We start from the raw sequence: 121,896 nt of genomic DNA on the forward strand, positions 1-121,896 counted from the left end.
TTTATAAGAGGTTTACATTGGCTCTGTTTCTGTTCCCCCCGTCTTCTGTCCTCTCCTAGCCCAGAACGGAGTGCAGTAGCTGGGACAGGCCTGGAAGAAAAAGCGAGCAGTGTCGACATTAGCGAGCGGTGTGATGGATAGCCGCAGGGCTACAAACATTATGATTTCATTACAGTGGAGGGCTGGGGTCCGCCTCTCGTTCCAACCAACACAGCCTTCTCCTCTGTATCAATATTTCACACTGTATACGCTGGGGTGAGGGGAAGTACGTGCTGGCTCTCTCCTGTGTGTGTGTAGGTATATGTGTGTGATTATTTGTAGGGAATAGTTTCTGGGCATTTGACAAAGACTGTTTAAAACATATACGGATGGGCTAGTTAAAAAAGCTACAATTTGGAAATAGATCTGGCCTCTCCCTAAATAGCAGGAAGCAGATTGTCCGGTCATCTTTCCTGCCAGTTCTTGATTATGGTGACACCATTTATCAGATTGCAGCAGTCGTCTCCTATAGTGTAATTTGTTTTATCACTGGTTACAGTTTTAATAATACTCACCACTGCATCCTGTATCAAAAGGTTGGCTGGTCCTCATTAAAGTTCTATGAATCAATTTCTATTTGTTTGTTTCTTAGTTTTTGTATTTGATTTTGATTTTGTCTATGAATTAATTGTATGTGCAGGGCTCCATTGTGAAAGAGACCTTGGTCTCAATATTGACCCCGTTTAAGTAAAGGTAAAAAAATATATACACTGCTCAAAAAATAAAGGGAACACTTAAACAACACAATGTAACTCCAAGTCAATCACACTTCTGTGAAATCAAACTGTCCACTCAGCAACACTGATTGACAATACATTTCACATGCTGTTGTGCAAATGGAATAGACAACAGGTGGAAATTATAGGCAATTAGCAAGACACCCCCAATAAAGGAGTGGGTCTGCAGGTGGAGACCACAGACCACTTCTCAGTTCCTATGCTTCCTGGCTGATGTTTTGGTCACTTTTGAATGCTGGCGGTGCTTTCACTCTAGTGGTAGCATGAGACGGAGTCTACAACCCACACAAGTGGCTCAGGTAGTGCAGCTCATCCAGGATGGCACATCAATGCGAGCTGTGGCAAGAAGGTTTGCTGTGTCTGTCAGCGTAGTGTCCAGAGCATGGAGGCGCTACCAGGAGACATCAGGAGACGTGGAGGAGGCCGTAGGAGGGCAACAACCCAGCAGCAGGACCGCTACCTCCGCCTTTGTGCAAGGAGGAGTACTGCCAGAGCCCTGCAAAATAACCTCCAGCAGGCCACAAATGTGCATGTGTCTGCTCAAATGGTCAGAAACAGACTCCATGAGGGTGGTATGAGGGCTTGACGTCCACAGGTGGGGGTTGTGCTTACAGCCCAACACCGTGCAGGACGTTTGGCATTTGCCAGAGAACACCAAGATTGGCAAATTCGCCATTGGCGCCCTGTGCTCTTCACAGATGAAAGCAGGTTCACACTGAGCACGTGACAGAAGTGACAGAGTCTGGAGACGCCGTGGAGAACATTCTGCTGCCTGCAACATCCTCCAGCATGACCGGTTTGGCGGTGGGTCAGTCATGGTGTGGGGTGGCATTTCTTTGGGGGGTCACACAGCCCTCCATGTGCTCGCCAGAGGTAGCCTGACTGCCATTAGGTACCGAGATGAGATCCTCAGACCCCTTGTGAGACCATATGCTGGTGCGGTTGGCCCTGGGTTCCTCCTAATGCAAGACAATGCTAGACCTCATGTGGCTGAGGTGTGTCAGCAGTTCCTGCAAAAGGAAGGCATTGATGCTATGGACTGGCCCGCCCGTTCCCCAGACCTGAATCCAATTGAGCACATCTGGGACATCATGTCTCGCTCCATTCACCAACGCCACGTTGCACCACAGACTGTCCAGGAGTTGGCGGATGCTTTAGTCCAGGTCTGGGAGGAGATCCCTCAGGAGACCATCCGCCACCTCATCAGGAGCATGCCCAGGTGTTGTAGGGAGGTCATACAGGCACGTGGAAGCCACACACACTACTGAGCCTCATTTTGACTTGTTTTAAGGACATTACATCAAAGTTGGATCAGCCTGTAGTGTGGTTTTCCACTTTAATTTTGAGTGTGACTCCAAATCCAGACCTCCATGGGTTGATAAATTGGATTCAACTATGTAAAGAAAAAAGTATTTAATAAGATTATTTCTTTCATTCAGATCTAGGATGTGTTGTTTAAGTGTTCCCTTTATTTTTTTGAGCAGTATATATATACAGTTTGTTATTTGTCTTGGCTCTCTATTTGTCCTGGCTCTCTATTTGTCCTGGCTCTCTGTGTGTGTGTGTGTGTGTGTGTGTGTGTGTGTGTGTGTGTGTGTGTGTGTGTGTGTGTGTGTGTGTGTGTGTGTGTGTGTGTGGGTGTGTGTGGGTGTCTGTGGGCATGTATGAGGGAAGGAAAGGGGACACCGGGTCAGTTGCACAACTTAATGCATTCAACCAAAATGTGTGTGTGTGTGTGTGTGTGTGTGTGTGTGTGTGTGTGTGTGTGTGTGTGTGTGTGTGTGTGTGTGTGTGTGTGTGTGTGTGTGTGTGTAGGCTATGGTTGTGTAGGTGCTGGCTCTCTCTCTCCAGTGTGTTTCTAACTGATGAGTTTCACAGCCTTTCCCCTCCCATCAGCACTACATCCATCATGGCTGCTGGCTCGAGCATGGTAAACACCAGATTCCATTCACCACAGGATTGATGTGTGTGTAAGGACCATGGCAGCACTCACGTGAGTCAGTTTGAAGAAATCGGACTGGTGTATGTGCCAATGTCTGTGTGGGTTAGTATGTATGAGAGAATATGAATGTCTGAGTATGTGTTGGTATCAGGATCACTTGTGTGTGTGTGTGTGTGTGTGAGTGAGTGAGATGCTAGATTCCTTGGGGCGGCAGGTAGCCTAGTGGTTAGTGTTGGGCCAGTAACTGAAAGGTTGCTAGATTGAATCCCTGAGCTGACAAGGTAAAAAAATCTGTATTTCTGCCCCTGAACAAGGCAGTTAACACACTGTTCCTAGGCTGTCACTGTAAATAATAACTTGTTCTTAACTGACTTGCCTAGTTAAATAAAGGTTCAATAAAATAAATGATTAGTTTGTTCGACAGCGATGGGCGACCGTGGAGCGCATCGGTCAAGAGCGGTCCTCTCTCAGATGAATGGGCTCTTCACCGTGGTTGCTGTGAAGATGAATGGGGTTTGAACGTGTTTCGGCTGTGCTCAGATTTGTCTGGTGTCTAACGAGGATGGAATCTGACCTGCACTTGAACTCAAATATATATATATATTTGAGAGAGAGAGAGAAAGAGAGAGAGGCAAAGACACACAGAGAGAGAGAGAGGCAAAGACAGAGAGAAAGAGAGAGAGAGGGAGAGAGAGAGGCAAAGACACACAGAGAGAGAGAGAGGCAAAGACAGAGAGAGAGAGCAAGAGAGAGAGAGAGAGAGAGAGAGAGAGAGAGAGAGAGAGAGAGAGAGAGAGAGAGAGAGAGAGGCAAAGACAGATAGATGGAGGAATAGAGAGAGAGAGGCAAAGACAGATAGATGGAGAGAGAGAGAGAGAGAGAGAGAGAGAGCGAGAGAGAGAGAGGCAAAGACAGAGAGAGAGAGAGAGAGAAAGGCAAAGACAGATAGATGGAGGGATAGAGAGAGGAGAGAGAGAGAGATAAAGAGAGAAAGGCAAAGAGAGAGATGGAGGCATAGAGAGAGAAGAGCGAGAGATAAAGAGAGAGAGGCAAAGACAGATAGATGGAGGGATAGAGAGAGGAGAAAGAGAGAGATAAAGAGAGAAAGGCAAAGAGAGAGATGGAGGCATAGAGAGAGAAGAGCGAGAGATAAAGAGAGAGAGGCAAAGACAGATAGATGGAGGGATAGAGAGAGGAGAAAGAGAGAGAGAGAGGCAAAGACAGATAGATGGAGGGAGAGAGAGAGGAGAGAGAGAGATAAAGAGAGAGAGAGAGAGAGAGAGAGAGGCAAAGACAGATAGAGGGAGAGAGAGAGAGAGAGAGAGAGGCAAAGACAGAGATGGAGAGAGAGAGAGAGAGAGAGAGAAGCAAAGACAGATAGATGGAGGGATAGAGAGAGAGAGAGAGAGAGAGAGAGAGAGGCAAAGACAGATAGATGGAGGGATAGAGAAATAGTTCTCTGTACCCATCTTTCTCAAAATGGAGAACCCCTATGTAATCACTCCCCCTCTTTCTCTCATAAATCTTATACACTCACCTTTTAACCCCAATCTGTAGAGGACACTCTATAGAGGGTTATGGGACGAGACAGTGAGGTAAACACAACCCAACCTCAACCCTGTACATCACACACTCACTGTGCCAGCGTGGCTGTTTTATCCTGAGAGAGTTCAGCCGTGACCCAGAGTCACACACTTCTGATCTTAGTGCTCTTACTGTCACTTTCGTCTTGTGTAACCATCCGTTCAAGCTGCTCCGACAGTCTTACTCTCTCGCTAATGGGTTGAAAAGGCCAGAGATGGGGACTTTAGTCTTGACCTAAGCATTCCACACCAGTGGCTAGTGGAAGGTGTCTGTAGTGTGTGTGTGTGTGTGTGTGTGTGTGTGTGTGTGTGTGTGTGTGTGTGTGTGTGTGTGTGTGTGTGTGTGTGTGTGTGTGTGTGTGTGTGCATAAGCATTGAAGGATTTGCCCTGTTTGTTGTGGTGCGGTCTTATCTAAGCAATCACAGACAGATATTTCCCAGTACTGTAACAGTGTAAATTTGTGTAAGCAGAACAAGGAAAAGAAAGGGAGGAGGATGGGAGCCTACAGGGAGGGAGAGGGAGGTAGAGAGGGGAGGGAGAGGGAGGTAGAGAGGGGAATGAGAGGATAGGGAGGGTGAAGGGATGGAGAAAGACAGAAAAAGACAGAGAAAGACAAAGGGTAGAGGGGATTAACTCTGGGTCAAACAGAGATAAACAGCTTTAGACAACGATGATGACTGATGAGTCTCTGGCACTGAATCAAACAGAGGGTGTGTGTGTGTGTGTGTGCGCGCATTGAGTATGTGCATCTGTTTGGGTATTAATCAAAACTTCTCACAGGGCAAAGACAGTCATCATTCTAAAACATCTGGACAGTCACAAGCCACACAACAATCACCATATCACACAAAGGCAACCAAAATGTTATCAAATGTTCAGGTGCCTGCTTTAAGCTGCTTAGGAGGAAATATCACTGTTCTGACTTTACTTAAATGTGAAGTCACAGTATGAAATACCATGTCACAGCTGCATATTTCAGGGAAAACAATCGGAGGTTCTATACATTTTTTTTAAGCCGTCCTGACACTGTTGTACTCTAGTCATGAGCTATGTGATTTCAGGGCCGCGCGGAACCTCCGTCAAGACCTCGGGAGCCCACACCTCCACCCCGCTCCCCTTTACTCCACCCCTGAGCCCTAAACCAAGGCATTCCTATTCATCTATCGCCCCTTCTCTCCGTTTGAAATCATCTCTCTGTCTGAAATTCTGTCGTCCGGTATGGAAGGAGGAGAGAAGGAGCTGTTCCTAAGATCAAATGTGACCTTACTGATAATAAATGGCGTTCCTGGAGAAGAGAAGAGAAGAGAGAGAGAGTGGAGAGAAAGAGAGAGAGAGGGAGGAGAGAGAGGGAGGGAGGAGAGAGAGAGAAAGAGAGACAGAGAGAGAGGCAGAGAGTAAGAGGTGAGGGGAAGAGAAACTGGGGTAGAGAGACAGATGGAGGGAAAGTGTGTGATAATGGAGTGACAGTGGGAGAAAAAAAGAGTGACTGGCTGATTAAATGATGCAGGGGGAATATTTAAACGTGTCAGTCCCTTCCTCTCTCTTCCCCCACTCTTTCTCTCTCTCCCTCCCTCTTTCTCTCTCGCTCTCCTGGCAGATGTTTTTGATTAGGCTGAGCAGGTTGTCAAAATGTCCTCTTGCTCTCCCTCTCTCTTTCTCACTTTCTCTCTCTGTCTCTTTTTTCAGAGTTGATCCAGCTTTGCAAGTGTGATTGGATCTCTTGAAGAGCAGAACTTGTCTCCGATGGATTATGCCTGCGTCGGTGCTGCCTGCCCTGCAGTAGAACTAAAGTTGTAAAGCCCATCCGTGGGGCTGTCACCTTACCACAGGGAATCAATTGTGTCTGTCTGAGTCATAATGCTGCTACGGTAGTTTTGTCCAGATCGTCCTAAGCGGAGGTGAAGAAGGAGAAACTGAAAACTCAGCAGTGCGTGCGATGGACCAAGAAGGTGGGCTCTGTTCACAGTAATTCGAAATAGCCCACAGCTGAAGAAGATGGGTAAGATAACAACTCAATGTCCGAGGGAACATCAACTTTAAAGTACTGCACTGTCACTGGTAATGAAAGCATGAAGGGCTCAATCACCAACGGAGGTCATCACCACCTACACTGCATCATCCAGATATACCCACTCCCTCAGCAAGTGTCACTAATACAGCCTGGTCACACCTGATGCACTACAATATTAGACGTTTGTCCAGGTCCCCAGGACGTTGGACAGCTTGTCCCATTTTAGTGTAACCGATGTGAAATGGCTAGTTAGTTAGCGGTGGTGCGCGCTAATAGCGTTTCAATCGGTGACGTCACTTGCTCTGAGACTTGAAGTAGGGTTTCTCCTTGCGTTGCAAGGGCCGCGGCTTTTGTGGCGCGATGGGTAACGATGCTTCGTGGGGTGTCAGTTGTTGATGTGTGCAAGGATCCCTGGTTCGAGCCCACGGTTGGGGTGAAGAGAGGGACGGAACCTACACTGTTACATTAGCACCATTTCTAAGACCCCTAGATGTGTGACCGTAATCTGCCATGTCAGCGGTACAGGTAGGTAAATACTGTATCGTTTAGCTCAGTGATGTCGGGTTATATCAGTGTGTCTCAATGGCACAGTAACAGAAGGGGCTAAGCGTGTCTTTGCTTTATTTGGCAGAGCCAGACAGTAACTTCAAGGAGCCCCCACTGATGAAAGAGTGAATAGCTGCAGTAGCCGTGTCTGTTGTTATCACACGCCTGGCTGCAGGCACACCACACACACACACACACACACACACACACACACACACACACACACACACACACACACACACACACACACACACACACACACACACACACACACACACAGTCACACACACACAAACATTTCTACATAGACACACACACAGAGAGAAACACATCATTCTTAACACTCATGAAAACTGTGCATACAGCAGACAAAGGCAATCACACATATTTATTGAGATAAAGGAGTGCTGAAATGGTTTGAGATGCCAATCATTCTGGGTAAAACTTCCAGTCTCAGCAGTTTAAAAGCAGTAGCCTGGAGTGAAAAAGCTTATTTCAATCACACTTTACATTTCCTCTGTTTTCAGGCATCACAATTTCCCCTGATTTGAGAAGCGAAGTAAATTACAGTGTAACTGTAAAAATAATAATCACAGCCATCTGAGAAACAACTTAGCCTGATTAAATTAGACCATTAGACAGTGGAGTAAATTAGAGTCTCGCCCAAGGGCACAGACAAACTGAATCAACTGTTTTGGGACAAAGTGTGTATTTCATTTTTCACTTTAATTTCCATTATACCACACATCCTTTAGATTGTGACGCAGACTGCATCGCACATTATCCAGAGCAACTTAGAATCATGAAAGTATGTGGAATAAATATGTCAACGTGCTTTATTGCAGAACCTCAAATAGCTGAACCTCATAATCCCTGAATTCTAATATGAATGGGTCAAATTGGCATGATATACCAGTTGCGTGCCTACTGCCTCTACCAAGCTGGTATTCCATGGTCCAAGAGAGCAGAGCAGAGAGCATGATGGGTAATATTGTGTATTCAGGCTTTCAGGAAGCCGGCGGTGCGAAAGAGGCTTGACTTCATCAGAATGGAAATATGCAAATCCAGATTATAGGCTGTGTGGAGCGAGTGTGTCCATGTTAGTCATATCCTGTTGATAGAGACGGGGAGGCTAATAATCTACTCTCTGCTCTTTAGAAAAACCTGGTTGTGTTTCTGAGTGAAGCGGGCTACAGTATGTCACACACTATGGCCTGGAACGTGTCCTTTGGAAGGAGAAGGAAATATACTATCCGAACACCGTTTGATGCCGCCACATACACCGAGTGTACAGTGAGGGAAAAAAGTATTTGATCCCATGTTGATTTTGTACGTTTGCCCACTGACAAAGAAATGATCAGTCTATAATTTGAATGGTAGGTTTATTTGAACAGTGAGAGACAGAATAACAACAAAATCCAGAAAAACGCATGTCAAAAATTTTATAAAATGATTTGCATTTTAATGACGGAAATAAGCATTTGACCCCTCCCAAAACATGACTTAGTACTTGGTGGCAAAACCCTTGTTGGCAATCACAGAGATCAGATGTTTGTTGTTGTTGGCCACCAGGTTTGCACACATCTCAGGAGGGATTTTGTCCCACTCCTCTTTGCAGATCTTCTCCAAGTCATTAAGGTTTCGAGGCTGACGTTTGGCAACTCGAACCTTTAGCTCCCACCACAGATTTTCTATGGGATTAAGGTCTGGAGACTGGCTAGGCCACTCCAGGACCTTAATGTGCTTCTTCTTGAGCCACTCCTTTGTTGCCTTGGCCGTGTGTTTTGGGTTATTGTCATGCTGGAATACCCATCCACAACCCATGTTCAATGTCCTGGCTGAGGGAAGGAGGTTCTCACCCAAGATTTGACGGTACATGGCCCCGTCCATCATCCATTTGATGCGGGAAAGTTGTCCTGTCCCCTTAGCAGAAAAACACCCCCAAAGCATAATGTTTCCACCTCCATGTTTGACGGTGGGGATGGTGTTCTTGGGGTCATAGGCATCATTCCTCCTCCTCCAAACACAGCGAGTTGAGTTGATGCCAAATAGCTCCATTTTGGTCTCATCTGACCACAACACTTTCACCCAGTTGTCCTCTGAATCATTCAGATGTTCATTGGCAAACTTCATACAGGCATGTATATGTGCTTTCTTGAGCAGGGGGACCTTGCGGGCACTGCAGGATTTCAGTCCTTCACGGCGTAGTGTGTTACCAATTGTTTTCTTGGTGACTATGGTCCCAGCTGCCTTGAGATCATTGACAAGATCCTCCCGTGTAGTTCTGGGCTGATTCCTCACCGTTCTCATGATCATTGCAACTCCACGAGGTGAGATCTTGCATGGAGCCCCAGGCCGAGGGAGATTGACAGTTCTTTTGTGTTTCTTCCATTTGCAAATAATAGCACCAACTGTTGTCACCTTCTCACCAAGCTGCTTGGCGATGGTCTTGTAGCCCATTCCAGCCTTGTGTAGGTCTACAATCTTGTCCCTGACATCCTTGGAGAGCTCTTTGGTCTTGGCCATAGTGGAGAGTTTGGAATCTGATTGATTGATTGCTTCTGTGGACAGGTGTCTTTTATACAGGTAACAAACTGAGGTTAGGAGCACTCCCTTTAAGAGTGTGCTCCTAATCTCAGCTTGTTACCTGTATAAAAGACACCTGGGATCCAGAAATCTTTCTGACTGAGAGGGGGTCAAATACTTATTTCACTCATTAAAATGCAAATCAATTTATAACATTTTTGACATGAGTTTTGCTGGATTTTATTGTTGTTATTCTGTCTCTCTCACTGTTCAAATAAACCTACCATTAAAATTATAGACGGATCATTTCTTTGTCAGTGGGCAAACGTACAAAATCAGCAGGGGATCAAATACTTTTTTCCCTCACTGTACGAAACTTTACGAACTCTGCTCTTTCCATGACAGACTGACCGGGTGAATCCAGGTAAAAGCTATGATCCCTTATTGATGTCACCTGTTAAATCCACTTCTATCAGTGTAGATGAAGGGGGCGAGACAGGTTAAAGAAGGACTTTTAAGCTTTGATACAATTGAGACATGGATTGTGTATGTGTGCCATTCAGAGGGTGAATGGGCAAGACAACATATTTAAGTGCCTTTGAACGGGGTATGGTAGTAGGTGCCAGGTGCACTGGTTTGTGTCAAGAACTGCAACGCTGCTGGGTTTCCAGCGTGTATCAAGAATGATCCATCACCCAAAGGACATCCAGCCAACTTGACACAACTGTTGGAAACATTGGAGTCAACATGGGCCAACATCCCTGTGGAACGCTTTCGACTCCTTGTATAGTCCATGCCCCGGTGAATTGAAGATGATCTGAGGGCAAAAGGAGGCGCAACTCCATATTAGGAAGGTGTTCCTAATGTTTTGTACACTCAGTGTGAGGGTATAGGGATTTTACAGGACTGCTGTGGATGTCCATCACATGTTGCTTTAAATTAGAGGATGTGACCTATGCAGTCAAGATGGCCCTAGAGCCAGAACACAGTAATGAGGTACAGGTAAATATTTCATCCGTCCACCGACCATTACAAAGCAGCTAAACTGTAGTACATTGTTAGTACACTGTGTTCAAGCATTTTTCATCGTATTACCAACCTTGTCAAGTGTATATTGGAGAGCTTATCGTGCAGAGAGGTCTTGGTACCAGAACACAGTGATCAGCTACATGTACTTGTCCTCTTCGATCCTCTATGGTCCATCCACCCACCATTTAACAATTGTACTGTCTGTTACCAACATTGTTGGTAACATTACAGTACATTGTTGGTACACTGTGAAAAGCATTCCTCATCTTATTACTTCCAGCCTCTTCCAGTCTATAGGAGAGGTTATCATACAGACAGAGAGAGATGTGAGTGTGTGTAGGTCATGGAAATTGAGGGCGTGCCCCCTTAGGTCCAGCCTGGAGGAACAGGGAACATCTAATGGAAACCAATTACCTGCCTGGTAATGAGAGGACTCAGTGAGCTACGGCTGGATATCATTCTAAGGTGAAGCCAAGGTGAGTTGGGAGCTGGAGGGTGTGTGTGTGTGGTGGGGGAAAACAGCACCGGGAACAACAGGGAGGACCGGCAGGGGCAGAGAAAACATTTACAAACAGCTCTCAGACCAGCGAGCGGTGAACGGATCATTACGACACTCAATGGAACGAAACAAAGTTATGCGCCCTCCACCCGGCAACGCTCACCACGGCAACGCTCAACCGCAAAGTTGTTTACAAGTCATCATGGCAGGCACTTACAGTGTTTCTCTCTTTTTTCTCACTCACTCGCTCTCTTGCTCCTGCTCTCTGTGCATATCTGTGTTTCCTCCCCCATTTTTAACAAACTTGCATAAACCATTGGTTATATATATACAGTATATATATATATAAAATGATAGTCAATGCAGTAACGGTGAATCGTTCTCCATCTCTCTCACACATACACTACCGTTCAAAAGTTTGGGGTCACTTAGAAATGGCCTTGTTTTTGAAAGAAAACAAGCTGGCCTTCTAGGCAGAGTTGCAAAAAAAGCCATATCTCAGACTGGCCAATAAAAAGAAAAGATTAAGATGGGCAAAAGAACACAGACACTGGACAGAGGAACTCAGCCTAGAAGGCCAGAATCCCGGAGTCGTCTCTTCACTGTTGATGTTGAGACTGGTGTTTTGCAGGTACTATTTAATGAAGCTGCCAGTTGAGGACTTGGGAGGCGTCTGTCTCTCAAACTAGACACTCTAATGTACTTGTCCACTTGCTCAGTTGTGCACCGGGGCCTCCCACTCCTCTTTCTATTCTGGTTAGAGCCAGTTTGTGCTGTTCTGTGAAGGGAGCAGCACACAGCGTTGTACGAGATCTTCAGTTTCTTGGCAATTTCTCGCATGAATAGTCTTCATTTCTCAGAACAAGAATAGACTGATGAGTTTCAGAAGAATGGTCTTTGTTTCTGGTCATTTTGAGCCTGTAATCAAATCCACAAATGCTGATGCTCCAGATACTCAAGTAGTCTAAATAAGGCCAGTTTAATTGCTTATTTTATCAGCACCACAGTTTTCAGCTGTGCTAGCATAATTGCAAAAGGGTTTTCTAATGATCAATTTGCCTTTTAAAATGATAAACTTGGATTAGCTAACACAACGTGCCGTTGGAACACAGGAGTGATGGTTGCTGATAAAGGGCTTCTGTACGCCTATGTAGATATTCCATTAAAAATCTGCCTTTTCCAGCTACAATAGTCATTTACAACATTAACAATGTCTACACTGTATTTCTGATCAATTTGATGTTATTTTAATGGACAAAAAAATGTGCTTTTCTTTCAAAAACAAGGACATTTCTAAGTGACCCCAAACTTTTGAACGGTAAAGTATAGTGACTAAAAAGATCATACTAGAGTGAGGTTACTATGGAAACAGTCTGCACATACGCATGAGAGTTCAATAATGATGATAAAAGCATCAACTCTTCAAATCTTTTCAATCAATATTCTAACAAATGGTTGGCTTTAGCTTCAGTTATGTTCTTCTTACCCTTCTTTAACTGCGACCTTTCGTCTATGTTCATCCTTACTTGAATCACCATACAAATGATAGAAATATGCTGCATTGTATATTCTGACAAGAGATATTCATCTTTTGTCCCCTTGTCTACAGCTCAAGGATCCTGCCCTTGACCATCATTTATCAACCCAGAATATAGCTCTGTGCGACTTTAACTTTTACTCCTTTCTGATGTTTTGTAATCAAATCAAATCAAATTTATTTATATAGCCCTTCGTACATCAGCTGATATCTCAAAGTGCTGTACAGAAACCCAGCCTAAAACCCCAAACAGCAAGCAATGCATGTGAAAGAAGCACGATGGCTAGGAAAAACTCCCTAGGAAAAACTCCCTAGAAAGGCCAAAAACCTAGGAAGAAACCTAGAGAGGAACCAGGCTATGAGGGGTGGCCAGTCCTCTTCTGGCTGTGCCGGGTGGATATTATAACAGAACATGGTCAAGATGTTAAAATGTTCATAAATGACCAGCATGGTCAAATAATAATAATCGTAGTAGTTGTCGAGGGTGCAACAAGCACGTCCGGTGAACAGGTCAGGGTTCCATAGCCGCAGGCAGAACAGTTGAAACTGGAGCAGCAGCACGGCCAGGTGGACTGGGAACAGCAAGGAGTCATCATGCCAGGTAGTCCTGAGGCATGGTCCTAGGGCTCAGGTCCTCCGAGAGAAAGAAAGAAAGAGAGAAAGAGAGAATTAGAGAGAGCATATTTAAATTCACGCAGGACACCGGATAAGACAAGAGAAATACTCCAGATGTAACAGACTGACCCTAGCCCCCCGAAACATAAACTACTGCAGCATAAATACTGGAGGCTGAGACAGGAGGGATCAGAAGACACTGTGGCCCCATCCGATGATACCCCCGGACAGGGCCAAACAGGCAGGATATAACCCCACCCACTTTGCCAAAGCACAGCCCCACACCACTAGAGGGATGTCTACAACCACCAACTTACCGTCCGAAGACAAGGCCGAGTATAGCCCACGAAATCTCCGCCACAGCACAACCCAAGGGGGGGGCGCCAACCCAGACAGGAAGACCACGTCAGTGACTCAACCCACTCAAGTGACGCACCCCTCCCATGGACGGCATGGAAGAACACCAGTAAGTCAGTGACTCAGCCCCTGTAATAGGGTTAGAGGCAGAGAATCTCAGTGGAGAGAGGGGAACCGGCAAGGCAGAGACAGCAAGGGCGGTTCGTTGCTCCAGCCTTTCCGTTCACCTTCACACTCCTGGGCCAGACTATACTTAATCATCGGACCTACTGAAGAGATAAGTCTTCAGTAAAGACTTAAAGGTTGAGACTGAGTCTGCGTCTCTCACATGGGTAGGCAGACCATTCCATAAAAATGGAGCTCTATAGGAGAAAGCCCTACCTCCAGCTGTTTGCTTAGAAATTCTAGGGACAATTAGGAGGCCTGTGTCTTGTGACCGTAGCGTACGTGTAGGTCTGTATGGCAGGACCAAATCGGAAAGATAGGTAGGAGCAAGCCCATGTAATGCTTTGTAGGTTAGCAGTAAAACCTTGAAATCAGCCCTTGCCTTAACAGGAAGCCAGTGTAGGGAGGCTAGCACTGGAGTAATATGATCACATTTTTTGGTTCGAATCAAGATTCTAGCAGCCGTATTTAGCACTAACTGAAGTTTAGCCGGAAAGTAGAGCATTGCAGTAGTCCAGCCTAGAAGTAACAAAAGCATGGATTAATTTTTCTGCATCATTTTTGGACAGAAAGTTTCTGATTTTTGCAATGTTACGTAGATGGAAAAAAGCTGTCCTTGAAACAGTCTTGATATGTTCTTCAAAAGAGAGATCAGGGTCCAGAGTAACGCCGAGGTCCTTCACAGTTTTATTTGAGACGACTGTACAACCATCCAGATTAATTGTCATATTCAACAGAAGATCTCTTTGTTTCTTGGGACCTAGAACAAGCATCTCTGTTTTGTCCGAGTTTAAAAGTAGAAAGTTTGCGGCCATCCACTTCTTTATGTCTGAAACACAGGCTTCTAGCGAGGGCAATTTTGGGGCTTCACCATGTTTCATTGAAATGTACAGCTGTGTGTTGTCTGCATAGCAGTGAAATTTAACATTACGTTTTCGAATGACATCCCCAAGAGGTAAAATATATAGTGAAAACAATAGTGGTCCTAAAACGGAACCTTGAGGAACACTGAAATTTACAGTTGATTTGTCAGAGGACAAACCATTCACAGAGACAAACTGATATCTTTCCGACAGATAAGATCTAAACCAGGCCAGAACTTGTCCATGTAGACCAATTTGGGTTTCCAATCTCTCCAAAAGAATGTGGTGATCGATGGTATCAAAAGCAGCACTAAGATCTAGGAGCACGAGGACAGATGCAGAGCCTCGGTCTGACGTCATTAAAAGGTCATTTACCACCTTCACAAGTGCAGTCTCAGTGCTATGATGGGGTCTAAAACCAGACTGAAGCGTTTCGTATACATTGTTTGTCTTCAGGAAGGCAGTGAGTTGCTGCGCAACAGCTTTTTCAACATTTTTTGAGAGGAATGGAAGATTCGATATAGGCCGATAGTTTTTTATAATTTCTGGGTCAAGATTCGGCTTTTTCAAGAGAGGCTTTATTACTGCCACTTTTAGTGAGCTTGGTACACATCCGGTGGATAGAGAGCCGTTTATTATGTTCAACATAGGAGGGCCAAGCACAGGAAGCAGCTCTTTCAGTAGTTTAGTTGGAATAGGGTCCAGTATGCAGCTTGAGGGTTTAGAGGCCATGATTATTTTCATCATTGTGTCAAGAGATATAGTGCTAAAACACCTTAGTATCTCCCTTGATCCTAGGTCCTGACAGAGTTGTGCAGACTCAGGACAATGGAGCTTTGGAGGAATATGCAGATTTAAAGAGGAGTCCGTAATTTGCTTTCTAATGATCATGATCTTTTCCTCAAAGAAGTTCATAAATTTATTACTGCTGAAGTGAAAGCCATCCTCCATTTGCGAATGCTGCTTTTTAGTTAGCTTTGCGACAGTATCAAAAAGAAATTTCGGATTGTTCTTATTTTCCTCAATTAGTTAGAAAAATAGGATGATCGAGCAGCAGTGAGGGCTCTTCGATACTGCACGGTACTGTCTTTCCAAGCTAATCGGAAGACTTCCAGTTTGGTGTGGCGCCATTTCCGTTCCAATTTTCTGGAAGCTTGCTTCAGAGCTCGTGTATTTTCTGTATACCAGGGAGCTAGTTTCTTATGACTGTCACAAAATCCTTCGTGCTGTTGTAAGGAGGACCAAGGCGCAGCGGAAGTGTGGATACTCATATTTTAATTTTCAAAAAAGGAGTAGAGCATCCACTGAAAAAACAATAAACACCACAGTGACAGTCTTACAGGCATACAAAATGCAACTCCTACATATATGAACAACGATTCCCAGCTGTTCCTGATCAGGAGTCACAAGACACATACAAGACTGCCACGTCCTGACCCCCAAACTACTACCACAGCTCCATCTGCTGGTCAGGACGTGACAATGACAGATGTTTTTAGTTTTTAGGGGTGCAACTGCATTTAGGGTATTGCGCAAGGTTAAATTGAGTTCCTCGGTTAGGTGGTTAACTGATTTTTGTCCTCTGACGTCCTTGGGTAGGCAGAGGGAGTCTGGAAGGGCATCAAGGAATCTTTGGGTTGTCTGAGAATTTATAGCACGACTTTTAATGCTCCTTGGTTGGGGTCTGAGCAGATTATTTGTTGCAATTGCAAACGCAATAAAATGGTGGTCCGATAATCCAGGATTATGAGGAAACACAACATTTATTCCATGGGACAAAACTAGGTCCAGAGCATGACTGTGGCAGTGAGTAGGTCCAGAGACATGTTGGACAAAACCCACTGAGTCGATGATGGCTCCGAAAGCCTTTTGGAGTGAGTCTGTGGACTTTTCCATGTGAATGTTAAAGTCACCAAAAATTAGAATATTATCTGCTATGACTACAAGATCCGATAGGAATTCAGGGAACTCAGTGAGGAACAATGCATATGGCCCAGGAGGCCTGTAAACAGTAGCTATAAAAAGTGATTGAGTAGGCTGCATAGATTTCATGACTAGAAGCTCAAAAGACGAAAACGTCATTGTTTTTTTTTTTGTAAATTGAAATTTGCTATCATAAATGTTAGCAACACCTCCGCCTTTGCCGGATGCACGGGGGGTATGGTCACTAGTGTAACCAGGGGGTGAGGCCTCATTTAACACAGTAAATTCATCAGGCTTAAGCCATGTTTCAGTCAGGCCAATAACAAACCCCCCAATTGAACTGAACGTCTCCGGTAACAAGCATAGACTGAATCCTAGCTAACATATATGATACACAGTAAAGGTGTTACCATGGATTTTACAGTATCTTACAGGAAGCTCGTGGCAAGTAAAATTCTGTATTTCATATTACAGTACATCAACTGTAATATAAATATGGTATCAAAGCAAGTACTGTGTTATGACACGGTACAATACTGTAAAATTGACTGTGTTAACAAAATAAATGTTACCGTCATCAGAATGGATGAATGAATGGATGAATGAAATTCATTGAGGGGAAGGGTTTATTTCACAGTATTTTACTGTAATTAAAAGGGATTGGTGCAAGCAGGTTGGCTGCTAGGTAAAGTGTTTACTTTGAATATTTGGTGTTTTATATCAGTTGTTCTTCTAGAGGCCTTAACAAAGGCTTCCAAAATGGCAGTGACCACAGGGCAAAACAGACCTAAAGGACATGGCAAAATGTTTAACCATTTAAGGTTTAAGACTTGCTGCCTTTCCTATCTGTTCCCTATACCTTTTAAATTTCATGGGGCAGTTCATTATACTGTTGATAATACCTAAAATTACCGTATAAATTGTAGTTTTCCATTACAGTGTAAGGATGCATCAGAGTAGAGGCCTGTCTTGGACAGCATTCATTTTTCCTCAGTCGCTCCGGCTCGTTTGAGAGGGAATGATCCCCTCATCCACTCTTCCCTCCCTAAGTAAGATGGACAGACTCTTCCAGCAGGGGTAAGTTCTGTTAGGGACCAGGTCTACCATGGGGAGTACGGTCACAGTACGGTTACATTACGGTCACATTGCGGTCACAGTACAGTTACATTACAGTCACTGTTGGTCACTGTACGGTCACAGTACGGTTACATTACGGTCACAGTACGGTCACATTACGGTCACTGTACGGTCACTGTACGGTCACTGTACGGTCACTGTACATTTACATTACGGTCACATTACGGTCACTGTACGGTCACTGTACGGTAACATTACGGTCACATTACGGTCACATTATGGTCACTGTACGGTCACAGTACGGTCACATTACGGTCACAGTACGGTCACTGTACGGTCACTGTACGGTCACTGTACGGTTACATTACGGTCACAGTACGGTCACAGTATGGTCACAGTACGGTCACAGTACGGTCACTGTACGGTCACTGTACGGTCACTGTACGGTCACAGTACGGTCACAGTACGGTTACATTACGGTCACTGTACGGTCACTGTACGGTCACAGTACGGTTACATTACGGTCACAGTACGGTCACTGTACGGTCACTGTACGGTTACATTACGGTCACTGTACGGTCACATTACGGTCACAGTACGTTCACAGTACGGTTACATTACGGTCACTGTACAGTCACATTACGGTCACAGTATGGTCACAGTACGGTTACATTACGGTCACAGTACAGTCACAGTACGGTCACAGTACGGTTATATTACGGTCACAGTACGGTCACAGTACGGTCACAGTACGGTCACAGTACGGTCACTGTACGGTCACAGTACGGTTACATTACGGTCACAGTACGGTCACAGTACGGTCACTGTACGGTCACTGTACGGTCACATTACGGTCACAGTACGGTCACAGTACGGTCACAGTACGGTCATTGTACGGTCACAGTACGGTCACAGTACGGTCACAGTACGGTCCCTGTACGGTCACAGTACGGTTACATTACGGTCACAGTACGGTTACATTACGGTCACTGTACGGTCACATTACGGTCACAGTACGTTCACAGTACGGTTACATTACGGTCACTGTACAGTCACATTACGGTCACAGTATGGTCACAGTACGGTTACATTACGGTCACAGTACGGTCACAGTACGGTCACAGTACGGTTACATTACGGTCACAGTACGGTCACAGTACGGTCACTGTACGGTTACATTACGGTCACAGTACGGTCACTGTACGGTCACAGTACGGTCACAGTACGGTCACAGTACGGTCACTGTACGGTCACAGTACGGTTACATTACGGTCACAGTACGGTCACTGTACGGTCACAGTACGGTCACAGTATGGTCACAGTATGGTCACAGTACGGTTACATTACGGTCACAGTACGGTCACTGTACGGTCACAGTGTTTTGACCCTTTTATCATCATTCACTTCCAATCCCCCTCACTTTCTCACACTCATCTCTCTCTACCCTCCCCCATCTCTCTCTCTCTATCTCTCTCTCTCTTTCTCACACTCATCTCTCTCTACCCTCCCCCATCTCTCTCTCTCTATCTCTCTCTCTCTTTCTCACACTCATCTCTCTCTACCCTCCCCCCATCTCTCTCTCTCTCTCTCTCTCTCTCTCTCTCTCTTTCTCACACTCATCTCTCTCTACCCTCCCCATCTCTCTCTCTCTCTTTCTCACTCTCTCTATTTCACTGTCTCTGTTATCTCAATTCAAAGGGCGTTATTGGCATGGGAAACATGTTTACATTGCCAAAGCAAGTGAAAGCTCTCCATGTTCCTCTCTCTATCTCTATTTTGCTCTCTGTTATCTCTCTCTATGTCTCTCCCACACTCTCTCTTTATTTCAATCTCTCTCTCTCTCTCTCATATCTCTCTTTATTTCTCTCGCTCTCTCACTGTCCTTCTCTCCCAAGTTTAACAATCTTTAACAATTCTCTTTCACTTTCTCTCTCCCTTTCTCCTGCTAGGCTCATTTCATGATTGATGGGAGAGAGGCCATTTCCAAGGGCAGTGGGGCAGAGAGAGGAAAAGACGAAGGGAGGGAGAGAGGAGAGAGAGACAGTGAGAGAGAGGAGAGAGAGAGGGAAAGAAAGAGAGAGGGAGAGAGAGAGGAGCGTTTCACCACATTAAGAACAGATAAATGTTTGCCCTGTCAGTTTGGGAATAATCCTGCTTTGGAAGAGTGTGAGACAAAGCCAGTAACACACACACGCACACACACACACACACACACACACACACCACACACACACACACACACACACACACACACACACACACACACACACACACACACACACACACAACACACCACACACACACCACACACACACACACCACACACACACACACACACACACCAAACCTTACCTCTTACAGTATCGCACAAAGGCACGCAAGAGGGGCACTAGACTAGTAGAGACCCCCTCTTCCATTTTCTGACCTTGCTTTGAACCAAAGGAACAGAGGGACACATCATTACAGAGCATGACCAACTTCTCAAACCGTGACCCTGTCCTGCTTTGTCCCACAGGCCGGGCTCAAAACTTTGCCTTCCCCTCTCCTTCAGTCCTTGCATGTGGGCTAAAAAAAACATCCCATCCTCTCTCCCCTAGTATGTGGTCTGTGGGCCGTTCTCTCTGGCCTCCCTCCAATGACCTCCAGAAGCACCTGGTTCCCTCAGCATGCGTAGCCAGAGAAGAGGAGGGTAGAGGGGGAAACGGAGCAGTGCTTTCACCCCCGCCATGTGGAGCGGCCATGGGACATGAGACTGACCAGTGGACCATGAGGCCCAGCTCCAAGGTCACCCAGCCAGAGAGAGACCCATCTGGATGATATACCACCGAATAATTTATGGGACACACACCTGACCAGACACCCACACACACATGCGGCACGTGCATACACACATACATGCAAACAGACGCACGAACACACACACACACCTCTACCAAGTGGGAGTTACTGTACCGTGGCTCGAGACAGTTTGTGTGCTCTCCTTGCATGTGTTTACCTCATAAATACTGGAGGGTACACTCAGTCACACATGACCCATACAAGGAGCACACCTGACACGTACACACACACCTGTCACACACACACCCCTATCACAGCCCCCTAGGGAGAGAATGTCTATGCCAGGGTCACAAATCTAATGCCAGGCTGGATGAGAACATTGCAGGTAGATGATTCGGAGCAGAAGAGGACGAGAGGGAAGAGGAGGAATAAAATTAGTAAGTTGAAGGAGAAGCGGGGGGGCAGAGGGGAAATTATGAGGAGGAGGAAAAGAGGTGGATCGGAAGAGATAGGGACTGAAGGACTGAGGAGAGGGATATAAAAAGGGAGGGAGGGAGGGAGGGAAGGAGGGAGGGAGGGAGAAGAGCAAAGCAGGGATAGAGAGAAGGAGAGAGGGAGAGAAAGAGAGAGAGCAAAGGAAGGAGGGAAAATAGAGAGAATGAGAAAGAGGAATGGAGGGAGAGAGAGAGAGAGAGAGGGTGAGAGAATGGAAAGGAGGGAGAGGGGACAAGAGGGGAGATTACAACACCTGGTCAAGGACATCCTCAGACACAGAGCCATCCATTACAACTGCTGCTGAACGGTAAGGCCTAAACGAGGTGTGTAAGACACAGAGAACATGGTTGGTCGTATAATCATTCTGTAATTACGCACGCACACACAGACACACACACAACAGCACGAGGAAACAGCGTACCCCAAAACACTCTGTAATTACACACACACACTCTGACACACACAGCAGAAATAATGAGCCTATCTCCCCTAGGGCAGAAGCAACAAAGGTCCCGATTAGCACAGGGCCCTGGGGGGCAGGGGGGACAGCCATGATTACACTAAAGTTATTATCTCTCCCCTCATCCCTGTGTGTCACTTCATAGCCATTGGGCAATAACACGTGTCAATACTGGAGGCTGGGGAAGTTGGGGAGAACTTCAGGGAAGTTGTTTGGTAGCAGTGTGGGCCATTTCCTTAATTGTATTGAAGGTAATTGCATGTCAACATGTATTGGTCCTATGACAATTTCCGGTGGTCGGTAACGTGTGTTGAATGATTGTGTTCCTTATTAAAGGGACATAACACTCTGACGTCTCCTGTGAAAGCTGTAAACAACAGCCGTGACACCATGCACCTCTGGAGCAGACGGTCCGTTTCACTGGGGTTAAACACGAACAAACCCATAGATGCACACGCACAAACACAGAAACACACGCACAAACCCATAGATGCACACGCACAAACACAGAAACACACGTGCAGTATCCATCTGCACGTTCACACATACACACGCATGCACCCACACACCCATACGTACACACACATGCACACGCGCATACAAACACAGAAACACGCACACAGCCGCACATTCACACACACACACAAACAACACAACCCCCGTTATACCCCATAAAAGCCCCAACATACACCTACAGATCCATCTCAGTCCATTCCTCAGGGTCAGCTCTGTGTGTGGATGAAAAGCACCATCATACTAACATCAGTCACTTAAACCACTCCACCACTCATGTTGACGGTCACCTAAAACCATCGCCTGAAACCAATGGCTGTGTGGACTGTGACCGCAGTGTAACGCCCTGGCCATAGAGAGGGGTTTTTTGTTCTTTATTTTGGTTAGGCCAGGGTGTTACATTGGGTGGGCGTTCTATGTTCTGTTTCTATGTGTTTGTATTTCTTTGTTTTGGGCCGTGTGTGGCTCCCAAATCAGGCACAGCTGAAGTTCGTTGCTGTTGATTGGGAGTCACACATAAGTGCATGTTTTTCCGTTGGGGTTTTGTGGGTAATTGTTTCTGTTTAGTGTGTTTCGCCTGACAGGACTGTGTTGGCTGTCAGTTCCTTGTTTTGTTTGAATAGTGTTACGGCAATAATTAAATATGTTGAACACTAACTCCGCTGCATTTTGGTCTTCTTCCGACGACAGCCCTTACAGAATTACCCACCAAACCAGGACCAAGCAGCGGAGGAGGAAGGAGCAACAGGAGAACAGCTTGATGGACTCGTGGACATGGGAACAGATACTGGACGGAGAGGGACCATGGACTCAGGCTGGGGAGTATCGCCTCCCGCAGTGGGAGATTGAAGCGGCGAGAGCGGAGAGGCGATATTATGAGGAGAGAGAGCGCAACGAGCACGAGAGGCAGCCCCAATAATTTTTTTGGGGGGGGCACACGGGACAGTCGGCGGAGCCGAGGTCGGAACCAGAGCCAGTCGGGTTGACATTGGAGGTGAGCGAGGGGTACGAGGCAGAGACGGTGAAGGAGTTAATGGGGAAATTAAAGGAGAGAGAGATGAGAGAGCTGCTAGTTTGTTGCAAAAGGCACGGCATTCGCCCTACGGAGCGTGTCGTGGATATGATGTCACCTGAGGCAGCTCTCCATACTCGTCCTGAGGTGCGTGCTGGTTGTCTGGTGAAGACTGTGCCTGCGCCCAGGAACAGGCCTCCTGCATGTCTTCCCAGCCCTGCACGTCCTGTGCCTACGCCCAGAACCAGGCCTCCTGCATGTCTTCCCATCCTGGTCAAGCCCGTGCCTCCTCCACGGACCAGTCCTCCAGTGGGTCTCCCCATCCTGGTCAAGCCCGTGCCTCCTCCACGGACCAGTCCTCCAGTGGGTCTCCCTATCCTGGTCAAGCCCATGCCTCCTCCACGGACCAGTCCTCCAGTGGGTCTCCTCATCCTGGTCAAGCCTGTGCCTCCTCCAAGGACCAGTCCTCCGGTGGATCCCTCCACCCTGGTTTCTCCTGTGCCGCATCCTCAGACCAGGCCTCCAGCGGGTGCCTCCAGCGGGTCTCCCCAGCCTGGTGAGTCCAGGGCCTGCGCCCAGAGCCAGGCCTCCCTCATGTCTCCCCAGCCTGGTGAATCCTGAGCCGGATCTGCCAGAGTGGCCCGCCGTGCCGGATCTGCCGGAGTGGCCCGCCGTGCCGGATCTGCCGGAGTGGCCCGCCGTGCCGGATCTGCCGGAGTGGCCCGCCGTGCCGGATCTGCCGGAGTGGCCCGCCGTGCCGGCGCTGCCGGAGTGGCCCACCTGTTCAGCGCAGCCAGAGTGGCCCACCTGTTCAGCGCAGCCAGAATTGCCCGCCTTTCCTCCGGCGCAGCCAGAGTGGCCCGTCTGCCCGGATCAGCCAGAGTGGCCCGTCTGCCCGGATCAGCCATCGCCGCCCGCCAGCCGGGCGTAGCCATCGCCGCCCGCCAGCCGGGCGCAGCCATCGCCGCCCGCCAGCCGGGCGCAGCAAGCGCCGCCCGCCAGCCGGGCGCAGCAAGGGTTGCCCACCAGACCTTCGGCGCGGCCAGGTGCGCCACCCAAGAGGGCGACACCAAGGGTGGGGCAGAGGCTACGTCCCGCACCTGAGCTGCCGCCGTAAGAGGGCCCACCCAGACCCTCCCCTTCAGTGTCAGGTTTTGCGGCCGGAGTCCGCACCTTGGGGGAGGGTACTGTAACGCCCTACATTGGGTGGGCGTTCTATGTTCTGTTTCTATGTGTTTGTATTTCTTTGTTTTGGGCCGTGTGTGGCTCCCAAATCAGGCACAGCTGAAGTTCGTTGCTGTTGATTGTTCGTTGCTGAAGTTCGTTGCTGGGAGTCACACAAAAGTGCATGTTTTTCCGTTGGGGTTTTGTGGGTAATTGTTTCTGTTTAGTGTGTTTCACCTGACAGGACTGTGTTGGCTGTCAGTTCCTTGTTTTGTTTGAATAGTGTTACGGCAATAATTAAATATGTTGAACACTAACTCCGCTGCATTTTGGTCTTCTTCCGACGACAGCCCTTACACGCAGAGGCTATCTGATGAATGAGCGAGAGGAGATGTTGTGTTGTTTTAGTCGCTTCCAGAGCGTTCACTGGGTTGTTGTAGTGAAAGGGTAGGTGTTCTCAATGACTATCGTGGTTTAAAAAAAAAAATTGCCAGATGAGTGAGAGAGGACCATGTTGGAGTGATGTCACACACTACACACATACACTACACACACGCACACACACACATCAGTGCCTCTTGTGAAACTGCAATAAAGTCAAATGCCGTAACTCCATAACCTGGACTCCCCCCTGGGGGGGGGGGGGGGGGGGGTATTAGTGGAAATGGGCTGGAAGGTGTGTGTTTGTGTGTGTGTGCGTGTTGCAGGTGTGTGTGTGTGTGTGTGTGTGCGTGTGTGTGTGTAATTTAGGTGTGTGTGGGTGGGGGCTTATGGAGGGATGATGCCAGCTAATTAAATTACATCTGCTCAAATTGAAGAGGCTCAGGAGAGGAGGAGTGAGATGGAGAGAGAAACAGAGAGAGAAACAGAGAGAGCGAGGGAGTGAATAAAAGCGGAGGAGGAGAGGAGGAGTGCAGGGCATTGGGGCAGCTGGTAGCTTAGTGGTTAGAGTGTTGGGCCAGTGACTGAAAGGTTTCTGGATCAAATCCCCGAGCTGACAAGGTAAAAATCTGTCGCTTTGCCACTGTTCCCCGGTAGGCTGTCATTGTAAACAAGAATTTGTTCTTAACTGACTTGCCTAGTTAAATAAGGGTTCAATTTGGAGAAAAAAAGTAAAATAATTGCCAGGAGATGGAGCTAATGATCCGAGGTCGTGTTTATCTCTTTATGGGACTGGGAACGCTGAGAAGGAGCGCTGGGAACACCATGGCTCTGGGAAGCAGAAGTGGTCTGAAGACAGGCCCGGAATATTCCAAATTCTGCTGGTGAATCAAAGACAAAATCTGAGATTCTTTCTGATTTTCTCTCAGTTTATGTCTGTGAGGAGAGCAGGCTGATAAGAAAGGCCTGTGTTTTATTTAGATTGAGTGACTGCAGCTGCTAGAAGACGCTCCTGGTAACAGGTCCCACTGCTCTGGCTGAACCACTGTCAAGCTCCAGCTCCAGACGAGAAGAACAACAGCGTAGCTCAGAGGCTACACCCACTCACACACCATACACACCCCCACAGTCTCCTACGGCTTCTGATAGTCGACCGTGTCTCTCCCTACATCAAACACCTCATCCTACTCCCTCTCACACCATTTCTCTTCCCAAATGGTGTTGCTTCCATCTCTCTCTCCTCCTCTCCCTCCCTCTCTTCTCTCCAGATGGTAGGTGTGCTGTGTGTGTCTGTTTAACCCACCAGGCTAGCTAATTGAACACTAACGAACTACTTTGTCTCCCAGCCAGTACAGATGATGACCGCTGACCTCTGTGGCCAGCCAATCAAACGACACAGCTGGAAAGGACAAACCCCCTCTGATCAAGCCCTTCCCACTGAGCTAGACTGGAACTACTTTACCGGAGAGCCAAGTCTGGGTCCAAGAGGCTTCTAAACAGCTTCTACCCCCAAACCATAAGACTCCTGAACATCTAATCAAATGGCTACCCAAACTATTTGCATTACCCCTCTTTTACGGTGCTGCTACTCTCTGTTATTATCTATGTATATTCACTTTAGTAACTGTACCTACATGTACATATTACCTCAATTACCTCAACTAACCGGTGCCCCCACACTCTAACTCTGTACCGGTACCCCCAGTATATCGCCTCGCTGTTGTTATTTTACTGCTGCTCTTTAATTATGTTACTTTTATTTATTTACATTTTGTTCTTAAAACTGCATTGTTGGTTAAGGGCTTGTAAGTAAGCATTTCACCTGCTGCATTCGGTGCATGTGACAAATAACATTTGATTTGATCAACATTGACCTTGAAACCAGACTGATATACCATTTATTATGCCAGAAATCTGTATTGACCTCCAGCGTATTAGGAACACTATGGTGCACCATTCACTATGTCATGCTGTTTAACCTCAGCGGTCGTATTCAAAATGACCTACACTAATAATCCTAATGGTGACACTACTAAACTGTGCTATTTATAATGCTGCAACAATGGCCGACAGTTCATACTGCACTGCAACATTATTCATCCCTAGTCTTGGTATCACCAATGGAAAGCCATACTCACAATGAGCTACTTTCTACTGCTCAGAAGAACATTCATTGTGCAGTAGAGATTCTGTCAGGTGTGGAGTGTATCCACCTGGGTGTTTGGAGGAGACTCCACACTCAGGTGGAAATCAGATTTCTAGAAATTGGATTCCAGATTATAAACGTACTCACCATTTCACCACTTAGACCAGCTGTTCACCAGAGACAAATGCTGACTCTCTTCAGTCTCCTACTGACTCTTCCCTGATGAAGCATGGGACCAGCTGTCCAAATTACACCATGTACTGATCAGGGCAGCAATCTGAGCAAGACAGGCAAGTTAATGAACAGTTAGCTCATCTCTGCCTGTTTTGCATTGTATTAATTGGAATACGCACACCTCGACTGACCACAATAAAGCAGCTAATTGCTAACAAAATTGAGCAACAGTAGAGGGAAGCTAGCCTGTCTGTCAATATATTTTCTAAGTAGAGGGAAGCTAGCCTGTCTGTCAATATATTTTCTAAGTAGAGGGAAGCTAGCCTGTCTGTCAATATATTTTCTAAGTAGAGGGAAGCTAGCCTGTCTGTCAATATATTTTATAAGTAGAGGGAAGCTAGCCTGTCTGTCAATATATTTTATAAGTAGAGGGAAGCTAGCCTGTCTGTCAATATATTTTCTAAGCAGAGGCAGGCAGTGTGTGTGTCTGTCTGTGTGTGGCAGGCAGGCAGCTTAAACTCACAGTCTGATACAATCACACGCACATTTTAAATGTTTTATTTGAATCCACAAATTACATTTCAAAGGTTTTGGCTACAAGGACACTTAAGGATACAAAAAGCACCTTCTCCTCCACACAGCTATGGGGTCCTAAGATCTGAAACAGTGCAGTACTTCAACAGTTGCACCTTGAACCACATACACACAGCTCTGAACACAACATCACCACTCAGCACTATATATAAAAAGCGAAATACGCACTCATATACAGAGCGGCTACACAAAAGCCAGCATGGATTAATAAAAGAAGGGGTCATGACCTTCTACAAGGTGGATGAGATTGGCTCAGTAAATCCATGCTGCTGCTGTCAGTCAAGTGGCTACATTTGTTCACTGCACATTTGAAACTCCCTCACTTCTTCTCTCCCCCCTCCCTTTCTCTCCCCAATTTCTCCAACTCCATGTGGAATTGAACACAGCGCAGAGCACACACATGCGCAAAAAAATATTGCTGCTCTGTGCTCTCTTTTTCACTTCAATTTCCCACCTCTCAGTCAGAGCCAGTGTGGCGTGGTCTGAGGAGAGAATGGGGTGGTAGGTGCCTACATGCGGCCATGACACTGCCCAACACACCGCTGCCACTCAAAACACACACATGGATTAGCATTCCAGCTGTAGCCTGATGTACCCTGGCCTAGCCTACAGCCAACCCTTTCTAATGGGTTGACAGGCTAACCTGAGGTGCAGTCAACTTGGCAAACGTATGCTAACGTTGGTAAACAGTCATTTACACATTCAACCTGTTGTTAGCCAGCTAGCGTTAGCTCTGCTGTTCACTGATCTCTCTTCAGCCTTCTCTCCAAAAAAAAAAAACACGAGTCGGTGTCCTGGCACATCGCCAGCCAAATATGTATGTATAGGCAGACTCTGCCCATCAAGAATATGCAGATCAGTCTCTGTTCCCATGATCTCTCTCTCTCTCTCTGGGAGGGAGCTGAAGAGAGAGGGAGGGAGGGAGAGAGAGACAGAGAGGGATAATCATTTCTGAATCCAGGCTGTTTTCAATTAGGACCGGTGATTCGGGGGGGCCAATGCGCTGAGCAGAGACCAACAATTCAATCATTTGAATAATGCATCGTGAATGTTTAATGCATTTAAACGACTACAAACACCGTGTTCACCCACATCGCACTGACCCAGGGTGTGCCCTTTCCAACATGAACAAATGCAATATGTTGCCACTCTGTGTGTGTGCATGTATGTGTGTGTGTGTGTGTAAAATGAAAAGAGAGAACAAACAAAGGGAAAGACCATTAACTCCTATTGTACAGAGCCACTTTCTTAAGTCAAACATGTAAGGTGATTGAGTAGTGCTGTGGCTAATACCTCATCTGAACAGCGAGCAGGAACTGATCCCCCTGTTCTGTACAACGCTGTGATGAATGGCTGACACACACACACACACACACACACACACACACACACACACACACACACACACACACACACACACACACACACACACACACACACACACACACACACACACACACACACATACACACACACACACACACACACACTTAAGGCACCCGGCAGAGAGATGACCCGGTTCTTTCAGGCCTCTCTTTGTCCAGACATGCCAATCTAGGCTAGGAGATTAAGTGAAAAGAGAATGAGGAAGAAAGAACGAGTGAGCGGGTGACAGAAAGAGAGCAAGAGAGGGAGAGAAAGAACATGAGCAGGGGAAGGTGAAAAGGGGAGAGTGGAGGCAGAGATTTGGAAATGGGAGCAATATTCGAGGGCTGAGTAATGTTCATGTGAGCTGTTATCAGTCAAAAAGAACACAGGATGAGAGAATGCAAGTGTGAATGCATGTGACAAGTGAATAGAGCTGTATGTGGGTTAGACACAGGAAAGGAAGAGAGATGAGAGGGGTGAGGAGGTTCATAATGGGGAAAGGGGGAGTAGATGGAGAAATAGATTGGGGAGAGAGAAAAGGGATAGTTAGAGGGGGAGGGAGGAGGTAGAGAAGGGATGAGGGAAAATACACTGCTCAAAAAAATAAAGGGAACACTTAAACAACACAATGTAACTCCAAGTCAATCACACTTCTGTGAAATCAAACTGTCCACTTAGGAAGCAACACTGATTGACAATAAATTTCACATGCTGTTGTGCAAATGGAATAGACAACAGGTGGAAATTATAGGCAATTAGCATGACACCCCCAATAAAGGAGTGGTTCTGCAGGTGGGGACCACAGACCACTTCTCAGTTCCTATGCTTCCTGGCTGATGTTTTGGTCACTTTTGAATGCTGGCGGTGCTTTCACTCTAGTGGTAGCATGAGACGGAGTCTACAACCCACACAAGTGGCTCAGGTAGTGGAGCTCATCCAGGATGGCACATCAATGCGAGCTGTGGCAAGAAGGTTTGCTGTGTCTGTCAGCATAGTGTCCAGAGCATGGAGGCGCTACCAGGAGACAGGCCAGTACATCAGGAGACGTGGAGGAGGCCGTAGGAGGGCAACAACCCAGCAGCAGGACCGCTACCTCCGCCTTTGTGCAAGGAGGAGCAGGAGAAGCACTGCCAGAGCCCTGCAAAATGACCTCCAGCAGGCCACAAATGTGCATGTGTCTGCTCAAATGGTCAGAAACAGACTCCATGAGGGTGGTATGAGGGCCCGACGTCCACAGGTGGGGGTTGTGCTTACAGCCCAACACCGTGCAGGACGTTTGGCATTTGCCAGAGAACACCAAGATTGGCAAATTCGCCACTGGCGCCCTGTGCTCTTCACAGATGAAAACAGGTTCATACTGAGCACATGTGACAGACGTGACAGAGTCTGGAGACGCCGTGGAGAACGTTCTGCTGCCTGCAACATCCTCCAGCATGACCGGTTTGGCGGTGGGTCAGTCATGGTGTGGGGTGTCATGTCTTTGGGGGGCCGCACAGCCCTCCATGTGCTCGCCAGAGGTAGCCTGACTGCCATTAGGTACCGAGATGAGATCCTCAGATCCCTTGTGAGACCATACGCTGGTGCAGTTGGCCTTGGGTTCCTCCTAATGCAAGACAATGCTAGACCTCATGTGGCTGGAGTGTGTCAGCAGTTCCTGCAAGAGGAAGGCATGGATGCTATGGACTGGCCCGCCCGTTCCCCAGACCTGAATCCAATTGAGCACATCTGGGACATCATGTCTCGCTCCATCCACCAACGCCACGTTGCACCACAGACTGTCCAGGAGTTGGCGGATGCTTTAGTCCAGGTCTGGGAGGAGATCCCTCAGGAGACCATCCGCCACCTCATCAGGAGCATGCCCAGGCGTTGTAGGGAGGTCATACAGGCACGTGGAGGCCACACACACTACTGAGCCTCATTTTGACTTGTTTTAAGGACATTACATCAAAGTTGGATTAGCCTGTAGTGTGGTTTTCCACTTTAATTTTGAGTGTGACTCCAAATCCAGACCTCCATGGGTTGATAAATTGGATTTCCATTGATTATTTTTGTGTGATTTTGTTGTCAGCACATTCAACTATGTAAAGAAAAAAGTATTTAATAAGATTATTTCTTTCATTCAGATCTAGGATGTGTTGTTTAAGTGTTCCCTTTATTTTTTTGAGCAGTGTATATAATGGGGGTAAAAAGAATAGGTGGAAGAGTTAAATGGGACACAGATCTGAGAGGTGGAGAGAGAAGGGGATGTAGAGGAAGAAGGGGTGAGGACGTAGAGAGAGAAGGGAGAAGGAGGAGGAGGTGATCGCCAGCCAGGTTAGCAGACCATGGGGTTAGGGGAGAAGATCAGGCCAGGGGGTTAAGGGAGGAGCTAGAGAGGAGATCCGGCCAGGGGGTTAAGGGAGGAGGTTGAGAGGAGATCAGGCCAGGGGCTTAAGGGAGGAGGTAGAGAGGAGATCAGGCCAGGCCAGGGGGTCAGGGGAGGAGACCAAGCCACAGGGTTAGGGGAGGAGGTAGAGAGGAGATCAGGCCAGGGGGTTAGGGGAGGAGATCAAGCCACGGGGTTAGGGGAGGAGGTAGAGAGGAGATCAGGCCAGGGGGTCAGGGGAGGAGGTAGAGAGGAGATCAGGCCAGGGGGTCAGGGGAGGAGGTAGAGAGGAGATCAGGCCAGGGAGTCTGGGTCTGGTACGATACGTCATTTTTCCTCCGGGATTAGAATTCTGGCTGGTAAAAATAGAAGGTGTATTTTTATCCCCTCTTTCCCCTCATCCCCTCGTTTCTGAACAGTATTAATTACATCCCATCCATTTAGCCTAATAATACCATTATTAATGCCTTTATTAAAAGGGCCTGCCGCACTCACTGCCTCTGTTGCTCTGCTCTGAGCCACAGTGCAAGGAGCCACACACATACGAATGTATGCCAACACACATGCACACACACACACACACACACACACACAGTTGTATTATCAGACAGACACACAAACATGTATGCTGCCACTCAGCCCAGCAGGGTACACAATCCCACTGTGGAGCATCAGGAAGAGAAAAGAGAGAGCAACAGGATCTTCAATTATACTGTTCTTGTGAAGGTTGTTCACAAGAAAAACAGGGTGAAGGAGGGTGCAAGAGGGAGGAAGAGGGTTAGTGGGAGAGATAATAGAACAATGGATACAAGAAAATAAGTGTGTGTGTGTGTTTGTGTGTCTGTGTGTGTGTGTAGGCTCCTCAGCGGAGGAAGTGGTGAACGATTCTACACAGTGAATAGCATACAAATAAAAACAGTGAAACATTACACTTTTTAGGTAAAACTATACTAAATATATTTTAAAGTCACCAAATAAATTATTAAAACACACTGTTTTGCAATGGTGGTCTACAGTAGCCTCAGCAGAAGTCTGTAGGGTAGCACCATGGTGTAGCCGGAGGACAGCTAGCTTCCATCCTCCTCTGTGTATATTAATTTCAACACAAAAACTCATGGCTCTCACCCTATTCCATAGACTTCCATAGGAATTGTAACTGTGGTGGCGATTCCCTATGAAAAGCCACTGGCACAGGAGAGAGCTGTCCATAACACGTCCACAAAAATCAGCTTACCGAACATCACTCTTTTTGGGTGAAGTTCCCATTTATCCCATATAAAAAATATATAAATAACTCCAAAACACATATTCCTGTAGAAAAGGTGCAGAGAGATGCATTCTATAAGCTGTATCTGTGATATGGTAACAACTGTATGTGCTCTCCTCTCACCTGTGATAACCCTTCCTGGTCACCTGTGCTACTTATATACTCACACGTGACCAGTGACCCATGACCCCAACATATAATGCCCTCTAGTGTACAAAACATGTAACCCTTGATCGACAACATATACACAGCACATAATGTACGCTGACTGTGACGGTAGCTAATATGGTAACAATGATGTAGGCTGTGTAGTAGCTATGGACATTCCGAGTCTTTTCCGTGAGCCGTCTCATTTGGATCTATTCACGTAAAAGATCTGTCTCATTTGGCTCCATTCACGTAAAAGATCTGTCTCATTTGGCTGCATTCATGTAAAAGATCTGTCTCATTTTGCTCCACTCATGTAAAAGATCTGTCTCATTTGGCTGCATTCACGTAAAAGATCTGTCTCATTTTGCTCCATTCATGTAAAAGATCTGTCTCATTTTGCTCCATTCATGTAAAAGATCTGTCTCATTTGGCTGCATTCATGTAAAAGATCTGTCTCATTTTGCTCCATTCACGTAAAAGATCTGTCTCATTTGGCTGCATTCACATAAAAGAGCTGACTCATTTGGCTCCCAAACAGCTCTTTGTTCTAAATGCTTAAACATCTATAGACTACCATTATGTCAGATGTATGGCTGCTATGAAAGTGAACTGTGTGTGCGGGTGATCAGGGGTGTATTCATTCCACCGATTCTGTTGCAAAATGTTTCTTAAACGGAAGCAAACGGAACGAAAGAGGCATGGACCTACCTGCATTTGACCAATATAAACTTTTCTTACTAATGATTACTAACTAATGATTCGGGCAGGTACTGTAGCGTTCTCCTGGCATCCGCCAAACCCAGATTCGTCCGTCGGACTGCCAGAGGGTGATGCGTGATTCATCACTCCAGAGAACGCGTTTCCACTGCTCCAGAGTCCAATGGCGGCGAGCTTTACACCACTCCAGCCGACGCTTGGCATTGCACATGGTGATCTTAGTAGGCTAGGCAACCTCATGACAGGTATAGGGCAAATTAGAGCATCATGCAGTAGCCTAAACCTATTGATGTTGCATTGAGCTGGGTGAATGGAATACAAATGACAGTCATCCAAAATGCTGTAATAGAAATAATAATAATCGAAAATCGTCCTCCCTAAATCTTAAATGGCACCGACTGGCACTGGGGTGTGTGTGTGTGTGGGTGTGTGTAGGCCGTAATGGTCCAGTTAGTGCTGCTGGTCCAGATGGTCTGAAGGAGGACAGCAAACAGCATGGACCACTTATCACCATGCGGCCTAACACGACACACATGCACACACGCACACACGCACACACACACACACACACACAACTGTGAGAAACCAACAGCACTAACACCAAATGACTCTTCTATTTCTCCATCTCTCCTTCACTCTGTCATTCATTAGCTGTTTATCTCTGCATCCATTCTCTCAATCGTCATCTATTTCTCTCTTTCAGCATCTTTCTAACTCTCCTTCACGCTCCCTCCATTTATCCATCCTTTTCTCCCTCCACCAACCTGTATTTGGTTTCAGTAATAACCCCTGTGGATTCACAGCCTGTTGAACAGACGAGGCACACAAAGCACCATGCTAAGCACTAATTATACGCCCCCTACTCTCTCTTTCTCTCTCTCTGTCTGTCTCTCTCTCTCCCCCCCTCTTTCTCTCTCCCCCCTCTTTCTCTCTCTCCCCCTCTTTCTCTCTTCCTCCCTCTCTCTCTGCCCCCCCTCTCTCTCCCCCCCCCTCTCTCTCCCCCCTCTCCCTCCCTCCCTCTCAATGACGCAAGCATTTTATCCTGGAAATGATATGTCCTCCCTCAACGTCGAACTATTCAGGGTTGACTTTTTCCATCTATAATAAGTGTAACCTAGCTGCATTGCATTAGTAGCCGATTGTACTGTGCATACCAGGATAGGGAGAGATGAGGTGTTCCTGCAGTTCCTATATCTTTGCTTCCACCTAAAGGCCGTTTGGAGAACTTCTACCATGGAAACAGGTGGGTTAAGATGGAGAGGCTACATTGGTCTATGATAGTGCCAAAGTGTACAATTCTACCAATCAGAACACTTTTTATGTTTTTTTGCAGAACCCTCGTTCTAACCCCTGACCCCAACATTCTTAACGATATACAGTTTCACTGAGTTAGCTTGCCTTAAGTGACTGATGCAATTATGCAAATGTTGAGAATCGTTTAAGAGAGAGAGAGAGAGAGAGAGAGAGAGAGAGAGAGAGAGAGAGAGAGAGAGAGAGGCTCCTAGGCCTGTATGCTTACCATGCTTTTTCACAGTGCCTTAATAATTTAGCCCAGCTTACCATACAGTGCCAGCCTCCCCAATGGCCAGGAGCCCTTTCCATTTCATATCCCGTGCAGAAAGAGTATCAATTCCACTCACTATAAATGATGTATGAGGCATGAATTGAAAGCAGTGCATTTTCCATTACAGGGATTGTGCAGGGTATCTCCCTCTATGTCTACTGCACAGTACTGGGGGTCTGAATAGAGTGACAGCAGGAGAGACAGGGACAAATGTGTGTGTCAGAAAGAGGCAGCAGGGAAATTGTGTGTGTGTGTGTGTGTGTGTGTGTGTGTGTGTGTGTGTGTGTGTGTGTGTGTGTGTGTGTGTGTGTGTGTGTGTGTGTGTGCGAGCCTGCAGGTTTCGCATGCCTGCTGTTGTGTTGACATAGTGTTGGCGATAGATGAAAAGGCGTGAAATGTGGTTGTCTGATCACAGTTCCCATCTCTGTTGTCACTATGGGACTTTCACATTAAAACTCCGGTGATTGCATTTTCTGATAGCAACACCTATTCCACTTCCACTCCCTGTCACAGCAGAGGATGTGTGACAAAGGGAGACCATCAGCACTCGGACGGAACACAGATGAAAAAAAAACTCCCCATGCGCGCGCAGACACACACACACACACACACACACACACACACACACACACACGACACAGCTCATAGATTCTAGATCTCTGGAGGCGAGGCTCACTGCTCTCTGGTTCTCCAGAGAGGCACCAGCTCTCTCTGTGAATGGAGGCTTCCGTTCCACTCTTCAGTTCATTTCATTCAACCAATAAAACAACTGCATCATTAGTGAGTCAACCAATCAACTAATGAATCAACCAATGAATTGATCAAAGATTGATCGTACCACTGGACTATGGCTGAAACCAACACACAGGGTGATGCTGCACAGTGTAACAACACACCATACAGTAAAGCAACGCAGCTTAGTGCAGTTCAAAACATTGTGCAACGTACTAAACATGACTCAGGCTGTGATATCATTGACAGTGCAGGGTAATAGTCCTGAACGCAGCTCCTTTACTACCTGCCTCTGGCCCAGCTGAAGGTTTAACTCCCACTGGTCTGTAATGACAACGTGATTACACTGGATCAGGGGGTCCATTAGAGTCCCACAGGGTAATATTGCCCTCAGACAGAGAGGCGACATTCCTCTAGTCAGTATATTTACAGAGGAAGTACAGGAAAAAGCTCTGTAGGATGCTACAGTTTTCCTAAGGACCATAAGAAAATCAGGTAACACTTTACATTGAGGTATATTTTACCTCAGTGATTCCCATCTCTGGTCCTCCAGTACCCCCAACAGTACACATGCTTATTGTAACCCTGGACAAGCACACCTGATTCAACTAATCATCAAGCCCTTAATGAGCTGAACGAGGTGTGTTTATCCAGGGCTACAACAAAACTGTGTACTGTTGGGGTTACTGGAGGACCAGGGTTGGGAAACACTGTTTTAATTGAGTGGTTTCACCAGCCATCTGTAGTAGCCCATTATCACCAGCAAGTGGTACTGTTGTACAGATATACAAAATGCTAAAACACTAATATAATAATACATGACATTTAGCAGGCACTTTTATCCAATGTGACTTATAGTCATGTGTGCTTACATTACACGTATGTGCGGTCCTGGGAATTGAACCCACTACTCTGGCATTGCTCTACCAACTGAGCTACAGAGGACCACCTTCGGTTACAACTAAATATACTAAATTGCTTTGGGCATCATTTTTTGAACGCAAACAAAAATACACCCACGCAAACACACACTTTAAATTAAAACACAGGACAACACATTTTTGGCTTTCAATGGAAAGTTAGCAGTTAAACGTTTTATTATGCCTGCACATCCGTACCAAACAGAAGGTTAGTATATCAAACAATTAAGAGTTTTTTCTGTTCATTTTCATACATATAAAATCACTATAAAATGTCACTCTATGATACTGTTCCACTGTAACATCTCTCTGTGGACTTCTTAATTAAACATTAACACGATAAACCGATTGCTATGCCGTGCTCTCTTCCTCAGTACAAAATTCTTGGCCAACCACATCTCTGTGTCCATGGTTACTCCCGAAATGACACAGGAAGGCCCAGTAGGAGGGAGAATAGTTTCTAAGATCGACTGAAACCTTCTCCTTTGAAACAATATAAGACCATTTTCTGTCAAAGAAAATAAAAGGACTGAATAAATAAAGGTAAATAACTCTGTCTGTCTGTCTGTCTGTCTGTCTGTCTGTCTGTCTGTCTGTCTGTCTGTCTGTCTGTCTGTCTGTCTGTCTGTCTGTCTGTCTGTCTGTCTGTCTGTCTGTCTGTCTGTCTGTCTGTCTGTGTCTGTGACCCAGGCAGTGACATCACAGACATCTTCTCTCATGTAAGGCAGCCATTTTGACCAGGCCAGTACAGGCAGTGTAGGACACCTTTGGAGGACAAGCTAAAAAGCACATGGTGGTGACTGCATACTGTGTTTGTGCTCTGAAAATACTAACATAGGCCGATACAGACAGAAAACATGATTTTACTTTTGACTTCCCTTTGTACATTCTCTCTCAATGAAAGTAAACAGCAACAGGGTGCCTAGTTGGTGGGTGGTGCGTAGAAAATAGGGGCGGGCACATACATAGGAGAATTGGCACCTCAGATCTTTGTGATGTCACCTGGATAAGTTATCAGAGTAATTTGGCACAATGCATGATGGGTAAATTAATTCCCCCCCTGGACAGACGGAAAAAGTCTTTGCATCTTTAGTGTGTCTGTGGGGGTGTTGGACTAGTCCATTCTGGGATACAGCAGGGGGTTGTACAAGGGATGGATGAGTCCATTTTAGGGGACGGTGACATGGAAGGGGCTGCCGGGGACATTTTCATCCCCCCATTTGACGATGAGGATATAGTTGCCCTGTTCTTTGACGGTGTAGGTGACATTGTACATCCTGTTGCCCAGGTGTTTAACGTAGACCTCTTCGCACGGGGTCTTGGGGCCGTGTACCCCCACCATCAACATGTTAGTTCCTATAGGGGATGAAACACGGCAATATTAAGTATTTGTGTGAGTGTATGTGCGCAAAAACGTTGTATGTGGGTGCATTTGTACACGTGTGTGTCTGCACGTGTGTGTCTGCACGTGTGCGCACCTGTGTGTATGACCATCGTCTCTCACCTGCTTTGCTGCAGTCCACTGTGAAGGTGTTCTTCTGCCCTACAAAGGCCTTTGATAGGCCGGCGCCCCGGGAGACCACCTTACTGGCATCCGAAGAGAACTTAGGGCCATAGGCCACGCCCATCGACGACGACGACGTCTTGGTTACTGTCTCCACAAGAACGGACGAGGTTTCATGTAGACTGTGACCACCAGAGAGACGAGCACCTAGAGATAGAGAGAGTGAGAGGAAGAGAGAGCGAGAGAGAGAGTAAGAGAGAGAAAGAGAGAGAGAGAGATAGAAGAGGGAGAGAGAGAGTGGGGTTGCGTAAGATCTATAATCACATCTGGCGTGTTGCATAATCTCTCCTCATATAAAATATAAACACACACAGCTTAGGAGCCCTCTGGAAAAATACATCATGTCTAATATAATAGGAGGGTGTAGAGGCTAGGGACTCTTCCAACTCATTACACCAAGCCTCCACAAGGTCTGAGGAGTCTTTAGTAGACCAGTACACACACACACACACTTGCCATCTCTCCATCAACACATTCTAGACTCAACACTCAAACGTTAGTGTCTGGGTAGCGTTGCTCTATAGAGGACTTACCTGTGACTTTAGCCTTGAAGGGGCTGCCTACGATGTGGGATGGTCCTCCGTATTTGATGGTGATGAGATAGCTTCCGGGGGCCATGGGTGTGTAGGTGACCTTGTAACCCTCGGGACAATCTTGACAGTCCATCTTGACCTTGGACGGCCCATCGATGGTCACTGACAGAGCACCCGACCCCGCATTACACGTGTTCACTACAAAATCTGACGCCGCGCCTACAGGAGGGGAAAGAGATGGACAGGGAAAACATCCAATCAGAGGTGAGTTAGAAGAGACATGTTAGCCAATTTATACATTTTGTGTATTTTTCCTTACAGTAGTCTATAGGCCTTCTTTGGGTATTTGAAATGAGCAAATTACTGAACTGTGTTAAAATTCTAATAAACACATACTGTATTTGTCTACCTTATTGTATGTGTTTGTGTGTGTAGGACACAATGTTCCTCATACCTGTGGTTCCTCCTTCCAGCCCAGGTCCGAAGGCAGACACCATTCCCGGGTCTCCGACCTGTCCGATCTCTCCCACGCGGATCTTGAAGGGACTTCCGGGAATGTGGCTCCCGTTGAAACGCACTTCGATGGAGTGGACTCCGTTCTCCCTCGGGATAAACCGGATGGCGTGCTGGTCTGCAGGGGAATGGCCGACATGTTACAATATTCACAATTTACTTACGGAACCTTTCATTTAGCAAGACATGCAATTGAGATGAACTTCTTTATAATGTAGGATGAGCACCTGGTGCTTTGGTTGTACAAGCCCTCTACTGTAAAACACTACGACTGCATGCACTGCTGGTTTTTGACTTGATGTATTTTCTTAATTATCAAAGGAACTGAATCAATCTGGTGGAAAAGGCAGTATCTTGGATATTTTCTGTACTGTATAGTGAGTTGTTGTATTGTCAGTTTGTTCAGTGCTATGTCTTACCGCTGTCCAGCTCAGTAACGTAACACTCCTCGACAGCTCCGGATGGGGTGTGAACCTTAGCATCTACCAACCCCCTCGCCCCGTTCAACTGCACTGCGAACGACGCCTCCTGGCCCACCTTCAACCCCATCTCCTTCAATCGCAAAAGTTAAGGTCAATGATCTAATAAGCCCCATGTGGTCAGACTGATGACAGGGTGTGGGGTAACACATTTCCTCTAAAGCAGAAGCGGCTAATAATAATAATTATCCAACCATCTCACCCCCCCAACTTGAACACACACACACACACACACACAGCCTGCATATATATTTTAGAGTGGCCTGCCAAATCTATCCACTAATAAAACTATTCATAGCTAATCTAAATTCATTTACAACTCAAATATAGATGACGTTCCACCTCTGGTTTAAATCTAAGAAGAGGTTATGACAGGTGTGTCTATTCATATAGCAGAGAACTCTGCCCTCTGTATAATTCCATTCCAGTCCTCGCTAGTAATGACAAACATCAGAATAAGGTCTGAAATTGCCAAGAAACTAAATATCTTGTACAACGCTGTGTACTACTCACAGAACAGAACAGCACAAACTGGCACTAACCAGAATAGAAAGAGGAGTGGGAGGACCCGGTGCACAACTGAGCAAGAGGACAAGTACATTAGAGTGTCTAGTTTGAGAAACAGACGCCTCACAAGTCCTCCACTGGCAGCTTCATTAAATAGTACCCGCAAACCACCAGTCTCATCGTCAACAGTGAAGAGGCGACTCCGGGATGCTGGCCTTCTAGGCAGAGTTGCAAAGAAAAAGCCATATCTCAGACTGGCCAATAAAAATAAAAGATTAAGATGGGCAAAAGAACACAGACGCTGGACAGAGGAACTCGGCCTAGAAGGCCAGAATCCCGGAGTCGCCTCTTCACTGTTAACATTGAGACTGGTGTTTTGAGGGTACTATTTAATGAAGCTGCCAGTTGAGGACTTGTGAGGCGTCTGTTTCTCAAACTAGACATTCTAATGTACTTGTCCTCTTGCTCAGTTGTGCACCGGGGCCTCTCACTCCTCTTTATATTCTGATTAGAGCCAGTTTGCGCTGTTCTGTGAAGGGAGTAGTACACAGCGTTGTACGAGATCTTCAGTTTCTTGGCATTTAATCGCATGGTATAGCCTTCATTTCTCAGAACAAGAATAGACTGATGAGTTTCAGAAGAAAGGTATTTGTTTCTGGCCATTTTGAGCCTGTAATCAAACCCACAAATGCTGATGCTCCAGATACTCATCTAGACTAAAGAAGGCCAGTTTTATTGCTTCTTTAATCAGTGCAACAGTTTTCAGCTGCGCTAGCATAATTGCAAAAGGGTTTTCTAATGATCAATTAGCCTTTTAAAATGATCAACTTGGATTAGCTAACACAACGTGCCATTGGAACACAGGAGTGATGGTTGCTGATAATGGGCCTCTCTACGCCTATGTAGATATTCCATTAAAAATCAGCATTTTCCAGCTACAATAGTCATTTACAACATTAACAATGTCTACACTGTATTTCTGATCAACTTGATGTTATTTTAATGCACAAAAAACGGGTTTTTCCTTCAAAAACAAGGACATTTCTTGTTACCCCAAACTTTTGAAAGGTAGTGTATATGTGTGTGTGTGCCTGTGTGTGTGTGCCTGTGTGTGTGTGTGTGTGTGTGTGTGTGTGTGTGTGTGTGTGTGTGTGTGTGTGTGTGTGTGTGTGTGTGTGTGTGTGTGTGTGTGTGTGTGTGTGTGTGTTCTAACCTGTAGGCTGGTGACTGTAAGGCGGCGTGAGTTATCAGACAGAGTGGCGATGGGGACTATGAAGGGACTGTCTGGGATGTGCTCATCATTAAACTTAATGGACACCTCATAGTCACCTGGAGAGAGAGAGAGAGATAGAAGGCACATAGTCAACCTTGTGATTTTAGGTATAGAATATGTCCAGTATGTTGTTCTGTACGTTAGATGAATTTAGTGTAAATAATATGTCGGTCTGACCTGGTTCCTGCACCACATAGGCCACACCGCAGGATCCGTCCTTCCTGTCTTCAAAGCTGATCTCTGCCTTACTGGGCCCCTCTACAGCGATGGACAGACCTCCTGCACCAGCCTCTCTGGTCCAGATACTAAACTCAGCTACAGAGGAACACAGACAGTCAGTTATACAGTATATACAAAAGGGAAAGAAGCATGGAAGTTAGGAACCAATATACATAGGCAGTTAGGAAAGCAAAGGCTAGCTTTTTCAAACAGAAATTTGCATCCTGCAGCACAAACTCCAAAAATCACTGGGACGCTGTAAAGTCCATGGAGAATAAGAGCACCTCCTTCCAGCTGCCCACTGCACTGAGGCTGGGAAACACTGTCAACACCAATAAATCCACGATAATTGAGAATTTCAATAAACATTTTTCTACAGATGGCCATGCTTTTCCACCTGGCCACCCCTACCCTGGTCAACAGCCCTGCACCCCCCACAGCAACTTGCCCAAGCCTCCCCCATTTCTTCTTCACCCAAATCCAGATAGCTGATGTTCTGAAAGAGCTGCAAAATCTGGAACCCTACAAATAAGCAGGGCTAGACAATCTGGACCCTCTTATCAGCCGAAATTGTTGCAACCCCTATTACTAGCCTGTTCAACCTCTCTTTCGTATCATCTGAGATCCCTAAAGATTGGAAAGCTGCCATGGTCATCCCCCTCTTCAAAGGGGGAGACACTCTAGACCCAAACTGCTACAGACCTATATCTATCCTACCCTGCCTTTCTAAGGTCTTCAAAAGCCAAGTTAACAAACAGATCACAGACCATTTCGAATCCCACCGTACCTTCTCCGCTATACAATCTGGTTTCCGAGCTGGTCATGGGTGCACCTCAGCCACGCTCAAGGTCCTAAACGATATCATAACCTCCATCGATAAGAGACAATACTGTGCAGCTGTATTCATAGACCTGGCCAAGGCTTTCGACTCTGTCAATCATCACATTCATATTGCCAGACTCAACAGCCTTGGTCTCTCAAATGACTGCCTCGCCTGGTTCACCAACTACTTCTCAGACAGAGTTCAGTGTGTCAAATCGGAGGGCCTGTTGTCCGGACCTCTGGCAGTCTCTATGGGCGTGCCACAGGGTTCAATTCTCAGGCCAACTTTTTTCTCTGTATACATCAATGATGTCGCTCTTGTTGCTGGTGATTCTCTGATCCACCTCTACGCAGACGATACCATTCTGTATACTTCTGGCCCTTCTTTGGACACTGTGTTAACTAACCTCCAGACGAGCTTCAATGCCATACAACTCTCCTTCCGTGGCCTCCAACTGCTCTTAAATGCAAGTAAAACTAAATGCATGCTCTTCAACCGATCGCTGCCTGCACCTGCCCGCCCGTCCAGCATCATTACTCTGGACGGTTATGACTTAGAATATGTGGACATCTACAAATACCTACGTGTCTGGTTAGACTGTAAACTCTCCTTCCAGACTCACATTAAGCATCTCCAATCCAAAATGAAATCTAGAATCGGCTTCCTATTTTGCAACAAAGTATCCTTCACTCATGCTGCAAAACATACCCTCGTAAAACTGACTATCCTACCGATCCTTGACTTCGTTGATGTAATTTACAAAATAGCCTCCAACACTCTACTCAACAAAGTGGATGCAGTCTATCACAGTGCCATCCGTTTTGTCACCAAAGCCCCATATACTACCCACCACTGCGACCTGTATGCTCTCGTTAGCTGGCCCTCACTTCATATTCATCGCCAAACCCACTGGCTCCAGGTCATCTATAAGTCTTTTCTAGGTAAAGCCACGCCTTATCTCAGCTCACTGGTCACCATAGCAGCACCCACCCATAGCACGCGCTCCAGCAGGTATATTTCACTGGTCACCCCCAAAGCCAATTCCTCCTTCGGCCACCTTTCCTTCCAGCTCTCTGCTGCCAATGACTGGAACGAATTGCAAAAATCACTGAAGCTGGAGACTCATATCCCCCTCACTAACTTTAAGCACCAGCTGTCAGAGCAGCTCACAGATCACTGCACCTGTACATAGCCCATCTTGTAAATAGCCCACCCAATCTACCTCATCCCCATGCTGTTAATTTTTTTCTTCTCCTTTGCACCCCAGTATCTCTACTTGCACATTCATCTTCTGCACATCTATCACTCCAGTGTTTAATTGCTAAATTGTAATTATTTCACCACTATGGCCTATTTATTGCCTTACCTCCCTTATCTTACCTCATTTGGACACACTGTATATAGACTTTTTTCTATTGTGTTATTGACTGTATGTTTGTTTATTCCATGTGTAACTCCATGGTGTTGTTTGTGTCGCCCTGCTTTGCTTTATCTTGGCCAGGTCGCAGTTGTAAATGAGAACTTGTTCTCAACTAGCCTACCTGGTTAAATAAAGGTGAAATAAAAAATAAATACAAAAATATGGATAGTTTCCTTATCTTGATCAAAAGCCCAACATAGCCCTACATTTAGTGACTGACTGAAAAGGCAAGGCTCTCCTATTCAGAAGCTTCATACCAAGCCTATCACTTTTTAAGAGAGCTCTACTGCCCCCCTCAGCCAACCTACCTGCCATTCCTGCCACTCCTCTATCCAGCCCCGTGCCCCCAGCCCGGACCTTGTGTGCTCCTCCCTCTCCCAGGGGCCCCACGGTGAACTGGAAGGGGCTCCCGGGGACGTGCTGGCCCCGGTACTTGACGTTGACTGTGTGGGGGCCCATCTCCTGGGGGATGAAGCGGACGCTGTAGGTGCTGTCCTCGCCGTCGATGATCTCTGCGTCCTCCGTCTTACCCCCCGGACTGGTCACCTGGGCTGTCATCTCCTGGATCCCCTGGTCACCTGGATTGGGAGGAGGGAAAGAAAAAAAAAGAGGGAAAGAGAGTAGGGGGAGAAAGAAATATATGGGAGAGGGATGAAGAAAGAGAGAGGAGGAGGAGAGAAGGACACAAGGAGGAGAAGTACTTCAGACAAACGTCAAAATACTGTTCACTCTTCAAACACTCAGGTTGTCAGTAAGGGCAGTGGAGAATCAGAGAGACTGTATGAGGTTAGTCAGACTGAGATGTGGATTCAGCGGTGTGTGGATCAGTCTCTGGCTCTGTGTGATGTCAGAGTAAGATGGCTGGGTCACAGAGGTGACAGCCATTAACTGCTCTCCTTTAAACGCCCTCCTATAAATTCCAATCTGGGACAATGGGAGAAACATGGAGCGACTCCCCAACTCAACACACACGAAGGCACACACATGAATTAATATCCAGACATGTTAATACCAGATCTATAAAATGGACTATTTACATATATCATTGCATCATGCAATTTTTTATATTTTTTATTCAACTTAATCAAGCAGTAGTTTGACATACATTTGTATTCTAGATGTATTTATTATTCTGGATTAAAACAAAAAAGCCAAATTGGACACTCAACACAAAACACACACATTCCGAATCAATTAATCGGCATTAGACAGGCCTCACACACCCTCTTGTGTCACACACACACCCTCTTGAGGCTGTCTGGTAGTGGCTGGTATCCCACTGAAGCCTGTGAGACTCTGACTCCCCAGGAACTCTCCAAACACGTCCCTGAAGGGGTCTCCCCCGACCTGGGTACTCTCCTCCACGCGCACTTCCCGCTTGGTCTCCCCCGCCTGTGTCTTACTAATCTCTGTGCGCTCCGTGCGCGTGTACGTGTGACTGCTGCGCGTGAAAGTGCGCGTATGCCGTTCCTGGGCCGACACCATCTGAAACCAGTTACCTACAGAGGGTGGAAGGGTGGAAGGAGGGAGGGAAGGAAGGAGGAAGAAAGAGCAAGAGATGAAAATAGAACTATGCAGTAGGAAGACCAAGCAAGGCGTCACAACAGTGTGTAATAAAGGTATGTGAAAGCATGTGACTGCACAAGGAGAGGAAGACAAGAGAAAAGGAGGGATGGTAGATAGAAAGGAGGAGAGCCAGTGGGCTTTTTGGAATCCCAATCCTTGACCACACACAGACCATAACGGTTCTCACCTGGTATTTTGAGGTTGAGGTCACAGGTGCTGCCCACAGTAGCAATGGATGGAGCATGTCTCTTCCTAGTGATGCTCTCTTTCACCCTGCCCTCACCACACACCTTCACCGTGAAAGGACTTCCTGTTGGATAGACCAATCACAGCCTGTCAGTCTGTTTAGTCTGTTTAGATAGGAGCTGAATTGTATACAGGCATGTTGTAAGACACCCGAGGCCACCTGAGGCCCCCTGAACTAACCTGGGACGTGCTGGTCGGCGAACTTGATGTTGATTATGTAATTTCCTGGTTCAGTAGGACAGTAGGTCACCTTACAGGTACCATCCTCCACATCCTCACAGTTAATATCCACCTTACTGGGACCCTCGATAGACAGACCCAGACCACCATAACCTGATAGAGAGAAAGGGAGAGAAGAGGGAGGGAGGGAAAGAGAGAGACATGAGAAGAGTAGAGAGAAGATGTCACAGTCGACGATGAGTGTTGGTTACACCAGCCATATCCACATTGTAATGGAAAATTGTAATTTATGCAGTCATTTTGAGTATTATTAACAGTAAAATATGTGAAACATTTTACTGCAGCATACTGTAAATGATGGTCCATTGTGGGAACTGTTTGTAGGCAGGGAAATTATTGCTGTATTTTGAATGGTACACTGTAAAAACCATAACTTGTTTTTACGGTAACTTACTGGCAGCCTGTTACATGTAAATTACTGTAAAAAAAAAAGGTACAGTATATTATTGTAATTCCAAAGAAACTTTTGATTAACAGTACATTATTGTAAAGAAAGCACTTACTGCAAAAACAAGTTAAGTGTACTGTAATTCTATCCCACAGAATACGGTATCGTACTGGATTTTTGGAGTGCCAAAAAGCTTTTGACCACTAGTGGGTGCACAGTATTGTTGATTCTGGCTCATTAACATATTTGAGGCGTGCCTTGTTATAGGCTATATTTGTTGCACCCGTTAGTGAAAATGCTGTACTAATTTAACTTGCATATGGTATTAGTACCCATCAATTTAGAAGGTATAGGGCACAGATTGGAAAGGCAGAAAGTCTTCAACCTTAAATGGTTGAGCATTTTGCTATGTCCTTTTGGTCTGTTTTGCCCTGTGGTCACTGCCAGTTTGGAAGTTTTTGTTAAGGCCTCTAGAAATGCAAGTGATATAAAACACAAAATATTAATTGATATGCTGTAAAGAAAAACACATTACCTACGTAGCAGCCAATCTCCTTACACCAATCACATGTAATTACAGTCAAATACTGTCAAATACAAACCCTAATCCCTTCAATGAATTTCATCCATCCATCCATTTATTCATTACGATTACAGTAGCATTTACTTTTTTACAGTATAATACAGTCAATTCTACGGTATTGTACTGTGTGTCATTACACAGTACTTGCTTTGATACAGTATTTAGATAACAGTAGGTGTACTGCAATATGAAATACAATACCTTACTTGCCAATGAGATGCCTGCAAGTTACTGACAAATTCACGGCAACCCTTTTACAGTGCATACACCGCAAAAATGATTAACTTAAAACTTCTGAACGTCTAAAGTTGAATATTATCTTAACCCTCTACTATGTTCAATAGTAACTTGTCACAATGAATACCAATGAAAACACCCTCACCTGCGTTCCTGGTGTCAACTATGAACTCAGCCACCTCAAAGATGTGTCCCTCCACCAGTCCCTGGCCAAACACCTTGACCTTGCTGGCGTCCCCGATCTCTGACTGGCCCACCATGATCTTGAAGGGGCTGTTGGTCACGTGCGTCCCGTTCTTCTTCACACTCACAACATGCTCCCCTACCTCCTTAGGAGTGAATGAGATACCTAGAGAGGAGGACGGATAGAGGAGAACGCAATCAGGTACATGGAATGACTATATCTGTGCCTCTTTATGGTTCAAACATACAAAAGTTTACCCTTGCTGCTATCTTACCAGGTCTCTTTCGACACAAAAAAAGAGTTTTACACAACTAACAGTTGTGTTACTGACTAAATAATAGATTCATAAACTTTGTGACCCGGGCCTGGTGAGTGGCTCACCGATGTGTCGATTGGGCAGTCTCTTGAGGAGGCAGGGTTCCTCGTTGCCCGACGGTGCTCTGATGCTCGCTGTCAGGCTGCTCAGGTCTGTCTCTGAGATCTTCAGTGACACGTCTGTTGCCGTGCCGACGTTGAGCTGGGATGTCCTCATAGTGTCATCTCCTACAGGGGAGAGAAGGACAGAAGAGAACAAGAATGAAGGCGAGAAAATGAAAAGCAAATAATGCATTTAATGAATGCAACCTTTGGCTTGCTCTAGCCTTGTTGCATATTACAATCTCTCTCTCACACACACACACACACACACACACACACACACACACACACACACACACACACACACACACACACACACACACACACACACACACACACACACACACACACACACACACACACACACAGTCATTACCTGTGATCTTGGCAGTGAAGGGGCTGCCGGCGATGTGTTTATTGTCAAACTTGACGATGATGTTGTAGTCTCCTGGTACAGTGGGAAGGTAGGACACAGTACAGGTTCCATCCTTATTATCCTTACAGTTGATCTCTGCCTTAGAGGGACCTTCCACCGCCAGGGACAGACCACCTAGACATGAGAGAGAGAAAGACAGGAAGAGCAGAAGTGAGGAGAGATGGGGGAATGTCGGGGGAGACAGAAGGGGTGAGAGAGGGAGGGAGGAAAAACAGACAGAGGGAAAGGGATTGAAGACTTTGAGAATTGTTGAATACCATTTTTAATACCATGATAGAATTTGACCATAGCACAGTAGTGTATGGTATAATTTGGTTTAGTTCCTTACCTTCCCCTGCATCCTTGGTGACAATGGTGAAGGTGGCAGGTTTGTTGACCATGCCGTGACTCAGACCAGGACCATAGGCTGTCACATGACCACTGTTAATGGCATCTACATAGAACTGGAGGGGACTTCCTGTGATGGAACAGCAAGAAACGACCAATTATAGATCTACTTCCTGTATTGAATTTGTGTGTGTGTGTGTTTGTTTATGAGTGTGTGTGTTCCTCTATGCAACATGTACCTGGGATGTGGTTTCCGTCATATTTGATGTCCATCTCGTGCAGGCCTTTCTCTGTAGGGGCGTACTTCACTGTGACTGTCCCATCTTTGTTGTCTGTGATGTTAGGACGGGCTGTCTTACCCGAGGGCATACGCACCTCACCTGGAAACACACACACACACATACATAGGTAAATTATTATCATTCATATCACAGGAAACACCACACACACACACACACACACACACACACAATTGTCAGACATTAGTTAAATCTCACCTGTGATCTCTCCCTTCTGAACGGTGAATGGAATGACCAGGTTGAAGGGGCGGAGCATAGGTTCCATGATATCCCCGGGGGTGACGGGCTCCTCTGTGGCCTATGAAAGGGAAATGATTAAATTAACATTGGCATTCTGGTCTATATCTCTGCTCAGGGACAGTACGAGGGGATGGAGGTGAAAGCACAGCCCAGACACAGGCCCTGACTCTGGGCAGACAGGACAGGCGAGAGTCCAGGCTTTGAAGGCCTGAGCGATATGAAGATAAGCTGAAATAAAAACAGTCAAAGCGATGCGAAAGCGTCTCATGCGCACACAACAGACACATAGATGCTCAATGGCTATCGCCATAAAGGAGACAAGCAAAACAGAAATGAAGTGGACATACAATGACTCTTTGCGAGCAGCATCAGAGGACAAGCAACACAGAGGTTTTTGAGATGGAAAGTAAAGTAGGAATCATGGCGTTGGGATATGAAGGAGGTGGGTAAGCTGAAGGAGAGGGTGGAGGTAAGTGCTGGCAGGGTGGGGTGGGGTGAGGGGGGGTTTGGGGTAGGTTTATACCCAGTGAGGGGGGTAGCCCTGGTAGGCCTGGTAGGGCTGTTGTAACTGGAGCTTGTCACACGGTTCCTCTATTATAGGGACGGTATCACTGGCCTGGTGGGGAGGGTAAGTCACACGTTTAGGAAGACTTCATAGAAATCGACGAATTACTCATCATATTTCTATGGGTAGCTTACAAATCACCATGCGTACACGGTTATAGTAATCCTCCGAGGATTATCGTACGCTCGTGTAAGTGGCACACCATGCGCAACTCCTAAGTTATCATGGAACTATGTAATACATTTAAGCAATAAGGCCCGAGGAGGTGTGGTATGTGGCCAATATACCACGGCTAAGGGCTATTCTTACGCACGACGCAACATGTAGTGCCTGGACACGTAGTGCCTGGACACGTAGTGCCTGGACACGTAGTGCCTGGACACAGCCCTTAGCCGTGGTATATTGGCCATATATCACAAACTCCAGAGGGGCCTTATTGCTATTATAAACTGGTTACCAACGTAATTAGAGCAGTAAAACTAAAAACAAAAAAACCTGTGGTATACGGTATGATATACCATGGCTTTCAGCCAATCAGAATTCAGGGCTCAAACCACACAATATGTAATTACTGTTATATGATATGAGTCAAACCTACTGTATGGGAACCAGCCTAGAGAGCACACAACATCGTGTCACATCATAATGTTACAGAAGACATTCAATGAATGAAACACATTTATGGCAACACTTTGACAAACAAACCCCACTTTCCCAACAAATTCAGGTAAGGACTACAGTACCCATGATTCACTGTGTCAGAAAGTACTCACCACCACGTGGAAGGGGCTGTTTGGAATGTGTTCTCCTCCAAAGCGGATGGTGATGACGTATTTCCCAGGTTCCGGAGCCGTGTAGTAGATGTCAAAAGTTCCGTCGGAATTCTCCACCACGTCCACGTCTAGCTCCGCCCCATCTGGCGTCGACACCTTACAGGTCACCTTTCCCTTCCCAGCAGCTTTTGCGTCCACGGTGATGACGGTCTCCTCGCCGATCTGGATGGTGGGTCCGAGGCCTGAACCTGTTGAGAATGATTGACATGTAAGGAGACCATACACAACTACTGAAACTATCCCGTCATCACTAAACATCAAGTCAATATAATCACATGCTGTACATATACTGATATGCATGCTAGTTTTCAGAAGAATTAGCATGTTTAGGAATGCTCACCCAATCCATGTCCTCCAATGGAAACTGTAAATAGAAAATAAAACCATAATTTAAGCTACATCAAGCTACATCATCAGAGCAATGACTATCCAGGCCTTCCTCCATAGAGATATACAGTATAGATATAGATATACATTCACATATAGTCCTCTCACTGACCTGTGACCAGACACTTGCTGGCGTCTCCAGTGGGCAGGGCATGGATACGATAGGGTGAGTAGGGAATCTCGTCTCCTCCATACTTGATGGTGATGGTGTAGCGCCCTGCCATGTCTGGTACATAGGACACTGTGTACGTCCCATCTCTGTTGTCACGGATATTGGCCTTTTTTGGCTTGCCTTCTGGGTCCTACAGGTATAGGGATATGGTATGAGTGTGTGCGTGTGTGCACTCATGTAAACTGTACATTTTCTATGTATGTCATCTTTTCAACATGATGCTACATATATCTGTGCACAATGCAACAATGGGAATGATTATCTTTGTTTCTGTTTAGGGAAGCGCCATTTTCTACAGTTAGTGGGATAAAGAAAACCACATTAACCAATTAGCCAAACCCAATGGAGGTCAGTCCACACAGACTGGGGAGGAGAGACATTGAGGGGATGGAGAATGTCTTTCATGTGTACTACTGCTTAGGAGAAACGTTCACTTTCAAACATCCAACATCCAAGACATCCCTGTTCCTCCCTGGTCCTCCTCCAGGTTCTTGATGTGTACTGTCCCAGCTCATCACAGCACCACAATTGTTTCAGTGAAGTTTCAGCCAGGGAGTCAAGTTAATCCTTTGTTTACACATTGTTTTAACTTTGGTCTACAATCCCTTTTTTTATCTGGTTTACAATCCCTTCCGTCCTCTCTCACAATAAGAAGAGAGGAGAGTGAAAGGAGACATAGAGATTACAAAATAATCCTCCCAGGGTCCTCAGCAAGTACAAAAAAAGACAAGGGACAAAGGAACGAGGGGACTAGGGAAGAAGGGGACGAAAAGGGAACAAGAGGGAGAGGGGAGACGGCAGACAGCGTGAGGGGTGAAAGAGAAGAGGCCAGAAAAAGGAAGAGCAGGCCTTACGGAGCCTTTCTTAAGAATACTGAAGGGTATGGTCCCCTTGACTATATGCTTCTCCCATACTCTCCTGCCCCAGTCCTCCACAAACACTGAGGCCTCGCGCCTGGACCCATCCGGACCCTGCAGACAAGTCAACAGGCAGACACATCACAGCCACAACCCAACCACATCCCAGATCAGGGAGGAGCAGAGAGAAAGGAATGGGTAGAATGGGTGGAGGGGTGGACTTGACATGTTTTTTTTAAATTAAACACACAATAAGAAAATAAGGTAGAAATGTCCAAATTGGTAATAAGTATGAATCATAACAGCAAGATTGAAGAGATGTTTATCATCTTAAGACTAAAGAAAAAGAAGTGGAGGTTTTAAATAGGGAGGACAACGGTTGAGCTCACAGTCTATGAGAGTTTCCTGTCTAGAAAGGAAGTGACAGAGGAAGAGGTGACTCACCAGTATCTGCACAGTGAGCAGGCCTTCGCCAGCATCGCGGGCATCGATGGTGAACTCCACGGGCAGGCTGGCAGGCACACCCTGGGCATTCAAACCTGGCCCACTGGCACGCACCTTACTGGCATCATGAGCAGGCAATGTCTTGATCTTATACGGACTGCAGAGAGAAACAAATTACATAATTTGAAAGAAAGGCATGTCACGACTGAACTAGTTATGAAAGATCAAGCAAGACATAAGATATCAATCTCTCAAGGATTTAAATGTTTCAGTTCAACTGAATTTCCACTTCAAGAAAGGAAAAGAGGATCAAGAGAGAATGACAGAGGGATGAAAACATTGCGTAGTCAGTACAAAGATTTTATGAAAACATCAAAGATGTTTCTCTGTGATCACAGTTTGGTTCCTCCTCCTCCTGTCCTGACCTGCGGGGGACCTCCTGGTCAGCGTACTTCACACACACGGTGTACGGGCCGTCCTTGGCCGGGGTGTAGGTCGCTGTGTGTGTTCCGTCTCCGTTATCTGTGATGTTCACTGGCTCGGCCACTCCTGAGGCAGGAAGTAATTAAATATTGATCACAGTCTGAAACCTTAAAACTTCACAGCCAACAAAAGCTATTTGGTGTGTGCGGAGGGAGGGGGGTGTCTGTGTGTGTGTCTCTCTCTTTCTCTCTCCTCTTACCAGTAGGTCCGTACAGCACCACTCCCAGAGGGGCGAGGCCAGCCTTGCTGGTGTCCACAGTGAAGGTCTGAGGAACATGGGCTCTGACTCCACTACCCAGCCCTGGGCCTGAACACCTCACCTTACTTGGGTCCACCAGCTCTCTCACTGGCACACGGAAAGGACTCCCTGCAACACACACACACACAGACAGGAAGGAATTGCACACGTGTAGGTATACAGGTCAAGTGTACATTGATGAGTATTAATTTGTTTATGTACCTCTGAAAGCCCTGACAAAGTAAAACATTCTCATTACATACTTGTAGTATGTGTTAAACAGGCCCTGACAAGATATTCGAGTGACCGCTCTAACAATGGAAATACATGTCCTCAAAGATGGAAAGCAGGCAAGGGAAGATAAGATCAGATGGGACCATTCTAGCCAATGAGAGGGCAGATCTGCATGTTTACAACAGGCCATAGAAATTTAAAGAAAATCATAGTTCCAATAATTGCTTCTAATAAAACAGATGTATGTCCTTGAACCGACTATTTTAAATTGCACACAGAAGAAGTTATAAGGGTAATTTAGTTGCTAAAGGCAGCCTCCAGTAGCCCGGCCGGCCTTCAACTTGAGTTACTCAATGAGGGGGGAGCACTGAGTTAGCATGCAACGTCACTGTCACGACTTCTGCCGGAGTCGGTCCCTCTCCTTGTTCGAGCGGCGTTCGGCGGTCGACGTCACCGGCCTTCTAGCCATCACCGATCCACTTTTCATTTTCCATTTGTTTTGTCTTTGGTTTTTACACACCTGGTTTCAATTCCCCCATTTACATGTTCATTATTTAACCCTCTGGTTTCCCCCATGTTTGTGTGCGTGTTTGTTTTATTGTAAGGCTGTATCTGACGGCTGGTATATTGTTACCGGGTTTTGTTATTACGCCCGTTTATTTTGTGGTACCGGTATTTTTCCAGCACCATAGTATTGTGTTTATACTGGTGTTTTCTTGAATTAAATACCTTGTCCACACATCCCAGCTCTCTTGCGCCTGACTCCTTTCACCAGTTACCCACAGCCTTGACAGTCACTTCCTTGAGTAGCTCAAACTGCTCATGTTATGTCTACATGAGAAGTCATTTTAACAGACTTAATTTGGCTTCCAAGCACTATTGAGTCTTCACATAGGAATGAATGGTGTCACGTGATCAATGGTTTTGTCCATTCATATATACAGTCATTGGGAAGCCCTCAATGGCAATGTCCATGTTAAAACGGGTTATATCCATGATGAGTCCTCTATCTCTATGACATGCATAACTCCGATAAACGTTTTTTTTCAGAGTTGCCAAAATGCCACGTGGGTCCAATTATATCAATGCATTCGTGACAAGCTAGCCATTACAAAACTTCTATTCGATCAAATAACCCTAACCTAGCAAATTAGCGATTAAACTCTCTCATTGACCTCCATACAAAAATTCCTCACTTCGTTGGCTTATTTTCATGGACAGATTTTGGGCAGAGTAAACATCTCGCTTCACTTCATCCTCTCTGACCAAGCAAAACATTCTCATTCCATACTTATAGCATGTGGTATATACAGGTCTAGTGTACATCGATACACATACCTTTTTGAAAGCCGAGACCAATCAAAACATCTTCCATAACACTAACAACACTCTTTTTCAACCAATCAAGAATAGTTTAAATTCTTTCCAACAGGAAGTGAACGGGCTCTCAGAAGAAGTGACATCATAAAGTACCTGGGATGGGCAAGCCTCCGAAGGTAATGTTGACGTCATAGTCTCCCGGGGTGAAGGGGATGTACTCTACACTGCAGCTGCCATCTTTATTGTCCTTACAGGACATCTTAGCCTCTGATGGACCCTCGATGGCCAGGCCCAGACCCCCTGTACCAGCACCCCTGGAGGGAGGGAGGGAGGGAGGGAGGGAGGGAGGGAGGGAGGGAGGGAGGGAGAGAAAGAGAGAGGGATGGTGAAGAGGGAGGAGAGAAGAATGTTTTACCTAAAAGCTAAGTTGAAACAAACCAGTATCTCATAACTGAGAAAAACAATTGCCACACCATTTAACCTTTCTCACCCTACTTACACAACATTTCAGCCATGTAATTTTCACCCCAGTTTGTGCCCAGTGTGTACCCCCTGAACAGAGTGACAAAGGGATGCAGTGGGGCTCTCTGATGGAAGCCTTATGTTCCACATGGTAAGGATGATGATTATATAAGTAAGTTAGTGTGTGTACCTGGTTTCCACGGTGAAGCGGTTGGGTTTGTTGACCAGGCCCTCCTCCAGACCAGGACCGTAGGCTCTGACACGGCTGGGGTCACAACCCTCCGTTACCGGAACACGGAACGGACTGTTAGGCACCGCCACATCATCATACAGCACCTCAATCAGGTGCATCCCTGAACACACACACACACACACACACAGGGAGAGAACACACACAGTAAGACAGTACACACACACACACACACAAAAGCACATTTGACTAATTTCTTTTGAAAGCAGTGTGACCTCCAAAAAAAACAATCTCAACCACGAATCACTGTGGCCATCGCTAGAGGAATACTGATTAGATTACTAAGCTGCTACAAAAACTGTATGTGTGTGTGACCTTCATTATGAAAAGTCGATGTCGAAGAGGCTGCCACAAGGTTGTGTATTTCTGTCCCCCAATCCAGCGGGCTGAGGCCTGGACGTAGCAGACATCCCCTATTAGTGGAAAACCATCTGCCTTCCCTCTATAGCCAGTCACCGGCTACTAATACCTCTCTCCCCCTCCCCCCCTCTCTCCCTCCCCCTCTCCTCCTCCCCCTCTCCCTCACTCTCCTCCCTCTCTCTCCCCTCTCTCTCTCCCCTCTCTACCTTATCCTCCCTCTTTCTGTTCTGTGTGTCTCTCTGATCTTCGCTCTCCCTTTTCCAAGTAATCTCAAAGTGTGTGCTCTCTTTCCCCGTTGTGTCCTCAACAACCTGGGCCTATATATACACACACATCAACCCCCTCCCACTTCTCAATAACTCACAAATATTCACAAATGATATCACAGTATGAGTGCTGATCTACGATCAGATCCCCCCAAACCGATCCTATATCAGTGCTCCTACTCATAGCCACTCTGTGAATATGGGCCAAGGGGCCTACACTGGGAGAAATCACACTGCTTCCTGGCAGGCTAGAGTATGTTAAAGTCATGAAGGGCAGACCAGCTGAGCTCGGCTCTTTTCCCCATGGCTAAAGGGGAGGGAAAACAGTTAGTTTTATGAAAGCCACAAGGTTTATTTTTGGGGAATTACGACGTGCTGGAAAAACATTCATAAAACAAGGTGAGCACCAAGGCTACCCAGACTCCCTCACTTCAGGCCTCAGAGGGGCTATAAGTCAATCAGATATGTGTACTGAGGCGGCTCAGGGCTCATTCGGGTACAATAACATCCAAGGCAATCTAATGACTTTCCTATGAGTTTTGATGTTATGTATGGTAGATAATACATTGTGCCTGATATTCTGCTCCATCATAATGTCCTCTAGATAGAATGTACATCACACTATTGGTGCAGTTGCATGACTCAGCCTTACCATCCTCATAGGCAGTGTATTCCACTCTGTAGGTGCCTTCTCCCTTGTCAGTGATGTAGGCGTCTGTGTTGGCGCCTGAAGGGTTGACGATGCGGGCCTTGACATGGCTGCTCCCGGTCTTGCTCTTGGCACGGGCATCCACGATGAAATGGGTGGTCACCTCCCTCAGGACCCCTGTGGACAACACAGATGCAGTAGGTATGTGGAGCTTGGTTGATTTGTCTGTCTCTCACAGGTGATGTGTCTGTCTGTCTGTCTGTCTGTCTGTCTGTCTGTCTGTCTGTCTGTCTGTCTGTCTGTCTGTCTGTCTGTCTGTCTGTCTGTCTGTCTGTCTGTCTGTCTGTCTGTCTGTCTGTCTGTACTTCTGTCTTTGTCCCTTGTTCTCTGATCCACAGGAGGTTGGTGGCACCTTAAATGGGGAGGATGGGCTTGTGATAATGACTGCAGCGGAATCAGTGGAATGGTATCATATACATCATGCACATGGTTTCCAGGTGGTTGATGCCATTCCATTTGCTCCATTCTGGCCATTATTATGAGCCGTCCTCCCCTCAGCAGCCTCCTGCACTCTGATCGCAATTTTTTTCTCTCTATGTGATAGACACACATTTCTCTTTCTCCCCCTTTCTATCTCTAACTTTTCCCTAGGGATCTAAGGTTAGACTAATTCGAGAGCAGGTCTGTCTGAGTTAACATAAACCTCCATTGACAGCCGCACGTCTGCGTCTGCAGTACCGATTCCACTGGCTTTAAAAGCCCAGCCAATCACTGCCAATCAGGAACACATCCAGCCAATCACAAAGCAATTACAACCCCTCACTGTCAGACATGGCCAATCAGGATCGTCCAAGTCTAATCAAAGCCAGACAGGGCTGTGCAGGCCAGTAATGTCAGTCAAGCTGTGGTCAGGTTGCTACGGCTAATTGTCAGTTTATTTTCCTTCCTCTACAGACAGAAAGAGGTAAGGGAGGGAGAATAGGATTGGGAGAGAAAGGACAGAGAGAGAGAAAGAAGGAAAGAGAGAAAGAGAGAGATAAATGATCAAATACACAGACCACAAATTTAGCACTGCCACACTCTATTAAGCAGGTTTTGAGTGTAGGCTATTCCCCTGACATCTGGAACCAAGGACTGAAAATGGAGACAAATTTGATCAATTACTGTGGCATTTGTGTCAACAGAAACCTGGCAAAAATACTCTGCGCCATCATGAACAGCATACTACTACACAATGAGCAAAAATCTAATTTCATTCTTACCAAATTATCGAACTTCAGACAACATGTATACCCTACACACCCTAATTGATAAACATGTGAATCAAAACAAAACATTTCTCCTGCTTTGTGGATTTCCAAAAAGCATTTGATTCAATTTGGCATGAAGGCATATTTCTCAAATGAATTGAAAGTGGTGTGGGTAGAAAAACATACTGTATGTCGTCATCAAATCAATGTGCAGAAATAACAAATGTGCAGTCAAAACTGGAAATAAACATAGACATTTATTTTCCCAAGGACTCAGAGTGAAACAGGGGAACAACCGGAGCTCAAGTCTATTTAATATATACATTACTGAATAGGCAAAAACACTAGAACAATAAACAGCCCCAGGTCTCACTCAGAAATGAAATACCTCCTGTATGCAGATGACATGGTGCTGCTGTCCCCCCACAAAAGAAGGGTTACAGCAGCACCTAGATCATCTGCAACAGTTATGTCAGATCTGGGCCCTGACAGTCAATCTTAAAAAGACAAAGATTTTATACGTTCCTGAAAAGATCCAGATGTCAGGGAAACCGATATCCATTTTTACTGGGCTCCACTGATGTAGAACACAAACACCTATACATCATCTGGGACCAAAAATCTGCTCCACAGGAAACGTCAACTTGGCTGTGAATGAACTTAAAGACAAAGCAAGGTGGGCTTTCTATGCAGTTCAAATATATCTCAAATTAGACATACCAATTAGGATCTGGCTCAAAATATTCAAATCAACAATAGAACAAATTGCACTATACGACAGCGAAGTGTGGGGTCCGCTTATAAAACAAGAATTTGACAAATGGGACAAACACCAAATTGAAACACTTCATGAGGAATTCTCTAAGAGCATCCTAAAAGTACAGAGAAAAATTCTAAACAATGCATGCAGAGCAGAATTAGGCCAATTCCCTCTTCTGATTAATATCCAAAAAAAGAGCCACCAAATTGTATAATAATTTCAAAACAAGTGACCCCCACTCCTACCATTACAAAGCCCTCAACTGCCAAGAGGTGACCATAGAGAAGAGTCCCCTCAGCCAGGTGGTCCTGAGGCTCAATTCACTAACCCAAACCAACCCAAGAAATCCTCAGGACAGCACTCAGGAAATCTGGCCCAACCAAATTATCACAAAGGAAAAATAAAACTATATCACCTATTGGAAAACCCCCACAAATAATCAAAGTAAACTTCAGTGCTAGTTAGTTGCTAAACAGATTTCTATATATTTTATACCTAAAGGGGTCATAAAATTCCAAATAAATAGCTAAATCATCCATGATATGACCATCGTAAAACAATTCCATATGTCAGCTTAGAACCCACCCCCCAACGGCTTAGACTCTTAAGAATTCATTACAAACAGGCTAGTATATTGCTGTCCTTGACCATCGTCGCTATATGTTTACTTTGACAATGTAAGTGTTTACTTTCCCATGTCAATAAAGTATACTGAATTTAATAGAGAGAGAGAGAGAGAGAGAGAGAGAGAGAGAGAGAGAGAGAGAGTGTGTACGCGCTGGACAAGCAGGGGGAGTGATAAAGGCAGGAAAGACTGCTTTTGTGCTTTGAAGCACAATGGAATGCAATGACAGAGGGATAGAGAAGAGATGGAAGTCTCTTGGCCAGAGCTCTTGGTTAATTTTGCTTTACTGTGACATTCACCCTGTGTTTGATGTAATGGCTGGCCTGAACTCAGTCAAGAGTTAGACTTGCAGTCTATTCTCTATATAGAGCACTTCTTTTGCACCATATAGGGAACAGGGTGCCATTTTTGGATACAGCTGGAGTCTTTTGAACAGCAGGGATGTGGTAGCCTCTGATTTAAGCTACAACCTTTATGTGACAGTCACTTATACTGTATTTGGCACCGCAAGAATGAACTTCTTCATTTATATTACTCCTTTTCTCTCTGAAAATATCTCTTCTATGTACTGTTAATTAAGGAAGTAGGCTACAGACTGCAGCTTTTATGAACTATAGACTGTCTTTTTAAGTCCTAAACCTTGTTTGAATCACACAGAAGCTATTCAGTGGAAATCCTGTTTGAATTCTGTATCAAATAAGTGCAATGAAGCCTAAATTCTGATTCAGTGAAAAACAATCAAAGTGAAAAGCCTATTGTCCGTCATCGTCATGATGATGATGATGATGATGACGATTATCTACATTTGTGAATGTTCTTACCTCTGGGTTCCACTCCTGGTCCGTACACCTTCACCCCGCTGGTATCCACGGCTGGGTCCACTTGCACACGGGCGGGGAACTTGGGCACGGCGTGCCCCCCATATTTAATGGTGATAGTATACATGCCATGGAACTGTGGGATGTACGTAATAGAATAGGTCCCATCACTGTTGTTCTGAACATGCACCTCCGCCTTCGACCCCGAATCAGAAATAATCTCAATGGTCAGCTCGGCGTCCCCAGCCTTGGCGCAGTCCACTACGAACGACCCTGCCTCGTTGACCTTCCCTCTCTCCAGGCCTGGCCCACTGGCCGTGACCTTACTGGGGTCAAACACGGACTGTACCATGGCCTTGAAGGGGGAGCCGGGGATGTGCTGCTCGGCAAACAGGATGTTGATGGCGTATTCGCCGGGCTCTGTGGGCAGGTAGGAGACAGAGCAGGACCCGTCGCCGTTGTCCTGGCACTCGATCTTGGCCTCGCATGGCCCCTCCACGGTCAGGCCCAGCCCGCCGGTGCCCGCACCCTTGGTGTCAATGGCGAAGGGGGCCGGCTTGCCCACCATGCCCCCCTGGAGGCCTGGGCCATAGGCACGCACCTGAGAGACAGCAGGGGGGAGAAACCATTAGATTAACAGCTCAGAGGGGGTGATTAGATCGAAATGGGTGCTCTATGTTACAAATAAAATGAAGCATGCAATATTAAGCGCTTTTGGAATTTCAGTAATAGAGCCATCAAAAGTGAAGAAGTTACAGGAGTCTCATCTGACAAATGGTTGAAAGATGACTGCATCTGACCGACATTAAAAATGCATATGTCTATGACCACAATAACTATTTCAGTTCTTTCTCTGCATGACCGGCGTATTCTAAACCCTCTCAGTAATGCTTTCCGAGAGTGATGGTGCAGTCCAGTGACTGACATATAGCTCATCCTGTTTGGCGGTGGGGAGGGGGAGGGGGGATGACGTATTGGGGAACATCTGGTGAAGGGGGTCAGGTGTGTTATGGTCCAACGCCTCAGTCCCACATGGGACAGTAGTGACCTCACCGCCTGACTCATCTAACTGCGACTAAAGGTAAACACTCACTCACACACATACTATCTCTCGCTGTCTCTTTCTCACACACACACACACACGCACACACACACACACACGCACGCACACACACACACACACACATACGCACATGCATACACACACATACTGTTCTCGCTCTCTCTCTCTCTCTTTCTCTCTCTCACATACACACACACACAAACACACACACACACACGCACACACACCTCCTGGCGTTGGTTAATGATTTCTACTCTCTGGATGAGTCTTGGACAAAGCAAACAGCCCCCAGGTGATCAGAGTGATGAATATGTTTCATTATCACTGTATTACACTTCTACTGCTCCTGGACCTGTCTGTCTGACTCTGGGGGACCAGGGGAGAGTCAGGGGGAAATAGTACAGAATGGAGAAACTGTGCCAAGGGAAGATGTTACTGTACTAAAGACTAACTGGGAAAGAGGATGTATGGGACAAGAACAGAGGGATAGAGAGGGAGATGGGGAGTTGGGCAAAGAGAGAGAACGGGAGATGAAAAAAGGGACAGAGAGAGGGGGGAGGAGATACTCACTACTAAGATGGGACACACTGGGTTTTGAGTTAGACCCTCACAGACAGTTGTTAAATGGAAACGGAATGCAATGATGTGTGTCATCAGACAGGAAGCCTCCTTAAGTCATGTACTAATGGAAGTTCCTCCCTATAGCTCTCCACGGGACCACCAGGACAGCGACCCTACAGGCCCTAAAGAGACTGATACAGTACATGCAGACTGGACCAAGGCCAGGTCTTCCTTACCGTCTAACCCCATGCAGACCGGACCCATCGCTCTATAGAGCAGCATACAGAGTTGTGAAATGTCTGAACATTCCTTCCAGCATAGCTCAAAGTGTAAAACACACTAGCATTATCCACTCAATCTTTTGGTGATGTAATCTCAGCTGCACTATGTATTCTACAGTGCTTACTGTACAGTACACAGGTTGTGTGTGTGTGTGTGTGTGTGTGTGTGTGTGTGTGTGTGTGTGTGTGTGTGTGTGTGTGTGTGTGTGTGTGTGTGTGTGTGTGTGTGTGTGTGTGTGTTCGTCTCAGGTGCATCCTACCTTTGAGGGGTCAGGGGGCATCACCCCCTCCACAGTGAAGGGGCTCCCAGGCACAGGGTTCCCATCATAGCTGATATCCACTTTGTAGGGTCCCTCCTCAGGGGGAATGTACTTCACAGTGTGCACTTCGTTGGCCGTGTCAGACTCCAGCTTGCAGGGGATTGGCCGACGAGAGGGCGAGGTGATCTTCACATCCAACTTGCCCTGGCCACCGGCGCCGTGCGTGTTCACTGTGAACTCCTGATCCTTCCCAACGTCGACCTCTGTAGGTCACACACACACACACACAGGGTATCAGGCCGGGCTATAGCATACATTCCTGTTTGGCACCAAAGTGAAAACAATAGATTTTAGTTAACAGACTGAAATGATTATATACCTAGGGGATCATAATTATTTTCTATATGACTATGGAGCCAAGCCATCATACAAAACAAATACTAGACTGTCCTTGGTGCATCGGCCAAATAATTCCTTGGCAGTATGGAATATCACGAGGGAGGGCCAGTTGATTTTATATAACCTCTTATTAAAGGAAGTAACTGTTAGAAGAAGGCCAATGTGTTATGTGTGGCTGTGTGTTCTGGGGAAGACAAATGTGTTGGAGGACATGAGGTCAAACTCTTCCAGGTGATGAACAGTAGTTTATTTCCTGGTCAGTTTCTTAGTAAAATGAGAGTACGTGTGGGGGGGGTACTCACTGTTGTTCAACCCCTGAACTTTGACCTTGTTGAGGTCAAGGGGCGGCGCCACAGTGATGTTGAAGGGGCTCTTGGGAATGGGGTCACCGCCGTGGCAGATTGAGATAGACATGTTACCCTGAGAGATGGAGAGAGGGGGGGGACAGAGAGGTGGAGAGAGGGAGAAAGAGGGAAAAGAGAGAGCGAGAGAGATATGAGAGCGGGAGAGAGAGGGAGATATGGTGGGGAAAGAGGGAAGGAGAGAGAGAGAAAGGATATGGAAGATGGACAGACAGAAAAAGATGAATGTGGTTGTTATATTATGACATATAGACATAATGAACACACACTACCATTCAAAAGTTTGGGGTCATTTAGAAATGTTCTTGTTTTTGAAAGAAAAGCAAATTTTTTTGTCCATTAAAATAACATAAAATTGATCAGAAATACAGTGTATAGATTGTTAATATTGTAAATGTACTATTGTAGCTGGAAACGGCTGATTTTTAATTGAATATCTACATAGGCGTACAGAGGCCCATTATCAGCAACCATCACTCCTGTGTTCCAATGGCACGTTGTGTTAGCTAATCCAAGTTTATAATTTTAAAGGCTAATAAATCATTAGAAAACCCTTTTGCAATTATGTTAGCACAGCTGAAAACTGTTGTGCTGATTAAAGAAGCAATAAAACTGGCCTTCTTTAGACTAGTTGAGTATCTGGAGCATCAGCATTTGTGGGTTCGATTACAGGCTCCAATGGTCAGAAACAAAGAACTTTCTTCTGAAACTCATCAGTCTATTCTTGTTCTGAGAAATGAAGGCTAACAGAGGCCCATTATCAGCAACCATGACACCTGTATTCCAATGGCACGTTGTGTTAGCTAATCCAAGTTTATCATTTTAAAAGGCTAATTGATAATTAGAAAACCTTTTCTTTCAAAAAAAGCACATTTCTAAGTGACCCCAAAATCTTGAACGATAGTATATGTATACAGACTTCTGCAGCCTAAACATTTCAATCACCCTCTTACCAAGGCCTTCCTCCCAATTTTAACCCAAAAACACCATCCATAAAGAGGAGCCAGGAAATAACTCATACTTCAAACAATACAGATTTTAACGAGATTGTGAGGAATCTTGGCCTTATGTGATCTCATACCTGTTGCACTGCAGTGTAGCGCACGGTGTAGGAGTAGTCATGGTTACATACCTGTTGCCCTGCAGTGTAGTGTACGGTGTAGGAGTAGTCATGGTTACGTACCCGTTGCACTGCAGTGTAGTGCACGGTGTAAGAGTAGTCATGGTTACATACCTGTTGCACTGCAGTGTAGCGCACGGTGTAGGAGTAGTCATGGTTACATACCCATTGCACTGCAGTGTAGCGCACAGTGTAGGAGTAGTCATGGTTACATACTTGGTGCAGTGTAGTGCACGGTGTAGGAGTAGTCATGGTTACATACCTGTTGCACTGCAGTGTAGCGCACGGTGTAGGAGTAGTCATGGTTGTCAATGATCTCAAAGTCTCGGACAGCGTCCCCTTTGGCTGCTCCGGTGAAGTGCACTTCAGGCTTGGCCTTGCCCGCTCCCTTGGTGTAGATGGTGAAGTGGGTGGGCTTACCTACCTCCACACCTAAACGTTGTCACACAGAGAGACATTCATGATCAATACAACTGATCTAGTAATCAGTTGCATTAACAGTCATTAGCATAGAATCAAATAAAACACCAGAATTGGACATTGATGTCCATTGTTTTGTAACTCTATAGTCATTATAGCATCATAGTTTACATTATTGTATATGATTTTGATCTATTTGTCATGTCTGCGGCTTGTTGTCATGGTTACTAGAAGTCTCACCTGTCTTGTTGAGTCCGGGTCCCTCCGCCCTCACCTTGTTAGCGTCATGAGAGGGGTCCACCTTGATCCTGAAAGGGCTGATGGGTATTTCCTGTGGCAGGGGTCAAAGTGGGAAGGTCGTTGTTATTGTTTGGTTTCATAATAATTATGTAAAAATTCTAAATGGCGGTGTAGTTTCTCTTTCTCTCACATGGTCAGCGAACAGCACCATGATGGTGTAGCGTCCGGGGCCGGGGGGCATGTACTTCACTGTGAAAGTGTCGTTGTCGTTCTTGATGATGTCAAAGTCGATGTCGGCTTCTGCCGGACCAACCACGCCGGGAGCACACTTGATGCCGATACTGACATCCCCTGAGGAATGGGAATGGGAGTGAAGGGGTCCAGGATTTGGAAGGGGGTAAAAATTGGAGTGGAAAAACAAGTAAGATTGTTTAACATTAAGAAGGCAGATGGCAAGAAAATACTCATCAGTGCTAGAACCTACTCAACAACACTGTCGGCTACAACGTTGAATAGTGAAGACCCTTCTATGTGTTGTATTTCTCTGTTGCATCTCACCTTGTCCTGCCTCGCTGCAGTCCACAGTGAAGTAGGTGGGCTCGTTGGCCTTCAGACCTGACTTCTCCACACCTGGACCATACACCTTCACATTCTCTGGGTGGCTGCCCTCTCCGATGGTCACCTGACACACACACACACACACACACACACACACACACACACACACACACACACACACACACACACACACACACACACACACACACACACACAGCAATGAACATACATTACTAGTACCAGAACATTGTACAAAGCTGTATACTATCTTTGCAAATGCACTCTAGAGTCTGAATATGCTATAGAATGCTGTAATGTATGTATATACTGTATGTGTATCTACCACAGGGCTCTTCAACCCTGTTCCTGGATAGCTACCGTCCTGTAGGATTTCACTGCAACCCTAATCTAGCGCACCTGCTTATAATAATTAGCTGGTTGATAAGCTAAATCAGGTTATTTACAACTGGGGTTGGAATGAAAACCTACAGGAGGGTAGCTCTCCAGGAACAGGGTTGGAACGCCCTGATCTAACAGGTATTTGTCTACAGTCTGTTAGATGGGTGGTCAGTCTTACCCTGAAGGGACTGTTGGGGACGTTGACCTCTCCCCAGGTGATAATGATGGTGTGTTTGATGGGCTTGGTGGGAATGTAGACACAGAGGAAGGTGCTGTCTCCGTTCTCTGTGATCTGGATGTCGATGGGGAAGCCCTCTGCATCCTGGGCGTATATCTTCAGCTGGCCCCTTCCGGCTCTACTTGTATCAATGGTGAACTCTGCTGGTTTGTTGACAATGCAGCCAATCGGTTCCAGACCTGGGCCATAGCTCTTCACCTGCAAGGAGAGGGTATTCCTAATGCTGTTATGTCATCCTTATGTAGCCTTTATGTCATTATTACGTTACTATGACAGTATGTTACCATTCTCTTACTGTTACGTCACTTTATTATTCTGGTTCTACAGGCTGGCAAGCTGGTGGGGTAAATATCAAGGGGTGGGGTCTAACCTTTGCAGGGAACACGTCATTGGCTGTGAGGAGGATGTGGGCCATAAAGGGGCTGTCCTTGATGTCCTCGTCGTCACAGATGACGTGAACAGCGTAGTCGCCAGGCTCCGTGGGCCAGTAACGTACATCACATGACCCGTCGCCCTTATCATCACACTCTATCTTAGCCTGCGACGGGCCCTCGATGGAGAAACCTGGGGATGATCAGAGACAGGGAGAGAGATATAGGTAGACATTATATAGAGGTGGGTAGAGATATAAGCTCACACACACACACATAAAACGCACACAGACACAGATACACTGGCAGCAAAGAGAAAAACAGGCATAGATGGCAACAGACTAAGAAATATTGGCAGGTTGGTTTTGTTGTCGCTTCTGATGGAGGTAGAAGATAGAGAAATAAGACTAAGTTCATCCTAATTCATATAATAACTGTGATGAGGTGAATCATCAGGGGTCATGACCTTTTCCCTCAGCTGGCAGGTCAGACTGATCATGTGACAGGAACAGGAAGCCCTCAGGCCTTGCGCTGGTTTCTGAGACAAGTGACCCCCAAAATGTGGGCTTTAATCTCTCCAACTGCTAACAATTACAGACAGCCTTGAGCTGTGAGCTGTGTCGTGTGTGTGTGTGTGTGTGTGTGTGTGTGTGTGTGTGTGGGTGGGTGTGTGGGTGTGTGTGTGTGTGTGTGTGTGTGTGTGTGTGTGTGTGTGTGTGTGTGTGTGTGTGTGTGTGTGTGTGTGTGTGTGTGTGTGTGTGTGTGTATCTGTGTGTATCTGTGTGTGTCTGTGTATCTGTGTGTCTGTGTGTGTGTCTGTCTGCCTGGAAATGGAATCTGTGTAAGTTGCCTGACAGTCATGTCAGAAGTTCAGTGGAAAACAGTCCATCCCCTCTGGCCAATATAATAATGAGACAGCATTCTGCAGCGTTATCCTGGGTCTTTCTCTTCTAACAGCCATCTGTCAGACTTACCCAGAGTTCCCACCTCTGTGCCGATGGCCTCCACCACAAAGTCAGCTGACTTCCCCACCATGCCTGTCTCCAGGCCCGGCCCCCACGCCCTCACCTTCTGGGGCCCCACGTCCTCACTCACCACCACCTCGAACGGGCTGCAGGAAATACACACACACACATGTTAATGCAGACACATACATACATGGACACACATACTGTACAGTCAGGGGTGGTCTAGTCAAACAGAAATCCTCTATAGCCCCATTGACTGTAATGTCAGTCAAATGAAAGTTATTGATGTTGGACAGCAGTGATATTTCCAGTTCCACCCCCCCTCCCCCCAGCCATTAACCTCCAAGGAATGCAGGAATGTAAGCTTCATAACATGACTCATTACAGGTCATTTCGGCTCCTTTAAGTTATTTCAACATCTGTCCTTCCAGGACACAACTGGAAATCCCTTAACTGCCTTTATAGCTTTCATGTGCCTTTATAGCTTTCATGTGCCTTTATAGCCTTTATAGCCTTTATAGCTTTCATGTGGTTGTGCCCAGAACAGAATAGGGGGAGGATAGGGTTTCACCTGCGTGGGATTGTCTGTCCGCCCCAGGTGATGGTGATGGTGTATTTGCCAGTCATGATGGGGTAGTAGTCACACTCATACACCCCGTCTCCCGCATCACGCACCTTCACAGGCTCCTCTAGTCCCTCTGAGGGGGTCACAAACAGGTCACACACACAGCAGCTCAGAGGTCAACGGCTAGCCACAACATGCAGTAGTCTTCCTATCACAACTAGACCATTAAAAACCATTACATTTCATGAAGAGTATTTATGCCCCTATGAAACCAATAAATGAATGTGGTGGCAAGTCATAAACAACATGAAAGATTACACTCATATCCACACACTCACTTGGCCCCTTAACGGTGACCTTGAGCTCTCCGCTGCCGGCTCCCTTGGTGTAGACCTTGAAGTCAGCCACCTCTTTCACCCTCACCCCCTTAGGCTGGAGACCTCTCCCTGAGGCCCGGCACACGTTGGGGTTGCTGGCTGTGGGACCACCGAGGAGTAACGCGGTTAGACAAGAAGATAACAAGATACACACTCATTCACACACAGGCTGCGGCAGAGGTTGGCTGTTAGTTAAGTCGGTTGAATGGTGGTGCATGAAGCACAGTCTGCATGGGCTGCCAGGGAAGAAGCAACAGGAGAGATGGACATTGAACAGGAGTTATATACCTGCAGAACAGCTAGACAGAGAGCAAACGGGTTACTGTAAAACACTGGGCTTGAATAGATAAGATTGGCAGAATGAAAACAAAAAGACTTGTTAAAAGGTTTCTGGAATAATTTCTATGCGCTTGAATACAATGACGTTACACGGTGAACCTCTAGTTAGATGGCAAAACATTCCAAAGAAATATAGCTAGCATAACTATGCTAACATCTTGACTTATGACGCTGCAGGCTTTCAATTAGCTAATTACCAGTGCTGTAATAGGACTGTAAAAATGCCTTGGCCACAGAAAACATTACAGCATTTTTGTCAAATTAGGAAGAAATAACCAGCTAACTCTCCCAATTCATCATCATTTTTGACCGCTTAAGTTTATAAATGACCAAAAGAAAAACAAGGAAAATAAAATAACTGAATAAAAACTCAAATAGATTTATGGAAAGTCTCTTTATAGAGAGGCTGTTATTAAAATGGGTTATGAAGACAAACAATGTTATTGTTCTGTTATATTATGAAAAAGCTAAAAATGGAGGAGCATTTGAATGTTCAGTGTTAGTCAGAAAAGATTAAATTGTAAATGGCTGACTGAACACAGAGCAATTGCTTTGGTCTGGGGGGGGGATGAAGAGGGGGATGATGAGCAGACAGTGTAATGTGGTATGTAAGACTCACACACGTCTGGACGGTCACGCTGACTTTCGCTCTCGTCAAATGAAACAAAGGTCAAAGGTTAAGACAATCTTGACTTGAACAAGATTGTTTGTTTCTGGGTTAATTGGGAATCTATCATTAAAAAAAGCGTTGTTATGGTACACTAGGGTGCTGTTGTTTTGTTAAAATCTATTTTTGTTAATTCGTGGGTGTTGTTACTCATTAGTTCTGTTCTAAATCGCCAAGTCAATTTAACGTCACACATGGAAGAAATCAAATCACGTATTACAGGATATTAAGCCAAAGTAAGCTACAAACTGGATAAAATGAACGTGTGTGGAATTATTTGATCAATAAGACAATGTTGGAAGACCAATTGTATTGTACTTCTATTTCTGAAGCAGGTGATGTACTGTAAGTGTGTGACCTCTGTGTGTTGAAGACCTGCCGAGCGTCTGTAAAGGTGACCGTCCGAAACCAGCCAACCACATGGATGGATGATGCTGCCTCTGTTGTTAAAATGAGGAGGAACTGCATTTCTTTCTCCCATTCACTCTCTTCATTTTCTTTCATTCATGCATTCTCTCTCTCTCATCCTTTCATTGCTACTTTCAGTTACACACTCATTCCCTCTCATTCTCTCTCTTTGGAAGCTGCCTGGGTTGAAGGGGGGATGAAGCCACAGAGGGCTAAGCGCCAGCACATGCCATCAAGCTGGGGACCCCCTGGTGCGGTGCGTCAAGGGGGTTGGTGGTATAGTATTGAGTTTAGGGGGGGACCAGGCTGGCGCAGGCAGGCTCCAGTCTCTCCTCCACGGGCAGGCCTGTACTAACTTGGTCGCCTGGGTTTGGGCGGTGTTGGGGGGGGCACTCTCTTGGCCTTGTCTGTGGGTGGGGTGCGTATGGACTGGGGCACTATCTGCACCGGAGAGCCGGGGGGTAGGGAGCTCGGTGGAGCTGCATGGAGGAACAACAACAACATGACACACACGCAGGAACAGGACAGGATCACTCTGGAGAACCACCAGAATCCACAGCTTAGAACCCTGCCTCCCCAACACTCAGAACCCATCCAGAGTCCTCCCACAAACCAAGAGTTCACCAACCCTAACTCAACAATTTTCAGAAGAACCCAAAAGACTTCAGACCATGCCGGTGGCCTGTCTGTTATGGCAGGATGTCACTGTCTGTTATGGAGATCAAATGTCTAGTAGTGAGGTCAGTCTAGACATTAATACTCAATATTACTCAGATTAGAAAGAGAGGGAGGGAGTCAGATAGTGGATTACTGTAAAAAATCAGTACAATCAACAAAATCTGTGTGTGTGTGTGTGTGTGTGTGTGTGTGTGTGTGTGTGTGTGTGTGTGTGTGTGTGTGTGTGTGTGTGTGTGTGTGTGTGTGTGTGTGTGTGCGCGCGCACAGGCATGTGTGTGTGTGTGTGTGTTACCCTCTGAGATGTGGACGGTGAAAGGGCTTCTGGGTATCTGCTGCCCAGCAAACGTCACATAGATAACATGAGACCCCTCCAGGATAGGGCAATAGGTGCAACGGAAAATACTGTCCCCCTTGTTTTCCAGAATGATCTCCACGGTGTCTCTTCTGCCCTGGGAGTCCACGATGATTACACCCACGTCTCCAGCACCGGCACCTGGGGACAAAAAGAGATGAACTAACACCTTCTACTGTGTGTTCAGGGGACAGAAATGGGCGTAACACTGGAGGACATTAGAGAGAACAAATACATACATGTACTTTGTCATCATGATTAAAATAATAAATATCAGCTAATATTGCAAAGCTAATGATCATTCTAAAATATCCTTAGATTTACTTACAACCCTATTGATGAAACTAGGGGATTTCAATAGGAAAGGTAGGTAGATGATCTACTTCCATACCATGAACATGGTCCTCCCCAGATGTGTATGTGTGTGTTACCTGCTGTGTAGATGTCGAAGTAGGTAGGCTTGTTAGCCACGTTGCCTACAGGCTCCAGTCCTGGTCCTCTGGCCTGCACCTTGTTGGGATCTCCCATGGCCTTGGACACACTCACCACGAAGGGACTCCTGTCTATGTCCTGCCCAGCGAACAGCACCTTCACCTGGGGAGAGGAACATGGATAGACCCCTGTTAGACCGCTGGAGGAAATCCTATACTACTGAAGTTTATAAACTGAGATTTCAAATATATTCCAGTATATATATACAGGTACTGTAAGTGTGTTACCTTGTGAAGGCCCTCCACTTTGGGCAGGTAGATGACAGAGTACGTCCTGTTCTTGTCATTGTTGGGGATCACTCTGGCCTGGAACAGAAAGAGAGGGCCGGAACCGGAGAAAGGGGAGAGATAGAAACTGAATGTGAAGAACTGTGTGGGCAAATGAACAGCAACTTCAGGACGGAGGAGTAAGGGATTGAGGAGTTAAGAGTTCATGTGAGTGAGAGTGCCCCACCTCCTCTGTGTGTCCCTCTGGGTCCTCCACGTAGACCAGCACCTCCCCTAGCCCCGCCTCCACTGTCTCCACGATGAACTCAGCCGGCTTCAGCACCATGTTACCTCTAGGCTCAATACCTGACGGGGAAAAGGATGGAGACTGTAAGCAGGAGTACATAACTAGACGTGAGAGCCCTCACTTATTCTGTGCTGACAGGTGTAAACAGAATGAAACACCTTCCTTTTCAACAATAATTCTTGCACCTAATATACAGAATAAACCAGATGGCCTTTGAGCTATTGAGACTTTAGAAGATGTAGATTGTTAAGGAAGTCTGTTTTTTACAAACATTTTATTTGTTTTGTTATTTTTTGTTGGGGCGGTGCATTGTCCATTTCAAATTCTATGTTTATAAAACATATACCCGTAGGCTGCCACTCAAAAGAAGAAAAATACATACAGAGTTTAAGAAAGTAATAATATATTCAGTACAAACAGAATAAGAAAAGAAAAACAAGTGGGCTTCCACTCCCAACCTCCCATCCCATTCCTCCAACCCCACCCAGCCAACATGCCTCCATCCAACCCCGGGTCCTTAGTGTACACGAGAAAGAAGAGCGCTATGTTTTCTGTCAATATACCTGGTAAAATAATGGTTAATTAACAACTGTAAGGTGGGGGGGCCCTATCAAATCTGTGATTTCTCCCCAGATTATGTTTTCTCAGTTTTATTTTTCCTTGTTTTAGATAGTTTTTTCATTCTCAAAATTACAATTGTTCATAGAGAAACAACGAAATTGGATGTTCTGAGTCCATATCTATGTTAAATTACATTAGAAGACCATTTTGGTCTGGAAGAAAACTAAAAGTGAGTGTAATTCCCCTTTAATTGTGCATCTGGCTCTTTAATTGTGCATTTAGCGAGTGAGGAATGTGCCGTCTAATGTGCCGGCGATGGTTCTGTACTGCTGCTGCTCATTTCATGGCAAAGTTATTGTTATTATTGTTTTTGTATTCTTTAGAGGGTGGATCAGCTTTAATATTGCAAGTAGATTGTGGCTTCTATCAATGTAATTGTCTGCATCATTTACAATCCCCCATAAATTATTTTAAATAATATATACAGTGCCTTGCAAAAGTATCCCCCCCCCCCCCCCTAGGCGTTATTCCTATTTTTTGCATTCCAACCTGTTATTTAAATGGCTTTTTATTTGGATTTCATGTAATGGACATACACAACATAGTCCAAATTGGTGAAGTGAAATGAAAAAAATAACTTGTTTCAAAGAATTCTAAAAAATAAAAAATGTAAAAGTGTTGCTTGCATATGTATTCACGTTCTTTGCTATGAAGCCCCTAAATAAGATCTGGTGCAACCAATTACCTTCAGAAGTCACAGAATTAGTTAAATAAAGTCCACCTGTGTGCTGTCTAAGTGTCACATGATCTGTCACATGATCTCAGTATATATACACCTGTTCTGAAAGGCCCCAGAGTCTGCAACACCCCCAAGCAAGGGGCACCACCAAGCAAGCGGCACTATGAAGACCAAGGAGCTCTCCAAACAGGTCAGGGACAAAGTTGTGGAGAAGTACAGATCAGGGTTGGGTTATAAAGAAATATCAGAAACTTTGAACATCCCACGGAGCACCATTAAATCCATTATTAAAAAATGGAAAGAATATGGTACCACAACAAACCTGCCAAGAGAGGGCTGCCCAAAAAAACGAATGGACCAGGCAAGGAGGGCATTAATCAGAGAAGCAACAAAGAGACCAAAGATAACCCTGAAGGAGCTGCAAAGCTCCACAGCGGAGATTGGAGTATCTGTCCATAGGGCCACTTTAAGCCGTACACTCCACAGAGCTGGGCTTTACGGAAGAGTGGCCAGAAAAAAGCCATTGCTTAAAGAAATAAGCAAACATGTTTGGTGTATGCCAAAAGGCATGTGGGAGACAACCCAAACATATGGAAGAAGGTACTCTGGTCAGATGGGACTAAAATGGAGCTTTTTGGCCATCAAGGAAAACGCTATGTCTGGCGCAAACCCAACACCTCTCATCACCCCGAGAATACCATCCCCACAGTAAAGCATGGTGGTGGCAGCATCATGCTGTGGGGATGTTTTTCATCAGCAGGGACAGGGAAACTGGTCAGAATTGAAGGGATGGATGGTGGTAAATACAGGGAAATTCTTGAGGAAAACCTGTTTCAGTTTTCCAGAGATTTGAGACTGGGACGGAGGTTCACCTTACAGCAGGACAATGACCCTAATTATACTGCTAAAGCAACACTTGAGTGGTTTAAGGGGAAACATTTAAATATCTTGGAATGGCCTAGTCACAGCCCAGACCTCAATCCAATTGAGAATCTGTGGTATGACTTAAAGATTGCTGTACACCAGCGGAACCCATCCAACTTGAAGGAGCTGGAGCAGTTTTACCTTGAAGAATGGGCAAAACATCCCAGTGGCTAGATGTGCCAACCTTATAGAGACATACCCCAAGAGACTTGCAGCTGTAATTGCTGCAAAAGGTGGCTCTACAAAGTATTGACTTTGGGGGGGTGAATAGTTATGCACGCTCAAGTTTTCAGTTTTTTTGTTTTATTTCTTGTTTGTTTAACAATAAAAAATATTTTGCATCTTCAAAGATGTAGGCATGTTGTGTAAATCAAATGATACAAACCCCCCAAAAATCCATTTTAATTCCAGGTTGTAAGGCAAAACAAAGGGGGGGGGTGAATACTTTCGCAAGCCACTGTAATTTATATAATTTTCATGGAAATGTTTTTAAATAACAAATAATAGATACAAATGATATACTTACTCATGATATACTCCTGCCAGGTAAGCCTACTTTGTAGTTAACATTTAATGTTAAGGTTTTGGGGAAAGTATTTCTGTCAACCCACAAGACGGTTATCACACCAACTGGCCACACACGGAGAGATAGACACAAACGTGCGCACCACACAGACAGACAGGGGCAATATTGCTGGTAATTAATTGGCAGATAGTGTTAGGTTTGGCTTTTTAAGCCAATAGTGGCTAACCAGCGGTGGGACAATGTCAATGTTGAGCAATGTTGTTCATTGACTATTACCATTCATTCTTGCTGTCAATAACAACTGTATCCGCTGGCGATTAGGAGAGAGTGAGGTGCTTACCATCTAAGAGCCAACATCTATTTTTTGTGTCAGTGCTGCCTACCAGTAGTAATCATCTCTGATTGATTGAGAGATTCAAGGAGCTATCATCATTAAGTAACATAATAGATGCAAAGCATTGAATATTTACATTCATGCACTTCTAAATTAATTTTGTAACTTTGCCCCGAAGCATTTGACTGCAGGGCACTCCTACATCATATGGAGGAATGTGTCTACCTGATTTAGGGGACACAGTAAACAGTTGGAAGTCGGGGCCCATTTCATCATCAAATATTTCCCTGGTTTTAAACACAGTCCGTGAATAAACTTAAAATGTGTAACTTGATGGTTCAGATTATGGGATGCCAAGGTCATATTTTTCCATATTCTGTTCAAGTTAAAGGGTTGTTCGGATTCAATTAGATCTGTGGACCATATTTTTTAATGGCTAGCTCAGAATATGAGCTTTCCAATAGCCCAATTTATTTATAGATAAATAAGTTAAAGTAGTCTTTGAAGGAAGTCAGTTGTTACATTCCCAGTCTCTCTCTCTCTCACCTGGTCCATAGGCCTTGGCCTTCTTGGGGTGCAGAGTCTTGGAACGCAGCGGGGCACCGGGCTTCAGCTTGGACTTGGGAAACTGGGACAGGTAGGTCATCACCGAGTGCTCGTCCACATTGGGATCCACTATTTCCTCAGGGGCTATCACCTACAGAGAGGGAGAAGACAATAGACGGTGCACGGGGTCAAAGGTTATCATCACTTCCTGTTTCTCTATGGATATACTCACAAGATACAAGATACATGTCTCTAACAATGGGAGTCGTCGTCCACAAAGCGGCACGGCGTCATGTCTAGCTCCTGCCTATCCTTTCCTTGACTTGGTGGATACATCTTATTATTGAAATCCTTTTTTGAATATTAGATGAGGGTTGTTGACTTCAACCGCCTGTATTCAATGGAGAGAGAGGCTATGCTTCTAGCCTCATGCCATGAATATGCATAGCAATCTCGAGACAACTCCGATATCAAGTGTTGTTTCTCAAAGTTGACGTGATGTCATGTTTCCTACTTATATTAGTACACTCAAAAGAACTTAAGAATGACAAAACTGCTATTTGATCAAACAAACCTAATGTAGCAAATAATCCATAAATGTATTTGTTGATACAATTTGACACTCTCTCATTGACCTCCATACGAAAACTCCTTGATTGGTGAGCGAAACAACAAAAAAACGCCTCCTGCTGGAGGGAGACAGATTTTCCACCGAGTTGGGCCTCTCTCTTCCTCTTCCTCTCCGTACACGATCAAAGCCTGATTTAATAAGAAGAGGGAGACAGGAAGAGGAGCAGCACACACAGGAGTCAAAGGTTATCACATCGCTTCCTGTTTCTCCTAACACGCAATCAAAGCATGATTTAATAGCGTTCTAATAAACATTGTATTAATAACTACTAACCCGAGGATAAAGAACTTACTTCAAATGAATGAACATCAAAGAAAGACATGAAATAGACATAGAGCCTAATGAGGCTCTCTCTCTGGCTGTAAAGTTGATGTAAAACAACAGGCTGGTGAAAAACCAGGGCAGTGGAATCAAAAGCAGCAGCTCTGATGGAATGAAAGGCTAATTGTATTGTCCAACATCACAATGTGTTTTCCTTATGATCGCAGTGGAAAGAGGGGGTGGAGAGGGGGAATAGAAAAACGAGAAATGCCACCAGGAAATCACGTTGGAGTAGTTGAGTGTTTTATTGAGAAAGAAAGTTCCCCTACGCGGAGCTAGAGTGAGCTACAGGAGTGAGGTTTGAGTAGAGAGAAATGGGGGAAGGAGAAAGGGAGAGGAGAAAAGAGAGAACGGAGGGAGAGGGGGAGGAGAAAGCAGAGGGAGAAGGGGAAGGAGAGAGCAGGACAATGAGACACTTAGAACAAGTGAAGAAAAGAGATGGAAGTGATATAGAGAAAGAAAGAGAGGGGGGAAGGGGGGATGTAAGGAAAAATAAAAAATATTCGAGCGAGAGAGAGATAGATGAGCTCCTGCATTTTTCAGCATGTTCTTATTAAAGCATGTTCTTAAAAAAAAGATGGATTTAGAGTTAGATAAACTTGGGAGTTTTTGTCAGGAACAAATACAGGATGCTACCCTCTACAACATAACCTTCACTCCAAATCAAAACTCAGAAGCTTTAGAAGCTGCCACCCGCTGTTCAGAGGTAATTAAAATACAGATCCCTGTGTATGTAAAGAATGATAAAGCAAGAAAAGATCACAAAATGAAGATCCTTATGGAAAATCAAGAGACATTTGTTGCTGACTATTATAAATATGGGAACATCAGCAAACTCATCTTCCACCCAAACCACCCCCTGGCACAGCACAGTGATATATTAGCACACTACCCCTCTGTTAAGGGTAATATACATCTCAATAAGTCTGGAACAGTATTGGTACAGGGCAACCCCAAACTGTTTCAGCTGGACTTTCACCTAATCAAAGAATTAGCCCAGCAGGAGAAGCTCTCCCTTGAGAAAGCTACCCCCACCCCGAGTGGGTCAGACCAGACCTCTTCATATTATAATCCCACAGACGAGCAACCCCAAGTGGAATGTCAACCTCCCAGCACAGAGTACTACCTCCTCATTGAAATGAAGGATACATTTACCCAGCTGTAGGTAAGGCAGGTGGAACTGGAACAACAGGTGATTACACTCCAGTCAGCACAGACCCAGACAACAGTCCAGAACAACAACACCCCCTTAACCAGACCCGGAGAGCTGGAGGTGGAGAGAGACATATCTGCACTCTGGACTGTAATGAGACAACTTCCACAATATAAAAAGCAAGAGCTGGAGAAGAACAGAGTACTAGAGGAGAGGATCAGACTGCTGGAGGAGAGGGTGAGGGGGATGGCGTGTGACAGAGAACAACCCACTAGAGAGGTGGCCACCCCCGCAGAGAAGCCGGCAGAACAGCCCACTTCAGCTCCCGACAAAAGTCTCGATACCACAGCGGAACAGTTCACACCAGACCCTGACCATAGCGTCAACATCACAGCAGAACAGACAAATGAAGAACCCCAAACCCAGGGACCTCACCCCCTCTGAGCACCCCCCGTCAGCCTCCCTGATAGCCCTCCTGACAACCCCCCCACACCCACTGAGGACATACACAAGACACAGATTGTACTCCTTATGAACTCAAATGGGAAATATATACAAGAAAAAATACTTTTTCCCAAACACAGTTTGTCTAAACTCTGGTGTCCAAACACCCAGCCCGCCCTAGACCTTCTGTCTGAGGACCAACTAGGATCACCCAGCTACATAATAATACACACAGGCACAAACAACCTGCGAACACAGCAGGAAAGGGTGGCCACAGCACTGAAGGGAGTGATTGAAAAAGCTTCTTCTACTTTCCCCAATGCACAAGTGGTTATCTCCACCCTGCTACCACGAAAAGACTTCCAGCCTGCTACCATACAGCGGGTAAACGCAAGTATTTCCTGTGACTGTGCCTCAAAACCAAATGTTATCCTGGACCACAACCCTGGACTTGAAAAGCCTCTATGACAAGGTCCACCTATACAAGGCAGCAGTGCCCACCTTTGCCCAGAGTCTAAAGGACATCGCTCTCAAACGCAGCCCCAACACTTCACACAGGAGCAACAGATCAATAGACACCCCGTCCAGACCAGCGAGACACTCTCCCAGACCTGCGGGACCCCCCCCCCCCCCCCACCCGGACCTACACATAGAGGACCCACGCCGAGACGACCTACATCCAGACCACAACACCACCAGCCACATCCACACCCCCACCCCAACCAATCAACACCCCCCCCAAGTCAACCATAACCACACCCCGTTTAGGCCCCCTCAGATCTGACCTATGCCCCTCCTGCCCACACCATTCCCCCCACTCCCACAAAAGAGAGCCTCAACATGTAAGTCACACATACGCCCAGGCCTTGAGCGGGCAAACAGGCCCAACCACCACACTGCAAATGGCATGTACCAGATGCTCAGCAGGCTCTGCTCACACTTACTGACCTCAGGCCAAACCACACGACCAACAACATTGGACACTTTATAGAACACAAAGCCTTCACTATCGCATTCTGGAATATCCAAGGCCTGAGGTCATCTGCTTTTGGCCTGAAGGGCAGGAACCTGGACTTCATCAAATAAATCGGAAAAACAGACATTGTCATGCTACAAGAAACCTGGTATAGAGGAGACGGACCCACTGGTTGCCCTCTAGGTTACAGAGAGCTGGTAGTCCCATCCACCAAACAACCAGGTGTGAACAGGGAAGGAACTCAGAGGGTATGCTAATTTGGTATAGAGCAGACCTAACTCACTCCATTAAATTAATCAAAACAGGAATTTTACATTTGGCTAGAAATTCAACAGGAAATGATATTAACAGAGAAAAATGTCCTCCTGTGTGCTACCAATATCCCCCCACTAGAATCCCCATACTTCAATGAAGACAGCTTCTCCATCCTGGAGGGGGAAATCAATCATTTCCAGGCCCAGGGACATAGTCTGTGGCGACCTAAATGCCAGAACTGGACAAGAACCTGACACCCTCAGCACACAGGGGGACAAACACCTGCCTGAAGGTGACAGCATTCCCTTCCCCATATGCCCCCCTAGGCACAACTATGACAACATAACCAACAAAAACGGGTCACAACTCCTGCAGCTCTGTCACACGCTGGGTATGTACATAGTCAATGGTAGGCTTCGAGGGGACTAATACGGTAGGTACACCTATAGTTCATCTCTTGGCAGTTGTACTGTAGACAACTTTGTCACTGACCTCAACCCAGAGTCTCTCAGAGCGTTCACAGTCAGCCCACTGACTCCCCTATCAGATCACAGCAAAATCACAGTCTACTTGAATAGAGCAATACACAATCATGAGGCATCAAAGCCAAAGGAACTGAGTAATATTAAGAAATGCTATAGATGGAAGGACTGTAGTGTGGAAACCTACCAAAAAAACAATTAGGCAACAACAAATTCAATCCCTTTTAGACATCTTCCTGGACAAAATGTTCCACTGTAATAGTTAAGTAGTAGAACATTTTCTACTTGGTAGTAGAAAATCTTAACATTATATTTGACCTCTCAGCTTCCCTATCAAATGTAATAATCTCAAATAATCTCAAATAGAAAATCGAAGAAAATGAACAACAATGACAAATGGTTTGATGAAGAATGCAAAAATCTAAGAAAGAAATTGAAAAACCTGTCCAACCAAAAACATAGAGACCCGGAAAACCTGAGTCTATGCCTTCACTATGGTGAATTCCTAAAACAATACAGAAATATACTACGGAACAGCACGTCAGAAATAAGCTCAATTTAATTGAAGAATCCATAGACTCTAATCACTTCTGGGGAAATTGGAAAAACACTAAACAAACAACAACACGAAGAGTTATCTATCCAAAACAGAGATGTATGGGTAAACCACTTCTCCAATCTTTTTGGCTCTATAACAACGAACAAACAGCAAAAACATATACATGATCAAATACAAATCTTAGAATCAACTATTAAAGACTACCAGAAAGCACTGGATTCTCCAATTTCCTTGAATGAACTACAGGACAAAACAAAAACCCTCCAATCCAAAAAGGCCTGTTGTGTTGATGGTATCGTCAATGAAATGATCAAATATACAGACAACAAATTCCAAATGGCTATACTAAAACTCTTTAACATCATCCTTAGCTCTGACATCTTCCCCAATATTTGGAATCAAGGAATGACCACCCCATTCTAAAAAATGGAGACAAATTTGACCCCAATAACTACCGTGGGATATGCGTCAACAGCAACCTTGGGAAAATACTCTGCATTATCATTAACAGCAGACTCATACATTTCCTCAGTGAAAACACATGTACAAATGTCAAATTGGCTTTTTACCAAATGATCGTACGACAGACCACGTATTCACCCTGCACACCCTAATTGACAAACAAAAAAAACAAAACAAAGGCAGTCTTCTCATGCTTTCTTGATTTCAAATTTGGCATGAGGGTCTGCTATATAAATTGATGGAAAGTGGTGTAGGGGAAAAACATACGACATTATAAAATCCATGTACACAAACAACAAGTGTGTGGTTAAAATAGGCAAAAAAACACACACATATCTTCCCACAGGGCCGTGGGATGCAGCTTAAGCCCCACCCTCTTCAACATATATATCAACGAATTGGCGAGGGCACTAGAAAAGTCTGCAGCACACGGCCTCACCCTACTAGAATCTGAAGTCAAATGTCTACTGTTTGCTGATGATCTGCTGCTTCTGTCACCAACCAAGGGAGGCCTACAGCAGCACCTAGATCTTCTGCACAGATTCTGCCAGACCTGGGCCCTGACAGTAAATCTCAGTAAGACAAAAATAATGGTGTTCCAAAAAAGGTCCGGTCTCCAGGACCAGAAATACAAATTCTATCTTGACACCGTTTCCCTGGAGCACACAAAAAAGCTTGGCCTAAACATCAGCGCTACAGGGCTGTGAAATATCTGAGAGACAATACAACAAGGGCATTCTATGCCATCAAAAGGAACATAAATCTCAACATACCAATTAGGATCTGGCTAAAAATACTTGAATCAGTTATAGAACCCATTGCCCTTTATGGTTGTGAGGTCTGGGGTCTGCTCACCAACCAAGAATTCACAAAATGGGACAAACACCAAATTGAGACTCTGTATGCAGAATTCTGCTAAAATATCCTCCATGTAAAACGTAGAGCACCAAATAATGCATGTAGAGCAGAATTAGGCCGATACCCGCTAATTAGCAAAAGCCAGAAAAGAGCCGTTGAATTCTACAACCATCTAGAAGGAAGCGATTCCCAAACCTTCCATAACAAAGCCATCACCTACAGCGAGATGAACCTGGAGAAGAGTGCCCTAAGCAAGCTGGCCCTGGAGCTCTGTTCACAAACACAAACACAACCCACAGAGCCCCAGGACAGCAACAAAATTAGACCCAACCAAATCATGAGAAAACAAAAAGATAATAACTTGACACATTGGAAAGAATTAACAAAAAAACAGCGCAAACTAGAATGCTATTTGGCCCTAAACAGAGAGGACACAGTGGCAGAATACCTGACCACTGTGACTGACCCAAACTTAAGGAAAGCTTTGACTATGTACAGACTCCGTGAGCATAGCCTTGCTATTGAGAAAGTACGCCGTAGGCAGACCTGGCTCTCAAGAGAAGACAGGCTATGTGCACACTGCCCACAAAATGAGGTGGAAACTGAGCTGCACTTCCTAACCTCCTGCCCAATGTATGACCATATTAGAGAAACATATTTCTCTCAGATTACACAGATGCACAAAGAATTAGAATACAAACCCGATTTTGATAAACTCCCATATCTACTGGGTGAAATACCACAGTGTGCCATCACAGCAGCAAGATTTGTGACCTGTTGCCACAAGAAAATGTCAATCAGCGAAGAACAAACACCATTGTAAATACAACCCATATTTATGCTTATTTATTTTTGCTTTTGTACTTTAACCATTTGTACATCGTATACAACACTGTATATATATATAATATGACATTTGTAATGTTCCTTATTATTTTGGAACTTCTGTGAGTGTGATGTTTACTTTTCATTTTTATTGTTTATTTCACTTTTGTATATTATCTACTTCACTTGCTTTGGCAATGTTAACATATGTTTCCCATGCCAATAAAGCCCTTGAATTGAATTGAGAGAGAGAGAGAGAGAGAGAGAGATGCAAAGTTATGTAGCAGCTGTTAGGCACATGAAATGTCTGTGTTTGAACAGCCCTCTGGATAATGGAGTCCATAATTATACACAACCACCACATGGGGACTTACAGGTGGAAACACACACACGTTCACATACTCTCACACACACATGCTAATTTACAACCTATAGGGTGTGTGGATCTGAGAGGAAACAGGCTGTTCATGCTAAAGAGGTCTCACTGCTTCAGGCATACATACCTGTACATACATATATACATACATTCACAGACTCTTACTATAGGTATTCTACTCCCAATGTATAATGCTGAAATCATACTGACATTTTCAAGAGCTCTTAAACCATGCCCCATGGTCAGAAGAAATAATGAGTTTGGCCAAATGAAGCCAGTCAAAACGACTTCAAGACTTTCCCAACCTTGTTAAACTGTCTGTCAACAAGTTCTCTGTTGATCTGAACCAGCTTGCATCATGCTGTACATCCCATGGTGACACAATGACCAATTTTCTCCCTTTCTAATAGTCTCTCTTTCTGTGGATCTCTCTCTCTCTCTCTCTCTCTCTCTCACTCTCTCTGAGGGGTGTCAGAGGGTGTTCTAGCTATATTTAACCCTTGGCTGTAGGGCCAGGGGCCTGAAAATAGCATGGCCACTCACTAGGTGAACCACTATGCTACTCTCTATGTTCCTCGACTGATACAGGGTCAGTGGTGTTTTGGGGATCCCAATGTTTAAGGTTAGACAGGGGTAACAAGAGCTGACCCTGGTGCAGTTGTTCAAGATGTAAACACATCCCACGACCTTGTCACTCCCACCATGTGACCAGTGCTCTAAGCATGCTGAGATTGCCCCCATTCTGCCATACAGTGATGGTCTGGACCCTCCCATATAAGCTCAAATGCAACATACACAAACCCGTGCACACACACACACACTCCCTCCTCTATACACATGCATATACTTATTAAGAACAGCCTGAAAAATAGCAAGGCCCGTCATGGGATCACCAATCCTTCTAATTCCTAATATTTATGTCTCCATATATCTGCTTCTCTCTCCTCCCCTCATTTCTCTATGGAGAGTTCCAAGTTTCCTTGGTCTGTGTTAACATCATTGACTAAGGAGCAGAGGGTTGTTTCAGCTATTGGTAACTAATGTTTGGGCCAAATTGTACACTGAAGGAAGTGCATATTGACACGATAAAACACAGGTTGCCCCTGGACAAGTGGACAAAAACCACTAAGCGCACGTACGCACACACGCACACGCACACACACACACACACACACACACACACACACACACACACACACACACACACACACACACAGGGAATATAGAGTTTCTGTTCATGTTTTCCATCTTGGAATCTAGAAGTGCTATAGACTAGTGTGTGACTGGGGAAACAGTTTGTGGTTTCATAAGAGCCCGCTTCAGTGGTCCTGGCATTGGCTAACCCACCCTCGCCTCTTCAGAATCCAGCCTAACCTGATGCCAACCTGGCCTCCCCTCTCTCCAAGACCCAGCCCAGTACAGCAGCATGCCAATGTACCTCCACAACCACATACTGAAGAAATTAGCCAAACACAATCCCACACACACTTATCCACATTGGCCTATGTGGCTGCGGACTGTCACCTGGGACACACCCACCAACTCCAACTCCCTCACTCAAAGAACAGATTGATCATACAGGCTTATGACAAGTCTTACAGTGCATTTATAAATACATCATAATACATTTTACCAATCTTTAAGCCGTAAAGTGTTAGCAAAGATTGCCCTGCTGTTTACCACTGAAGCCAGTTGCCTCAGAGTAACTGAGTCTAAACCAAGTATGTAGATATGAGTTTAACTAGATGAGTTTATCTAGTACAAATGAGTTCAGGTTATGTGAACTAAACCAGGTGAGACCAGGAGTGAAGGAGAGTGTAGGTGGTGTGGTGATGTTACCTGGGGCACTCCGAGCCAGTCGTCAGCCTGCTGCATGGCCTCCCTGGCATTCTCCACAGGCTGGCTAGGATCCCACGTCTCCCAGTCAGGACACAGGCCTACATGACAGAGAGGGAAGGAGAGGGGAGAGAGGGAGCATTTAGTCATGGGACAATAGTACACAGAGAATCAACATAGGTCCATCCACTACGATTCGCTATACGCATGACAACAACTGCCAAACCATGTTTACCCGCAATACTTTGCCTCTACAGTAGAGACAAGCAAGAGTGAGCTGGTCAATTCTTAGAGAGCGGTGAGTTACTTTTTTCCTGATGTCCGACTGTGGGTCACTTTGAACAAAGCTGACACACACACACACACACACACACACACACACACACACACACACACACACAATGCAGTTTATAGGATTATCATCAGGGAGTGGCGTGAGGATGAGAGATGTAGGAAGCCTCAGACGACACACAAACACAGAGGAGTGTCATCACTACACAGTTCTCTATCCACCAACCTGGTCTCAGCATTTTGGATTATTCTGTACGTAAATCCGAGACACTAGATTTAGTATGATATGTTACGTTTCATATGGTATGTATTCATTTGTGGATGTCCATCATCCATTTCGTATGATATGTTACGAATTTGCAAAACGTAAAATATATTACGAATTCTAATTTGTTGTGGTTAACATTAGCTAGGTGGCTAATGCTAACAATCGCTAGCTGGCTAACATTAGCAAGTTTAGGTGTTAGGTTTAAGGTTAGGGTTAAGGTTAGGGTTAAGGGAAGGGTTAGCTAAAAGGGTTAAGGTTAGGGTTAGGGGAAGGGTTAGTGAACATGCTAAGTAGTTGCAAAGTAGCAAAAAGAAGTAAGAAGCTGAAAAGTTGCTAAAATGCTGAAGTTGTCCGTGATGAGATTTGAACGCGCAACCTTTGTGTTGCTAGACATTCGCATTGTATGCCCACCCATCCATCAAGACCAAGCACCCTCCTTTCTTTGTTGTCTTAAGTAACCTTCTGCACAGAAAAAAAAATCTATGAAATGTATGCATTCACTACTGTAAGTCGCTCTGGATAAGAGCGTCTGCTAAATGACTAAAATGTAAATGTAATGTAAATGTCTTATGTAACCATACCAAACGTAACATACAGTATAATACTAATTTGAGTGTCCCGGATTTGCATGTACTATGTTATGTCTTGTCTCGTCTGTAAGACCAGGCTGTACCCACAGACTGTGGAACGGGAGAGCGGGCTCAGCTCTACTCAATGTGACAGAGTGGTTTGGTGTTTTATACTGTTGTTTCTCCCACCTTAGTAAATGGCAATACATTTTCCATTAGTCTCATTGGCTGTCATGGCTGTCTCTATTGCAGTTCCATCCAGAATGTTCTCAGCTCAGGGTGACTTCCTTGCGCAAACCCCACTACTGCCAGGAGCCGTATGGAAACAGAGGCGGGAGGCAAAATGATACTAAACAAATATATGGCAGAGAGTGAGTGTGTGAGGGGGCTCTAGGGGGAATTTGAAAAACGAACAGGAGAAGAACATAAACCTAAAGAGCTGTACCTGACCCTCATATTTGTTTGTGTTCCATAAACACACACACACACACACACACCAGCATACACTCAATACACACGCACAAACAGTGACACTCAAGATGGGTCATTATGTTTAATGAGCTCTCTACAGCTGGCCAGTAGTATAAACTAGTACCTTTTTCAACCAACTCATACCTGTTTAATGTGCCTCTGTTAGGCTGAGGTGTGATTTACTGGCCCTGGTGGGTCTGTGACCAGGTAGTGTGAGGGTAGGCGAGGGCCATTCAGAGGGGGTGGATAGAGGGGTGTGTTGGGTAAAAATCTGATGAGTAACATTTCACTCTGAGGAGAGGGGATCAACCTCAGGATAGGATGCTGTGTTAATGTTGCTGTGGAATCGTGTGTGTGCGTGCGTGTGTGTGTGTGTGTGTGTGTGTGTGTGTGTGTGTGTGTGTGTGTGTGTGTGTGTGTGTGTGTGTGTGTGTGTCCAAACCCTCTCTGTTCGCTGTTGCTTAGTCCTGGTTTATTGTTGTATTGTAGTGTAAATACACTGAATCACAAGGCATGGACTCAAGCCACGAAAAAAACGTTCCTTAATTTACTTCTACGGACAATACACTTTACTTTCACTGTTTTACTGTCCTCCCTTACTTCTAACAGAGAGGCCTCTGCCCCGTTCCTTTTGCTCCTTAACAACATACATGAGCACACACACACACACAATAATGTGTTCGGCAGGAAATGCGGCGCGCTACATGTGTTTTCACTTATTGTGTTCCTCTCTGCTGTGTTCTCTACTCTGACACTCACCATGCTGTTACAACAGCCAGAAACCCACTGTCTTCACACTGCAGCCTGCAGCACACCCATGTCCAGCGCCATGCGGGGAAGGGGTTTGGCTGAACCAGGGGAACTCGAGGTGTCAGGACCAACTAGCTATGCAGTAGAGGATAGCAGGTCTGAGAGCAGTTTGAGTTTCACCCAAAATAGTTATTATATTTGACATTTACATTTTAGTCATTTAGCAGACGCTCTTATCCAGAGTTACTTTTTTTTTTTTTTTTGGTGCACTCGTTTTAAGATAGCTAGGTAGGACAAGCACATATCACAATCGTAGTAAGTACATTTTTCCTCATTAAAGAAGTTATCAGCAAAGTCAATGCTAGTAGGAAAAGAAAAGTGCAATATTGTTTTTTATGCTCCACTGTATGTTTCACATTTCTTGCTTAATGGGTGAACGGTCCTGAATGTTACATTTTGTGCTGACAAGAGAAGAGGGCCGCCTCTAGAATTTTGGGCACCCTAAGTGAGATTTGGTTTTGCCAGGGAAGGAGAAAAAAAATTGCATTTTCAAAGCTAATTCCCTGTTTGCCATGAATTATGAGTGGCTAACAAAATCAATAGGGGCCCCATGGAGGTCAGGGCCCCTGAGTACGGGCCTAGTTGCAGCTCATAGTCTGCATATAGGCAGAGGTGATACTGCGAGAGAATGTGAGAGAATTGCACTTTGCCCTAACGCTATGTGTACTGTGAGTGTATAGCTTGTTCTGGATCTATCGGTATAAATGTTTCAGTGAGAGCAGAGAGAAACAGAGCCCTGTATGGTCAAAGCCTAGAATAAAACCTGTTACTTAGTCCTGCTCAGTGTCAGAGACAGAGCTCTGTGTAGCAGCAGTGTAAACACTGCTAATACAGACACCTAGACAATAAACACACACTCACCGTGGAAATCAAATATGTGCACACACACGAACACACACACACACGATTAGGCACGTACACCATAAATTCACATGTAAAGCACAAACGCACATGCACCCACACACCCGCTCTGTGACCCCGCTGCTCTGGGTAAGTGAATTAGACAGGTTCACTATGTGGGAGAATGGAGTCATTGTTTGTTTATTGTTCCCCCACCTGAGCCTCTCTCCAACACACTTCTCAACTTCCTGCCTGAGCAAACACACTTTGTCAGGCACACAAACACACATAAACACACACTCGGAAGCATGCAAACACATGAAAACAAATAAAGCACACACATTCACACATTGGCTCTCTCTCACATGCACGCGCACACTCACACACCTACAAAAGACAAACACCTATACACACATACAGACACTCAGTAAACAAAAAGACAGCGCACCTCAGTTCTTTGCTTCATTTCTCCGGAGTAACTAACTCTGTGAACCTATTAATGCCATTCCACTCATCTGGTCTCACACCATTTGTACAAACACAGGATTAGTGGCTCTGTTGAACAATATGTGTCTACTGACCCAAGGTCAGCCTGAGTTCACCTTGGAGCCATGTCTTAGGAAGCCCTACTGCCTGCCAGGAGCCTAGTCCAAATTAATAGAGGCCTTCACCGAGAGAGCCAAGCCTAGAGTTACGAAGCCTTCCCCAGAGGGATCACTCTATCTAGGGCAGTTGTCGGGCAAGTCCACCTGGCTAGGCCCTGACGACCCTGATCTATATTACCGGCTATGCACTATCTCTCTGTGGTTTGGGGATTCGAAATGTCTGTGTTTTTTGGTTACCCCCCTACACTCCTCTTCATCATCCTCCTCCTCTCCCTTTCCCCCATTCTTCTCTCATCAGATAGTTTTATAATGACGAAACGGCTGGTTGTGATTTAAGAGTTAGGGGTTGGTAGGGGCAGCATACGGAAGACCCACGTCTCATTCTGGTTCAGCTAGGACTCCACTTCTCTGACGTGGTGCAGTTCAGGAATATTGCTTATTGAATGCAGCTTGTATGCTTTTTGGCCTCATCCATTCATACTTCGCGCCCACATCCCCACCTTGAATAGGATCTCCTCGTTGATGTCATGCTCTATGGTAGCCCCTGCACCATAACCTCTACCCCCCCCCCCTCCACAGAACATGCCATGCAAACACTCACCAAAAATAAACATTCTCATTGTCATCAAATCAAAGTTTATTTGTCACGTGTGCCGAATACAACCGGTGTAAACCTTACAGTGAAATGCTCACTTACAGTCTATAACCAATAGTGGGATTTGTACAGTTTTTTTACAATCACTTTGGCACTAATTTTGAAACCTTTATGTCATTTTTCAAAACTCTAGATACAAAACTCACAACCAATGATCAAAATGCAAATTTTTCAAAACTCTATCACTTTTTCCAATTGCTTAGATGCAATACACATACAGCTAAGATCATTTGTTCATTGAACTAAAATCACCTGTTCAAAATGACACAACTTAACATCAAAGTATTACCATTTCAAAATACAATTCACACATTACATCTGAGATGACTGTCTATTCATTTCATTACAATGATCTAACTATCAATTGATACAACTGCTCAAAATGATGAGTAACTGTTGCATTACTCTTAATGCATAGTTTTATGGAAACTGACAAACAATATTCCATGTTTAGATCATGAAAGTTTCAGGATAACGAGATCCATTGACACCATTACCGTGGAACATGAACCAATTGGACTACATTATCTATGGATGTAATATTTCATCATCATTCTTTATCAGACACTGTTTCTATGGTCCCATGTACCACTTTTCCAGACTTGACATTACTGTACACTTACCGGCCACTTTATTAGGTACACATATCTAGTACTGGGCAGGACCCCCTTTTGCCTCCACAACAGCCTGAATTATTCACGGTGTTGTACGTTAAGAGATGCCCTTCTGCACACCACTGTTTTAAACAGCTGTTATTTGAGCATTTGTGGCCTTTCTGTTAGCTTGAATGAGTCTGGACATTCTCCTCTGACCTCTCTCATTAACAAGGTGTTTTTGCCCACAGAACAGCCGCTCACTGAATGTGTTTTGTTTATCGCACCATTCTCTGTAAACTCTAGAGACAGTAGTGCATAAAAATCCCAGGAAGGCAGCTGTTTCTGAGATGCTGGAATCACCATTTGTACTGGGGGCACCGGTTAGTCAGGCTAATTGAGGTAGTATGTACATGAATGTGCAGTTAAAGTGACTATGCATATATGATGAACAGAGAGTAGCAGCAGCGTAAAAGAGGGGTTGGGGGGGATGTTGGATGATGTAAATAGTCCTGGTAGCCATTTGATTACTTGTTCAAGAGTCTTATGGCTTGGGGGTAAAAACTGTTGAGAAGCCTTTTGGTCCTAGACTTGGCGCTCCGGTACCGCTTGCCATGCGGTAGAAGAGAGAACATTCTATGACAGGGGTGGCTGGGGTCTTTGACAATTTTTAGGGCCTTCCTCTGACACCGCCTGGTGTAGGTAGAGGTCCCGGATGGCATGCAGCTTAGCCCAAGTGATATACAGGGCCGTACACACAACCCTCTGTAGTGCCTTGCGGTCAGAGGCCGAGCAGTTGCCTTACCAGGCAGTGATGAAACAAGTCAGGATGCTCTCGATGTTGCAGCTGTAGAACCATTTGAGGATCTGAGGACCCATGCCAAAACGTTTTAGTTTCTTGAGGGGGAATAGGCTTTGTCGTGCCCTCTTCACGACTGTCTTGGTGTGTTTGGACCATTCTAGTTTGTTGGTGATGTGGACTCCAAGGAACTTGAAGCTCTCAACCTGCTCCACTACAGCCCCATCGGTGAGGATGGGGGCGTGCTTGGTCCTCCTTTTCCTGTAGTCCACAATCATCTCCTTTGTCTTGATCACGTTGAGGGAGAGGTTGTTATTCTGGCACCACCGGCCAGCTCCCTGACCTCCTCACTATAGCCTGTCTCGTCGTTGTCGGTGATCAGGCCTACCACTGTTGTGTCATCGGCAAACTTAATGATGGTGTTGGAGTCGTGCCTGGCCACACAGTCGTGGGTGAACAGGGATTACAGGAGGGGACTGAGCATGCACCCAAGGGGCTCCAGTGTTGAGGATCAGTGTGGCGGACGTGTTGCTACCTACCCTAAGCACCTGGGGGCGGCCCGTCAGGAAGTCCAGGATCCAGTTGCAGAGGGAGGTATTTAGTCCCAGGATCCTTAGCTTAGTGAGGAGCTTTGAGGGCACTATGGTGTTGAACGCTGAGCTGTAGCCAATGAATAGCATTCTCTCGTAGGTGTTCCTTTTGTCCAGGTGGGAAAGGGCAGTGTGGAGTGCAATAGAGATTCCATCATCTGTGGATCTGTTTGGGCGGTATGCAAATTGGAGTGGGTCTTGGGTTTCTGGGATGATGATGTTAATGTGAGCCATTACCAGACTTTCAAAGCACTTCATGGCTACGGACGTGAGTGCTACGGGTCTGTAGTCATTTAGGCAGGTTACCTTAGTGTTCTTGGGCACAGGGACTGTGGTGGTCTGCCTGAAACGTGTTGGTACTACAGACTCAGTCAGGGACATGTTGAAAATGTCAGTGAAGTCACCTGCCAGTTGGTCAGCACATGCCCGGAGCACACGTCCTGGTAATCCGTCTGGCCCTCCGGCCTTGTGAATGTTGACCTGTTTAAAGGTCTTACTCACGTCGGCTATGGACAGCGTGATCACTCAGTCGTCCGGAACAGCTGATGCTCTCATGCATGCTTCAGTGCTGCTTGCCTCGAGCATAAAAGGGATTTAGCTCGTCTGGTAGGCTTGTGTCACTGGGCAGCTCGCGGCTGTGCTTCCCTTTGTAGTCTGTAATAGTTTGCAAGCCCAGCCACATAAGATGAGCGTTGGAGCCGGTGTAGTACGATTTAATCTTAGCCCTGTACTGGCGCTTTGCCTGTTCGATGGTTGGTCGGAGGGCATAGCAGGATTTCTTATAAGCTTCTGGGTTAGAGTCCCGCACCTTGAAAGCGGCAGCTCTACCCTTTAGCTCAGTGCGAATGTTGCCTGTAATCCATGGCTTCTGGTTGGGGTATGTATGTACAGTCACTGTGGGGACGACGTCCTCGATGCACTTATAAATAAAGCCAGTGACTGATGTGGTGTACTCCTCAATGCCATCAGAAGAATCCCGAAACATGTTCCAGTCTGTGCTAGCAAAACAGTCATGTAGTTTAGCATCTGCTTTATCTGACCACTTTTTTATACACCGAGTCACTGGTGCTTCCTGCTTTAATTATAGCTTGTAAGCAGGAATCAGGAGGATGGAATTGTGGTCAGATTTACCAAATGGAGGGCGAGGGAGAGCATTGTATGCGTCTCTGTGTGGAGTACAGGTGATCTAGAATTTTTTTCCCTCTGGTTGCGCATTTAACATGTTGATAGAAATTAGGTAAAACTGATTTAAGTTTCCCTGCATTAAAATCCCTGGCAACTAGGAGCGCCGCCTCTGGGTGAACGGTTTCCTGTTTGCTTATTTCCTTCATACAGCTGACTGAGTGCCGTCTTACTGCCAGCATCCGTCTGTGGTGGTAAATAAACAGTCACGAAAAGTGTGGATGAAAACTCTCTTGGCAAATAGTGTGGTCTGCAGCTTATCATGAGATACTCTACTTCAGGAGAGCAAAATCTAGAGACTTCCTTAGATTTCGTGCACCAGCTGTTGTTTACAAATATGTACAGACCGCCCCCCCCCTCTTCTTACCGGAGTGTGCTGTTCTATCAAGCCGGTGCAGCTTATGTCCCACTAGCTGAATATCCATGTCATCATTCAGCCACGATTCTGTTTCTGATGTCCCGTTGGTAGGATATTTGTGATCATACCTCGTCTAATTTATTGTCCAATCATTGCACTTTGGCGAGTAATATTGACGTAACGGCAGCTTCCCACTCGCCTTCTGCGGATCCTTACGAGGCACCCCGCTCTGTGTCCTCTGTACCTGCGTCTCTTTCTCCTGCCAATGACAGGGATGTTGGCCATGTCGGGTGTCTGAAGTACATCCTGTGCGTCCTGCTTGTTGAAGGAAAAATTGTTGTCTTATCCTAGGTGAGTGATCGCTGTCCTGATATCCAGAAGCTCTTTTTGCCATAAGATACGGTGGCAGAAACATTATGTACAAAATAAGTTACAAATAGCACGAAAAAAACCACATAATAGCACAATTGGTTAGGCGCCCGTAAAACTGCTGCCATTTCTTCCGGCGCCATTTTAACATTTAAATTTAACATCAACCAGTTAGTCAGCCCTGAACGTACATAACCCTTACCCCTGACCTGGTCTCATTAGGCTTGGTGTTTCAACAAGACTGTTTCAAAAACACTGGAGTTTCTCTGGAACTTCTCTGTGACACATACTTGGAATTATGGCTGAGGTTAGTGTTTAGTGTACTGTTTCAGTGAATAGTATGGATGATTAATCAACCCTCAAACAACTCTCAAATGAGTTACAACCTGGAAGACTATTGTCAACAAATGAAACGTATGATGCACAGATCTTGGATCAGCTCTTACAAAACTCTTACAGTTCTTACAGATTGACAATTTGCACTCAAACTGCTCCTCAAAGCCTTACCTCGGGCACAGTTGCCAATCAGTGCTCCCAGGGCCTTGCCATCCATCCAGTCAAATGAACTAACACTCAACTGTTTCTGAGTCAGCTCCAAGCCAGCAGAGTCTAACAGAATGAGTCACAGATCCTGCATCAGCGCTTACCTGGGGCACAGTTGTCAACCAGGGCTCCCAGGGCCTTGCCGTCCCTCCAGTCACGGTGAAAGTTGTTGATGGGCAGCTGGGGCACCTTGTTCTGGATCCATCCCAGCAGCCTCTGCTTAGGGGTCAGCTTCTTGGCGTCCTCATCGTCCTCGTCCTCCCACATGGGCATTGAGATGGAGTAGTGCAGGATCAGAGTCCAGATCAGACCCAGGATAAGCTTCAGGTTCCCATCCACGATGGCCTTACTGTCTGTAAAGGGGGAGAGATGGGAGGGTTAAGGTCAGGTCATTTACTAAGGTACTGATACACTAAGTAATACACCATAGTAATGCACTAAGGTATTGTGCAAAAAAGCAATACTTCCATGAAAGCAATACTGGCCTCTATAAATTGTCTCCCCAGGTAACTTGAGTTGAACCTTTTACTGCAGTGGGCTAAATTAGGGTCACACAGAGTGTTTCCTGGTAGTCTTAAACAAATCTACTATAAAACAAAACTATACACCTCACACACATTGTTGGGGGTTAAAAAAGAAGACACCTGTACCATGTATGCTATAGAGTTCAAATGTATTCAATTTTGAGTTTGCATCCCAATATTACACTTTATTTACATCACAGACCACTAAAAAATATCAAATCCGCTTTATATAGAAACACCGGATTTTAAGCGACGTATTAAAATACCCATGAGGCCACTAGGTCATTTGATTGGAGGAAAGGGCTATGCCCTCTGCCATATACGGTTACAACTTAACTCACAAACTGGGGAGCAGATTAGGTCTAGCCCTAACCCCTTGTGTGGGGCCTCTACCACACACACACCTGCCATCTGATCGGTCTGTTCTAAAGAGAAACAGTGTGTTGTAGAATCGTAATAACAGAGTATGCCCTCGGCCTTCAGCTGCCTGGCACAACAACATCAACATCTGTGTTTACTCTGCTCTTATGTGACCCTGGCAGCCCCGGCCTTATTGCCACGGTGATCACCAAGGAGATCACATATAAGGCGGCAGGGGGAGATGAGGCAATGGTATCACTCTAGGACTCCTCAGTCATCGTCTTCATAATACTGATGTTCACTCTTCTCTTCCAGCAGCTATCCATTTGTCTTGTCTGGTTGGATGATCCCTCAAACACACATCCAATTTTGAGGTGCATATTGAAGATATTGGAAGAAATGTCCACATTTACTTTTTGTCAGCCAACAATATGAGTAGGCCTAACGAACAGCAAAAGCACTAGCCTATGTCAATCTACTATCCCCCATAGTAAAAAGGTCCACCTATTCATTTGGAATAAATATTCCAAACATACTGTATTCTGGGAAAATCGTGGGATGCGATAGATCCCAAATGAATACAACCACTAGAATAAAAATAATAACTTATTTTCGCAATGTAGCTGACGCAACAGATCAAAATGTTGATAAACTATTAGGTTATTTCTTCACATTATAAGCGCAGCAATGCGCACATGGTAGTAGGTGTAGCGATGTACGCTGAAAGTCAGGAAGCAAGTTCAGGGAGTGAATACGTTTAATAAATAAATGAACAAAACAAGAAACACGAACAGTGCACCAACATGAAACAGCAACAGAAACAATGACGACTGGGGAAGAAACCAAAGGGAGTGACATGTAAAGGGGAGGTAATCAAGGAGGTGATGGAGTCCAGGTGAGTGTCATTATGCGCATAACGCTCGTGACAGGAGTGCGCCGTAACGAGAGTGTAATGCCCTGGCCATAGAGAGGGGTTTTTGTTCTTTATTTTGGTTAGGCCAGGGTGTTACATTGGGTGGGCGTTCTATGTGCATTTTTCTATGTTAGTTTGTTTCATTGATTTTGGCCGTGTGGCTTCCAATCAGGCACAGCTGTAGAGTGTTGTTGCTGATTGGGAGTCACACATAAGTGCCTGTTTTTCCGTTGGGGTTTTGTGGGTAATTGTTTCTGTTAGTGTTTTGCACCTGACAGGACTGTTTGGCTGTCGGTTTTCTTATTTTTGTATAGTGTTCTTTCGTCTATTAAATATTCAATGATGAACACTAACTCCGCTGCACCTTGGTCTACTCTCTCTCGCGACAGCCGTTACAGAGAGCCTGTTGACCTAGAGGCCAGAGAGGGAGCACGAGTGTTCCATTAGCGGAAAACACCATTATCAAAAGTGGTCACAAAAGCAATTATACATGTAAGGCTTTTATTATGAACATGATCTTCCCCAAACTTGAAAATGCTTATGTATGCCAGTTAGGCTCTACACCCCTTGTAAAGCGGATTAATGTGCTTAATGTTAAGTTATTTGCCACTTTAGTTGTGATACAAACCTTATTAAAACATAGGCCTACGGGCTAGGCTACACAAGGTGCGCGACTATGATTAGAAAAAGTAGCAAAAAAAAAGAAATTGTTTCTTATGCTGGGCATCATTCACAAGTGATAATATACAATTCACATGTGATAATATACAATTCACATGTGATAGGCTAATATTGTCACCCATCAGACTATCCTTGATTTAATCTTGTCTTTACATATACTAAATAATATGTGTGTGAAATTTGTTTTGATTTAGAATGGACCATTATCATGCACCTGTATCGAAACAGGGGCAGTGGAAAAAATACATGTCTTCTATGTACTTCAATAGCGAATGGAGGACACTTTTCCACGTGGTTTATTTTCATGCCAGCCTGGTGGGCTATACTCCTGTTGTAAATATATGCAATGTGCTTAATATTAGGAAAGCTGAGAAATAAATATAGTAGGCCTAGCCTATAGAAAGCTGATCCTCCTATTTTTAGTAGAGGCCTGGGCTTATGGGATATGAGCTCATGGGCTCTCATGAAGTGTTTGATTCTTCTTTTGAATACATTTGCATTGATGTCAGAGTGATTAGAAGAACAATAGAGTGCTGAGTACCAGGCAGTTAGCAAGTTTGGTAGGCTACTAATGACCATCAGCAGCATCAGAGCAAGCCTGATTACCGTGACTAAATGGTCACGTGGAATTTGACTGCCTTCATGACTCGTGACCACCGGTGTGACGCTAATACGGTCCAGCCTTATCTATGAGTTGGTCGTTGGTCCAGTCAAATAAGTACAGGGGGTGATGGGGGGGGGGGGGGACCATAAGGGGAAGAATTGGAGGACTGGGTAGAGGGACTGTTGGGATATACAGGTGTGGGGTCGAGGAGGCTAGGGTGAAAAGCTATAGGAGGACGGGCTCATTTTAATGGCTGGAATGAAATAAATGGAACTGTATCATACAGATCAAACATATGGAAGTAAAATGTTTGTCTCCGTTCCATGTATTCCATTCCAGCCTGTCCTCCTAGAGCTCCTCCCACCAGCCTCCTCTGGTGTGGGGAAAGGAGTTTACAGTAGTTGGGGGAGTTTGAGGTTAGTGGAAGTGGTAGGCTAGGGGGAGTGATATTGAGAGCTAGGACAGATGTAGAAAGATTGATATCTTTGGCTGATGGTCTCCATTTTGGCTCAGTGAGGGGGCAGTTTCATGTTTCATTCAGCTTGCAAGGTGCTGAGAGCAGATCAGCACTAACGAACCCTGCAGAGCGGTACTACTGCACCAGCAACACACCAGAAAGAGAGGGCCCCTCAGGTATACTGTGCCCGTTTAAAAAAGGCAGGACTTTACATTCACACTCTCCCACTCTGACACTTCTCCTTCAGCACTCCTGAGAGAGTACTAAATACGCACACACACACATTCACACACACAAATCACACATGCGATAAGAGAGAGCGATTCAATTCCTTCAGTGGGTTGGTCCAGGTCCAACATTTAAAAGCCTGATATTTCCGTCACTGGAGTGTGTAGGATCTGAGTCTATGGTGAGAGCATCCTGGCTTGAACAGGGACATTCCTATAGGACTGCATCAGAATGGTCAGTGCGTGCGTTCATGTGTGTCCTACTGTATTGGGAGGGGACATTACCCAGACTCCCTGGCTCAGTAGTCTCGCCTGTCAACAAGGCTGTCACCCTGTCAACACTTGCAATGTTGACAATTTACAATGTTTTTTTTTTACATTGCTGGACAGTTAACGACCCTTAACATAGGACCGCTACACCTCCACTACTTTGAATTGGTCTTGGAAAACTGCCTCGTCTAATCTTACTCGACAAAACGAAATGTTTCCTCGTAACTTGAAGTTGAACTCCGCAAACAAACAGCTTGCAAACATGCGACGGGGTTGATGACACGGTCCTGGAATCCAGCAGGATCAAACGCAACACGCATGGAAGAACAAACAGCGGGAAAGAACAACAAAAACGTGACTTAAAGGCTTGAGGAAAAAGGAAAGGGCATTAGGAGGGAGAAGGAGGGGTACAGAATTCCAAACTGGAGCTGGGATGGGGAAGAGAATGTTTCCAGAGGGGTCAGACAGAGGTTGAGGTTGGGGGGTATTGACGGGAACAATGAATTTGGCCCTGTCGACAAGTGTGTGTGTGTGCGTGTGTCTGTGTGTGTGTGTGTGTGTGTGAGGCGTCTGTGTCTCTGGAGCCAAGGCATTAGTGTGTGATTGAATGCCTCCCTCTCTCAGCCTCATGGCGCCTGGCCCTTTACAAGATCTACTCTCTGTACAGGAGATAAGCAGTGTATCTCCCACACCCATTCAAATCCTCCTGTGCCATTCACCAACCACACTGCCACATGGAGTCAAGAGAGATAATAGAGCAGAGGGTGAGAATAGAGGGCATCCAATAGCTCACACTAACCCACTTCAGTTCCTCCACTGGAGCAGTAAAGCACAAAAGTACTAAGTTGCTAAAATGATTTGCTGTCTCTGTCTCTCTCTCTCTCTCTCTCTCTCTCTCTGGATCACACAATTCTCTCTCCATCCTCCCTTTCCCCCTGTCTTCATTTTCCTCTTTATCTTTCTGGCACATTCTGTTACTCCCCTAACACCCCTCACTTTTTCACTCTGTCCCCCTTTGCCTCCCTCCGTTTGTCTCTCCCTCTCTTATTCTTTCCTCTCCCTTCCTCTCTCTCCCTATTTCTCCGTCTCTCTCTCTCGCTCTCTCTCCCTCTCTCTCCCTGTTGTAAGTCGCTGCTCGGAGACACAAAGCCCTGATGTCAGAACTTCACTCATAACACATTATCTCCAGTTGGACGGGGGGGGGGGGGGGGGGGGGGGGGGACTTGGGGGACAATGTGGCCTTTCAATGTGGCCTTTCTGCCCAGAACCCATTGTTTCGCCTCCATCTCGGAGCAAAGTGACCTTTAAGGCTCTGATTGGCTCCGGAGGCGGGACTCACTTTTTGTTTGGTTACCCCGGGCAACGCCAAACTGTAACCCACTCAAACTGACACTGACTGTAGCACTCTAATGGGTGTACAGCCTTCGCAGGAGAGGTTGTGTTAAAACAAGCCCCTTGTTGTTACTGTGAAGGGGTCTGGCTCTAGTCCAGGTCTCATTCTTTCCGCTCCTCTCCTGGGCTCTCTCTCTCTTTCTCTCCAGAAACAGAATGGACAGACGTGAAGGGTCAGCAGTGAGTAGGGGGGACAGAGCTGGCGTTTGGACAGCGGCCCTTCAGAACCCAGCTCTCTGACTGGCAGATTGCTAACAGATCCCCACTGCTCCACTCTTTACTTCAGTCTATTATGGCTCTGTAGTTGCTATGAAACACACTTGCACACATACATGCTGACATATAACCATGCTCACTGCACACTCACAATGCTCCACCAAATCACTGTGTATTTATTCCTTTTGTCAATAATTCTATTTTTTATTACATTTTGTACCTTTATCTTTAACTCTGCATTGTAAGTGAGCATTTCACTGTTAGTCTACACCTGTTGTTTACGAAGCATGTGACAAATAACATTGGATTTGATGCGATCTCAAGGGTGACGAAGACATGTGCCTTTGTGTTCTGATCTGTCAGCTCTGTCTCTGACAAACAGAGAACTAACACAAAGAGACTAATGCAGCTCAGACACCTGGCCTGTATGAGCCAGAACAGAACAACAGAAGGCCCAGTGAAAACACCTATTTTCAACCATTCTACTCACTGGGGGACAATGTAATATCAGCTAGAAGGTACATTGAGGTATGGGCTAGATCAGAAGGAGCCTCAAGCACTTCTGTCTTCCTCTGACAAGTAATAAGACAGTTGATTCCAAGGACTTCCGGAATCCAGTTCAAAGAACAGGGGAACAGAATCCTCCCATATCAGCTAGATCAGTGCAGAAGAAAAGACAGTACAGGTTGAGTGTGTGTTTGTACGCAATGGTCATAGTTTCCAACTGTTCAAACATAGACACAATGCATAGACATCCAGACTTATGGTGTGTGTGTGTGTGTGTGTGTGTGTGTGTGTGTGTGTGTGTGTGTGTGGGTGTGGGTGTGGGTGCGGGTGCGGGTGCGGGTGCGCGCGTGTGTGTGTGTGTGGTGTGTAGTAGCCTAGTAATGTGTAAGGGTTGAGTAAGGAGACAAAGTTTAGTGGAGTAGGAATGATGGCACCACAGAGTGGGGGGGATTTCATGAGGAAACACTACAGAACAGCTTCTGTTTCCTGTTGATGGGTTCACTTTCTCCTGGGGAAGCATTTGACCGACGCACAGCCTCACACTATCTGCTTCAGACACGTCCTGTGTGCACAGTGCTGTGGTATCTAATCACTCTGCAGTGTTTTTTCCTGCAGATAACGTTCAAGTGTGTGTGTGTGTGTGTGTGTGTGTGTGTGTGTGTGTGTGTGTGTGTACCCCTGTCCTGATGTCCCAGTGATAAAGTGAGTGGATAGAGTGAGTGGATAGAGTGAATGGATAGAGTGAGTGGATAGTGGGTGGATAGAGTGGGTGGATAGAGTGGGTGGATAGAGTGAGTGGATAGAGTGAGTGGATAGAGTGGGTGGATAGAGTGAGTGGATAGAGTGGGTGGATAGAGTGGGTGGATAGAGTGAGTGGATAGAGTGGGTGGATAGAGTGAGTGGATAGAGTGAGTGGATAGAGTGAGTGGATAGTGAGTGGATAGAGTGGGTGGATAGAGTGAGTGGATAGAGTGAGTGGATAGAGTGAGTACTTAGAGTGAGTAGATAGAGTGAGTGGATAGAGTGAGTGGATAGAGTGAGTAATTAGAGTGAGTAGATAGAGTGAGTGGATAGAGTGAGTAGATAGAGTGAGTAATTAGAGTGAGTGGATAGAGTGAGTGGATAGAGTGAGTAATTAGAGTGAGTGGATAGAGTGAGTCATTAGAGTGAGTGGATAGAGTGGGTGGATAGAGTGAGTGGATAGAGTGGGTGGATAGAGTGAGTGGATAGAGTGAGTGGATAGAGTGAGTGGATAGAGTGGGTGGATAGAGTGAGTGGATAGAGTGGGTGGATAGAGTGAGTGGATAGAGTGGGTGGATAGAGTGAGTGGATAGAGTGAGTGGATAGAGTGAGTGGATAGAGTGAGTGGATAGAGTGGGTGGATAGAGTGAGTGGATAGAGTGAGTCATTAGAGTGAGTGGATAGAGTGGGTGGATAGAGTGAGTGGATAGAGTGAGTGGATAGAGTGAGTGGATAGAGTGAGTGGATAGAGTGGGTGGATAGAGTGGGTAATTAGAGTGAGTGGATAGAGTGGGTGGATAGAGTGAGTGGATAGAGTGAGTGGATAGAGTGAGTGGATAGAGTGAGTGGATAGAGTGGGTGGATAGAGTGAGTGGATAGAGTGAGTCATTAGAGTGAGTGGATAGAGTGGGTGGATAGAGTGAGTGGATAGAGTGGGTGGATAGAGTGAGTGGATAGAGTGAGTCATTAGAGTGAGTGGATAGAGTGGGTGGATAGAGTGAGTGGATAGAGTGAGTGGATAGAGTGAGTGGATAGAGTGAGTGGATAGAGTGAGTAGATAGAGTGAGTAGATAGAGTGAGTAGATAGAGTGAGTAGATAGAGTGGGTGGATAGAGTGAGTGGATAGTGAGTAGATAGAGTGAGTGGATAGAGTGAGTGGATAGTGAGTAGATAGAGTGGGTGGATAGAGTGAGTGGATAGAGTGGGTGGATAGTGAGTAGATAGAGTGAGTGGATAGAGTGGGTGGATAGAGTGAGTAGATAGAGTGAGTAGATAGAGTGAGTAGATAGAGTGAGTGGATAGTGAGTAGATAGAGTGAGTGGATAGAGTGAGTAGATAGAGTGAGTGGATAGTGAGTGGATAGTGAGTAGATAGAGTGAGTGGATAGAGTGAGTAGATAGAGTGAGTGGATAGAGTATGTAGATAGAGTGAGTGGATGGAGTGAGTGGATGGAGTGAGTAATTAGAGTGAGTGGATAGAGTGAGTGGATAGAGTGGGTGGATAGAGTGAGTGAATGAGTGCGTGAGTGAGTGAGTGAGTGAGTGAGTGAGTGAGTGAGTGAGTGAGTGAGTGGATAGAGTGAATGGACAGAGTGAGTAGATAGAGTGGGTAATTAGAGTGAGTGAATAGAGTGAGTAGATAGAGTGGGTAATTAGAGTGAGTGGATAGAGTGAGTAGATAGAGTGGGTAATTAGAGTGAGTGGATAGTGAGTAGATAGAGTGAATAGATAGAGTGAGTGGATAGAGTGAATAGATAGAGTGAGTGGACAGAGTGAGTAGATAGAGTGAGTGGATAGAGTGAATGTTTGACAGTTGAGCGGAGAGAGGGAAAAAGTGACCGTATCTCTCCAACAGGAGAAAGAAAGAGAAAAAAAAACAAAGGACAGTGTGGAAGCGAGCCACCCAGATTCACATTTTCCACAGGATTTCCCAAAGACAATGTCCAAGGAAGACAACACAAGCACACACACACCAGCTGGAGCCAATGTCAAACAGTTGTTGGAGAGGGATTCCCAGGGGCACTTTATAACAGACTCACACACATATATATACACATGCACACACACATATACACAAATAAATCACTTTCCTTGGCAAGAATTGCGTGTCTGCTTCTCTGAACAACGAAGGCTTGAAGAGCCACGACGGTCAAAGGGTTATGCTTATATAAGACACACACTGAAGTAGTGTGATTGAACACTTCAATCCCTGAGAAGAAAACAAAGTCACTTAGTGCACCAACGCAGAGTACTCAACAAGCTCTCACAGTCTCACGTCAGAATTAGACGCTCATCTATGTTTCTCAATTGTCAAATTTTGAAGTTGTCCCGAACGTCAAATTTCGAAGTGTTTCAGGTTAAGTTTAGGCATTTAACTCCAAAATCGGGTTAGGCGTTAACTCTGAATGGTTAAGGTAAGGGTTAAGGTTTGGGATAGGCTTAAAATAACAATCTCAAAAACAACTTTCTATTGAACACTCACTCTATTCACTCCCTCTGTCACTGGGACATCAGGACAAGCGAACACACACACTGAATCAAAGGCAAATGCTTACGCCCATCCGCCATCCCTGTCCACAACACCATAGCGAAACCTAAATATACTTGAAGGTAACAGCGCTCACTGTTGCCCCTAGTGGCCGGTTTCCACATCGTCTCTCGACGTCCTCAGACATGGATGGACGTCGAATACTGACTTGTATCACGGGTGACCTGGCTGGAGTTTTACCCCTGCAGGCATAGGGTTCCCCATGTATCTCTGCCAGGCCTGAATAAACAGTTTTAACTTCAACCTTATGAATCAAAGCAGAGCTGAACTGTGACTGAGAGCTTCAGCTGACCAAACTCTCACCTTCTCTCTCACCACCTCATCAATTAAAGCCCTGTTAAATGACATTATGGGAGGAGTACTGTATACAAACGCAGGGTTCAATCTACGAACAGATACATAGGCTACACCATGGATAGGACCACACAAATACACACACACACGCACACGCACACACACACACACACACACACACACACACACACACACACACACACACACACACACACACACACACACACACACACACACACGCACACAGCCACACAAATACACACACACAATCACACACACACACACAAACACCACACACAGTCACACACACACAGAGAGTCACACATACACACAAACACCACACACACACACACAACATAGCAGATGCTCTACCAGTGTGTAAGCAGGTTGTATACTCTGTGATGTGATGCCCAAATAAGGCCGGAAGTGTCCTGCTTCAAACTCGGAATCTCACCAGGACAAACAACACATGATCCTATTTGACCTGAGTGACGGCCACAGACAAGAGGTCTGCCCAGACACACACACACACACACACACACACACACACACACACACACACACACACACACACACACACACACACACACACCACACACACCACACACACACACACACAAACACACACACACACCTACACACGAACACACACACACATACACACAAACACACAAACAGAAGCACACACACACACACACACACACATACACAAACACACACACATACACACAAACACACACACACACACACAAACAAACATACACACACACACACACAAACTCAGTCCCGCATGCACAACCAACAGATACACACACACAACATACAGCCTAATCATCATCACACACACAATATGCATATCCTTCAGATACACAACAGAGACACATCGACACACACAAATCCAACATAATTACATAAAAACACACACACAAACACACACACAGGCCAGCTGATGACCTGCTGCATTCCTCCGACAGACACAATAGGCCTCGGGGGCAGCTCCAGCAGCTGGATAAATGTTGGATGTGTAATTTAGGGCTTTACAAAGGCCCAGTGCTATATAAAGACCACGGAAATTAGACACACACACACACACACACACATCACCTGTGGCTTATAAAAGACTGAAGGGCCTAGCCATTTCACGAGGTATGACCAAAGCTGTCTAAACTTGTGGCATACACACACACTCACACACAGACATGTACTAATACACCCACACACGCACACACTCACTCCAAACGGTTCTGTGTCTAAAGCGTTGGTAAGAACACATCTCTCGACACTACATCGAAAACAGACACCAGGACATGGTTGCTATAACAGACCTCCACACACTTTCGTCTTGGATCACATTTCTATTCAGCTCACATCTCTCCTAAAAAGAATCCTCTAGTCCCTGGCTCCTCTACCTAACTCCTCCATTTCTCATCCCCCTTGGGTGGGTGTTTGGCGCGGTGCGGTCTCCAATGTAAACGCTGTATACCACTCGGTAATAACCCTGTCATGGTGAACAGGTTACAGGAACTAGCACTCTCTCCTCATGCCAAACCCTGAGCCAGCCCCTCAAGAACACCAGGGTGTGTATTCACAAAGAGTCTCAGAGTAGTAAGAGTGCTGGCCTAGGACCAGATCCCCCCCCGTACATATAAGCATGGTTATTATTATCTAAAATGCTAAACTGATCCTAGATCAGCACTTCTACTCTGAGACTCTTTTTGAATACAGGCCCAGAAGTGTTTCTCTACCAACAGAATAGTAGCCTGGGTAACTAACAAAGAAGAACAAAGAAGGAACCTTTCTCCCTTTCTCTTTTTCCTGAGTTAGATGGTGAGCCAGGAAAGCACAGAAGTGAATTAGATTTGTCACCTGGTTGGCCCCAGTCAGAGTAATGGAGATGATAAAGAAGGGAATACTCTGTTCTATAGGAGTGTTGACTGAATGTTGGAAATCAGTTGGTGGGATGTTTCCTACTGTAGATTGATAGACTAGACTGTATTGTCCTCGAAGGGAGTATTTGAGTTAACAGCCCATTTTACATTCAAGTAGTGGTTACCAGTGTTTTTCTCAGGGGGTGTGGGAGAAAGGAGTGAGGGCAGTAGAGGACTTGTAGAGTATTTGGTCTGCTGTGGTGTAGGGAGGATGACTGACACACATTTCTCTCTCTCTTTCTCTCTCTCTCTCTCTCTCTCTCTCTCTCTCACTCTCTCTCTCACTCTCTCTCTCTCTCTCTCTCTCTCACTCTCTCTCTCTCTCTCTCTCTCTCTCACTCTCTCTTTTTCTCTCTCTCTCTCTCCCTCTATTTCTCCCTCTAAATATTTCTCTCTCGCTTCCTCTCGCTTTCTCTCTCTCTGGTGGGACCCAGTCTGCAGTCTCAGCTGCCGGCCCAGTTGCTCACAGGCGTCTCTAGCCAACAACTGGGAGGGTCAATAACCTCTAGGGGATGTAACAGACAGTAACACACACAGTCACATACACTGCATACACTCCTTCTCCTTGGTTGATCCCCCCTCCCCCATTACTCCTGCACACAGGCGGTATTGTCACCCCCTCCCTGTCCCCCCATGTGATCTGCTCTGCCCTGGGCTGGTGGGCATGAGGGAACTGTAAGGACCACAGTGGAATACAACTAACCCATGTCCTCATCAACACTATGGTACAGACGGAAACCCTACACGTTCTATTACACTTAGAGGAATCTCATGCATACTGTACTTATGCATACTGTACGTGCAGAACAGATATCAATACGCAGCAATACACTAAGACTGGCCCATACATATGGATCACACAGAAAGATAGCACAGATAGCTATGCTGTGTGTGTGAGTTTTTGCATGCGTGCGTGCGTGCGCGCATTCACGCGTGCGTGCGTGCGTGCGTGCGTGTGTGTGTGGTGAGCAGGGAATAGGTCAACAGTGTGACAGTCAGCAGACTACAGAGAGAAAGCACAGACTAAAAACAGAACAGGGCAGGAGACACAGAAAGAGTTACTACATACTAGTTAACTGAAATAAGCAAACTAACTTCACAAAGTTATAGATCAGAACTACACAGGAATGCAGATGGAGTTTGTCATCTGAAGAGTGCTAGATGTGCTGTGGAATGGCAGATAGATACAGTGTGGTATGCCAGTGATACCATCTGTATCACTGGTATACCACACACCCGTGCAGCCCCAAGGGCCCCAGATAGCGTTTGAACACGTCATAAGCCATGGCAAAAAAAACGTAGAATTACAGGAAATTAGCTGTAAAACTGCGAAAGAAATGCTCAGCCTCATGGCATAATGTATAGAATAGCATGAATTTAGCTTTAAAAATGCAAAAATTTTCTCTGCACCATGACAAAATGTATAGAATTGTAGGAAGTTAGCTGGGGGTCTTGCTCAGACCTTGCAGTGAAACTGGATCATTAAACACCACTCTACTGTCAGATCAGGAAACACATGGTAGCCATCTGTGTGTGTACAGTGGGGGAAAAAAGTATTTGATCCCCTGCTGATTTTGTATGTTTGCCCACTTACAAAGAAATGATCAGTCTATAATTTTAATGGTAAGTTTATTTGAACAGTGAGAGACAGAATAACAACAACAAAAAATCCTGAAAAACGCATGTCAAAAATGTTTTAAAATGATTTGCATTTTAATGAGGGAAATAAGTATTTGACCCCTCTGCAAAACATGACTTAGTACTTGGTGGCAAAACCCTTGTTGGCAATCACAGAGGTCAGACATTTCTTGTAGTTGGCCGCCAGTTTTGCACACATCTCAGGAGGGATTTTGTCCCACTCCTCTTTGCAGATCTTCTCCAAGTCATTAAGGTTTCGAGGCTGACGTTTGGCAACTCGAACCTTCAGCTCCCTCCACAGATTTTCTATGGGATTAAGGTCTGGAGACTGGCTAGGCCACGCCAGGACCTTAATGTGCTTCTTCTTGAGCCACTCCTTTGTTGCCTTGGCTGTGTGTTTTGGGTCATTGTCATGCTGGAATACCCATCCACGACCCATTTTTAATGCCCTGGTGGAGGGAAGGATGTTCTCACCCAAGATTTGACGGTACATGGCCCCGTCCATTGTCCCTTTGATGCGGTGAAGTTGTCCTGTCCCCTTAGCAGAAAAACACCCCCAAAGCATAATGTTTCCACCTCCATGTTTGACGGTGGAGATGGTGTTCTTGGGGTCATAAGCAGCATTCCTCCTCCTCCAAACACGGCGAGTTGAGTTGATGCCAAAGAGCTCAATTTTGTCTCATCTGACCACAACACTTTCACCAGTTGTCCTCTGAATCATTCAGATGTTCACTGCCAAACGTCAGACGGGCATGTATATGTATTCTTGAGCAGGGGGACCTTGTGGGCACTGCAGGATTTCAGTCCTTCACAGCGTAGTGTGTTACCAATTGTTTTCTTGGTGACTATGATCCCAGCTGCCTTGAGATCATTGACAAGATCCTCCCGTGTAGTTCTGGGCTGATTCCTTACCGTTCTCATGATCATTGCAACCCCACGAGGTGAGATCTTGCATGGCGCCCCAGGCCGAGGGATATTGACAGTTCTTTTGTGTTTCTTCCATTTGCGAATAATCACACCAAATTGTTGTCACCTTCTCACCAAGCTGCTTGGCGATGGTCTTGTAGCCCATTCCAGCCTTGTGTAGGTCTACAATCTTGTCCCTGACATCCTTGGAGAGGTCTTTGGTCTTGGCCATGGTGGAGAGTTTGGAATTTGATTGATTGATTGCTTCTGTGGACAGGTGTCTTTTTTACAGGTAACAAGCTGTGGTTAGGAGCACTCCCTTTAAGAGTGTGCTCCTAATCTCAGCTCGTTACCTGTATAAAAGACACCTGGGAGCCAGAAATCTTTCTGATTGAGAGGGGGTCAAATACTTATTTCCCTCATTAAAATGCAAATCAATTTATAACATTTTTGACATGCGTTTTTCTGGATATTTTTGTTGTTATTCTGTCTCTCACTGTTCAAATAAACCTACCATTAAAATTATAGACTGATCCTTTCTTTATCAGTGGGCAAACGTACAAAATCAGCAGGGGATCAAATACTTTTTCCCCCCACTGTATGTGTGTGTGTGTGTGTGTGTGTGTGTGTGTGTGTGTGTGTGTGTGTGTGTGTGTGTGTGTGTGTGTGTGTGTGTGTGTGTGTGTGTGTGTGTGTGTGTGTGTGCGTGCGTGCATGCGTGCATGAGTTTGTGCGTGCTTACACTGAGTGCACAAAACATTAAGTAAACCTTCCTAATATTGAGCTGCACCCCATTTTGCAGCACAAAACATCCTCAATTAGTCGGGGTATGGACTCTACAAGGTGTCGAAAGCATTCCACAGAGATGCTGGCCCATGTTGACACCAATGCATTCCACAGTTGTGTCAAGTTTGCTGGATGTCATTGTGTGGAAGACCATTCTTGATACACACAGGAAACTGTTGAGCATGAAATACCCAGCAGCATTGCAGTTCTTGACACACTCAAACCGGTTTGCCTGGAACTTACTACATACCTAGTTCAAAGACACTTAAATATTTTGTCTTGCCCATTCACCCTCTGAATGGCACACATACACAATCCATGTCTCAAGGCTTAAAAATCCTTATTTAACCTGTCTCCTCCCCTTTATCTACACTGACTGAAGTGGATTTAACAAGTGACATCAATAAGGGATCATAGCTTCCACCTGGATACACCTGGTCAGTCTATGTCATGGAAAGAGCAGGTGTTCTTAATGTTTTGTACACTCAGTGTATGTGAGTGCATACGTGCATGTGTGTGTGTGTGAGAGAGAGCGTGTGTATGTGTTTGAGTGTATGTGTTTGAGTGTGTGTGTATTTGTGTGTGTGTGTTGTGTGTGCGTGTATCCATGCATGCTTGCATACAGTATGTGTGTAAGTGTGTGTGTGTGTGTGTGTGTGTGTGTGTGTGTGTGTGTGTGTGTGTGTGTGTGTGTGTGTGTGTGTGTGTGTGTGTGTGTGTGTGTGTGCGTAAATTCCTCTGACGTTTTCATAAGCCTTTAAACTCACCATATGAAGCATGCTGTGAATGACAGAGCGTGCCTTAAACTCCATTCACAAGCATATCTTAGAAGACCCAGAACAGTCATTCATGAAAAAACATCACCAAAGAACACAACCCAGGGCCCACAGCATGAGACAGGCAAACATGAGCCAAAAATAGATGGAGAGAGTGACAGGTAGAAACTCTATCTTAGCCCATAGAATGAACAGCCAGCTGTTTTAGCTGCTTCAAAAGGAACTGAATCTAATTGATAAAGGATGTGGGTGTTGGAACTATATCATTTGAGCTCCCCAGTGTGTGTGTGTAATGTCCCAGTATCACTCACGTTCTTCCCTGGTAAGTTAAGGGAGAAAGACTCAAGCTGTTCTCTTCATTCTCACGTCTGATCTGTCCCAGGTAAAGGGTGTGTGGGGTGGCAGTGGCCTTATGACCCATAAGGGAAGAAGTTCATGAATGGCAGAGGGAGTTTTCAAAGGGTTAATTATTCATTTTTCCCTTATGCGGAGGGCCAAACATCTGGGCACTACACAGCTGGGCCCTCCCGCACACCCTGCTATCACTCCTCTTGCCTCGCCTCACCCTCACTCCCTTCCCCCAGCCTTGCCTTTCCTTGACCTGTCATCAGCGCCTTCGGCGGGGTGCCAGATTCCTTAAAATCCCCAATTTGTGTCGAGGCTGGGAAATATCCTAAACATGTTATCAGTCATTTTCCCCCTCCATCTTGTTCTTTCCCCTGCTCTGACCTCACAGCACACCAATGGAACCTACCCTGTTCTGTGGGAGGTGAGGAGAGAGGCCTGCGCCTGGATAAAGAAAATGTCCAATCTGGCAACTCCATAGGGACCAGGGGGAGAGTGAAGATAAATAAGGGCTTAGATCAGGCAACACCTTAGGGAGCAGAGGGAAGTAGAGTTAGGGTCAGACCTAGCAATCCTGTAGGGAGCAGACTTGAGTGAAATGGGTTAAGGGGTCAGATTGTTGGGCTGCTAACAGCAGTTGTGCCTGACACCAACTGCCCCAGAATGCACTTGGCGATTTCTCAGGGTTCTAAGAAGTGTGTGTGTAGACTACAACAGGTTGTCTATCTTGCATGGAGGGCACTCCACATACACTAGTTTACATTATACTGTGTGTAATGCTGGGCTATTTTAACAGCATGATAGACATTGACAGGGGACGTTAATGGTGACGTCACTGAAACAGGGCACAATGTAACCTTTCAATGGAACTCTACCTCTCACTTTTTCTGTCTCTCTCACTTTGACCAGTCAGTTTATAGAACCTACTGCTCTCTGTTCTGACACTCCAGATGTGAGCGACTCAGTCTACGCAGACACACACAGACACACACAAACACAAACCCCACACACACACACACAAGCACACACAAACACACACACACACAAGCACACACAAGCATACCCAAACACACATATTTAGATAACCTACCTTTGCCATGCACCCCAGCACTGGATTTTAGGTGGCTCCTGGGTGTGTTGAAGAGAGAGGCCAGATCCAAACCCAACCCGTACTCCATTCTCAACTGCAGAATTCCCCCCCCCCTCTCTTTCTCATCCGTTATTCTTCCCTCCATATTATATCCCCCACTGTGTAATTCTGCGGTCCAGATGGGTTAATCCTGATAACCTGTTTCCACTCGCAACGATTAGGTCATCACAGCTGTCTTAAACATAGAAATTGTGGAAATGTGGTTTGGAAACGTTTTGTTGCCATGGACACTGACCGTTATCTATGTTTATGGTGCCAAGTCTATGTGGACAGAGCAACAAACAAAGTGATGTACTGGAAACTCATATACCCAAACATCCTCACAGGAAGCAGGTGGCTGTGTCACTGCCTGACATTTAACATCACCATCATCAGGACCCCTTGGATTAATCCCTCTCATCATCACTGAAAAAACTTTGTGGCTAGTCATAATAAACATGTAATGACACGAGTTCAAAATATCTAATCCCAACCAACCTTGTGATTTTGGCTCTCTTGGCTGGACACAAAGGAATGTCTACTGTCTGGTAGGTCTGTCTGTTATAAACGTCAGTCTCTGGAATAACACGTTATGTTTAACCAGTCTCTCTCCCTGACCATCTCTTCACTCTTCTACTCACCCTATCCCTTGTTTCCATTCTTCTCTTCCTGTCCATCTCTCTGTGTCTCCTCTCTACTTTATCTTTCACTCCGCTCTTAATCTCTCTCTCTCTCTCCAGTGGAAACTGCTCTGTGGTCCTCGTTTGACCCTGGCTGTGGTGCCGTCCTAAAGCTTTTACGAGCAGCGCCTTTTGAAACATTTTACTTGTGGACGGATTTCTTCCTCTCACTATGCTCCTCCTCACGCTTTACGACTCACGCAGACCACTGAGATGGAGAGAGGAGAGATGGTGAAAGAGAGAGAGAGAGAGAGAGAGAGAGAGAAAGAGAGCAGGCAAACTGACCATCTGTGCCATTGAGAATGAAGAGGAGACAATGGATGAATTCTACTTAAGTGATAATGCCCGAGAAGCTGGTGTTTGAAGGATTTTGGCACGGGTGTTGTTAGGCCTTCGTCTCGGACCTAACAACAACGGCTTCGAGGGCATTATCACTTTTATGCAATGAGATTCCAACGTATTCAAATAATGATTGACATATTTTAATTAAAAACATTATTTTGATTAATTTATTCACACTACTGTATTTCACCCTCCACGAGATATAGTCCCGACACAAATCTAAGGTTGATACCCAAGCCGGCTGGTCGTTCGTTCGATCAGTCCGGTTGCTAGAGACGTGGCTCAATCGTTAAGTCTTTTTGTTCTAAAACTATGGACGCGACCCAGTCCGTCGTTCAAAATGTTCCCTTGCCATGATAGCTGGTAACCTTCTTATCCCTTGCTTGCTAGCTAGCCAACTTTGGCTAACACAGTCACGTCAAACAGTGCAACCAGAATAACAGCAAAGTAGCTGCATTTGATTTTGTTTAAGCTGTTTTCTAATGATTGTTTTTTTATATATCCATAGAAATGAGCTAATGATGTGCATTTTCGCCTGGTGTAGAACATTTGCTCTCTCGCCAGCACACTGTTCAGAAGAAAATGAAGCTGGAATGACAGCAAACTAGCTGCATTTTGTGTTTTTCTATAGACATTTCTTTGTGTGTATGCCAGCCTTTCTGTCTCGTCCTGACTCCCGACACGTTCATTACCATTGAACAGATGGAGAATGAATTTCAATATGTTGCGAATGTCGGAGAGACAGACAGCAAGGTTATTACTAATCTCCACTGTTGAAAGCCAAATGCTAGTCTAAAATAAATGGGAGATCATTTCTAGATGCTTTTTACAGTGAAGATCGAGTATATAAATTGCCTGGCTGGGCTGATGAGACAGTGGATTGCGCAGTCAGCTGGAACAGAGTAAATAGGCGTTTCAACGTCATAGATTTAGCCGGTGGTAACTTGTGGAATAGACACCAGCTGGACTGCGGTTTTAGTCAATGAGCATCCAGTATTAGACACATCCGTTTTATAACCTCATATACCTGCACTTCTTCTCAGGTTCATTGAATCCAAAGATGGAATACAGAGCATATCCTCAGCCTCCTATGATAACCAGTGGAAATAGACAGTACATCAATGCAATATTCACATCTGGATTAGATACATGGAAATATATATTGTTTTAACCAGAATACAATATAACAGAGCCAAATGATTATTACACCAATATCAGTTGAGGGGTTCTCAGTGTGAAACTGATATTGTCATTTGATTTGATGTGCTTCCACCCCATTAATAGATCTTACATATAGCTCATTCAATTCCCTCTACCCAGACTGCAACACTAAACACATGGCCCTCTAACAATGAGGCGACATATTCAACTGGCTGTTGAAAAGCTGGACCTTTTCCTAAGTCCTCTGTATCTAAATACTGTACACAACACAAGAGAAATGGCTGGAAGTCAATGGGAGGAGAAACAATATAAATCCAACATAGAGGACTTCCTTTATAAAGAAAGATATTAACAGGGGTGAGGTGTTTTTGGGGGGAGGTGGTGGAGGTGGTGGGGCTGGTGGAGGTGGTGGTGCAATCAGAGTTATTCTCCTCTCTTGGCTAGCCTGAGTTGCTTATCCTTGGTGGCTGTTAGAGAGGTAGGGGGTGTGGGATGTAGGGGAGGGGAGGGGGTGATTGGGGGGGGGTGTTCTGGCCCTGCTCGGACATTCTTCTGAGCTGACTGCCTCTGACACATGCTAACAATTAGAGACACTGTTGTAGGGAGAGAGAGAGGGTGAGGAAGACAGGGAGAAGGCAGAGAGAGAGAAGGTAATGGAGAGAGGGTGAGAGAGAGGGAGAAAGAGAGAGAGAAAGAGAGAGAAAGCGATTGAGATGAAGAGATAGAGACAGAGACGAAGAGAGAGGGAAGGAGAGACAAAAAAAGACGTGGAAAGAGAGAGAGAGTGGTCTCACTCACTTCCCTCAGCTCCAGTAAAGTAAGATAGCAGGGAAGGATCTGCAAGGATCCTCAACAGTTAATACTTCTACTACCCCGTAGGGTCTACTACCACAGAGCCTGAACACTGTCTAACACCAGGAGACCAGGAGGTAACTTGGAACCTCTCAGAGTGTTGGGGTAACATTGGGGGTAAGGTTACATTTTTATCACACACACCAGAGACTTGCTGAAGGAGTGAGACCATCAACGTAAGAACCAGTCACCACCACCCCTCTCTCTCTCTCTCGCTCTTTCTCTCCATACTGCTCTCTCTCTCCCTCTATCATCCAGCTTCTATCCCCCTCTCTTTCTCCCCCATCCTCTCCCTGCACTCTCTCCCGCTCTCGTTTTCTCTCACTCTCTCCATACTGCTCTCTCCCCCTTTTCTCTCTCTGTCATCGCTCCCCACCACATAGCACAGTCATGTCAGAGAGCCATTACAGAACCACAGCATTTAGCCTTGGATAGTGATACAGGAAACACATACACACATACACACAGCTACTACTGGAGATACCGCAACTTTCCCCCCTGTTAAATTCACAACTACGATGTGAACCCACAATGGGGTCAATCATACCGCAGTCAAATAAAATGGCCAACCAATCAGAGGGCCCCGCTCAACTTCTCTGTTTCTCTCATCAGGACTGAGTCAGAGAGAGGGGAGAGAGCGCGAGAGAGAGAGAGAGAGAGAGAGAGATGCACTCATTCATCAAAGAGCAGATTGAGTTCTAACTTTATGAGTAAGCGGAGGTCCATCTAATGTCATAACGGATGGTCTGTTTGAGTCATAATGTCATAACAGATGGTCTGTTTGAGTCATAATGTCATAACAGATGGTCTGTTTGAGTCATAATGTTATAACGTCTGGTCTGTTTGAGTCATATAGTCATAACGGATGGTCTGTTAGAGTCATAATGTCATAACGGATGGTCTGTTTGAGTCATAATGTCATAACAGATGGTCTGTTTGAGTCATAATGTCATAACGGATGGTCTGTTTGAGTCATAATGTCATAACGGATGGTCTGTTTGAGTCATAATGTCATAACGGATGGTCTGTTTGAGTCATAATGTCATAACGGATGGTCTGTTTGAGTCATAATGTTATAACGTCTGGTCTGTTTGAGTCATAATGTCATAACGGATGGTCTGTTTGAGTCATAATGTTATAACGTCTGGTCTGTTTGAGTCATAATGTCATAACGTCTGGTCTGTTTGAGTCATAATGTCATAACGGATGGTCTGTTTGAGTCATAATGTTATAACGTCTGGTCTGTTTGAGTCATAATGTCATAACGGATGGTCTGTTTGAGTCATAATGTTATAACGTCTGGTCTGTTTGAGTCATAATGTCATAACGGATGGTCTGTTTGAGTCATAATGTCATAACGGATGGTCTGTTTGAGTCATAATGTCATAACGGATGGTCTGTTTGAGTCATAATGTCATAACGGATGGTCTGTTTGAGTCATAATGTCATAACGGATGGTCTGTTTGAGTCATAATGTTATAACGTCTGGTCTGTTTGAGTCATAATGTCATAACGGATGGTCTGTTTGAGTCATAATGTCATAACGGATGGTCTGTTTGAGTCATAATGTCATAACGTCTGGTCTGTTTGAGTCATAATGTCATAACGGATGGTCTGTTTGAGTCATAATGTTATAACGGATGGTCTGTTTGAGTCATAATGTCATAACGGATGGTCTGTTTGAGTCATAATGTCATAACGGATGGTCTGTTTGAGTCATAATGTCATAACGTCTGGTCTGTTTGAGTCATAATGTCATAACGTCTGGTCTGTTAGAGTCATAATGTTATAACGTCTGGTCTGTTTGAGTCATAATGTCATAACGTCTGGTCTGTTTGAGTCACAATGACATAACGGATGGTCTGTTTGAGTCATAATGTCATATACTACTGTGTCTTAGTGCCGGGAAAATGGATACCCAACTCTTCAGGACCCCCACCTAAAACCCCTCTCAGCGCCAGAGGTCTCAGTCACCTCTTCCTAGCAGGCTCGCCCCGTCATACACTCGTAATTTCCCTCTCCTCTCTCCTGGCCCCCTCTCTCGACAACCTCTCTCCTAACCCCTCTCATTCTCCCCACTTCTCTGCCTCCTCTCTTTTAACTAACCCTTCTTTCACAGTCCTCTCCCCGCCCCCTCTCTCCGTGCCACTCTGGGGCTGTATGTGGGTATATTTTAGGCGCTTGTTAGTGGAGGAAGCCCAGAGCCCAGCTGTCTGCCCATCAATCAGCCGGCCCCTTCCCCAAATGAGTAAAGCTGACCTGGGCCAGGCTGGCCTCTCACTGCCCCTCCAGACTACCAGACAACCAGAGAGCCAGAAGGCCAAACCACCAGAACCAGGGGGGAGGGGGATATCAGTCTGAATTTCCTGTGGCAGTAACCTTTCCCGTACTTACTGGACTTCCAGCTCTCCAAGTCACACACCCTCTAGTCTTCCTTCCCTGCCTGCTGGCATCCATGAGTGTGTGTGTATCATGTGTGTGAAGGAGTAAGACAGAGTGAATGAGTGTGTGAGTGTGTGTGTTCTCCTGATCTTCTGTTACCCAACACTCCCCTCCACCCCCCACTGAGAGAGAGAGCCATGGCAGGTGCCCTTCTGGAAGGATCACTCTTATCACCAATGTCACTCAGCCACCCTGGTCCGGCCCCTTCCCAATGACTCTGTCTGCTTGTTGACCCATTTCCCCCTTTATCACCACTGCATCCTGGGTAGCCCTAACAGATACTGGACCCGATAACCCCTCAAAGCTGACCCAATTTCAGTTTGTCCTGAGGATGGATCAACAACATTGTAGTTACTCCACAATACTAACCTAAATGACAGAGTGAAAAGAAGAAAGCCTTTACAGAATACAAATATTCCAAAATATGCATCCTGTTTGCAATAAGGCACTAAAGTAATAATGCAAAAAATTTGGCTAAGATATTAACTTTTTGTACTGAATAAAAAGCATTATGTTTGGGGCAAATCCAACACAACATATAGCTGAGTACCACTCTTCAAGCATGGTGGCGGCTGCATCATGTTAGGGGTATGCTTGTCATCGGCAAGGACTAGGGAGTTTTTTAGGATAAAAAGCATTGGAATAGAGCTAAGCACAGGCAAAATCCGAGAGGAAAACCTGTCTCAGTCTGCTTTCCAACAGACACTGGGAGACAAAGTTACCTTTCAGCTGGAAAATAACCTAAAACATAAGGCCAAATATACACTGGAGTTTCTTACCAAGACGACATTGAATGTTCCTGAGTGGCCTAGTTATAGTTCTGACTTAAATCACCTTGAAAATCTATGGCAAGACATGAAAATGGCTGTCTAGCAATGATCAATAACCAACTTGACAGAGCTTGAATAATGTTTTTGAGAATAATGGGCAAATATTGTACAATCCAGGTATGCTAAGCTCTTAGAGACTTACACAAACACAGTCACAGCTGTAGTTGCTGCTAAAGGTGATTCCAACATTTATTCACTTAGGGGGTTGAATACATAGCTAATGAAGATATATTACTATTTAATTTTTCATAAATAATATTAATTATCATAGAGTTTTGTCAAAGAGGAAGAAAAAATGTATGATGCCGAAACGTTGGTAAATACCCATTAAATTGCTGGGAGATTACACATGGAGTGTGCGACTTTCTTTATTTTGATAGTTTATAATTCATGAAAAATAAAACAGTAATATATCTCGTGTGGATCCTTGACAAAAAAAGGATAATTAAATCAATTTGATTACCATTTTGTAACATAACTAAATGTTTAAAAAGTCAAGGGGTGTGAATACTTTCTGAAGGCACTGTATGTGACAGAATGTAAACAAAGGGTAAAATGAAGAAAACAAACAAAGGCCAGAGTGGGAACTGGGTTCTGTACCACTGATGTCTCTTCAGATTTATTTACAGTAGTTTACTGGCAGATAGTTAACTGTAAGTTACTGTAAAAAAAAAATACATACCGTAAAAAAGGTACATACCGTAAAAAAGGTACATATTGTACCTTTTTTACAGTAATTTACAGGTAACTGGCTACCAGTAAATGGCGGTAAAATCAACAGGATTTTTTTTACAGTGTACCACAGAACCTCTAATCATATTGAATGATCCAGTAGCTGGGATCTGACTTGTCAATCTTCAGGTATTTCATAGTCTTTGGTGGTCTTTACACCTTCAAACAGTTGACACAAGGACAGATCTAACACAAACACACGTAAGGCACTGCTGAAACAACTGCTGTGTGTGTGCCAACCCCTTGCCGTGCCATCTTGTTGCCCAACCTGTTTGCAGTCTGTTTGGCTGTTGGTAGGCAGAATGAATGGCTGTTGCCATGCTCTTATCAAGAGTTGGCCAACACAGCCACAACACATCAGCACAACAGATGTTGACAGCAAGGATGCTTTGGTGTGCCGCCTTTTTTCATGAACCTGTTTTAGATTCTGACAATAAATATTATAGCATGATTAGTTTTAAGGCAGAACGCTCAGCCAAGGATAATTTTGGGGAAGCGGGTAGCCTAGTGGTTAGAGCGTAGGACTAGTAACCGAAAGGCTGCAAGATCGAATCCCCGAGTCGACAAGGTAAAAGTATGTCGTTCTGCCCCTGAACAAGGCAGTTAACCCACTGTTCCCCGGTAGGCCTTCATTGAAAATAATAATTTGTTCTTAACTGACTTGCCTAGTTAAGTAAAAGAAAATTTAAAAAATGTTTTCCTTAGAACCACATATTCTCTGAGCACAAGGTGCATTCTGTGCATAACTCACAGTTATAAGGTTCAGCAACAGAGGAGCCCTCTACAGGGCCAGTCTTAACAGTAGACTACTGTCTGTCCTGCTGGCTGCTGCATCATCATCATCATCATCATCATCATCATCATCATCATCATATGCCACCAGGGATCTTCTCATAGTCCCCAAATCCAGAACAAATTCAAGAAAGCGTACAGTATTATATAGAGCCCTTATTGCATGGAACTTCCTTCCATCTCATATTGCTCAAATAAACAGCAAACCTGGTTTCAAAAAACAGATAAAGCAACACCTCACGGCACAACGCCTCTCCCCTATTTGACCTAGATAGTAGGTTTGTATGCATTGATATGTAGGCTACGTGTGCCTTTTATGTATGTAGTCCTGTCCTTGAACTGTTCTTGTCTATTGATGTTCTGTATTATGTCATGTTTCATGTTTTGTGTGGATCCCAGGAAGAGTAGCTGCTGCTTTTGCAATAGGTAATGGGGATCCTAATAAAATACCAAAAAATACCAAAAAATCATCATAATCCACATTAGATGCAGTTAGGGCCATCAAGCTGAGCCCCTGCCTCTCTGATGTTGTCATTAGTTCTCCAGGAACATATCCTACATCCTGGAGCACTGATTCTATAACATTACATTACAAAACATTAAGAACACCTGCTCTTTCCATGACATAGACTGACCAGACGAATCCAGGAGAAAGCTATGATCCCTTGTTCATGTCACCTGTTAAATCCACTTCAATCAGTGTAGATGAATGGGAAGACACAGTTTTAAGAAGGATTTTTAAGCCTTGAAATAATTGAGACATGGATTGGGTGTGTGCCATTCAGAGGGTGAATGGGCAATACAAAATATTTATGTGTCTTTTGAACGGGGTATGTTAATAACACACTGCTTGGTTTTTCATGCTCAACAGTTTCTCGTGTGTATCAAGAATGGTCCACCACCCAAAGGACATTCAGCCAACTGTGGGAAGCATTGGAGTCAACATGGGCCAGCATCCCTGTGGAACGCTTTCGACACCTTGTAGAGTCCATGCCCCGAAAAAATGAAGCTGTTTTGAGGGCAAAAGGAGGGGGGATGAACTCTACAAGGTGTTCAAAGCATTCCACAGGGATGCTGGCCCATGTTGACTCCAATGCTTCCCACAGTTGTGTCAAGTTGGCTGGATGTCCTTTGGGTGGTGGACCATTTTTGATACACACGAGAAACTGTTGAGCGTGAAAATCCCAGCAGCGATGCAGTTCTTGACACACTAAACTGATGTGCCTGGCAACTGCTACCATACCCCGTTCAAAGGCACTTAAATATTTTGTCTCTGCCCATTCACCCTCTGAATGGCATACAATCCATGTCTCAATTGTCTCAAGGCTTAAAAATCCTTCTTTAACCCGTCTCCTCCCCTTCATCTACACTGATTGAAGTGGATTTAACAGGTGACATCAATAAGGGATCATAGCTTTCACCTGGATTCACCTGGTCAGTCTATGTCATGGAAAGAGCAGGTGTTCCTAATGTTTTGTACACTCAGTGTATATACAAATAGCCAGATATATACAAATGCTTTGTAGACTACTTGTTACTTATTCATCTTTAGTCCACATATTTGAACACATGAGATGGAGATGCCAAATCACTACATCATTCAGAAGCAACTATAAAGCCATTGCCTAATCCAAATTGGAGACTATCCATTCGATGAGAACACTCCAAATGACTCATTCAGTATTTCATTTCATGAACAACAAATGACAGCAGCCATGTTGGTTAAACCTGAGATTGTGATTGACTCTCAATTGGCAGTATCGTTTCTAATGGAACCATGCATGAGTTACACAGTAATAACGCACAGGCATGCACCGAATCCAGAATCTCTCTGTTTCCCGGATCCAGCTGAAAGCAGGCTTTGTCTGGTAGTCAGAAAAGGGACATTTCTTGATTGGCGCATCCTGAACAGATTGCGCCGTTGTCTGGTCACTCTTACGCACAGAAGTACATATCGACGACGTGCGTAATTTGCGTCAAAAAGTACACTGCATTTCAGTTGTGCACTGTTTATAACGCATGCAACAACAGTTATGGAGAAGTGTATACAGTGAAAACACAACTCCGAACAATATAAATACGGAACAATCAACAACACAACTAGGAATACGTTTCACTCGAATAAATAAAAAGCTGCATTGCGCATTACTTTTCTATAAAATCAAAATGCGTTTCATTCATTTTGAGGAGAAATCAATCTCAGACTCGTTCCCCTGACTCAAATACGCCCTCTAACCAGTAACGGCATCCCCAAAAGTGGCTACCCCAGACAGAGTGGACAAAGCATCAACTTTCAACATGTTCTGAGAAACCCAACCATTGCGCTATATCGGTCCTAAATACAAACACCACTTACCTATCGATACCAGCTTTATGTGTTCTCTCTCCAAGAATTCCAGCGCAACGGACACATTTTCCAGTTTCATTTGTCTGAAGTTAGGTCTGGCGTGGTACTTTCTGTACATTTTCTTCTGGCTCAAAACCTCCAGAAGACCGATGAGCTTGAGCCCGTCGGTCAGGTCTTTCTGTAGGTCGTTGATCCGCTTGTTGAGGCACTTGAGGTGCTCGTTGCACCACCTGGTGAAGGTGTTCTGTTGGATTTTTTTCCAGGGCGCATCCTCAGCGAGGTCCTTCTCCGTAGCCGGCATCTCTTCCTCGTCGTCCCCGTTGTCCGTACTCTGGTAGTACTGCGGCGGCTGCTGCTGCTCGTAGTACGTATTATTGCTCATCATGTTGTCGGTTTCCGTGCCCTTTTTTTATATCACAATCAGTGGGGCCAGTGTGTGAACGTTACGGCACGCAAGGGAGCGTGGAAAGAAAGAAAAAAATGTTTATTGCGGGCCAGTGCCAAGCTTGCGCATTGGCCGTGAAAAAAAGTTGTAAAACTAGGAAAAATATGAAAGAAAGAGTAGGCGAGATTTTCGTTTGTACTTGTGATGGGAGTGGAGCTTGTCAAACCAAGAAGCCTGTCAGTGGGATGATTAATTAAATAATCCGTTTATCGTTTCCAACGTGGACGGTCTCCTGGCTTTAAATTGATCAGAATAGTGAAAAAAGTGGTAGCTGCATCTTAATAGACACCTTGGCAAGGAAGAAGAATAGACTGTAGAAAGATGAAGGCGTTGTCTGTGGACAGGACCGCTAGTAGCCCTACGAAGTCGGCGGCGGCAGCCAGCTTGGTGATGTCCGTTACACTTGAGTAGCTAAATGAAGCTCTAGGCAGGACAGGTTTTTAAAAAGCTCGGCACCCCTGAAGCTCGCGTCAGGCCCCTGGACTCCCTGGCATGCCCCCGTCATGACCATATACAACTGCAGGATGGGTATTCTCTAATCAGACGAAGATAGCGAGACGCAACACCATTGGGTAACATAAGAGAAGGGGGTCAACGATTGGCCCTGGGGCGCCATAACAGTCGTGACACTTCTCCTTATTTTTAGGCTCTCCAAAGTGGGCGAGGGGGACGGAGCTTTGCGGTTGTTGTAAAAGTGAACGGTGACCAGGGCCTACTGGGACTTTAATAACAATTGGACTATGAAGGTGAAATGATGCCAGCGTCTTCAATAGATCCAACCTTTACCAGCCAGGGTTATTCTTGCTGTCACTCATATGTCCACTGACGCAGAATTGTGTTGTTAAACATATATATTTGTCAACATAATAAATAAACTCACATGACAAGCTAAGTTATTAATAAGATAACATCAAACCTTTTGATGCTTAATTA

General features: G+C 45.4%; 1 protein-coding gene across 11 annotated transcripts; it reads right to left on the reverse strand.

Annotated features, from left to right (window-relative positions):
* Positions 1-36,388: 36,388 nt before the first annotated feature.
* On the reverse strand, positions 36,389-121,460 carry LOC115198815 (filamin-C). Of its 11 annotated transcripts, none has more exons than XM_029761112.1 (49): positions 120,528-121,460; positions 93,204-93,452; positions 84,160-84,257; positions 74,979-75,129; positions 71,289-71,407; positions 71,063-71,140; positions 70,775-70,937; positions 70,284-70,484; positions 69,670-69,792; positions 67,861-67,998; positions 67,529-67,655; positions 66,964-67,100; positions 65,989-66,182; positions 65,559-65,816; positions 64,982-65,105; positions 64,614-64,774; positions 64,424-64,514; positions 64,026-64,195; positions 62,584-62,701; positions 61,883-62,145; positions 59,721-60,318; positions 56,268-56,441; positions 54,930-55,092; positions 54,431-54,591; positions 52,685-52,852; positions 52,428-52,551; positions 52,003-52,159; positions 51,556-51,672; positions 50,642-50,831; positions 50,483-50,506; positions 50,083-50,330; positions 49,268-49,360; positions 48,703-48,802; positions 48,445-48,585; positions 48,207-48,335; positions 47,819-47,992; positions 47,407-47,568; positions 46,987-47,190; positions 45,574-45,726; positions 45,335-45,457; positions 44,826-45,080; positions 43,890-44,159; positions 41,297-41,434; positions 41,060-41,175; positions 39,280-39,412; positions 38,802-38,978; positions 38,348-38,566; positions 37,755-37,961; positions 36,389-37,606 (listed from the first exon to the last, which is right to left on the reverse strand). In XM_029761112.1, exons 1-49 carry the CDS (start codon positions 120,901-120,903, stop codon positions 37,419-37,421), a joined length of 8,445 nt encoding a protein of 2,814 aa, XP_029616972.1. In that variant the 5' UTR covers positions 120,904-121,460; the 3' UTR covers positions 36,389-37,418. The 11 variants fall into 11 exon arrangements, with proteins under 11 accessions (XP_029616972.1, XP_029616971.1, XP_029616973.1 ...); XM_029761111.1 differs by having other exon boundaries at positions 44,805-45,080; XM_029761113.1 differs by lacking the exon at positions 49,268-49,360 and having other exon boundaries at positions 44,805-45,080.
* Positions 121,461-121,896: the final 436 nt, after the last annotated feature.

This window comes from Salmo trutta, chromosome 8 (assembly GCF_901001165.1).
Source record: "Salmo trutta chromosome 8, fSalTru1.1, whole genome shotgun sequence".
NCBI lineage: Eukaryota > Metazoa > Chordata > Actinopteri > Salmoniformes > Salmonidae > Salmo > Salmo trutta.

Bases quoted from the DNA above. Each gene is read 5' to 3' on its own strand.
- LOC115198815 (XM_029761111.1), bottom strand. From the start codon at position 120,903: ATGATGAGCAATAATACGTACTACGAGCAGCAGCAGCCGCCGCAGTAC. The intron at 48,336-48,444 runs GTACATGTTGCA...GTTCCATCACAG, and splicing joins TGACGGAAACCACATCCCAG to GAAGTCCCCTCCAGTTCTAT. The intron at 45,081-45,334 runs GTGAGAACCGTT...CACCCTCTGTAG, and splicing joins CCTCAACCTCAAAATACCAG to GTAACTGGTTTCAGATGGTG.